The following is a 144179-nucleotide window of genomic DNA, read 5'->3' on the forward strand; positions in this document are numbered from 1 at the left end:
TCTTGTCCCAGCTTCTGCCAACCTAGCAGTTCGAAAGCATGTAAAAAATGCAAGTCGAAAAATAGGAGCCACCTTTGATGGGAAGGCAACAGCGTTCTGTGCGTCTTTGACGCTGGCCACATGACTATGGAGACATCTTCGGACAGCACTGGCTCTTCGGCTTTGAAACGGAGATGAGCACCGCCCCCTAGAGTCGGGAACAACTAGGACATATGTGCAAGGGGAACCTTTTACTGTTACCTTTACCTTAAAGAATGGGTGAGTTAGAAGGACATGATCTGATATTTGGCTGTGTGGGTATCTATGGTATTACAAAACTGAGGTTAATGTAGATTTCAAAAATCATTATGTTAGCCACCCATTCTTATGAAAATGGAATAAATAAAAGTCGAGCCTGTGCTGAAAAACACATTTGTAGCTTTCAGCACAAAAAAACATTTTATATATGAGAAATGGTAAGTAAACATAAATGGTGAACGTTGTTATATATTAGAATTTTCTCAAGAGGATTATAAAATAAAATCGAGAGGATTTGACAATGAAACTATTTTTTTTTAATGTACGATCGCCACAAAGGTTTAAAGTGGGTAAAAGCTTCTATGGTCCTGAACAATGCGAGACTTGATTTGAAACAGTATAAATACAAATGATGAACATGTTATTGCTAAGATGTCTAAACTCTCGTTGAAATACAAGTTAGCAGCAGCAGCAGAAGAAAAAAAATGAAAGAATGTGTGATAAAATGGGCTAAGCATTTTGCCTACGATATACAAATAGATCACTGGGAAAATAAAATTTATTATTGAAGAGGCTGAAAGAGAAAATTTTATAAAATGATAGATCGTTGCTTTTTGTCATCAGATAAATTGTCTAGAGTGTGTAAATGTTCTTTGAATCTTTGCTGGAAACCCGAACAATACAAAGAGGCATTTGATCATGTATGGTGTGTGTGTAAAAATACATTTTTGATAAAAATACACTAATTCAGAAGATTTTAAAGACCACTGTATGTACAAGCCAGAAACTTTTCCTTTGGGATTTATTGGCAGATAGAAAAAAGCCGTGTGTGTGTGTGTGTGTGTGTACATATACACACACATATGATAACTGCAGTAAGATTCCTCTATGCTCAAAAGTGGAAAAGTACAAGGAATGGTTGGTGAAGATGATGGAATTTACGGAGATAGCTAAATTGACTTTCTTGGTTAGAGAAAAGACAGTAATTACATTTATGGCTGACTGGAAACTCCTTATAAACTTTTTACATCACACACACACACACACACACACACACACACACACACACACACACACACACACACGGTTTTGATAGTTGAAAAGCCATTAGCTAATAGAAAACAAGCCAGATTTTTAAACCATAGAGTAAGAGATAACTTTGTAATCATATTTATATTTGCTCTAAAGAAAATAGGTAGATTTCTCTCTCTCGGTTTTTCTCTTTTCTTTCTGCATCTTTTATTCCTTTTTTTAAAAAATTCTGCATTAGCTTGTTTTTAATGTAGATCCATGTCCATGTAGAAAGTGGGCAGATATATACAGAATGAATGAAAACAGAGATGGACATTCAGCTGAAATCTTCTTACCTTTTTAAACCATACCCCGCAGATTCCCCTGAAAACCCATAAGGTTAGCCAGTTTAACAGACTCACAGAGTTGGAAGGGACCTTGTAGGTCATCTAGTCCAACCCCTCACCCAAGAAGGGGACCCTTCACCATTTCTGACAGCCCAGTCTCTTCTTGAAAGCCTCCAGTGATGAAGCTCCCTCAACTTCCGAAGGGAACTTCTGTCCCATGGGTTGATTGTTGTCACTGTCAGAAAATTCCTCCTCATTTCCAGGTTGAATCTCTCCTTGTTCAGTTTCCATCCATTCTTCCTTGTCTGCAATAAAAGAGGCTGAAATATCCCAGAACGGTTATTTCCCTGAATCCTAAAACTTTATTTTTTATGCAGTTTTGGGATGCCTGGATTTGGCTCTCATGGCTTGAGAAGAAACGAAAAATTAGTTTCGAAGGATGTTTTGGCTTGCAGGCATTCAGCTGTCTTCAAGGTGGCCCCACAAGCCAGATCTAAGCACCCCGCGGGCCGGATCTGGCCCTCGGGCCTTGAGTTTGACACCCTTGGTCTATGCTACCTCCTCAGGGCTTCTGGTTGACCATCCCTCTTACTGGGTAAGTTTCTCAGGTAGCTGTGGCCTCCAAAAGCTAAGTCTCCTCACCTCACACCTGCATGCAAGTAGAATAGTATAACAGAGTTGGAAGGGACCCTGGAGGTCTTCTAGTCCAACCCCCCTGCCTAGACAGGAAACCCTACATACCATTTCAGACAAATGGTTATCCAACATCTTCATCTTCTATCCAAAACCTCCAGTGTTGGAGCATTTGCAACTTCTGGAGGCAAGTTGTTTCACTGATTAATTGTTCTGTCAGGATGTTTCTCCTTAGATCTAGGTTGCTTCTCTCCTTGATTAGTTTCCACCCATTGCTTCTTCTCCTACCCTCGGGTGCCTTGGAGAATAGTTTGACTCCCTCTTCTTTGTAGCAACCCCTGAGATATTGGAAGACTGCTATCATGTCTCCCCCAGTCCTTCTTTTCATTAAACTAGACATACCCAGTTCCTGCAACCGTTCCTCATATGTTTTAGTCTCAGTCCCCTAGACATCTTTGTTGCTCTTCTCTGCACTTTTTCTAAAGTCTTCATATCTTTTTTACATCATGGTGACCAAAACTGAATGTAGGATTCCAAGTGTGGCCTTACCAAGGCATATAAAGTAGTATTAAGTGGTATCACTTCGTGGCACGACAAAACCGCGCTACGCAAAATAGCGGAGATTAAATCGCGTCGCTAAAGCCGCGACGTCATCATCGCGCGTTATCACCGCCGCGACAACAGCACGATAAGGGAATCGCGGTTTTGTGGTGGAACCGTATCACTTCACGTAATCTTGATTCTCTTCCTCTGTTTATGCAGCCTAGAACTGTATTGGCTTTTTTGGCAGCTGCTGCACCCCACCCCCGCTTTGCATTTTTTTAAATTGTGCAAACTGATGCAAAGGAGAGTTCAAGCAGGCAAATTTGGCTGTCCATCACCTTCCAGGGGCTTGTTTTTAAAAAATAAAACCTTTTTTTTTTACTGCTGGCAGGAATGAATGGATTTATTTCCTGAACTGCTCCATTGGGATTGATCTAGTTTTGTCAATGAGATTCTCCCAACTGTTGCTCGACGCCGGACATAATGGTGTCACGTTCACACAACAGCTGCCCAGCCACCGTTCACAGAAGTCCGCCTGGCCAGTTGTGCGAATGGGGCAGTTGTGGGATTCGGCAGGGATTCCTCTGGTGGGGAAAACCCAATAACATTCCTGGTACTAAATGTCTATAGCAGTGTTTCCCAACCTTGGCAACTTGAAGATGTCCGGACTTCAACTCCCAGAATTCCCCAGCCAGCGAATGCTGGCTGGGGAATTCTGGGAGTTGAAGTCCGGACATCTTCAAGTTGCCAAGGTTGAGAAACACTGGTCTATAGAGATTCTCCATCATCCAGGCCATGGTTATCCCAAAGGTGCTTTTTTCTGGAGGCCACTGGACTTTCTGGTTTTTCTTTGAAGACTTTTTGCTTCTCATCCAAGAAGCTTCTTCAGCTCTGAGATGTTTTGTCTGAGATCTTTTAGGGTTTCCTGCTTAAGCAGGGGGTTGGACTAGAAGACCTCAAAAGTCCCTTCCAGCTCTATTATTCTATATTCTGTGCTCTATGAGAGGACCCTCCTAGGACCAAGGATGTCCCATGGGTGCTTTTTTTCCCCAAGAGGCAACTGGACTTTCTGGTTTTTTCTTTGAAGATGTTTCCCTTCTTCTTCTCTAAGAAGCTTCTTCAGCTCTTCCCCACCATCCAGTTCGGAGTTGAAGAAGCTTCTGGGATGAGAAGCGAAACGTCTTCAAAGAAAACCCAGAAACTAGTTGAGGAAAAAACACGTTTGGGATTCCCGGCGCCAAACGACTCAAAAGCACGTGTGAACGCCGCTCGGGAGACACGGGGCTCCCTTTCTCCCGAGCTGGGAACACCCCCCCCCCCAACCCCGGGTCCCCCAAGGCGAGTCAAGCGGTGCCACTCAGCCCGGCAGAGGGCAGCGCTGCCAGCCGCGCCCGCCTTGCCTGCATGGCGAGTCCGTAACGCCTGGATGGCGGAGGAGAACGGTGGCTTTGTTCTCTCCCCCTCCGGCCGCAGGAGGCGGGGGGGAGAGAGAGCGGCCGTCGGACTGGCCCGGCCCCGAGAAAGGTGGGTGGGTGGGATGCTCCAGAGCCCCCACCCCCACAAAAGCCGGGCTCCAGCGCCTGAAGTGGGGAGGGGGCTGCAGGGGAGGGTCCTCTCCAAATTGGGGGACCCCAGCGGGGTTTGCTCTGCTGGGGGAGTGGAGAGGGGAGTTGGACGGAGCGAGGCGCGTGCCCGCCCGGGCTCTGCTCCAGCCTCCCGCCCGGTCTTGACGTCAAGGAAGGAGGGGAAAGCAAAGGGGCGGCCGAGAGGAGGAGGAGGAGGAGGGAAAGCAGGGGAGGCGCTCGCCCAGCCAAGCGCAACGCAGCGGAGAGAGAGCAAGAAAGCGAGAGGCAACCAGGGGAAGAGCAGCAGAAGCCGCCGTCGCCGCCGGGCCAGCTCACTTGCCCCTTCGCCAACTTTGCCCGGTCCACGCCTCGGGAGTGGTCGCTCGCGCCAAGCCCCCCGGGAGCCCGGGATGTGATTGGGGGCTCGCTTACCCGTCCTGTCTTCCTCCTTTCCTCCTCCTTCCACACTCACTCCTTCCTTCCCTCCTTCCTTCTCCCTCCTATCCTCTTGGTTCCACGCTCCCTCTTTCCTTCTTTCTTTCCTTCCTTTCTTCCTCCTTTCCTCCTCCTTCCACGCTCCCTGCCTCCCTCCTTCCCCCTCCTTTCCTCCTCTTTCCACGCTCCTTCTTTCCTTCCTTCCTTCTCCCTCCTATTCTCCTTCTTCCACGCTCCCTGCCTCCTTCCTTCCTTCTCGGAGCCGAAGGAACCCAAACGCTGCCCGAAAGGTAAGCCGAGCGCCGGAGCCGCCAGGTGGGAAATGGGAAGCCAACGGGGGCTATTGTCTTGCTTTGTCCGGTGGCGGGGAGACTTTTCCGGGGAAGGCTGGGAATCCCAAGTGGAGGGGAGGTGGGAAGATAGGGAAGAAAAGCAGCCTTCTCCCTCCCCGGAAGAAAGAAAAGGGGGGATTTCCTTTGACCCCCCTCCCCATTCCGGCTTTTCCAACTCCGGGGGAGTTTCCTGGGGGAGGGACCCCTCCCCATCAGGTGGCAGCGCCCCCAGACCCCGCCTTGGCCTCGGCCACGCGTGGGATCGACACCCCCTCCTCCAATTGTTGGAGGGAGGGGCGTCTCTTGCCCCCCCATTCCGCTTTCCATGCAGCCCCCCCATTCTCCTTCCCTTCCTCCCCGGCGAAGCGGAGCTCTGATTGGAAATTAATTACCGGGCTGGGCTGGGGGTGGATGAGGGGGAAGAGAGCGAAGGAGCGAGCGAGAGACAGACAAAGGGAACCGAGCCCCATGTGGGGGGGGGGAGGCTGAGCCTAGTGGGTCCTCCTCCCATTCTCACCCCCTTTCCCTCCCCAAAGCCCCAGGGAGGTCCCTTCGCCCAGCCCTGCCTCTCGGGAGGGGGAGGACGGTGGGGGGTCTCCGCCTGGGGGAGGGAAAAGAAAGAGGCGCGGGGGGAGCCGTTTATGTGTGGGGGGGTCTTCTCCATCCGCCGCCTCTCCTTGCGGGAACTCCGGCCGCCAGCGCCGGAGCTTGGCCCGAAAGAAAGGCGAGCAGCAAGCGGGTCGCGAACGTGGCTCGGCAGCTCCGAAAAGGCTGGGGGTCACTTCTCCCTTTTGCAACGGGCGGGTGGCGCAACTCAGGCTCGGGTGGGTGAGAGTCCAACCCAGCGCCCTTTCCACGCACACACACCCCTTCTGGGCAATTTGTGTTGGCATTTGGAGGGTGGGGTGGTATTGCATGATTTTTTTCTCGTGTGTGCGTTATGTTGTGTGTGTTGGTCCTTTAAGAGCAGTGGTTCGCAACCTTTTGGGGGGCCATGCCCCACCTAAGCATCTCTACAATCGTGATGCCCCCCCCTTACATATAATTCTGATTTTACTCAAAAAGTGAACTCTACTCCTGTAGAGAGCGCCTAAAAGCCCACTAACTTGGTTTGAACAAGGTTGAAATCCCCCCCCCATTAAAAAACCAAATTGCCCCCACTTAGGAAACACCGTTTGAGAGGAAGTACCTTGCTAGAAAAACAGCTCTGCCCCCTCCCTCCCCTCTCCTTCCCTCCCTCCCTCCTTCCTTCTCTTTGCTTTCTCTTTTCTTCTTCCTGTGTTTGTGCTCTGCTCTGTTTTGCTCCGGATCAGATTTCACCTTCCAGCTGACTTTCTGCCCTGTTCTTTGCAAAGATTACACCCGCTTTTCTGTGTGTGTGTGTGTGTGTGTGTGTGTGTGTGTGTGTGAGAGAGAGAGAAGAACTTGGCAAAGGGCCTGTTTATTCCTGGAGCAAAAGAGGCGGGTTGGTTGGCAGTGCCTGGAGCCACACTCCAGGGTTGCAGCATTGGGACCCCCAGGCCTCGCCCCTCCACAGGTGTGGGTTTGAGTGGTGGAGGGGGAAGCCACTGCCAGATCTCTTCCTGGAGATCCCACCCCTCCACCATGGATGTGCCAAGAATGGTCTCCAAAGGATCTTCAACGGGTTTTTTTGAGCAAACATTTGTGGCTTTCAGGAACTCAAAGCTTTTGGGGAATCTGTTGTTTTGCTCCTGTTGTGCCCTGTTAAGAGAGGCCATGATTTATTTCTTCAGAGAAAACCCCCATCAGTTGGCTTCCCCTCTTTGCCCCCATGGGATTCTTATTTTAGATGAGGGGTTTTTTGTTTTTGCATTCGGCTCATTTTTCTCCAGAATTGGGCAGCTGGTGAGCCCAACGGTGTTTGTGTAAACCTTTGAAAAGGGAGCTCGGATGGAATGCTTTTCTGTTTGTGCACGCAGGCGGGGGGGGGGGTTACACACCCCCTCCATGTGGCTCCTTTTTCTCCCCATCCTCTCTGCTTCCTCCGCTTTTATGTCGAAGTTCCCTCTTTTGGCTCAGTAAGTAATTCCCAGACACACCGATTGATTCCCCAGAGTTTGTTTACATAAGTACAAAGGCAGGGAGACACCCAGTGTTCAGTGTAGTTTTTTTTTGCTGTTGCAAGGTGTTGCCAGAACATGCAGGCACACACGCGCACACACACACACGCATGCACGCACCTCCACCTGGCAGTCTTGTTCCTTTTGAGCCTTTGAGAAAAAGTTGCCAGCTGATCTGAAATGATCCAGCTGGATTTTGCTCTTGTGCCATGCACACATGCTAGATGGGAAGAACAGACAGGTGAAGGTTTTTTTGGGGGGGAGGGGGAAGTGAAGGCTCCTTGGTGCTCTCTGAACTTGGTGGTTTTCTTGCAGACATCTCATGATCAAACTAGGTCACATCATCAGGGCTCGAAGGGAGGAAGAGGGGGAGGCCTTTGGGGTCCTTGGTGCTGAGTTTGGCTATTTTCCTGCAGACCTTTCATGACCCAACTAGGGAACATCATCAGTGCTGTAGTTCAGGATGAGGTTACCTTGTTTGGCTGATGAAACATCTGCAAGAAAATAGCCAAACTCAGAGAGCACCAAGAACCCAACAGTCCTCCTCCTCCTCTCCACAAACCCTACTCCCATCTAGCACTGGTGATGTTCCCTCATTGAGTCATGAAATGTCAGCAAGAAAAGAAGGATTCCACATTTCTCCTCCTCCTCCCTCCTCCTCCCTCCTCCTCCTCCTCCTCCTTCCCTCCTCCTCCTCCTCCTCCTCTCTACAAACCCCAGTCCCTTCTAGCACTGATGTTCCCTAGTTGGGTCATGAAACATCTGCAAGAAAACAGCCAAGCTACAAATAATTCTCCTTTAGTGGGGGAAGGAAGGCCAGCACATGGATAGATGTGCCAGCAAAGCTCTTTGTAACTGATCCTCTACAAGGCAGCTGGCTAGTTTGTGGTTCAGTGAGCTGATGGTTTGGGGCAGAGGTCTTGAAACTTGGCAACTTTAAGACTGGTGGACTTCAACTCCCAGAATTCTCTAGCCAGATGCTGGCTAGAGAATTCTGGGACTTGAAGTCCACCAGTCTTAAAGTTTGAAGATCTCTGATCTAAGTGGAGAGATTGCAGAGAAAGGAATTACAAGAGAGTAAGTTATGCTGGCTGGAAAATTCTGGGAGTTGAAGTCCACAAGTCTACAAGTTTGGGGATCCCTGGTTTGGAGTGTTGTGCAGTGGAGGATTCATGATGGATGATTTATGATTTTTTCTTGAGCGTGATTCTAGCCTGCATGCTAGGAAGCAAATCTTTCCCATTAAACTTAGGCTTGTTGGAATCTCATTAGCTATGGCTCCAGAGTAGACAATGGGAGCTTTCAAAGCGGCAGGCAGCAGTTGATCTGCGTGAGCCAGTGACTAGTCATTTCCATTATTATTATTATTATTATTATACACTTGTATCACAGCGGCCAGTTGTTTCGCCGGATTTGGCATTGGTTACTAGTCGGGCCCCACCCAGGGGCCTAGGAGGTCGTAACGTATTTTCGTAATATGTGTGCAGATCCAAGCAGTGCGGTTTTTTGCATTTGACCGATGGTGATTTTGTCAATTTTTAACTATTTTAAATGTAATTCCAGTGCTTTTGGAATAGCACCCAGTGTGCCAATTACCACTGGAATTACCACTGCTGGTTTGTGCCATAGTCGTTGAATTTCGATTTTTAAGTCCTGGTATTTTGCAATTTTCTCTTGTTCCTTCTCGTCAATCCTGCTATCACCTGGTATTGCGATGTCTATGACTGTGACCTTATTTTTCTCAACCAGTGTGATGTCTGGTGTAGTATTATTATTATTATTATTATTAAACCAGATTGGAAGGAATGGCAGAGAGTTGTCCTTTGCTAATAGCAGAGAATGGAGCCTCCATGTCTAGAGGCAAGGTACCTTTGAGTATTCTGCTGGGTGCAGAGAAGAGATCCATGGCTCTCTTGGGCTCCACCAGGAAGTCTTTAGATGTGCAGGGCTGGGAAAATGAACTGCACCAACTCTGGAGTTCAGGGATTGCTCTGGATCCAGAACGAAAAAAAGCCCACATGCACAGGTACAGTATAGGCAGGGATGAAATCCAACAGCTTCTGACAGGTTCTGGGGAACCGGTAGCGGAAATTTTGAGTAGTTCAGAGAACCGGCAAATGCCACCTCTGGCTGGCGCCAGAGTGGGGTGAGAATGCGGATTTTGCAGTAACATTCCCCTGCCACACCCACCAAGCCACACCCACAGAACTGGTAGTTTAAAAAATTGAATTTCAGCACTGAGTATAGGTGGTACTTGGCTGAATAGTGGTAACCGTGAAAGGGATCTTGGAGTCCTAGTGGACAACCATTTAAATCTGAGTCAGCCGTGTGCAGCAGCTACCAAAAAAGCCAACACAGTTCTAGGCTGTACAAACAGGGATAGAATCAAGTTCACTTTATATGCCTTGGTAAGGCCACAGTAATGCGGCATTCAGTTTTGGTCGCCACGATGTAGAAAAGATGTGAAGATTCTAGAAAGAGTGCAGAGAAGAGCAACCAAGAAGATTAGGGGACTGGAGACTAAAACATAGGAAGAATGGTTGCAAGAACTGGGTATGTCTAGTTTAATGAAAAGAAGGACTAGGGGAGACATGATAGCAGTCTTCCAATATCTCAGGGGTTGCCACAAAGAAGAGGGAGCCGAACTATTCTCCAAGGCACCCAAGGGCAGGATAAGAAGCAATGGGTGGAAACTAATCAAGGAGAGAAGCAACTTAGAACGGGGGGAAAATTTCCTGGCAGGGAGAACAATTAATCAGTGGAACAAAAGTTGCCTCCAGAAGTTGTGAATGCCCCAACACTGGAAGTCTTTAAGAAGATGTTGGACAGCCATTTGTCTGAAATGATATATAGGGCTTCCTGCCTGAGCAGGAGGGTTGGACTAGAAGACCTCCAAGGTCCCTTCCAACTCTGTTATTCTACTCCCATCCTTGTTTCCTTCCAAATCAGGAAGAAGAGAGCTGAGCAGCCGCTGGGTGTGATGTTTGGGGGAGGAGGAGTGGGAGGAGAATGGATTTTCCCATCCTTTCCGTCCGTGTTCCTGGAGGTTTTCCAATCTGTCACTGACTCGGAGGAGCGGAGCCAAAGAGCGGTCATGCTTTCAAATTAATTAATACGGGCGTATCAGTGCTCAGTGTTGTGTTTATACAAGGCAGGATGGTGGAGAAGGGAAACTGTGTCACAGCCTGTTTCGTTCTGTGCTCTGGTGTTGCTTATCCCCTTCCTGATCTTCCTTTCTTCTTGGAATCTTCTTGGAAGTCAGAAGGAACTGGGATCCTGCTTTCTTGTGTGGATCTTCCCAGGCTCCCATGGAAGCGGGAGTGAGGAGGCCACATGGGGTGTGTGGGAGTGCGTGCAAAGCTTTTTTCATAGGGCATAAATAATTCAACTTTCACTCGTTTATTTATTTTCGTTTAAAAGAGTTACGCGGCTGCGTTTTCTGAAACAGAATTCTGGGCAGCTTATCGCCCTAACAAAAGGGCATTTATCTGTTTTTATTTCTTTATGAAACTTCTGGGCTGCCCATCGACTCCTGAAACCAAGAAAAATAAAAGCATAAATTGTAAAATGAAAACAACAAGCCAGTGTGGAGAGGCCCACTTGACAACTTCTTATTGATATATCTCCTCTCTAGCATTAAGCATACAGTGCAAACAACTTTCTGTTCATTCCTATACTAGAAATCATGTTGAATATTGAGAGATAGATAGATAGAATTGATGATAAAGAGATGATAAATGATGGATGGGTGGATAGATGATAGACACAGATAGAGTTGATAGAATTGATGATAGATGAGAGAGTGATAGAGAGAGATGATAGATGATGGATGGATGGATAGAGATAGATAGATAGATAGATAGATAGATAGATAGATAGATAGATAGATAGATAGATAGATAGATAGATATGTAAATACATAATGGATGGATGGATGGATAGATAGACAGATAGATAGAGAATTGATGTTAGATGATAGAAAGATGATAAATGATAGATGGATGGATAGGTGATAGACAGATAGAATTGATAGATGAGAGAGAGATGATAGATGATGAGTAGATGGGTGGATGGATAGATAGAGATAGATACGTACATACGTATGTACATACATATATTAGATAGATAGATAGATAGATAGATAGATAGATAGATAGACAGACAGACAGACAGACAGACAGACAGATACGTACATACGTATGTACGTACATACATACGTACGTATGTACGTACATACATACGTACATACATACAAAGATACAAAGATACATAGATAGAATTGATGATCGATGATAGAGAGAAAAAGATGATAAATGATAGATGGGTGGATAGGTGATAGATACAGAATTTATGATAGATGATAGAGAGATGATAGATGATCCATTCCTTTTTAGGGCTAAACAATATCGGTTGCCTCAATGTGCAAACATTGCTACAAACCGGGAAGCAGGCCCTTCTCACTAAAAGTAAAATCATATAATAGCGACTGGCTGCACCACCTGACAACCCTAGCCCAGGACCGAAAACAGTGGCGTCAAATTTCCATGGAAGTCGCCTATACCCACGATGGGTGAAGAGGCGTCAAGTACAAGTACAAGATGATGTGTGGATGGATGGATGGATGAATGGATAGAGATAGATAGATACGTACATAAATATATTATAGATAGATGATTGATTGATAGATAGAATTGATGATCAATGATAGAGAGAAAGATGATAAATGATAGATGGATAGATGATAGAAACAAATTGAATTGATGATAGATGTGTGTGTGTGTGAGAGAGAGATGATAGATGATGGATGGATAGTTACGTACATACATACATACATACATACTAGATAGATAGATAGATAGATAGATAGAATTGATGATAGATGATAGAAAAAGATGATAAATGATAGACAGACAGACAGACACAGGTAGAACTGATGACTGGTGTTTGTATGTGTGTGTGTGAGAGAGCGAGAGAGCTAGAGGATGGATGGATGGATAGATAGGAAAGTTTGAATTTGCCAGTTTCACACAGTTTCCAGCTTCTGCCAACAGGCAGCTCAGCCTTTGGGTTTTATTTCTCTTCCTCTGTGCGTTGTTTGTATTCTATAATAAGACAATTAATTTGGGGAAATAAAGAAGAATGCAGTTTGCAAAATATTGACAGCTGGAAACCTGAATGAAAACTTTAAAAAACGGTGGGCTCCCCCCTTCTTTAATCAACTTGTTCCATCTTGAAGAGTTATGTAAGGGCATGCGTTTGTCTCCATTGCCTATTTAAAGAACGCAGCTAGTCCTCAAGTTAGGACCCCAATCGAGCCATTGTTCAATGAGACCGTTGTTAAGTGAATTTTAGCAGGACTAGCTTCCCCTCCCCAACCCCTGGAGCAGAGGGAAGGGGCGGACAGCAGCCACGTTCCTTCAACTGGGAGCTCAGCATCCTGCCTGCCTCGGTCCCTTGATCCCCGGAGCTCTCGTTTGATCTCGGTTTTCCGCGGTTTTTCCCTTTGGGGCGGAGTGGCTGGGAGCCGACTGCTTTCATCCAGGGCTGTGGTTCTGCAACTTCAAAACACATATGCAGCCGAAGCCGTCTCTCTGACTCTTTCCAGGCCCCGGGCCCGTTTTCCGGCCAGGTTAGCAGGAAGAGAGCTGCGGTGTGGCGTTGGCTTTTTGACCTCGTTTTGGCGTGTGCCAGCATGGCAGCTGGGTCAGTGCCCTGGATTTTAGGCCTTTGGAGCTGGTGACTCAGACGCTGTTGGAGAACAAGGTCCAAAGTGGCCTTTGGGACTAGGAAGTATTCTATATCCGGGCTGAACTGAAAGAATAGAATAGAATAACAGAGTTGGAAGGGACCTTCTAGGTCATCTAGTCCAACCCCCTGCCCACGCAGAAGACCCTGCATCATTTTTGACAGATGGCAGCCCAGTCTCTTCTTGAAAGCTTCCAGCAGTGAAGCTCCCACAACTTCTGAATTCAGTTATTGGACTCACTTAACAACTGGTTGCTTAGCAACAAAAAACTCTGGTCCCAATTGTCTTTGTAAACTGAAACTACCTGTAATGCCAGCCGCGATATAAATTTGCATTGGCAGGAGGGCATAATGGAGGGGGAGGCCAAGCATGTTTTGCTTTAGGAAGGGCCTGCAGATGTGCTTCCCGCAGCAAAGAATGTGATAATTCAGCATTGATCCAAAGAGTTCCAGTTTTTTTTCATTTTTCGGGATCCCGGTTGAAAGCACACTCCGTTTGCCCTGTTTGGGGCAGAGCCCCCACATCTGTATGCATTCTGACCTAGGCTTCCCTAGGGCAGGAAGCAAACTCCTTGTCCCGACAAAAACCCCTTTTATCAATTGACTCTGAATTCTGCTCATTCACATCCAGCAAAGTCTTTCAAGGGAGGATTTACAGTCACAGACCTTATCTAGCTTGGAGAGCTCCCAGGCCGATCTCTGCACAACTTGACCAGGAGTCTCGGAGAGTCACGAACCAATGAAGCGAATTGTCTCCTGCAAACTCCACTCCCCTTTTGCTCCTCTATTATTTCCTCTGGGAGGGGCTATTCATCGTCCACCTGTAGCCTTACTCCCAAGTCACCCCCTGTTCTTTAGCTCTTCCCTTCGTCTGGCAGCTCTGCACATGTGCACACTGGGAACAGGCTCCAGCTGTTCCTCTGCCTCACTGATGTCTGACTCCAAAGGCAGCTGATAACTGTTAGACGGCTCTGGCCCTCTCTCTACCTCCGACACAGAGCCCTCATCAGAGCCATCCACAGACTCCAGGACTGGCCCAGGTTCCCTCCCCCCCCAACCTGTCTGAATCTGCTGCCAGTTCCACTGGCCACTGGCAGGCCACAACAGTATGCTCTGGTTTCTTGTCCTTTGGCTATTTGACATTCGATCGTGGCTTTCCCCCACATAAAGGATTTGGAGAGAGAGGGAGAGAGAGAAACCTCTTTCTTTGTTAGATTTCTTCTACCTCCAGATTTTACAATACTCTGGCTAAAGGTTTCTTCTCACAGTATTCCTTTCCTTCCTCTGCTTTCTCCTTTGTTCTGAGCCACAGGTAAACAAAAGAACCATCTCAATTTTGGGAAATTAGAGCCGAATCCACTGTGCCTTTTGTTAAAACGGTTTTAGCCCTTTTGAGCCGACAATATGCTTCTTCTAAACCAGGGGTGTCAAACTCGATTTCATTGAGAGCCGCATCAGGGTTGTGTTTGACCTGGGGGGGTGGGGTGGCAGGATATACCTGGCCGGCTTGACCTCACTCCTATTGGTGCCAGTGGTGGCCCGAGTGCTCTGCCAGAGCCAAAACAGGCTCCTGAGCTCAATTTTCTGCTACCACGGCCTCCTGCAACCCTCTGCCAGTGAAAACGGAACTCAGGAGAACCACATGCCCTCAAGGAATTCCGTGCCATCAAAGAATCTCTCCTTGATCCGTTTCCATCCATTGTTCCTTGTCTGGCCTTCGGGTGCTTTGAGAAATAGCTTGACCCCCCCCCCCTCCCCTCTCTGTGGCAGACCCTCAAATATTGGAAGACTGCTATCCTTTCTCCCCTGGTCCTTCTCTTCACTAAACTAGCCATGCCCAGTTCCTGCAACCGTTCATCGTATGTTTTAGTCTCCAGTCCCCTAATCCTCTTTGTTGCTCTTCTCTGCACTCTTTCTAGAGTCTCAACATCTTTTTATAGTGTGGTGACCAAACCTGGATGCAGTACTTTAGGAGTGGCCTTACTAAGGCTTTATAGAGTGGAATTAGTACCTCCCTTGATCTTAACTGAATCGTTCTTTTAATGCAATTTAGGATTGCATCGGCTTTTTTGACTGCCGCCGCAGACTGCTGGCTCATCTTTAACTAGTTGTCCACTAAGACTCCAAGATCCCTCTCACAGTTACTGCTATCAAGCCTGTTTTCCCCCAGTCTACGGGTGTACTTTTGGTTTCTTTTGCCTAAGTGTAAGGTTGTAAGTCAAGGACAACCACTACAGTAACTGGTTTAAGAGGGCCTTCTGGTTCTCTAATGTAGGAGGCCCTTTCTCCTGCAGGAGGTGCCTTGGCCACCCACGCTGCCTTGCTCTAAATGACAGTTCTCGTTCCCTTCAGGCATTTGCTCCACAATCGGCCTGGCACTTTCAAATGAATTCTAATTTAATTGTTTGCACTCCCTGCGTTCTATTGTTCGCAGGCAGATAATCTCCCATCTAATGCTGCTTGCCCAGATCCTCTTTTCTATCATCTGTAATCTAATGCGTCGGATATCAGCTTTTCTGATTGGGTTCCTGCCTGCTGTTGGTGTTGTGCCCTGCCAGCGGAACTGGAAGCAGACTCAAACGATACGGAGGTTGGGGAAGAACTTGGGCCAGTTCTAGAGACTGGGGAAGGCTCTGATGGAGGCTCTGAGTCGGACGCAGAGATAGAGCCAGGGCCGCCAAGCATTTTCCAGCCACTGGAGAAGCAGCTGCCTTTGGAGGCTGAGATGAGTGAGGAGGAAGAACAGCTGGGTCCTGTTCCAAATGCACGTATGTGCAGAGCAGTTAGGAGAGGTGAACAACGGAGAACGAGGAGTCAACTTGGGAAGCAAAACAAACGTGGCTGCTGAATGACCTCTCCCTGCCTGGGGAATAAATAGAAGGAAAGGGGAGTGGTGGTCGTAGGAGACAACAGTTCATATTTCTGAAGATTTTGCTCATTGTGTTTTGTGGCACAAAGACTGCTTTCCACAACTTAATTTGCAGCCTTTCTGCTGGGAGCTCATGGCCTGGAGTCTGTTTCTTGCTTCTGCTAAAGCTGGGTCCTAAAAGTTGGATGAAGGGGCAGGGAAGAAGAAGCGTTTGGGGGTTTGCAGGCAAAAAACGCTGGTGTTTGGTTCTCCCTGTTCTCATTCGATCCAAGGAACCCAAATTTACTTTTTTGAAATTCCGTCCAGCGACGGGAAATCAGGGTGAATTTGCTCAGAGTCTTTTGTGGCTACTCTGGAACATGGAGACCTCTGCAGCCTCCTTGGCTGATCTGCCTTCTGTCTCCCCCCCCACACCCCAGACCTCATTCCCTGGGGGTTTTCCAGTTTGTGAATGGATGAGCATCCAGGGAGGCTGTGGAGTGTGAGAAGAGCCAGTTTGGTCTAGTGTTGAAGGCTGGAAACCAGGAGATAGTGAGTTCTAGTTCCGTTTAGGCATGAAAACCAGACTGGATGATTTTGAGACAGTCCCTCTTTCTCGGCCTAAGTCAACTTGCAAAATAGTTGTTTTGGGGGAAAGAGGAAAGAGGAATATTGTGTGTATTCACCACCTTGAGTTATTTATGAAAATAATAAAAGTGAGAAATAAATTAGAACATGCCATAGCAGAGATTATCAAACCAGGGGTGAAATCCAGCACGTTCTGAGAGGTTCTGGAGAACCGGTAGCGAAATTTTTGAGTAGTTCAGAGAACCGGTAGCATGAATGTTGAGTAGTTCAGAGAACCGGTAGCAGAAATGTTGAGTAGTTCAGACAACTGGTAGCAGAAATTTTGAGTAGTTCAGAGAACCGGTAGCAGAAATTTTGATAGTTCAGAGAACCAGTAGCAGAAATTTTGAGTAATTCGGAGAACCAGCAACTGCCACCTCTGGCTGGTTCAAGAGTGGGGAGGGAATGGAGATTTTGCAGTGTCCTTCCCCTGCCCACGCCCTCCAAGCCACACCCACCAAGCCACATCATGCCCATCAAGCCACACCCACAGAACCGGTAGTAAAAAATTGAATTTCACGACTGCAACAAGCCCACTTGAAACCATCACTAAAACAATGGCAGGGGTCAGCAACTTTAAACACTCAAAGAGCCACAAAGGTCCTAACCAGAACCCCCTATTCAATTCTGGAGCCAACCGGAAGTCCGGTTCCCCCACCACAGAGTCTCCTCCTAGCGCGGCATCATTTTTCCTCTACCTGTCTTAACCAAAAGCCCTCTCAATTGTGGAGCCAACCAGCGACAGGGATCCGCAGCAGAGAGATGAAAGAGCCACATGCAGCTCCAGAACCATAGGTGGCTGACTCCTGGACTAGACCTCCAAGGTCCCTTCCAACTCTGTGAATTTGTAAGCATCTCATTCTGAATGAGCAGTGCAACAGGGAAGATCGGGCCACATTAAGTAGATTTTGGCCGGAAGGGCTTTGCATCTCTCACAGAATGCTGCAGCTGAGCTCTTTCTCCTTTCCGGAAATCCATTTCTATATATATATACTGTACCTCTTTGCCATGAACTGCCCCAGAGACCCTGGGAAAGTCTACATTTCCTGTTTCCCTTAATGGAAAACAATGGAAGCTGCAACTGACACCTTTGGTGAGACTTAGTGGTTCTTGAATGCTTTCAAACCAAATCCCTCCAGCCCAGCATCTGGAGCAGCATTTGTGACCCGCTTAGACATTGCAAAGACCACAGCTGGGATTAACACAGCTGGGTCCTTTTATTCAATAAAGCCAGATTAACACAGTTGGAAGGGACCTTGTAGGTCATCTAGTCCAAACCCCCGCTGAAGCAGGAGACTTACACCATTTCTGGCAGATGGCAGTCCAGTCTCTTCTTGAAAGCCTCCAGTGATGGAGCTCCCACAACTTCCGAGGGCAACTTGTGTTCCATTGGTTGATTGTTCTCACTGTTAGAAAATTCCTCCTTATTTGCAGGTTGAATCTCCCCTTGTTCGGTTTACATCCATTGTTCCTTGTCTGGCCTTCGGATGCTTTGGAAAATAGCTTGACCGCCTCCTCTCTGTGGCATCCCCTCAAATATTGGAAGACTGCTGTCATGTCTCCCCTGGTCCTTCTCTTCTCTAGACTAGCCATGCCCAGTTTCTGCAACCGTTCTCTATATGTTTTAGCCTCCAGTCCCTTCATCATCCTGGTTGCTCTTCTCTGCACTCTTTCTAGAGTCTCAACATCCCTTTTATAGTCTGTGTATTGTGCGGGGCACTGCTACCTATTTCTTATGTGTTCCTTGGCCTGCATGATCTGCTGTGTTAAAGCAGGCTGGGGGCTGTTGCATTCTTCCAGGAAACAAACAATGATTAAGCCCAGATTATCCCCCCTGCTGACAGGATGGTCTTTAGGCCATGGCTTTAATATCAAAGCAGATTTTTCCCCATAATGGGGTTTCAATGGATTATATCCAAAGTTATAATCCAATTTACTCATTTGAGTGACGGAGTGATTGACTGATACCTTTGCTTCAGGAGCACAACTGTTTTTTCCCAGTTTCACAAGCACCCTACAAGATGGCGGGAGAGAGAGAAGAAGGACCGGCTTGAAATCTCCCACGGAATTTCTGTGGGTGTGGGGGAACTGTAATCTGGGTATCCCCAAGTGCAGTCCTTGGGGCACGATGCTGCTCTCCTGGCTGTTTACTGTAAAATTACATAATTGGACATGTAATATGTAAAATTCTTGGGACACGGTGGCTGTCTGGGTAGGAAGGGATGCTCAGTGGCTAAGGCGCTGTGCTTGTCGATCAGAGGAGTTGGCAGTTCAGCGGTTCGAATCCCTAGTACCACGTAACGGAGTGAGCTCCTGTTACTTGTCCCAGCTTCTGCCAACCTAGCAGTTCAAAAGCAGGTAAAAAATGCAAGTAGAAAAATAGGAGCTATCTTTGGTGGGAACGTCACAGCGTTCTATGAGCCTTCGGTGTTTAGTCATGCCGGCCACAGAGACGTCTTCGGACAGCACTGGCTCTTCAGCTTTGAAAACGGAGATGAGCACTGTCCTCTAGAGTCGGGAACGACTAGTACATATGTGCGAGAGGAATATTTACCTTTACCTAATATGCAAAATACAATTGATGTGAATCAGGCACATAAGTAGTCCTTGATAGGTGTGGTATTCCCTTACCTTCCCTACTGGTTCTCAAATGTGAGCGCACAATGTCAGTACATGTGCTGAACCTTGCACGAATGCACTTTGACTAAAAAAAAGGCCCAAATGGGATCCCGTAGAGCCAGGCCGGGTGGGTGAACCGGTCCGTGTCATTAGAATACGACCTCCGGTCCTTGACTTATATGACCACAGTTGGGGTCAACATTTCCATTGCTAAGCAAGCAAGGAGGTTGTGAGTCATGCTCAACGTGATGGTCTTTTTAGCCACCGTTATTATGAATCACTGCAGTTTATTAAAATAAATTGTTAACAATTGCATGATATCATGCAATTGTTCAGTGCACCTGGCTTCCCCTGTAGACTTGGTTTTTCGGACGCCAGCTGGGAAGGTTGCAAATGACGATCAGATAGGTTGGTCCTTTTGTGAGCAGGTGGATAAATGGTCTTTTAGTCCTTTGATTTTCTTTAGAATATATGGGAAGCCATGGGCATCCCCAGAATGAAAACAGATGCTGGGTACCGGAACTTTGCTTATAACTCTGCCGGGCTTCTGCCTTTTTAAAATTAAAATAATATTATTTAATCGCACCATGTCAGATGGAAAAGGGAGCCAAACAGGTGCCAACTGGAGGCGTTTATGGCCATATTACCACTGCATGTACCATGTTAGAACTGTCGCCCCAGCTCAGCTCCACCGTGCATACATGTGCATCTCCTGCCGGCCAGCTGGCTTTCGGGTCTTTGCCGCACATGAGCCAGGGTGAGGCGCATGCAGGAGTTGCGTGCGCATGCCTGGGGTGGGGAGTGCATGGGAGTTCATCCACACATGCGTGGGGTTCACGTGTGCATGCGCAGGGGTGGTGGAGTGAATGTGGGGGTCGCATGCGCATGGAAAGAGGATGGGGGAGTGTAGAGGAGTTGCACATGCATGGACGGGATGGGGGAACGCAGGGGGTTGCACATCCATGCACGGGGATTCGGGGGAGTGCAGCGGGTTGCACACGCATGCATGGGGGTTCAGGGTGGGTCACGTGCGCATTGCATTATGGGTGCACATGTGCACACTTTCTGCATGCGATGACAAAAAGGTTAGCCATCACTACCTTAGAATGATACACCTGCATGAACATGTCCCTTAGAATGGAAAACCTAAAGCAGCTAAGCTCAAACTGTGCCCAGCAAACGCTTGCTGAGCGACTGAGCTCACTTTCAAACATAAAGCATGACATGCAGATTGAAGTAGCATCGCTCGGATTGGAGAACGGAGCTCTTTCTGTGCGGGTGTTAGCCACCACTCTGGGGTAGGGCTGCGTTTGGAAAGTGTGTTGTGGATTATTCTGATCCGTCTTATCCATCTGCGGCGTTAAGAAAGAGCAAAGCCAGGTGAGGGGTTTGGGGGGAAAAGGTGGCAGGGAGCGGGCATCGTGACTGAACAGTGCTAGCTGGGGATGGTGGGAATTGAAGCTTATGGGGACCACGAGATTGGAAGTATATGAAGATACCAGATTGAAGAAAGCGTCTTCAATGCAGTGGCTTCCTTGGATGGCTTGCAATTGCTGAGTTGTGCAAATGAGTGAGCGATGAATTGATAGTAAGGTGGTAGATCAAGGAGAGATTCAACCTAGAAATAAGGAGACATTTTCTAACAATGAGGACAATCAACCCATGGAACAGACGTTGCCTTCAGAAGTTGTGGGAGCTTCATCAATGGAGGCTTTCAAGAAGAGACTGGACTGCCATCTGTCAGAAACAGTGTAGGGCAGTGTTGGTGAACCTCTTTGCCACCGAGTGCCAAAATGGGAGCATGCACGCGCACATGTGTGCGTCTCTGTTGGAAACCGGAAGAGCAGCCACTCAGAGTGCATGTGCGCACTGGGAAGATGATCGTCCAGTTTCCGGCACATGCATGCATGCTGGCCACCTGGTTTTCTCGTTTCTGGCACTCACGCATGCATGAAGAGCAACTGGCTGGTATGCATGCACATGCCGAAAACCAGAAGATCATCTTCTCGGTGCATGCATGCGCTCCTGGCAGATGCTCTTCCGGTTTCCAGCAGATGCGCGCATGCTCCCGTTTCAGCACTCGGTGCCCAAAAGGTTCACCAACGCTGCCCTACACCATTTCAAACAAGTGGAAAGCCGGCTGGCCAGAATCTGGAAGGCTTGTGTGCCAGAGGTTCACCATCACAGGGGTTGGGCGGAGGTTGGACTAGATGACCTACAACCCTGATGGCAAACCTTTTCGGCACCGAGTGCCCAACTGGAACGTGCATTCATGCATGTGCGTGCGCTGGAATGCCACAACCTGAAGATCAGCTGTCCGGCATACGGATGCCTGTTTTCTGGCTGCATTTCTGGCTGTTTTCAGGCGATTTTTGGAGATGTTTTCTTGGCTATTTTCAGGTGCTTCGACGCACACAAAGACTAGTTAGCTGGTGCGTATGTGCATGCCAGAAACCAGAAGAGCAGCTGGCAACAGCACACGTGCCCACGGAGAAGGCTCTGCATGCCACCTCTGCCACGAGTGTCATAGGTTCGCCTTCCTGGACCTACAAGATCCCTTCCAACTCTCTGTTAAAAAGCTTTTCTTTTCAGATAAAGCCACTTACTGAAGCCTCTTTTGGCTACTGATTTTTTTTCATTCTTTCTGTTAATTGTGGAGCTCTGCAAATCCAGCTGCTCCACTCCAAGCTCGAAAGAAATCACGGAAACCTGCTTCTAAGACAGGAAGAGCCAGAACTGGGCAAACATGTAATTTATTCTCCCGACTTAAAGTCCTGATGTCGCCAGACGGAGGACCTGCGGTTGGGGTTTAGCTCGCTTTGGGTGCCATCCGCTGCCTGGAGGCTTAACAACACACCTTGTCGAGGGATTATTGTATCCCAGAAAGTAGCCCAAATCCATGTGGCTGGAAAATAGCAATGGGAAGGTTCATTCCAGCAAGGCCCTCCAGGGAGGTGGGCTGAGGGGCTGCAGCAGAGGGCTGAAGATTCACACGCAAATGGAAGGTTGCTTCCTCTTTCGCTTAACTCCTGGGTAGGTACAGGTACTCCTTGACATACGACCACCACCGAGCCCAAAACATGGGTTGCGTAAGCGAGACGTTTGTTCATTCAGTGAGTTTTGCCCCATTTTTATGCTGCGGTTCCTCGGCAAACCGCTGCAATTGTTAACTTGGCAACACAGTTGTTAAGCGAGTCACTGTGGTTGTTAACTGACATGGTTGTTAAGCGAATCTGGCTTCCCCCATCGATCAAATGACCCCGGGATGCTGTGCTTGTCGTAAATATGAACTGGTTGCCCGGCGTCCGAATTTTGATCCCGTCACCACAGGGATGATGCAACACTTGTAAGTGTGAAAAAATGGTGGTCCTAAGTTACTTTTTAAAGTTGTAACTTTGAATGGTCACTAAATGAACCGTTGTAAGTCGAGGGCGTCCTGTACAGAGTTTGGTTTCTTCTTTCGTAAGCCTGAATAACTTGCACCCAGGCTGCCTTTGCTCGAATATTTAGCCCTAATAATGCATAATACCCCGAATCCTACACTAACCAAATCAGCTGAGTTTACACAACAAGCTAAACCAGGGATGGTGAACCTTTTTGGCACTGAGTGCCAAAAAAAGGGAGCTTGCGCACACGCTTGTTGGGGTCGAAACCCGGGAGACTAGCTGGCCAGTCCGCATGTGCCGGCCAGAAAATGAACTTCCAGTTTCCGGCGTGTACATGCGCACTGCCCAGCTAGCCTTCTGGTTACTGGGATGCATGTGTGTGTGACAATCAGCTGGCCGGCGCCAGAAAATGGAAGACCAGCTCTTACAGTTTCCGGCACTGCCGCACACAGAAAGGCCAGCGGATCACTGTGCGCGGACGCATGCCGGAAAACTGGAAGAGGAATGGGCGACGCCACTCGTGCCAGGCAACATGGCTCTGGGTGACACTTTGGGTACACGTGCCCTCGGTCCGCCATTACGGAGCTAAACTATGATCCCTCCCCTCCCCTTTAAAAAATAACCCGGTTTATCAAGAGGGGCAAAGCTAGTTGAGTCGCTAGCTGACCTCTTGACGTGCAAAGAAATGCACTGGAAATGTGTCCCTCACCTCTCTGCCCTTCCCATTTCCTTTGTCCCCCGCCTCCCTTCCTGCCTGATTGTGGTGGATGTGGCATGGGGTGAGGGTGTGGGGATGAGGATTTGGCCTGGAAGGTCTGTAATTCCCTGTCTGGGGAGGACAGTCCGTTCCCAGGAGGTGGGAGTCAATGAGGATGCGGATCTAACTCAGTTATCAAAAAAAGGCCTCCTGTTTTGTGGGGGGTGGGAGGATTACAATTGCCTCCAGTTCCTTCCTGGCTTCCCTCCCTCGTCTTCCTCCCTGATCCTGCATGGAGCTGACTCAGCGCTGGGCTTGAGGCAAAGCAGGAAGCAGTTAAAAGTTCAGTGGTGGTGGGGACCACAAAAAAGAAGGCGAATTGAATGTCTTTTTGGGTGGGGAGGGGAGAGAGAGGCTTCCATCTTGGAGCACGGAGAGCAATTTGGTCAGCTGGCCGGTCCAAGAGATCTGGTTGTAATTTGTGGTGTGAACAGCTGTGGAAACTAGATTGTTCCTGGCTTTTCCAAAACCTCTTCTCTTTTGTGGAGAAAATGTTGGGGCCTCCCTCCCTCTCTCTTTTCCTCTCTCTTTTCATCTCTTTCCCCCCTCTCTCTTTTCCTCTCTCTCTCTCTCTCTTTTCCTCTCTTTTCCCCCTTTCTCTCTCTTCCCATAGAAAATACCAAGTGGGCCTTTCCCTGGGCACCCCATGTGTAGATTCTGTTCCTTGGGGCAGGGGACTTCCTCTGTTTACAACTAGTTGCAAAGGGTTTGGATGCTGCCAGCCAACAGAAAACAGGCCCAACCTGTCTGGCTCCTGCTTGCAGGCAGCTTGCCAAAATAGTAAAAGAAGAAAATGGTGTGTGTGTGGGGGGGGGTGTTTATTTGTACACCTGAGGTTGATAGACAAATTTCAGGCTGGCTCAGCCGATGAACTTGCTGAAAGATTCATGGTTCTTTTGAACTCTTGCCTTGTTCCCAAGACCTCTAGGGGCTCAGCAGGTGGACTCCATCCAGATTGAAGAAGCAGATTTTTTTTGCCAGTTTCAAGCCTTGGTGATTTCCTAAATTAGGCTGTTGGTTTGAGCTCCGAGCTTGGCAATTTGGTTGCAAAGGTTTCATTACCATTTGAGGAGACATTGTCAGTGTGTTTTGAGTTGTGCTCGTCTATCAGAACACAGGTTTTTAAACACCCTTTTATGAGATCTCATAAAAAGGTATATAAACACCTGTGTTCTGACAGATGAGCACAACTCAAAACGCACTGACGATGTCTCCTCGAATGGTGACAAAATGTTTGCAACCAAATTGTCAAGCTCAGGGCTCAGATCAACATCCTAACTATCAATCTGAGCTACTAATATTCAGAAACATTTCAGATTTCCTAAATACCCAACAATGCTTCAAAACCTCTTCCAAAAGGCGAGACGAGAGTCTGAAAGAAGGGTGAGATGAGGGAGAATCTTCTGAGCAAAGATCTGATCTTAGAGTTATGGCAAAGCCCCTTAAAAGAATACTGGCCAGTGGATAAGCTGGGCCAAAATGTATGGAGCAGTTCCATTTGTGTAGCGCTGATTGTTCATTGGGCTTGTAGGCTGCTTCAATTCAAACAAGCCAGTGAAATGAAATTAGAAAGAAGAACTTGCATTGTTAGCCTATAGGCCAGGTTATCCTGAACTGAACAATACAGGTAGTCCTCGACTTACGACCGCAATTGAACCCAAAATGCTTGTTGCTAAGCGAGACTGTTGCTAAGTGAGTTTTGCCCCCTTTTATGACCTTTCTTGCCATGGTTGTTAAGTGAATCCGGCTTCCCCATTGACTTTGCTTATCAAAAGGTTGCAAAAGGGAAATCCCATGACCCCGGGAAACTGCAACCGTTGTAAATACGAGTCAGTTGGCAATCGTCTGAATTTTGATCATGTGATCATGAGGATGCAGCAACGATCATAAGTGTGGGAAATGGTCACAAGTCCCTTTTTCTCAGTGCTGTTGTAACTGGAAGGGTCATTCAATGAACTGTTGTAAGTCGAGGACTACCTATAACAGCCAATCCGTCATCCAGAAGGATATGCTAACCTAACCCTAAACAAGAGGTCCCCAAACTTGGCAACTTTAAGGCTTGTGGACTTCAACTTCACAAGTTGAAACGGGAGAATTTTGGGAGTTGAAGTCCACAAGTCTTAAATTTGCCAGGCTTGGGAACCTCTGCCCTAAACCAATGCAATCCTAAATTGCATTTACAGAGGGATACAATCAAGATCAAGTTAGGTACTAATGCCACTGGAAATACCTCCTGGAAATAAGGAGGAATTTTCTGACGGAGAGAACAATCAACCCATGGAACAGAAGTTGCCTTCAGAACTTGTGGCACCTTCATCCCTGGAGGTTTCCAAGAAGAGACTTGACTGCCATCTGTCAGAAATGGTGTAGGGTCTCCTGCTTAGCTGGACTAGATGACCTACAAGGTCCCTTCCAACTCTGGTATTCTATACTCAATGGAACAGAAGTTGCCTTCGGAAGTTTGCAGGAGCTTCATCACTTGAGACTTTCAAGAAGAGACTGGACTGCCATCTGTCAGAAATGATGTAGGGTCTCCTGCTTGAGTGGGTGGTTCGACTAGATGACCTCCAAGGCCCCTTTCAACTCTGTTCAATGGAATGACTTGCCTTCAGAAGTTGTGGGAGCTTCATTACTGGAAGCTTTCAAGAAGAGACTGGACTGCCATCTGTCAGAAATGGTATAGGGTCTCCTGCTTGGGGGGTGGGTGGGTGGGCAGGTTGGACTAGATGACCTAACAAGGCCCTTTCCAACTCTGTTCATCTGTTATCTGCTATCTTGCCTCTTCATCCCACAGCCACACTTGGACGGCCATTAGTCCTACCTGCTCTTCAAAACCAGTTGCAATTCCCCCCCCCTTCTTTCCTCCACTTTGCAAGAGGCTTTTCAACAGGGCGACCAAAAAACCCCTCTCCAGAAAGCCTTCGCTCCGTAGCTAAATCTCCGCATCCAGATTTCAGCTTCATGAAAGTTAAAATTAAAAAGTTGGCTTTCTGCTCCACGTCTCCCCCTAATGCCTCATTTGCAGATCTTTGTGAAAAACCTTCTTTTGCATCGCTTGGCCAGGGGACTCCATGAACAGGAACCCATTCCCTGTGCTTAACGAGAAGAACGAGGGAAAAGTAAATCATCGTAATTACATCCACGGAGGTCCCGTTGTTTAGAGGAAAGTGGGAGGCCCTCCGGAGACCGTGTGGAATAGCCCGTGCAAGTTCGGTCACGCTGTTGTTTGGGGCGAGTAGGTGCACGTCAGGTTTGAAGAGCGAGTTGAGAGTACTTTAGTCCAATGGCCCTTGTGGAGAGAAGCTTTCTCTCTGTCTCTATATAGCTCTCTCTCGCTTTCTGTGTGTGTCTGCCTGTCTGTCTCTTTCTCTCTGTGTCTCTCTGTCTGTCTCTCTCTCTTTCTCTCTGTCTCTCTGTGTCTGTCTCTGTGTCTGTCTCTGTCTCTCTCTCTCTGTCTCTCTTTCTCTCTGTCTCTCTCTTTCTATCTGTCTCTCGGTCTCTCTCTGTGTCTCATTCTCTCTTTTTCTGTCCGTCTCTGCCCATCTGTGTGTGTGTGTCTCTCTCTCTGTCTCTGTCTCTGTGTGTGTGTGTGTCTATCTCTGTCTCTCTTTCTCTGTCTCTCTGTCTATCTGTGTCTTTCTCTCTGTCTGTCTGTCTTTCTCTGTCTGATTGTCTCTTTCTCTCTGTGTGTGTATCTCTCTGTCTCTCTTTCTCTCTGTCTCTCTGTGTCTGTCTCTGTGTCTGTCTCTCTCTCTCTCTCTCTGTCTCTCTTTCTCTGTCTCTCTGTCTCTCTCTGTGTCTCATTCTCTCTTTTTCTGTCCGTCTCTGCCCGTCTGTGTGTGTGTGTGTGTCTCTGTCTCTCTCTCTCTCTCTCTGTCTATCTATCTTTGTCTCTCTTTCTCTGTCTCTCTGTCTATCTGTGTCTTTCTGTCTGTCTGTCTTTCTCTGTCTGTTTGTCTCTTTCTCTCTCTGTCTCTCTGTGTGTCTCTCTCTGTCTCTCTTTCTCTGTGTGTGTGTGTCTCTCTCTCTGCCCCCCCCTTCCTATCTGTCTCTCTCTGCAGCCTCTTCTTTGGCTGTCTCCTTTCTTTAAGGTAGGTGGGGGGGGGAGAGACTTACAAACAGCTCTGGGCTGCACCCTCCCCCCCCTCCCTGTCCATTATTATTTTTTATTTTCTATGAGTGCCTCGCGGGCATCACATTCACTCCATTTAATTACATTTTTTGGAAATGGAAATAAGGTTTCAAAAAAGCAAGTCAAGTAGGGTAGGGAGAAAGGTAACCCCCAGGGAGATCAGAGATTCTCTCTCTCTCCCTCTCCCTCCCTGTGTGTGTGTGTGTGTGTGTGTGTGTGTGTACACACATGTGCATATTGACCCCTCCAGTTAGCCTGGTAGATGGCCTGATGGGAACCAAAGGCATCTGGTGGCTCCATCCAAGAACATTTGCAAAAGCCAAATTTGATTCTCCCAACAATTTGTGCAAAGCACTGCTTTACAAGACAACAGGCTTTTATTTTCAAAAATCTAGATTTCCTTTAGCTAGAAAGATGTCTTAAAAAAACAAAACCACACACATACAGACACCCTCCTTTGTCCTTTATTTTGGTCTTTAAACTTTTTACCATACAAACGGTACCACTTAATGCCTGGTTTTTTGAAAAAAAGATGGACATGGAATGGTCTTTTAAATGGTTGTGGGGTTGTGGGGAATGGTTGTAGGGTGCATGTGGGAGACATGTGTGAATGCGGGGGGGGGGCTTGGGTCACCCGCATTCGCAGGGGGTGCAGTACGGCCCCCCTTCGTGGCCAATTCTTCTTCCCAGGAGGCCGCAGGGAGGCCTACTAGGCCAAAACGGGAGTGTGGGGGGGGTGTCATGTGCGCATGTGCAGGGGGAGTGCAGGGGGTGTACTGGTGCCTGCTGGGAGCACCAGGTACCATTCTGGTATGATGCTACAGAGGGCCCGCCTGCCCTCCTTACCTGTATTTGACCCAACTGGGCCATTTGCGCATGCTGAAGCATCTCAGGGCAGTAGTGCGCATGCGTATGGGTTGCGACGGGATGGAGAACCCACAACTGGTATGCGCCCGTACTATCTCGTGCCTGCACCCATGCTAACTCGTGCCTGCGCCCCCGCTTTTGGCATGCAACAACAAAACGGTTAGCCATCACCGTCTTAGAAGGAAGCCAGCCAGGAAATAACTCCTATCATACGACAAAGGTGACAGGGTCAGTTGCTCATCTGTGTACGTGGGGAACCTTATGGGAGGAGCGGCACCCCAATCTATAAATCACGGGGCTGGGCCACTGATCTGTCTAGCCTCGTCCTTTGCTTCCTCTTGCAGGTGATTTTTCAAAAAACAGGATGTTTTTTTCGCTTCCTTGTTTCATTTGCACCTGATATAAAAGTTCCAACATTGAGCAAAGAGGTGCAGGAAAACAAATGTGCAAAAACTGCAGATAGTCCTTGATGGACAACCGCAATTATGCCCTTGATGTTTGTCGTTGAGTGAGACACTTGTTTGGTGGGTTCTGGCCCATGGTACCGCCTTTCGTGCCACCATTGTTAAGTGGAATCACGGCAGTTGATAAGCTAGTGACCAGGTGGTTAATTGAATCCGGCTTCCCCAATTTGTTGGAAGGTTGCGAAAGGAAATCACATGATTTTGGGACAACAGCAACAGTCATAAGAACATGTCACTTGCCAAAGGTCAGGATTTTGATCACGTAACTGTGAAAAATGGCAATGAGTCACTTTTATTAGTGTCGTCGTAACTTTGGTCACTAAATGAACTCTTGTGAAACAAGGATTACCCTCACTTCCTGGTTTCTACGAAAGCCAGTGCTTGGGTGTGAACCGTAAACACTCCACAAGTTTGGGGTTTGTTTTGTTTTTGATGGGGGAGGAGGAGGAGGAGGGAATCTGCTTGGCTTTACCATTGTTGCAAACAGAGTGTGCAGAAATGAACAGATTAACACTGGCAATCAAAGAGAAAGAACACACTGGTTATTATACTATATGGGAATCATTTTATCGATGGTTAGAGAATAAATATAAGAATGAGAAATAAAAGTAGATGAGTAAAATATAGAAAATGTATTAATAGAGTTAAATAAACCAAGAAGAGGATTGTTATAGTATTAGACACTTAAGGTATTGGTATTAAGCTAAGACTAGATTAAATAATGAATATGATTGCAAATTTTAATTGTTATTGCACAAAACATTTAGGCCCAGGCGACACACTGTTTAATGGAAGATGGATTGTTTGTATTAAGATAAAATAAAAAGCACCAATTGTTGCAAACCTTTCAAAACAAAGAACAATGCAACAAAACCCCACAAAAACAACACAAAAGACACAGATAATAATATCCTGGATGAGCAAATTATTTTGCAGATGACAGGGGATCCTATCAGCTGGATTGAGCTAAATTAAATTGGAAGCAGGCGTATCAGTTATATTAAGGAAGATGTGTGTTTTGCTGTTTGTGTTTTGGCCTCACCCAATGTGTTTGTCACGGACTCGCCCATTTTGGAGAGGAGGATGGCCTTTGGCCTGGAAATGTTCCTGCTATAAAGCTTTCAGGGGACAATAAATGTTCTGGAAAGTTTTCCCCACCACTCCTGAAACAAAAGTCCATCTCCAACTTGGAACCAAATGCACTTTTTCCAAGCCATGAAAAATCCCAGCCCTTTTGAGTTGGCAAGAGATTCCGAAGAGAGAAATTTGCTGGGGGAGTTTTCCCCCCAAAAAAGACTTTCCCAGATTTACAAAATCCTATTGTTGGAAGAAAAATGTCCTTCAGGGTTCAGTTTATTTTATTTATTTATTTTTATTTGTCATCAAGTACAAGGAAACAAGTATGAAAACACATGGAAAAAATGGCACAAATAAATGGACATAAATAAGCAAAACATAGCCATAAACACATAAAAAGAGTACATATAAATGGGGACAGTAGAACAGGGATGGTAGGCACGCTGGTGCGCTTATGCATGCCAGACAAGGAATAATAGATGGAAATTAACCAAGGAGAGATTCAACCTAGAAATAAGGAGAAAATTTCTGACAGTGAAAACAATCAACCCATGGAACAGAAGTTGCCCTCGGAAGTTGTGGGAGCTTCGTCCCTGGAGGCTTTCAAGAAGAGACTGGCCTCCTATTGGAGCAGAGGGTTGAGCAGGGGGTGGACTAGATGACCTATAAAGTCCCTTCCAACTCTGCTAATCTGTTAATCAGAAGTAAACACGAACATCGTTGGTTTATAGAGGAACTGGATTCGGTTTTGCCAATCTGTCCAAGCATTCCCGTCGTGTAAGTGGCGAGGAGGGAGCAAGGAGCAAAAACGAAGACTTTTGCATGGAGGAAATAAGAAGGGGGGAAACGGACTGGGAAGGGTTGACCAGTTGCTTTAGCTGCTCGAAATTTTTGTGCTTCCTTTGCAAAAATATTCCGAAGCTGAGACTGGGGAGGAAAGCTCTGCTCCTCCTTCTCCTCCATTTGCTGTTTTTGCACATTCCTTCCTGGGCCATTTGCCCTCCCATCAACGTCAGTGGCTGGGCTTCAAACAATCAGCTGGGTAAATAATATCGCATCTTGAAAAATGACACCAGGTCAATTCAACTGAAGTTTAGCCCATCTGCAGCTTCTGCTGCCTAGTGCCTGCCTGTAGGAAAACAAGTAACTTTCCTGCGTGTTGTGATGGAAGGCGATTCCGGGGGGTGGGGGGGAGAAAAAAACAACCCCAGGCTAGCTGGAGTAGGTATATCCTGTGCAAAAAATAAAATAAAATAATAATAATAATACTCTGCTTGCTTTTTCTGCCAGTTGGAGAGAGGCATTGCTAGCTGCTGCAGAATCCAACTGGCATCCAGTGGCCTTGAAAAAACCGAGTCGGGGCTGTGCAGTTAGTTGCCACGTCATAAAATTGAACTTTGAATATTTCAAAAAAGGGGCAGGTTCCAGAAACATTTCTGCCGGTCCAAGTATTTGAAAAGGACCAATCGAAGCCTTTGAAAGAGATGCTTGGATTAACTCGCCAGCTTTTGATGCAACTTATTTTTAAGTAAAAACTTAAAAAAAAAAAAAAAGATTGAAGCAGCCTTGTGAAAAACGCCTGGGAGAGATAGGAAAGTTGAGAAAGGTTAAAATATACACTCTGCACCCAGAAGTGGTTTTCGCAGGCACGGTGGAACAAGGGCTACAATGATTAAAGCTTTTAAAAATATTTAAAGTATTACATTAATAATTTCCCCCTTTTTCTAGCACCTGCATTTCTGACATGAGATGAGACCGGGGGAATTGTGAGGCTGTGCATGGAGTGAAACAGTACTGTTTTAACAGATTAACAGAGTTGGAAGAGACCTTGTAGGTCATCTAGTCCAACCCCCACCCCAAAACAGGAGACCTTACACTATTTCTGAGAGAATGGCAATCCAATCTCTTCTTGAAAGCTTCCAGGGATGAAGCTCCCATAAGTTCTGAAGGCAAATTCTGTTCCATCGGTTGATTATCCTCCTCACTGTCAGAATATTTCCTGTTACTTGTCCCAGTTTCTGCCAACCTAGCCGTTCGAAAGCACGTAAAAAATGCAAGTAGAAAAATAGGGGCCACCTTGGATTGGAAGGTAACAGCGTTCCGTGTGCTTTCACCGTTTAGTCATGCCGACCACATGACTACGGAGACGTCTTTGGACAGCGCTGGCTCTTCAGCTTTGAAATGGAGATGAGCACTACCCCCTAGAGTCGGGAACGACTAGCACATATGTGTGTGGGGGGGAACCTTTACCTTTACATTTTATCTGTGTTTGTGTTGAATTGGAACAGTTTGGCAGAGCCTCCAATACAAAAAAGGTTGTTTTGAGTCTGAAATAAACCATTTTCCCCCCCTGCTTCATGCACCCTCTTCCCCTAAGAAACAACCCCCCGCCCCCAGCCACTTGCTTATTCCTGAGCATCGTATGAGCCATATTTTAAAAGCAGTGCATGAATGCATCTCAATGACTCCATATCTAGCGGGCTTGATACTTATCCTGAATGACTAAAATCTGCTTAGGAGACTGTAGAACTAGCTTTTGCAATCCTGTGCAGATATCCACAGGCAGATAAATTTATTACACCCTTTCTGGTCGGGGTATCTTTTTATAAATCTTAACGATGCTCAAACCTCTTGCAAGAGAAATCTGAGAATCGTGAGCTTTGTATATCCAGGCAGTTTGGAGAATTATCGGTTTGGGGAAAACTGAGCTACTGATGTTGCGATGAGGCGGTTGGTCTCTACATTTTGGGTACTCATTCACAAATGATTTATTGGTAGAAGATGCTGTTTGTTGTCGTTGTTGCTTGACTTAGCAACTCTTTAGGAAAAGAGTTGCATGATAGTCCCTCTCTTGAAACAAGTTCAAAGAGTGTGTAAGAGTGTGGAGTTAAAAGAAAAAGAAGAATCGGATTATTATAAAATATGGAATAGAATGTATAAATTCATATAAATTCTAGAATTTATATGGCCAGAAAACAGAAGCCAAAACAGGAAATAGAGGTCTTTTTTTTCGCTTTTTCTAAACTAGTATTGAATAAAAATTAACCAAAGTTGCTAATTACTATCAAACTTAAAAGTATTGACCATAATGTAAATATAATGGTGATATGAACAAATTATTATTGTTACAACTGTGAATATAACTGTTATTACACTATTATAGATGTTAAAACCGATCGGAAGGCAATGTTGAATAGAGAGCTATAAAAGCTAAAAATGTAAGCTGATGCAGAAGGCTGTAAGACTATTTTATATTGTGTGTGTTGTTTTTTCTGTATTTGGTTTTTTCCCTGTTTTTAAAGGTTAAATGTTTAATAAAAACTATTTTTTCAAAAAAAAAACAAACCAAAGAGTTTGTAACAACTGTTGTGGGAACTGACACTGCTTTGGAGGGCTCAATTTTTGTGGGGGGAGGAACCAACATTTTGGGGGAAGAGAATGGCACAGTCTATCTCACCAATCTGCTTTTCCCCCTTTTATGCTGTCAGAATTGCCCACCATCAAAGTCCTCATTTCCAGTCTCATAAAAGCACAGGGGAGGAAATTCTCCCTGATGTAACTTGGAACGATGAGATTAGAAGCGCCATTTGTTTCTTTTGGTTTAATGTGCTGCTTACATTTCAGGGACACACTCTTCCATCCAGACCAGCTTTTCTGGGAAACTTAACAAGAAAGCCTTTCCCTTTCCCTTTCCCTTAAATAGAGATTATACAGGAAGCCAGATTGTGAAATCTGGGAAACTGGGAGCATGTGGGCTAGCAAGGAGTGGTGAGGCCGAGGAGGGTGGGGGCGGGGGAACAGGGATTCTCAAATTTCCACTTCCTGTTGCTCATTGGCTGAATCACCAGGGTCCTTGAGCCTCTGAGCAGAAGACTGGTATCCGAACGGAAACTCCCTTGGTGCTTCCTTTATTCCCATGCAACTTTACTTCCTTTTCACCTTCCTTCCTTCCCATTGAGACGCTGGGCATGTGGTTGATGCCACTGTAACAGCTTAACAGAGTTAGAAGGGACCTTATAGGTCATCTTGTCCAACCCCCCTTCCGCACAGGAGACCCTACACCATTTCTGACAGATCGCAGTCCCGTCTCTTCTTGAAAGCCTCCAGTGATGAAGTTCCCACAACTCCCGAAGGCAACTTCTGTTCCATAGGTTGGTTGTTCTCACGGTCAGAAAATCCCTCCTTATTTCTAGATTGAATCTCTCCTTGTTCAGTTTCCATCCATTGTGCCTTGTCTGGCCTTCAGGGGCTCTGGAAAACAGGTTGACCCCCTCCTCTCTGTGGCTTCCCCTCAAATATTGGAAGATTACTGGTCCTTCTCTTCACTAGCCTAGCCATGCCTTGGTGCTTTGGAAAACTGGTTGACTCCCTACCTTAGCCAACTAACCCCTTGCCTCTTCCCCCTTGCCAGGCCAACTCAACTGAGGAAGAAAGGAATCAGGATTCTAACACCAAGAGCAGCAGAAGCAGTTTGGCGTGGATGGTTTTTCTTGGACTACGGTGGGAATCTTCCTTCCCCAGCAGAATGGTTCCTCAAGTGGTCGTTAGCGTGTTTCTCTTAACATCGCTGGTACTCGGCACGGAGGCCTCTGCAGTCAGCAACTGGTGGAACTTGGTGCCCAGGAAAACGGTGCCCTACCACGGTGAGTTATTGTGTCTTCTCAGAGACTCAAAGTCTGTGGAGATTCTCAGTCATCCAGGTCATGGTTGTCCCAAAGGTGCTTTTTTCAAGAGGCAACTGGACTTTCTTGTTTTTTATTTCTTTTGAAGACCTTTCACTTCTCAACCAAGAAGCTTCTTCAGCTCTGACAGGATAGTGGGGAATGGAAGGATTTATATTCCTTGCAGGCAGCTGGTCATATGCATCCTTTTAGAGGGTCGTTGAGGCCACCTGGAGGTTTATCTGTGTCCTCAGGGTCACCTGAGTGGTGCTCCTGGTTCCTGTAGTCTGCAATATTTTTTTCTTTGGAAATCCCTTCCTACTGCCACACCATTCAAAGGGTCTTCATCCCAAACTGTAGAGCTAAAAGTTCCCAGAGATAGCATCGCTTTTCTCGATTGTGTACGGTATTGATAAAAAAAGAGACATGACAAGAAGATGTCTGCAGATGTACGTTTATTGTATGCTAACGTTCTCTGCAAGAATCCGAACTACTAACGGTCAAAGCGAATTGGCGGTAGATAAAAAGAGTCAACGGAATTCAAGGTGGGATGGACTGAGATCTCTTGTGGGTGTGAAGGAACTCTGGTGATGCATTTGACCGCTCCCTCGGACTGCAGCTTAGTCATCTCCTACATCTAATTTTATTTCGATAGTTCTCATTTTCATTCCCTTTGTCTCCCGTTCGGACCAAACATCTAAGTGAGCATCATCCTTACACAGGACTACGTGTTGTATTGAATGCATCATGCTGTTGGCAGAAACGCGAACGGGACACTTATTGAGCATTTTATTGAGCATTTTGTAGAATGGGGTGGGATTGAAAAATGTTAGCAACTGGTTCTCTGCCCAGTTGTTGAGTGGGCGTGGCCATGGTGGGCGTGGCCTACTCAACCTCCTGTACCATGGTGTGTGTGTGTGCGCGCGCACGTTTTTGCCTTTCCCAGCCTCTTGAGGGTTTTCTTGAGCATCTGGGTGGGTGAAAACAGCCTCCCCCGGGCTCCGGAAGCCCTCCGGAGGTCAGAAAGAGAACCATTTCTGGACTTCCAGAACTTCCGGGAGGCTCATTTCTCACCCTCCCCAGGCTCTAGAGCGTCCAGGAGGGCGAAAACGGCCTCACCTGGGGTTCGGAGGCCCATTTCCAGACTTCTGGTACTTGTGGGAGGCCCGTTTTTTTGCCCTCCCAGAGCCTCCGCGTGGGCCCTACACTTACCTGGCATGATGAACAGGCTGCGTGGAGACTCCTGGAAGGGGAGGAGCAGGGTGGGCGGGGCCAGCCCTTCCAACTACCGTTTCAACAGATCAGATGTAAAATTAGCTTCCAGTTTGCCCGAACCAGTCTGAACTGACTGAATCCCACCCCTGCTTGTAGAGGTTTCCATAAAAGCACTACAGTTCTGGTGACTTTAAGATGGATAATCCAGTTCCTAAGATTAATACTTATTCATCTGACGGAAACGATGTGAGATTTTATAGTGACTCTTTCGATTCCCTCGCTATTTCAAATTACATGTTGGCGTTTTGGAACAACTTCCGTTTTCACTCTCAAGAAATGAAGGCCCATCTTTAAAGTTATGGTGGGGATAACATTGAAGCTGTGCTAGGATAGAATTCTGCATTTCCCCCCCCCTTTCTTTAAAGGCACATGCCTAGGTTTTTTTACACGTTACATAAGCACGATATTCAAGCTCTTGAAGCATCCCATTCAAGCGTTTGAAGTTTGAATTAATCGGCGAGTTGGTAGGTAGCTCCACCCATCAATAGGAACAGCAAGGCAAGCAATTCTACTGCTTTGGGTTAACAGTTTAATTTTTCCCCTGTGGCTCCCTGACCTTAATTTCTCCTTCCTTCCTTCCTAGCTTGCATCAGTTTTCAGAGAAGACAGGAGTGGAATTGCTGGGTTGAGTGTCATATTATCAACCACAGTGCTGGTAGTGGTGCAGCATTGTTGTTGTTGTTGTTGTTGTTGTGATGATGATGATGATGATGATGATGATGATGATGATGATGATGATGTTGTTGTTGTTGTTGTTGTTGTTGTTAATCTTTGGTGAGATTCACAGCCTTTGGGGCTGGTTGGTAGCTGAACAGCTTGAGTCCTAACCAAGGACCTAGGAACTGTTAAGGTAACGTCGGAGGATATAAGCTGTTCCAAGTAGGATGGTTTTTTTGTAGAATCAGAATGTTCAAGTCTGATAAATTTAGAATTTCCAAATAGCGAGGTAGCCCTTTAGGTATTGCTCCAAGGGCTCCAATTACAATCAGGACAACACACGATTTCTTTTTCCACAGTCGCTCAACTTCAATTTGCAAGTCCCGGTACTTTGTGATTTTTTCTTGCTGTTTATCTTCAATTCGTGCATCTCCAGGTATTGCAATGTCAATGAACCAAACTTTTTTCTTTTCAACTATTGTTATGTCAGGTGTGTTGTGGGCGAAGTGCCTGTCATCATCATCATCATCATCATCATCATCACTACTACTACTACTACTACTACTACTACTACTACTACTACTACTACTATTATTGCCCTTGAATGCTCAGCATTTTTAAAGAGGAGCCCAAGGCATGAATGAGAGGCAAAATAGCACAAGAAGAAGAGAAGGAGAATTACCTCATGGGGAACCTATGGCATGCATGTCACAGGTGGCACACGGAGCCATATCTGAGGGTGCATGAGGTGTTGCCCTGTGTCAGCTCCAGCACGCATGCGCATGCTGGCCAGCTAATTTTTGGCCTTTTGGAGGGTGGGGGAGCCTGTTTTCACCCTGCCCAGTCTTCAGGAAATCCTCGGGCGAAAAACGGGCCCAGTGGGTCTACTGGAAGTTTGGAAACGAGCATGCAAATGTGCACCCTTTTGGCACCCGAGCAGAAAAATGTTCGCCATCACTGCCTCAGGACTTGGTAAAGGAAAGAGGAACATCAGGTAGCAAATTTGAGGGCTGCCATTGAATCCCTAGCAACCTCATCTCAGTTCACATGAACAGAATAGGGTAGGGTAGGATAACAGAGTTGGAAGGGACCTTGGAGGTCTTCTAGTCCAACCCCCTGCTTAGGCAGGAAACCCTATACCGTTTCAGACAAATGGTTATCCAATCTCTTCTTATAAACCTCCAGTGTTGCAGCATTCACAACTTCTGGAGGCAAGCTGTTCCACTGGCTAATTGTTCTCTCTGTCAGGAAATTTCTCCTTAGTTCTAAGTTGCTTCTCTCCTTGATTAGTTTCCAGCCATTGTTTCTTGTCCTCCCTTCAGGTCCTTTAGAGAATAATGTGACTCCATCTTCTTTGGGGCAGCCTCTGAGATATTGGAAGACTGCTATCATGTCTCCCCTAGTCCTTCTTTTCACTAGATGAGGCATAAGGGTACAATAGAATAGAATAGAATAGAATAAGGGATAGGATAGGATAGAATAGAATAAGGGATAGAATAGAATAAAATAGAATAGAATAGTTGGAAGGGACCTTGGAGGTCTTCTAGTCCAACCCCTTGCTTAGGCAGGAAACCCTACACCACTTCAGACAAATGGTTAACCAATCTCTTCTTTAAAACTTTCAGTGATGGAGCACCCACAACTTCTGGAGACAAGCTGTTCCACTGATTAATGGTTCTCGCTGTCAGGAAATTTCTCCTTGGTTCTAGGTTGCCTCTCTCCTTGATAGATTTCCATCCACTGGAGCGTTAATTGATCTGTTGGCCATAGTTTCCTTGGCCAGGAATCTCCTCTAATCTCTTCAGAGTTCAGCTGCCAAAAAAGCCAATGCAATCCTAGGTTGCATCCACAGAGGGAAAGCATTAAGATTGCTAGAAGTGATATGCTTTATATATGCCAATGCATATATAAATGTCTTCCAATACTTGAGGGACTGCTACAGTGAGGAGGGGGTGCAGCTATTTTCCAAAGCACCTGAAGGCCAGACAAGGAATAATGAACAAGGAGAGATTCAACCTGGAAATAAGGAGAAAATTTCTGAGATTGAGAACAATCAACCCATGGAAGAGAAGTTGCCTTCGGAAGTTGTGGGAGCTTCATCCCTGGAGGCTTTCAGGAAGAGACTGGACTGCCATCTATCAGAAATGGTGTAGGGTCTCCTGCTTGAGCTGGGGTTTAGACTAGAAGACTTTTAGTCCAAAGGAGATTGGAAACTAAAAGATATGAAGAACACTTGCAGGAACTGGGCCTGGCTAGTCTAGTGAAGAGAAGGACCAAAGGAGACATGATAGCAGTCTTCCAATATTTGAGGGGCTGCCATAGAGAGGAGCTATCAAGCTATTTCCAAAGCATCTGAAAGCCAGACAAGGAATAACGGATGGAAACTGATCCAGGAGAGATTCAACCTGGAAATAAGAAGAAAACTTCTGACAGTGAGAGCAATCAACCCGTGGAACAGAAGTTGCCTTCAGAAATTGTAGGAGCTTCATCACTGGGAGCTTGTACAGGTCCTAAATGGAAGGCAGGTTGGCAGTCATTGATTTTTGTTTGTGTGCTCTGGCTGGATGAGCATCGTTCTAACCAAACCCTTTTTCAACAGCTGAATCTCGTTGGTCTTCTTTTTAAATAATGCCTTCGTTTCAGACATGATCCAGAGGCATGCCTGGAAACCCAAGGTGATGATGATGCTTTGGGGTGGAATTAGCTTTGCAGAGGTGCCTGCAGCCTTGTGAATGCTTTTGAAGTAATGAAGTTTAAGAAATCAGTTTGGGGCATGGAGGTTGCCAGGTGCCAGGAGAGATTACATGGTAGCTCCAGATCATTGAGCCTCAAGTAGGAGCCTGTTGTGGCCTGCCAGCGGCCAGCGGAGCTGGCAGCAGATTTGGACAATGAGGAGGTTGGGGAGGAACATATGCCAGTCCTGGAGTTTGGGGAAGGCTCTGATGAGGGCTCTGTGTCGGAGACAGATAGGGGGCCAGGGCCATATGCCAGTTATCAGCTGCCTTCAGAGTCAGACATCAGTGAGGCAGAAGAACAGCTGAAGCCTGTTTCCAGTGTGTGCAAGCACAGAGTTGCCAGATGAAGGGAACAGCTAAAGAACAGGGGTCGACTTGGGAGGAAGGCCATAGGTGGACGATGAATGGCCCCTCCCAGAGGAAATAAAAGATGAGTGAAAGTGGAGTAGAGTTTGCAGGAGACTATTAGTTCACTTTATTGGTTGGTGACTCTCTGAGACTCTTTGCCAAGTTTTGCAGATATCGGCTTGGCAGCTCTCCAAGCCAGATAAGGTCTGTGACTGTAAATCCTCCCTTGAAATACTTCGTTGGATGTGAATGAGCAGAATTCACAGTCAATTAATTTTTTGGGGGGGACAAGGAGTTTGGTTCATGCTCTTGGGAAGCCTTGGTCAGAACAGAACTTCTTGGAGATGCTTATTTACTGAGAAGAAACAAAAGAACCATAAACAGAGAGGACGTTAGGTTCGGCTCACCGGATAGTTGGTGTTGGACCATTTTCCAGTCTCTTTGTAAGATGCATGATTCTGCTACTTTCTTGCCACGAGAGGGAGGAGGAGGAGGAGGAGGAAGAAGCGGAGGAGGAGGCGAAGAAGCTACGATGAGGACGTGCTTGGTGTTTCAACCCAGCCTGTGTACTGGTTCAACCAGAATGTTATCCTCCTGGCCAGTTGTCAACTTTTGAGAACAGAAAGCCAAAAACATACCCTGCCAAGCTCTTAATTTACATTAACAGGTGTGTTTCAGCACGATATGGGTGTAAGTCATTGCATTTGCTGCTTGTTTCCAACCTTTCATCAGAGAAATGCAGAATTTCTGATGCCCCTATACCCTCAACCAGGGTTGTTCAACCTGTAGCTAAAGAGTGGCCTGCAGCCTTTGACTTCCATTTCTGGAAGAAATCTATTCTGATTTCTGGTGACACCCAAGTTTCCATTCCTCTAATCTAGGGGTCTCCAACCTTGGCAACTTTAAGACTTGTAGACTTCAACTCCCAGAATTCCTCAGCCAGCAAAGGAACTCTGGGAGTTGAAGTCCACAAGTCTTAAAGTTGCCAAGGTTGGAGACCCCCGCTCTAGTCAACTACTATGTTGCCTTGGGGATTGGAGGGAAACAGGATTGGTATGATAAATAAAGAGGAGCAAAAGGGGAGGGGAGTTTGCAGGAGACAATTAGTTGAATTCATGAGGGCGAAGAGCTGTTCCTGACTTCTTGCCAAGAATTGTCTGCTACATTGTGCCGTTTGGAAGATATCGGCCTGGCAGCTCTCCAAGCCTGATAAAGGCCTGTAGTTGTAAAATCTCATGAAAGACTGTTGGCCAGGACTTTACTGGAGAGGAATTCCCTTTAACCTAAATAAAAGGGGTTTTGTCGGGACGAGGAGTCAGCTTCATGATCTTGGGAAGCCTAGGTCAGAACAAGGAGACCTTATTCCATCCCAATCAAATGGCAGTTCAGTCTACTTTTGAAAACTTCTGGACAGCGTGAAGAATTTTGAGCTCCAGCTACTTCTGGTTGTCCCATTCTCAGATCTGGGGAAGCGTCCCTCATTGGTGGGCAAGTCCAACCCAGCCACCGTAGCCTTCATTCTGGAATGGTTGGCTCTTGAGCGTCATCCGCAGTGGAGCCACAAGCACGACCCAGCTTCGGCCTCTGCGACATTAGCTTGACCTGCTTCCATTTCAGAGTCATCCCTGCTGGCAACGATTGACAAGGGAGGGGGGAGATAAATGGAGGACACCCCAGAGCTGTGCTCTGGTGGCACTTGAGATGCGGCCTTAGCTGGGGCTCCCTAGAAGCTGTTAATTAAATTGGGAGTCGCTGTTAATTACATGCAGAGAAGATAGACAGGGAGGGCGGAAGGAGGACAGCAACAGCTGGAAAAGGAAACACTAATTTTGAAAAGCCAGTGGCTTGGGGAAACCAATAATTCAGATTTTTAGTACTGTATTTGAGACTTGTTATTATTTTTGTCTCGCCGGTGACTCAGGGCTACCATTGATAGGGCAATGATAAAATGATTTTTTTAATTTTCATTTTCATACAAGTAACCAGAGGTATATCATTACATCTTAAGCAGCACTATTTTGTGTTATTCCATATTATATCAGTTCGTCTTACCGTCAACCTACAGTGACTATCATTTGCTCTTCTGCTTTCTTACACCATATTATACCCCTATCCACTGCCATCCTGCCTCTTCTCCCTCTCTCCTCCTCCCTACCTCCTTTCTTCCCTCTGCCATCCCTCTTTACTTCCCCTTCCTCTCTCCTTCTCCTCTTTCCACTACTTCTCTCTCTCCTACTCTTTTCCTCCCCTCTGCTCCCTCTCCTAACCCCTTTCTTCCTCCTCTCCTCTTCCTTTCTCTCGTCCACTCTCTCCACTTCACTTGCATGGTGTATTTCAGCGTCTGAGCAAACTCCATTTAATATTGATGGTATTAATAATTACATTTCAATAAACATCTTTCTTATTAATAATTTTAACATACATCCTCCTCTTAAAGGTACACATATATGGCAATTTCATTGTTATCCCCTCCACCCCCATAAAACACATTTTTTGGCCAAAGTGTGGGCCCGGTTCAGATTTCCAGCTATTCTCATGTTAATATTACATAGTTATATATCATTACACACACCAAATTTTTACATCTCTTCTTATAGTCTCAGTTATTTTCCCTCATTAAGAGTATATTTCAAGTTGCCCCTCCATTTTTTCCCCATATATTTTCTCATTTGATACTTATCCTTATCTATAACCAAACATTCATTTCTCATTCATCTATCAAGTAATATACTATCCCATTCAAATATGTTAGCTTTGTTAACACATTTCCAACTTTGTTAAACCCAAACCAAGGTTAGCTGGGGTTGAAATCTTTGTATAAGCTCCAAAGGGCGAAAACCTTCACAAAAACCATTTTCCAGGAAAAAATTTCCTGTTCACGTATTCCCTGGAGTAGGCAATTGACTGAGAAAGGTGGGATCAATTCATACAGTGGATTCGATTAGGCTAAAATAGATTTTGCTAGTTTGGGGTTGGGGATGGGACTCAACCATTGTCTGCATCTGTTATGCGAAAGAAGCCACCTAGTTAAGCCAAAACATGACTTATTTGTTTTAACCTGGTCACGTGTCTTCTCAACCTGGGCTAAAGGCAGTCGGGGCAGGGGAAAGAATTGATGGGGGCGGGGCCAGGGGTGAAATTCAGCAGGTAGCGGAAATTTTGAGTAGTTTGGAGAACCGGCAGATACCACCTCTGGCTGGCCCTGCCCCATCTAGTCTCTGCCTCCCGAGTCCCAGCTGATTGGAAGGGAATGAGGATTTTGCAGTATCTTTCCCCCAGGAGTGGGGAGGGAATGGGGATTTTGCAGTATCTTTCCCCCAGGAGTGGGGAGGGAATTTTGCAGTATCTGTTCCCTGCCGCGCTCACCAAGCCACACCCACAGAACCGGTAGTAAAAAAAATGTGAATTTCACCACTGGGCAGGACCAGTCAGAGGTGGTATTTACCAGTTTTCTGAACTACTCAAAATTTCTGCTACCGGTTTTCTAGAACATGTCAGAACCTGCTGAATACCACCTTTGGCTGAAGGTGAATATCTGGTGAGATGTTGTATGAATCTGGCCATAGAGTCAAGAGAAATCTGTGACCAGCCTTCAAAACCATAAAGGACTTGACCAAGCCTTAACCATTTTGCATGGGTACCAAGCCTCCAGAAAGTCTTGTGGACATCCAAAAGAGGCTCACCCAGTTTTCCCAAAGTGGAACGAAGCTTGTGCATAATTACACTTCTTCACTCTTCTCTTTTGTTCCCTTTTGATCTGTTGTCCTTTCCTCATTGCTCTCAATTTTAAGTTGTAAGCATCTTGTAGCAAGGAACTCTGTGGTTGACTTCAACCAGTGGTAGGATTCAAAAATTTACTACTCTGTGGGCGTAGTGTGCAAGGGTGGGTTCCTACTGCCCTTTGTACCAGTTCGTTTCATGCTCACACGGGCGGCAGACACTCATGCACAGTTAGCTGTAAATTGTTCTGCGTATGCGCGAAGACCATGAAAAGCTAATAAAAACCATGCCAGCAACAGCAGCAGACACCTGGGAATCAGTTTCGGGGGTGTGGCCAGCCAGGGTCACTGCTGGTTCTGCCATCCAGGTCAAATTATCACTACCGGTTTGCCCAAATCAGTGCAAAATAGTAGAAACTCACCTCTGGTGGTATTTTTGGTGGGCATGACTTGTGGGCATGGCAGGGGAAGATTACTGCAAAATCCCCATTTCCTCCCGATCAGTTGGGACTCCGGGAGGCAGAGAATAGATGTGGGCGGGGCCAGTCAGAGATGGTATTTACCGGTTCTCCGAACTACTCAAAATTTCTGCTATCGGTTCTCCAGAACTGGTCCAAACCTGATGAATATCACCTCTGGCTTGAACAAAATGTATGGAAAAGCCATTGATTTTGATAATAATGGCTCACAATCCCCCTCCTTTGAATAGCAAAACTCTGAAATTGGAAGGTTTTTTTTATACACAACAGTGTGAAATCACAACTGTGAGTTCTTTAGCTGACTTCCCCAGAACCTACAATGTGTTGTTGTGATATGATGTTGTAATGTGTTGGCGTAATCTGTGTGTGATCCAAGCAATGTGGCCTTTTATAGCCGACAGATGGAAACTTTTGTCAATGCACAGATTTTTCTAAGGTGCTGCCAGATTTTATCTTTATCCACTTTCCCTTCCATCTTTTGTAAAAATTGACCCTGCGATGCTTTTTCTTGCCAGCGTTCCATTTTCAACTTTTTATTACATTATTTTGATATTCATGTTTTGTTTCCTGTACATTCAGTCAGTTCCGGTTTTTAAAAGTTAAATGCTACGGTTCACCGCACAGTCAGCCAGATATTTAGACTGGATTTGGCATTTCCACCCACTTATTAAGTTCTGCTCAAGGACCCTGGGTGAGGGAGGGGATATTGTGTGATAGTGCTAAAAGTACCCTGGTAGGATGTAATTTGTTCCAAGCAAAGCTGCCTTTTGCAACAGATTGAGGGGGATTTTGTCAATGTCGAAGGTGTTTTGAGTGGTACTCCAGAGGTTTTTGGATTACTACGAATACTATATTTATTTTCCTTTGCCATAGTCCAGTGATGGCTAACCTTTTTGTCATTGTGTGCCAGAAGCCCGGGTCCACACATGCAACAGCGGAGGCATGTACCTGCACTCATAATGCAAGGCACGCATGACCCCCCCCCATGTGCACCCTGCCCCCCGCCCCAAATTTTGGGCCTAATAGGCCTCCCTGCAGTCTCCTGGGGGGAAAAACTGGGCCGCGAAGGGGGGCCACGCCTGCAAATGCGCGTGTGACCCTGCATGTGTTTCCCGCATGCACCCCACTACTCGCACATGCGCAGCAGATACCTGAAAATCAGTTGGCTGGTGGAGGCACATGCACATGCGCAGTGAAGCTGAGCTGAGCAACAGCCTGTGTGCCTGCAGAGAGGGCTCTGTGTGCCACCTGTAGCATGCATGCCATAGGTTCGCCATCCTGGCCATAGTCATTCTTACACCTGTTGGCAGGTTGTTATATTTTGTAATTTTCTCTAGTTCTTTCTCTTCTCTTCTGCTGTCTCTGTGTACTGCCATGTTCACTATCTAGAGCAGGGGTGTCAAACTCGATTTTATTGAGGGCCGCATCAGGGTTGTGTTCAACTTCAGGGGGTCAGGGTGGGCATGGCCAGCTCAATGTCAGTTCTGTCGGAGGGGCCTCTGGTGGCCTGAGCACTCTGCCAGCAAAAATAGGCTCCTGACAGTGGTGGGTTTCTACTGGTTTGGCCTGGTTCAGCCAAACCAGTAGTGGTATGGCGGCCTGGGTCGCTGGAACCGGCAGTGACCCAGGCCTGCCATGTCCCCGAACTGGTTCCCCAGTATCTGCCATCAACAGCATGTTTTTAGGCATGCGCAGAACAGTTTTCAGTCAACTGCACATGCGTAGCAACACACAGTGGGTGTCTGCATGAACGAAGAGAGGGCAAAATGCCCTCTCAGTGAACCGGAAGTAAAACTGTTAGGAACCCACCACTGGCTCCTGAACTTCATTTTCATCTGTGTTGGCCTCCTGCAACCCTCTACCTCCATTTTCACTGGCAGAAGCACCACAGACTGGTCCTTCGCTGTTTCCAGGGTGGCCCCATGGGCCAAATCTTAGCACCCTGTGGGCCGGATCAGATCCCTGGGCCTTGAGTTTGATACTCCTGCTCTAGACCCTCAACCAGCCTGAGCTCACTTTTCGGCTACGATGGCTTCCTGCAACCCTCTGCCAGCCAAAATGGAGCTTGAAAGAGTCTTCGCCAGCTCTGTTTTCAGCTGCAACAACCTCTTGCAACCCTCTTCCAGCGAAAATGAAGCTCCGTTTTTGCTGGCAGAGGCACCACAAACCAGTTCTTTGCTGTTTCCAGGACGGCCTCACAGGCCAGATCTAAGCACCCTGTAGGCCGGATCTGGCCCTCAGGCCTTGAGTTTGACACCCCTGGTCTAGGCTTTTTTTGTCTTTTTGTCTGGATAGTGGACAGGCCTGGAGAATAGAAAGAATTGCAAATAAAAATAGAATAACTAGAAAGCAAAAGGTGTACCAATAGTGACAGATGTCTTGCTTCCCAAAACATCTGGGCTACCCCTTGAACACCTTTAACATTGACAAAATCACCATCAGTCAACTGCAAAAGATACCTTTGCTTGGAACAGATGCCATCCCGGGACAATATCTTTAATATTGTTAAACAACAATGGTTGGCAATTGTTAAGTCTGGGTTGCTATGTGGCAGGAGCCTCTCTGCCCAAATTCGATATAAATTCTATAGAGTTCTATATAAATTCTAAAGCGCTTCCTTTATTCTCCATAGTGAGTGGAGGAGTATCTAGGATGGGTTGACCTTATCCTCTCGTTGATTGGACTGAGTCAGATAAGCTCTTGGTATACGCCCCTTGTCCATCAGGCACCACCCAGTTATCGACACAGTTCCTCAACGGGACGGTTTGCCATCCTGGATCTCCAATAATTTTGAGGAATTTTAAAGGAAGAAAAGGATATTCATCTCTCTAGAGCAGCAGCCGCAAGCGAGCTGGACGGCTCCCCGAGCGGAAGAAAGCTCTGCCAAAAGCCCCCTTGGGGGCAGCACGCTGCCCAGGCATCTGAGTGAGACAAATATCACTCAGAAAAGGAAATCTGCCGGGCAAGCAGGAAACAAAGGGCACAAGGCTTCCAAAGGCAAGCCCTGCCGCGGAGGCTACAGCAGCGCTGGAGCACTCCGCCGCTCCCCACAAGGTTGAGCGGCAAGCCATGGCTTCCTCAAGCACCTCAGGGCATGAATCGGGCCACCAGCAAGCAAGGGCGGTGCTGGATTCCCACCCAGAAGGTGAGCCTCATCGCAGGAACTCTGCCGGGCACTGGAGCGCTCCGCTGCTCCCCGTTGGGTTAAGCAGTAAACCGCGGCTTCCCAAACGCCGTGGAGCACCCACGCCAGTGTCCACGTGGCCCACCTCTAGCAGCGCCAGAAAGAGGCAGAAGAAAGAAAAACCTGCGGCAGAGGCGCGTGGCAGCTCTTTGGAGCACAAGCTGCCAGAACAGGAGATTTAAAAGAGGCACCCTTTGTTCTCCTAGCATGGGTGCCATCTTGAAGCTGGGAGGAGTCACGTACTCCAAGATGGCGGTGCCCAGCGGCAAGGAGGAGACCAGCAGGACTCAAGTACCTGCAGCAACAGCCAGAAGCCCCACCAGAGGGGCAGAGGATCAATCAAGGTTAGTGATCACCCCAGAGGCTGCCCAAAAGGAGGGGGGAGCAAAGGCTAGAGATAAGAAGAAGCACCTTTCCCCCAGGGCAGAGCTGGAGGCAGAGGGTGGTCACAAGCCTTCCAAACCCTCTAAGTATGAAAGGTGAAGGCACAAGAAGCTGGAGCAGCTCTACAAAAAGGCAAGTGGCCTTAAGTCCATCCCAAGCCTGGGACAGAAGGGGAAGGGCCCAGGAGTCCATGCAACAGGCAGGGCTAAAGGGGAGGCACTCACATTGCAAGCAAGGATCCCTGTTGATACATCAGGTCTTTGAGGTCTTCCGCAAGGGTGGCAATCCTCCCCACATATGGCTTCCCGAGGTTCAGCCCTGCACGCAGGACTGTCACCTCTGGGTATTCCCCCACACACAGGTGGGCATGGGTTCCAGCCAGCAACCCCCCACAGGGGTTCCCATTAGGTTTCAGGACCTAATGATGCGGGCCTTCCAGCAATGCATGACAGCGGCATTTCAGCAGCCACAAATGCAACCTCAGGTGGCATCCTCTCCTAGGTTACCAGAGGGGCTGGAAACCCAGGGGGAAGACAGCTCTAGTTCCTCAGCCTCATCACAAGAGGACAGCGACCTGGATTGCAAGGAGGGGGAAGTTAGGGAGATAAACTATCCGAAGACAAAGGCATGCCCCCTCCTAAGCTGGCCTTCACCGGGTTGTTCCATCCTTCATTGTATAAGTCACTCCTGTTCAAGGCCAAAGCAGCCGCAATGCTCGGAAACAGAGCAGCAGAAGCACCACCTCAGCACCAGGGGTTTTCTGCAGAAACCACCTTTGATGAGCAGGCCATTGAGACCAACAAGGTGCTCCCAAGGCCTTTCTTGAGTCGGTCAAGCACCAATGGGCTGCCCCCACATTGGGGCCCACGCCCATATCCACAGACAAGACCTTCTTCAGTGTGGACCAAGACATGCCGAGGTGCTATCTCAGCCCTCCATGTGCCTTCAGTATGTTACCCTCCCTAGGGACGTGTTAGCTTTGGTACATCCCATCCTGGATACTCCTCCCCTCACTATGGAGAAAGGGCATTGGTACTTACCTGATACGCCTCTTCTCATAGTGGGAGGAGGAGTATCCAGACCCTCCCTGTCATGTTAATGTAACATGCGTTATGATGGATGTTGCACTAATATGTTCAAGTTATAATTCAATAAAAAGTTTGAAACCATAACAAAGGTCTGGAGTGGATGGTACAATAGGTCGGATAGAGTTCTTTGCCGATAACTGGGCGGTGCCTAGTGGACGATAACCAAGAGCTTATCTGATTCAGTCCAATCAACGAGAGGATAAGGTCAACCCATCCTGGATACTCCTCCCCCACTATGAGAAGAGGCGTGTCAGGTAAGTACCACCGCCCTTTTTCTATTTCTCTGTTTTATGGTCCCACTCATTCTTCCTTGCAGCCAGCGGTATTTTTTTGCAGACATTTCAATGTACCCTTGTTGCCGCTTTGTCATGCCCCTGTTTGTAGTCAGTCGGGGCAATCTCCTTACAGCAGCTAAACAGGTGATCTACTGTTTCTTCGACTTTGCTGAGGCAGCATTTGCTGCCTGTTGCTGTCTAGTCAATTCTGCCTTTGTATGCGTTTGTTCTTAAGGCTTGGCCGTTTGTAGCCAGAAAGAATTATCCCATCTCTTTCTTCAATTTGCTACCTTTTAGTCATTGCCAAGTCTTGTTATCTGCTTTGCTTGCTTTTTTTGTTTTTTAAATGTATTGGCCATGTAATAATTTTGCCTTTCCATGTCTCTTTTCTATTCCTTATTTGGTCTTTTTTTGTAGGCCAGCTTGATCTCTCCAGTACTCAGTAAGTCCTCATGGAATACTAGCTTCAGTTGTTATTATTATGGGTTGGTCGCACAGTCAGCCAGATGTTTAGGCTGGAATTGGCATTTTTATCCACCTTGCCAAGTTCTTCCCAAAGATCTGGGATAGGCAGATGTTATTGTTTAACAATATTATAGATATTGTCCCGGGATGTCATCTGTTGCAAGCAAAGCTGCCTTTTGCAATTGAGTGATGGTAATTTTTATCAATGCTGTTTTGGGAACCAAGGCAACTATCACAATTGGTATTACTTTTTGCTTTCTACTTATTCTACTTTTCTTTGCAATTCTTTCTCTTCTATTCATTCACTAGCCAGCCTTTTTTGTTTGATTGTCTTTCTCATGGTTTATCTTACAGCCAGCCAGATAATCAGATTGGATTTGACATTTTTATCCACTTTTATCCAAGTGGCTCAGTGGCTAAGACGCTGAGCTGGTAGATCAGAAAGCTCGAATCCCTAGCGCCACGTAATGGAGGGAGCTCCCGTTACTTGTCCCAGCTTCTGCCAACCTAGCAGTTCGAAAGCAGGTAAAAAATGCAAGTAGAAAAATAGGAACTACCTTTGGTGGGAAGGTAACAGCGTTCTGTGCGCCATCGGCATTGAGTCATATCGGCCACATGACCATGGAGACGTCTTCGGACAGCGCTGACTCTTCGGCTTTGAAACAGAGATGAGCACCACCCCCTAGAGTCGGGACTGACTAGCACATATGTGCCAGGGGAACCTTTACCTTTTATCCACTCAGATCCCAAGAACCTGGGATAGGCAGGGGTTAATGTTTGATGTGTTAGAGGTATCATCGCAAGATGTAAGCTGTTCCGAGTAAAGCTGCCTTTTGCAATTGACCGATGTGTATTCCATCAATGCCGATGGTATTTATTATTATGAATAGCGGCAGCATTCATCCCTGAAGTTTCTGAGGAAACTTATCCAAGAAGCAAAGCTTTAAAACACAGTAGACGAACCTTAACTTAAAGGAAGTTGTGGCCCAAACTGTCCTGGATTTTGCATTTCAATTTTCACTTACGTAACCGTCTTGGCTGCTAGAAACAAAGCAGTCGGTGCAGTGCATTAAATTCACAGATGACACTGAGTTAAGAGGCAGTGGCACCGATGAGAAGTGGAAAATTACATGGTATGAAACAGAGTGACCTCATGCTCTGGGGAAAAAGAAAGCTAGATAGAAAATCCAAAAATTGGGTGTCTAAGGAAATTCACTGAAGGGTGAAAGCTGGTCATAACCAGGGATGGGCTTCAAAAATTTCAGCAACGGGTTTTCTGCCTGGTTGCTGGGTGGGTGTGGCCATGGCAGGCATGACCTAGTCGGCCTCCTGCACCATGGCGGGGGAGGGGCGTTTTTGCCTTCCCCAGGCTCTGGAGGCTTTCCTCAAACCTCTGGGAGGGAGAAAACTGCCTCCCCAGGCTCGCAGGCCGGAAATGGGTTTCTGGCCTTCCGGAGCCTCTGGGAGGCTTGTTTTATCCATCCCCGAGCCTCTGTGCAGGCCTTCACATCCAAAATGGGCCATGTGGAGACACCTGGGAGGGGCGGGGTGGGCGGGGCCAGCCAGGGGTGGGATTTGGAGGTTCTCCGAACCAGGCATTAGCAACAGGTTCTCCTGAACTTGGGCGAACCTGTAGCAGCCCACGCCTGGTCATAAGTTCTTGATTTGTTCTGATCTCACCAGCCTTTTCCCCAACCGGTCTCATCTCAACCAGCTGGACTCCCGAGTTGTGTAATACAGGACATTGCCTGAGGATGGAAGGGAAGCCTGAGAGGCTGACTAGGCTGAGGGAAAATCCTTTACATTATGAATGAAGGCCGTGAATACAATTCTAGGATGTTTAGCGAGGAAAGGACGGGAAGTCAGTAGTGGAAGCAAAGCTGAATCATCTGGCAGAGGATTCAATGGGGCGACAGCCTTATTCTTCCTCTCTAAGATCTGCAAAACCTTGTGCATCCATCAGCTTTTGTTTTCGGTCTTTGTGCGTTGCTGAGCAATAGACGCCGATTGGGCTTACGTGTTTGATTGTTGCTGCCCCTGTTTTGGGGTAAACTTTAAGAGTGGGGAGGCTCAGGGATGCTCCAGAAATCTCTGTGGATCTCCCTCCTCTATAGTGTAACCAAAGAAGCCCGAGTGGGGCACCTGCAACGGCAAAGTGCCTACCAGCGTGTCTTCCTTGGCCCTTGCAATAGCAACAAGCCTTAGAGTTATATACCACTTCACGGTGCTTTTACAGTCCTCTCTAAGTGGTTTATGGAGTCAGCCTTTTGCCCCCAACAATCTGGATCTTCATTTGACCAACCTCGGAAGGGTGGAAAGCTGAGTCAATCTTGAGTCTGGTGAGATTTGAACTGCCAAATTGTAGGCAGCTGGCAGGCAGCAGAAGTAGCCTGCAGTACTGCACTCTAACCACTGTGCCACCGAGGCCCAGTCCTAAATTTAATCTTTTTCCTTTTGCATTTACTGAAGTGAACATGAATTTGGAGCCAGCCTGAAGAGCTCTAGCTTCAAGCGTAATCTGTATTTGCAAAAAATGCCTTGAGACATCATTTATTTATTGTTTATCTGTTTATGCAGCCATTTATGTATCACTACGAGTCTTGGTGTTGGGGAGTACATAAATGGGAGTGTATAAATAAATACATAGGGGGGTTTTTTTGGGTGGGGGGGGAGTTCATCCATGGGTTTAGCAAAAGTCCATGCTTTTTCATGGCCTTTCGTTGTGTTGTCATTTTTGTCCTCATCAACGAGGGTTGAACATATTTGCTGTCTTCATGGAGGAGGATTGGAAGTACTTCTAGCAGGACTATCAGATTCTGTAACAGCTGTGCTCCCTACGCCATCCGCCTGGTAAACTCGCAAGATTGGTTTCTTTTGCCATGTACATATATTCATCCAAATTAGACTGTTTTGTTTCTCTATGTCAGTGTTTCTCAACCTTGACAACTTGAAGTCCTGTGGACTTCAAGTTGCCAAGGTTGAGAAACACTGCTCTATGTCATATAATATATGTGGGTATATGCATATTTATTTATTTATTTATTTATTTATTTATTTATTTATTTATTTATTTATATCTTGTCGTGTTTATGTTTATATTAGACGTGGAGACCCTTTGAGAGTTGTATGCAATGTAATTTCATTTTAATGTATGCAAATTAGTATACATTCAAAGTGACGAAACTCCTCTCCTCTCCTCTACCCTACCTTACCCTACTTTATTTTATTCTATTCTATTCTTTGTTCATAAAAATAATAAAAGGGATAAAGTAAGATAAACATTCCTTGTAGATTTTATTCTTCTAACGGTTGTCAACTATATGGGTACCTACTTACCTACTAGCCTTTGCATGCTTTCGAACTGCTAGGTGGGCAGGAGCTGGAGGGGAAGACGGGAGCTCACCCTGTCATGTGGACCTTGGGTCTCGAACCTGGGCTGCTGGCTTTCCACCCAACAAGTCCAGCGTCTTATCCACTGAGCCTTCCACACAGCCAATAAAGACAGGATACAAATAAATAAATTATTTGTGATGGCTTCTACAACATATTTGCAGAATTCCCAACATGCTCGCTGCCTCCAAAATGATGGGGTTCCATGGGGCTACCCCTTCTTTCTCAATTTAGAATAGGGTTACTCTGTCTGGGTAGGAAGGGACGCTCAGTGGCTAAGACGCTGAGCTTGTCGATCAGAAAGGTTGGCAGTTTGGTGGTTCAAATACCTAGTGCCGCATAATGGAGTGAGCTCCCGTTACTTGTCCCATTTTCTGCTAGCCTAGCAGTTGGAAAACATGTAAAAATGCAAGTAGAAAAATAGATGGGAAGGGAACAGTGTTCCGTGCATTTTCAGCATTTAGTCATGCAGGCCGCTTGACAGCGGAGACGTCTTCGGACAGCACTGGCTCTTCGGCTTTGAAACAGAGATGAGCACTGCCCCCTAGAGTTGGGAATGAGTAGCACCTATGTGCGAGGGAAACTTTTACCTTTAGCCTGTCTAGGCTGTAAAAATACAGATGAGCAAGACATGGCAACAATGAAATGTGTAAAATTGGGGTCAGATGGGGCCAGTATTAGTGAATATCATTTTTTTCAGGTGACAGTGTGGTTGTGCAAGCTGGCAAAATGCTTTGGAGCCCCTCCAAACCTCAAATCACAGTTGCCTGAGATTTTTGCAATCCTGAGATTTAGTCCTAGAATGCTCCCAAGTTTTGCATCTTCTTATAAAATTGCCCAAACGTCACAACACTGGAAGATTTCATGAAATTGCCAAATTCTCACACAAAGTTCTAACAATCTTTTGGCTCATTCCAACATTTATTTATTTATTTATTTGTGTAGGGACGCAGTGGCGCGGTGGGGTACCCTGTCTGGGTAGGAAGGGACATTCAGTGGCTAAGACGCTGAGTTTATTGATCAGAAAGGTCAGAAGTTCGATGGTTCGAATCCCTTGCACCACATAACAGAGCGAGCTCCCGTTACTTGTCCCAGCTTCTGCCAACCTAACAGTTCAAAAGCATGTAAAAATGCAAGTGGAAAAATAAGAACCACCTTTGGTGGGAAGGGAACAGCGTTCTGTGTGTGTTTGCCGTTGAGTCATGCTGGCCATATGACCATGGAGACATCTTCGGACAGCGCTGGCTCTTTGGCTTTGATACGGAGATGAGCAGAGCCCCCTAGAGTCAGGAACGACTAGCACAGATATGCGAGGAGAACCTTTAGCTTTTTTTAACATTTATTTTAAGCAATTAATTTAATTGAGGGGGGGGGTATCATTTTCATGACATCATTTTCAGTAATGTCGTTTCCAAGGAAGATGGAGTTCTGATGAAGTGCCTTTGTTGTTCTTCCTTTGTGTATATACCGTATTTTTTGGAGTGTGACACACCAAGAGGCAAATTAAAAAAAAGTTTTTGCACTCTGCAGACCTCCCAAAAATGGCCCATTTTTCACAAAAACGGGCCTGTTTCTTGCCCAAAAAAGGGCATGCATAGCCTTTAGGAGGCTTGTAGAGTGCTCCTGGGGTCTGGGGGAGCAAAAGCGAGCAAAAAACGGTCCATTTTTCACTCACTTTTGCCCTCCCCAGTCCCCAGGAGCACTCTGGAAGCCTCCTAAAGGCTATGCATGTCCATTTTTTTGCAAAGGGGGTGGGGTTTCAGGAGGCCAAAAATGCTGTATTCAATGTATAAGACACACCCAGATTTTCACCCTCTTTTTTGAGGGGAAAAAGGTGAGTCTCTTACTCTGAAAAATATGGTAAGCATGTGGGAAAAGACATACAATTGCTGCAGGTTTATTTATCCCACAAGGAGCCCAGTTGTATTGCAAGGCACTTTTATTGTATCGGAAAAAGAGTAGATAGGACAGAAAAGAGGAGATAGGACAGGGGTTTTTTTCCCCTCCTCAAAACAGTAAATTCATATTGGCGGTGTTGCCGCTGCTTTGCTCTCATTAAAATTTAATCTAAAATATGTCACTCGGTGGCAAGGATGCGTCTACGAGACAGTCCAAGAAGTTTCTCCAGCCATTGAAAGAGACGGATTGGATTAATAAGCTCTGGGATGGCTTGATAATGGAAAAGTTGATGCACAAATACGGGCTGAATTTGGAAAATTGGGGGGGGGGAGTCTTGGAGACAGCTTTATGAGGGATCGGTAGTGGTTGACTAAATATTTGGAAAAGGATCAGTGCTTATAAACTTAAATTTTATTGATGAAGACAGTGTATCTGTGTAGCAGCAGAACAGGGTAACTAGAATTCATGGAATTAATCTCTCCCTCTCTCCCTCTCCCTCTCCCTCCCTCCCTCTCTTTCTGTGTATGTGTGTGCATGTGTTTCAAATGTCCCTTTGCATCCCCAAAAAGATGAAGGGAAGCATCTGGGAGAAATGCCACATCTTTACTCTCGCTGATGAATTTGGCATTGCTGTTGTGCCCGCCAGTGGCCTGCAGAGCTGGCAGCAGAGTCGGACAATTGAGGAGGTTGGGGAGGAACATGGGCCAGTCCTGGGGGCTGAGGAAAGCTCAGACGAGGGCTCTGCGTCAGAGGCAGAGAGGGAGCCAGACAGCAGTGAAGCAGAGGAACAGCTAGAGCCTGTTCCCAGTGTGCACATTTCTACAGCTGCCAAAAGACAAGAACAACTAAGAAAGCAGGGTCGACTTAGGAGTAAAGCTACACCTTGGAGGTGATTGGCCCCTCCCAGAGGAAACAAAAGAGGAGCGAACGGGGAGGGGGCTTTTGCAGGAAACAATTTGTTTTTTTGGACGTTTCAAGTGTGGAAAGTTCTGTTTATGACTATGAGAGACTCTGTGCAAAGTTTTGCCTTGCTCTGCCTTTGGAAACTAGTTATCTGGCAGCTCTCCAAGCGAGATAAGGTTCGTGTTGATAAATATTCCTCTGGAACACTGTTTGCCAACAGTCTGAAGAAAGGAAGGAAGGAAGGAAGAGAAGGAGGGAGGAAGGAAAGGAAAAGAGAAAGATGAGTGGATGGACGGAAGAAAGAAAGAAAGAAAGAAAGAAAGAAAGAAAGAAAGAAAGAAAAAGTTGTGTAAGGAAGAAGAGAGGGAAGGAAAGGAAAGGTTGCTGAGCTGAGGTGTGATGGGAAGATTTGAACCTGGGCTTCAAAATCTCCTGTTTTCAGGGTTACATTTCATAAAAAATAAGGTAAATCCCTGAAGTTTCCTTCCCCAACCTCTGAACCCCTTCCAGATGTGTTGGACTTCAACTCCCATCCTCTTCCCTCACTACCGCCACCACCATCACTACCATAGTTGGAAATCCAGTCCTTCTAGAAGCCCAGTTGGACAACTGGAGCGTTTGCTTGGTCTCGGAGCATCTTCTGAGCAATCAGTGGGTTCTTATTGTCCCCTGCCTCCTTCCATGCTCGCCACAAGCTTCCTGTGTGTGTGTGTGTGTGTGGTCTCCCCTGAATTGTCCTGCTCTTCTCCCAAGGCGATTCCCAACGTTGTCATAAACACCCGAGCATGATCTCATGCTCTGCCTCCCCAGGGACGCCTCTCTTTTCCTTCGTGGTGATGCTAACTACCCTGATGGGTTGGCCGTAGGGAAGGAGTCAGCAATCATCTCTGGGCCTCTGTGGCCACCCAGACTAATTTTAGTTCCAGACATAACAGCCTGTAGGGTTCTGTGTGCACAGCCAAGGCTTCCATGGTGATGGCTCTTGGGGTAAGTGGCTCTTGTCTACTCACCTGTGTGTCACCTGTGCGTTGGGCAGAGAAGGCCAAAATGTTGGTAGGAAGTAGAAACTGGGAAAACAGCATGATGTATAATGTAATAGAATATATTATAATTAGAAGGTATACACAAATGCTAGAAGTTGAAAGATTATGTTTATGAATATCTAATTGTTATTATTATTATTATACAATTGTATCACAGCGGCCAGTTGTTTCGCCGGATTTGGCATTGGTTACTAGTCGCGCCCCACCCAGGGACCTAGGATGTCATAACGTATTTTCGTAATATGTGTGCAGATCCAAGCAGTGCGGCTTTTTGCATTTGACTGATGATGATTTTGTCAATTTTTAACTGTTTTAAATGTAATTCCAGTGCTTTTGGAATAGCACCCAGTGTGCCAATTACCACTGGAATTACCACTGCTGGTTTGTGCCATAGTCGTTGAATTTTGATTTTTAAGTCCTTGTATTTTGCGATTTTTTCATGTTCCTTCTCGGCGACCCTGCTATCACCTGGTATTGCGATGTCTATGATTGTGACCTTATTTTTCTCAACCAGTGTGATGTCTGGTGTATTATGCGCCAGTATTTTGTCCGATTATTATTATTATTATTATTATTATTATAATTATTATTATTATTTATACTTTATTCATTAAACATGAAACTCAGCCAACTGAACATTCAAAAATGCATCACAAATACCATTGGTGTTAATAGTTGATACGGGTTGCTGCCAGCATCTTCGGTATCAACCAAGTACCTTCTTAAAATGTAAGATGTTTCGAGTAGCGCAGTTTTTTGCAGTTCCGCTGGTGTTATTGCAGGAAGCTGCAATTTGTTGATGTATCTTATAAAATTCTTGGACATGGTGCCAAGTGTCCCGATGACAATGGGTATCACTGTTACATGCTTCATCCATAGCTGTGTAGTTTCGATGGCCAAGTCGTGATATTTCATGATTTTTTTCTAGTTCTTTTTCTTTGACTCTGGCATCTCCAGGAACAGCGATATCAATAAACTGTACACTTTGGCTCTCTACAACCGTGATATCTGGCGTGTTGTGCTCCAAATGACGATCCGTTTGTATTCGAAAGTCCCACAAGATCTTCACCTTCTCATTTTCGATAACTTTTTCCACTTTATGTTCCCCTGACTTTCTGGATACCGGTAAATCATATTTTTTACATAATGACCAGTGGATTAATTTAGCAACTCGGTCATGTCTAGCTTTGTAATCAGTTTATGCGATTTTGCTGCATTCACATATTAAACGTGAAACAGTTTTGACTTTGTCGTTGCAAAGTCAGCAGTTTGGGTTGTCGGTGGATTTTTGTATCTTTGCTTTCTTGGCATTAGTTTGTAGTGCTTGTTCTTGAGCAGCCAGTATTAAACCTTCTGTTTCTTTCTTGATTATTATTGAATATTGAATATTATTCAATAATTGAATATGAATATTATTGTTGTTGTTATTATTATTATGTGGTTAATATTTGGTGAGATTCACAGCCTTTGGGGCTGATTGGTAGCTCAACAGCTCAAGTCCTAACCAAGGACCTAGGAGCCGAGGTGGTGCAGTGGTTAGGGTGCAGTACTGCAGGCCACTTCAGCTGAATGTTATCTGCAGTTCAGCGGTTCTAATCTCACCGGCTCAAGGTTGACTCAGCCTTCCATCCTTCTGAGGTGGGTGAAATGAGGACCCAGACTGTAGGGGCGATATGCTGACTCTGTAAACCGCTTAGAGAGGGCTGAAAGCCCTATGAAGCGGTATATAAGTCTAACTGCTATTGCTATTGCTAACTGTTAAGGTAACGTCGGAGGATATAAGCTGTTCCAATTAGGGTGTTTTTTTGTAGAATCAGAATGTTCAAGTCTGATAAATTTAAAATTTCCAAATAGCAAGGTAACCCTTTAGTTATTGCTCCAAGGGCTCCAATTACAATTGGGACAACACACAATTTCTTTTTCCATAGTCGCTCAACTTCAATTTGCAGGTCCCTGTATTTTGTGATTTTTTCTTACTGTTTATCTTCAATTCATACATCTCCAGGTATTGCAATGTCAATGAACCATACTTTTTTTTCTTTTCAACTATTGTTATGTCAGGTGTGTTGTGGGCCAAGTGCCTGTCAGTCTGAATTCTGAAGTCCCACAAGATCTTGATTTTCTCATTCTCTAAAACCTTCTGAACCTGATGGTCCCAGTGGTTTTTGCTGTACTCAGATCCAAACTTTTGGCACAATTTCCAGTGAATGATCTTAGCAACGCAGTCATGACGTTGTAGGTAGTCAGTTTGTGAAATTTTGCTGCACCCAGTGATCAAGTGGTCGACTGTCTCGTCTTTCTCATTACAGAGGCAACATTTGCTGTTGGTGGTAACATGTTGAATTTTTGCCTTCATGCAGTTTGTGGCTAAGGCTTGTTCTTGAGCTGCCAAAATAAAGTCTTCTGTTTCTTTTTTCAATGTTGTTGTTGTTGTTGTTGTTGTTCTTGTTGTTGTTGTTGTTATTATTATTATTGTACAATTGTATCACAGCGGCCAGTTGTTTCGCCGGATTTGGCATTGGTTACTAGTCGGGCCCCACCCAGGGGCCTAGGACGTCGTAACGTATTTTCGTAATATGCGTGCAGATCCAAGCAGTGCGGCTTTTTGCATTTGACTGATGGTGATTTTGTCAATTTTTAACTGTTTTAAATGTAATTCCAGTGCTTTTGGAATAGCACCCAGTGTGCCAATTACCACTGGAATTACCACTGCTGGTTTGTGCCATAGTCGTTGAATTTCGATTTTTAAGTCCTGGTATCTTGCGATTTTTTCATGTTCCTTCTCGGCGACCCTGCTATCACCTGGTATTGCGATGTCTATGATTGTGACCTTATTTTTCTCAACCAGTGTGATGTCTGGTGTATTATGCGCCAGTATTTTGTTGGTTTGTATACGGAAATCCCACAAGATCTTGACCATCTGATTTTCTGTGACTTTTTCAGGCTGATATTCCCACCAGTTTGTTGCTGTTTTAATATTATAATTTTTGCACAAATTCCAATGGATCATTTGTGCTACTGAATTGTGCCGCAATTTATAATCAGTCTGCGCGATTTTTTTACAGCAGCTGAGTATGTGATCAACAGTTTCGTCAGCTTCTTTGCAAAGTCTGCATTTGGCATCATCAGAGGATTTTTCGATTTTGGCCTTAATGGCATTTGTGCGGATAGCTTGTTCTTGCGCAGCCAGGATTAGTGACTCTGTTTCTTTCTTTAATGTACCTGTTTTTAACCATAACCAAGTTTGTTCCCTGTCCACTTTATCTTTTATTTTTTCCAGAAATTGACCATGCAGTGCTTTGTTCTGCCAACTCTCCATTCTTGATTTTATCACATCTTTTCTGTATTCTTGTTTTGTCTGTTGGGCCTTCAGTAGATTTTTGTTCTTTACTTCGATTAATAGATGTTCTTGACTTTCTTTTAAATAATCAGCCAGTGCATGTTTTTCTTCTTCAACTGTTTGCTTCACTTGTAATAATCCTCTGCCACCTGATTTTCGGGGCAGATACAGTCTATCAGTATCACCACTTGGATGTAAACTGTAGTGCATTGTCATTAGTTTTCTGGTTTTTCGGTCCAAAAGGTCCAAATCAGTTTGTGTCCAGTTAACTATGCCAGCTGTGTATCTTATAACTGGTATTGCCCAGGTATTTATGGCCTTGATTGTATTTCCACCATTCAATTTAGATTTCAAAATTTTCCTAACTCTGTTGGTGTACTCTCGCCTGACAATAGTTTTTACTTCTCCATGCTTGATGTTATCCAACTGCAGAATGCCTAAGTATTTGTAGGCTTCATTTTCTTTGCATTTAATTAGTTGGCCATTGGGCATTTCAATTCCCTCAGATGCAGTGATTTTGCCCCTTTTTATGGATACAGTGGCACATTTTTCCATGCCAAACTGCATAATTTCCATTATTATTATTATTATTATTATTATTATTATTATTATTATTATTAGTAGTAGTAGTAGTAGTAGTAGTAGTAGTAGTGTGTATAAAGTCACGACCAGACAATACACTGTTCACTAAGCACTTATGGATGTTAAAGAAAAAATATAAATAAAATTTTTATTTTTTAAAAAAGACAAAAATGTTCCAGTGTGAGAAGACAAACACATTCTAGAGCAGTGTTTCTCAACCTTGGCAACTTGAAGGAGTTGAAGTCCGGACATCTTCAAGTTGCCAAGGTTGAGAAACGCTGTTCTAGAGTGACAAGATAACACTATGGCTAGTCCATAGTGGGCCCAGAATTTCCATTGCTAAGCAAGACAGTTGCTAAATGAGCTTTGCCCCATTTTATGACCTTCCTTGCCACAGTTGTTAAGCAGAAGCAGTCTGCAGTACCACACGCTAACCACTGCGCCACCGTGGCTCATACCAAATACCAAACTTTGGCCTCTTTGGAAGATGCCTGATTTTTTAAAAAGAATTTTTTGGACTTTTTTATTTTACTTCTTTGGAATTAGGGTGAGGTTGCCAGCTGAACGGGAGTGAAGAACGTATAAAGATTTGGTTATGGTTCATTGCCAATCAAAAATTCAACAGCATCTGCAGAATTTGACTTTTCTACGCAGAATTTTCACTGTAAGTTTTTTTGCAGTCTGTGCCCTCCTCCGGCTGGGCATACATCGCAGCTGGGTTCGCTCAGCTATCTGAGATATATGCTCAACTATCTGAGATAGCAAAATGCCACTACTTGTGTTCCGATAAGACCACGATCATCGTAGAACATTGGAAGGTACCCCAAAGATCATCTATTCCAGCCAGGTGCAGGACTTTGACAATTGAGCCAAATTGCTTAATTGTTGGGGTTGGTTCACTTAGCTTGCTAAAAAATAAAAACCAACAACCTCAAGTTGTGTGCTGTGCGATCTAAAAACATGTGACCATGCAATGCAAGATGGAAAATGCTGTCGGCATAGATCACATTAGCCCCATCATTTGGAACTGGAGTCCAGTTTTTAGCTGAATTTGCTTTCTTGCACAGTCTTCTGTCTCTAGCGAGAGCGTTGCACACCTAGGTGTTTTGGGGCACTTTTCTGCTTTTGGGTCCCACCCATGGAGTCCTTCGCTGAGTCACCAGCATTGGCAGAGTTGCAGAGCGGTTTTGGGGCACGGGCAGGGCAGGCGTGGCACTCCCGATTCCCTCCGCCCCTCCCTCTTTTCCTTTGAGGGCAAGGGCCCCAAACGTGTAGGGAGAGGTTGCGGCGAGAGGGGTGGGGTGAGCGCGTTGCAGAATCCGTGCCATGTGCAACTTGGCTGGCCTTGCCCGCTTGTCTCTCCCTCCTTTCCTATCAACTCTGGGCATTGGCAAAATAGAGCCTGGGACCCCTATAGCTTCCTTTTTCTCCGCATGTTTTGCAAAACTTGGATTTGAAGACTGCTCTGGAAGTTCCTGGTCGGGACATTTGATTGACTTTGCTGGTGCCGCCCTTGGGGGGTTCATGTTGGCAGAAAGGCTGGTGGGGCGTATGACAGGAGCAAATCTGGGTGAAGAGAGGCTACCTTGGGCTTGTTTGGAGAGCCCGGAGGCAGCGGCGCAGAGTGGGTGGGGCTGTTTTTCCTCCTCAGGATGTTGCTTTGTTCTTTCAGCTTTCTCAAGTCCATACTAGCCCTCTCTGGAAGCTGTGAGAAACGAGGCTGATGGTTTGTTAGTGCTTGGAGCAGACCCCAAGTACTCCTCAAAAGTATCTTGGGAATCCCAGCCCTGCAGTACTGGTGGTCCCCAAATTACAACTGAGCATTTAGTGACTGTTCAACATTACATTGGCACTAGAACAGTGTTTCTCAACCTTGGTGACTTTAAGTCCTGTGGACTTCAACTCCCAGAATCCCCCAGCCGGCGCAGCTGGCTGGGGGATTCTGGGAGTTGAAGTCCACAGGACTTAAAGTCGCCAAGGTTGAGAAACACTGCACTAGAAAAAGTGACATGGCCATTTTTGACCAGTGGTGAAATTCAATTTTTTTTACTACGGTTCTGTGGCCATGGCTTGGTGGGCATGGTGTGGCTTGGTGGGTGTGGCAGGGGAAGGATACTGCAAAATCTCCATTCCCACCCCACTCTGGGGCCAGCCAGAGGTGGCATTTGCCGGTCCTCCGAACTACTCAAAATTTACACTAACGGTTCTCCGGAACCTGCTGGATTTCACCTCTGCTTATGATCGTTGCAGCATCCCCATAGTCATATGATCAAAATGACCCTCTTATCAAGTCCTTTCCAGTTAGAGTTCAGGAAAATGGATATAAAGTGATATGGAGGTGGTACCCTAACCCTAACACCACGTCAATTAAATCAAATAGATGATAAATATACAAATATTGGTTGGGGGTGCAAGAAAGAGGTTGGAACATATAAACATATGTGGTGGGAAAGTCCTTTCCAAGACTCTGGAATAGGCAAATGTTATTGTTTTGAGGGTGTTAGAGGTATCGTCCCGGGATGTAAGCTGTTCCATGTAAAGCTGTCTTTTGCAATTGACAGTTGGGGATTTTTTTCAATGTTCAAGCATCAGCTCAAGAACAACATATTCTCTCTCCCTCTTTTTCTGCCTGTATTCTCATGCTAGATGTTTGCCATCGAGTTTTGCATAGTGGTTACCTCTTCGGCGTGGAAAAATTATTTTCCCTCCTTGCATGATTCCCCAATCTCTGAGTTTTGTTGTTGTCTGCCTGGCGTTCTCTCCCCCAAGTGGTAGGAAGGGCAGTTGAGCATATAGTAGGCATGCAGAAGGATCATCACACATCACCCCGTTTGCTCTGCGCCGTCTGGGATGGCGTCTAGCAGAAATTCATCCTCTCTGCAGCTTGCAGGTTGGGAAAAGCCTGACACAGCAGATGGAGGTTTCTCGGAGACCCAGCATGTGGCTGTGGTTTTTTCTCCCTCCCGATGTGTCATTCCCCACGAGGACGGATGAAAAGCCAGATACCGTCCCGCTCCGAGCCCTTGCGGGAAGACAGTGGACCTGATAGGGTGGCCCAGTTCCAGCGCTTCTCCAGCTCCAGATCTGCCTGTGGCATTTTCATTATGAGATGCTGCTTTTAAGGAACAAGCAGAAAAAGCCAGCAGGAGTCTGAGCATCAGCAGTAGCTTGAGATAATTCACAGAGTTGGAAGGAACCTTGAAGATCATCTAGTCCAATCCCCCACCCACCCAAGCAGGAGACTCTACAGCAGTGATGGTGAACCTTTTTGGCACTGAGTGCCCAAATCGGAACGTGCGTGGATGTGCACGTGCCCGAGAACCAGAAACACGAAGAGCAGCTGGCCTGTGCACATGCGCACGTCGGCCAGTTAGACTTCGGGTATCCGGCACGCACATGTGTGCCAGCCCGTTGGTCTTTGCACATGGTGGAGCACTGGAAACCCGAAAACCAGCTGGCCAGCGCACACGTGCCTGTTTTTGGAGCCGTTCTGGGGGTTGTTTTCAGACCATTTTTTGCTTGAAAAACGGCCGAAAAACAACCTGTTTTTTTGACATTTTTGGCCATTTTCAGGCTGTTTTCCGGTGCTCTGACGCCCACGAAAACCAGAAGAGCAGCTGGCAACGGCGTGCATGCCTACACAGAGGGCTCTGCGTGCCACCTGTGGGATGAAGCTCCCACAACTTCCGAAGGCAACTTCTGTTCCATTGATTGATTATTCTCACTGTCAGGAAATATCTCCTTAGTTCTAGGTTGAATCTCTCCTTGATCAGTTTCCATCCATTGTTCCTTGTCTGGCCTTTGGTGCTTTGGGAAATAGCTTGACCCCCTCCCCTCTATGGTAGCCCCTCAAATATTGGAAAATTGTATCCTGTCTCCCGTGGTCCTTCTCTTCACTAGACCAGCCTGCAACTCTTCTTCATATGTTTTAGCCTCCAGTCCCCTCATCATCTTGGTTGCTCTTCTCTTCGTTGCCCCAGTCTGGGATGTTTGGAAGGAAGGATGGGAGGGAGAAAACAAGAGGTTCTTCTCACAAGATGGATGAGGTTCCTCCTATCTTACCAGACAATCTTCAGAGAGCAAAGCCAGGAAACTCTTTAGCGTCCCTGTGGCCAGGATCAAAGATCGAGTGCTATGGACAATGTAGAGAGGTTAGACCAGGGGTGAAATTCAACAGGTTCTGACAGATTCTGGAGAACCAATAGCAGACATTTTGAGTAGTTTGGAGAACCGGCAAATGCCACCTCTGGCTGGCCCCAGAGTGGGGTGGGAATGGAGATTTTGCAGTATCCTTCCCCTGCCACGCCCACCAAGCCACGCCCACAGAACCGGTAGTAAAAAAAATTTGAATTTCACCACTGGGTTAGACTCCAAACCAGCCCCTCCTGTCTTCCTAAGCAAGCCATATTTCTTGCTAGGAGCAGCATTTGCTAGAATGTTTTCTTGACTCCTTGTATGTGTATGTGGTGGCCTGGTGTGACCCTTCAGAGATCCAGAAATGGGAGAAGGCTTTCGACTAAGTTGGCTCCTTGTGCCAAAACACCCCATGGCGACCGGCTATTAGTCTGAATGGACGACGTCCTCTTAAATTCCTTAAATGGTGCCTTGGCTCTCTTGGGTTCCATTCTGTTTTGCCCAGAAAAAATGCTGGTCTCGCCCCTTCCCGTTTTCCCTGCTTCTGTAGCTTCTGGTAGCATACAGAGAGACTTAATTTGTTAATCAATGAGCTAGGAACACAAAGCAGGTTGGAGGTTAATCTCCCCTGGGTTGATGAGGCTTCCCTGGGAGACGGATCAAGTGAGGAAAGCTGGCTTGCTGGGTAAACTCTCTCCTGGAACACCGCGGCCGTCATAAACACAAGTCAGTTGACAAACGGCTCTGATTTGATCACGTGACCCTGGGGAGGCTGCAACGGTTGTGTGAAAAAATGGTCATGTCGTTGCCATGGTAACTTTGAATGGTCAGTAAATGAATGGTTGTAACTCAAGGACTACCTGTACTTGGTTGCACTCGCTTCCACTGCATCTCCCTACAGTTAGATTCAAATCTGGTCTGTGCTGAATTTGGGGAAAGAATACGCCCAAGATCTCACCTCCCTCCTTCCCATGCAACGGACTTTCTCCTCTAGATGGCTTTGGACTTTTCTGCTCCTTGGGTGTGTACCGTATTTTTCAGAGTATAAGACACATCTTTTCCCCCCCCAAAAAAGAGGGTGAAAATCTGGGTGAATCTTATACACTGAATACAGCATTTTTGGCCTCTCAAAACCCTACCCCCTTCAAAAAAATGGACGTACATAGCCTTTAGGAGGCTTGTAGAGTGCTCCTGGGGGCTGAGGGGGGGGGGCAAACACAAGCAAAAAAGGGGCCATTTTTTGCTCTTTTTTGCCCCCCCCCCAACCCCAGGAGCACCCTACAAGCCTCCTAAAGGCTATGCATGCCCTTTTTTTGGCAAAAAAAAGACCATTTTTGCTCATCCCCCCCCCCCCAGCCCCCAGAAGTACTTTGCAGGCCTCTCAAACTCTCTGCATGCCCCATTTTTCACAAAAAAACCCCAAAGCGTGCAGAGGGTTTGGGAGCCCTGCAGAGTGCAAAAACTTTTTTAAAAAAAATATACCTCTTCAAAATCTTGCTGTACCTTATACTTTGAAAAATACGGTGTATTCCATGTTAACAATTGCACACTGGAAGGGCAGGAAGGCTTTCCCACTTTTCTAGAGATTCACTCACATCAGGCAGAACCTTGAAAACGAATGTTGATGTTGCACTGTTGCATGTTTATTTTTTCCTTCTTCTGTTCCTTCATGAACTTGAAACATCATTCTATAGCAGGGGTGTCAAACTCAAGGCCCGGGGGGCTTACATCTGGCCCGCAGGCCACCCTAGAAATAGTGAAGGGCCGGCTGTCGGTACCGTCCCGAGCTCCATTTTTGCTAGAAAAGGGTTGCAGGAGGTCATTGTTGCCGGAAATGGACCTCCGGAGCCCATTTTCACTGGCAGATCGCTCGGGCTGCCATCACGTCCTTTCTTGACCCTCTGCGCATGGGCGGAAGGTGCTGTGTATGCACACGCTCACATTGCTACCAAATTGGTAGCAAAGGTAAGTTGATTTCACCCCTGTGTCCATCCAAAGGACAGGTCAGGCCTGATTTCCTGCACAGGCTAACACCGCCGCTTTGCAAAAATGGTGCTTGCAGACAGTTGTGGTTAAGAACTAGAAAGGGGGCAAGGAAAAGAGCAATCTTAGGAGATTTTTTTCCCCCTCCTAAGATTGGTTTCCCCTCCCCGGAGCTGGTTTGGCAGCCCCGTCTTTGCCCTGGGCCTCTGTTGCATAAGCAGACTTTGTTATCCTTTTCTTTTGATTCAAAAAGGAAAACGTCGCGAATCCTTATCTGAAGAGGTCATGAGGACCTGCACAAATGCAAAGCAAAAACCCCTTGGAACTGAAATGAACTCCATGGCGGCTCCATGGCGGCTCTGTGCACAATATTTAGACAGTTTCTGATAATGAAGAGCTCCAGAGAGGCACATTGCACAGGGAATATCCATTATAGGGTGGTGGATATATTTGGATTTGGGTGAGAGTGCATTGGGCACCCTCACAAAAGGAAGATGTGTGCGAAAAGACTAATATTTCTAACACCATTTGCTAGAGCACAAGGGTCTCCTCAGGGCTGCGTCCTAAGTCCACTCTGGTTCACCCTGTTGAACCCAGGACTGTTGTGCAAGGTTTGTCGCCAACATTATTGTGAAGTATGCGGACGATACAACAGTGTAAAGGTAAAGGTTCCCTTTGCAAATATGTGCTCGTCATTCCCGACTCTAGGGGGCTGTGCTCATCTCCATTATAAAGCTGAAGACGTCTTCGTGGTCATGTGGCCAGCATGACTAAACACTGAAGGCGCATGGAACGCTGTTACCTTCCCACCAAAGGTGCTCCCTATTTTTCTACTTTGCATTTTTTAACGTGCTTTCAAACTGCTAGGTTGGCAGAAGCTGGGACAAGTAACTGGAGCTCACCCCATTAGGCGGCGCTAGGGATTCGAACCGCCGACCTGCCGACCATTCGGATCAACAAGCTAAGTTTCGCTTCTCATCCAAGAAGCTTCTTCAGCTCCGATTGGATGGTGGGGAATGGAAGGATTTATCTTCCTTGCAGAAAGCGGGTCATTTGCAACCTTTTAGAGGATTGTTGACCGGTTGTCTGCAAGGACTATAAATCCTTCCATTTCCCCACCCTCCTGTCAGAGCTGAAGAAGCTTCTTGGATGAGAAGCAAAATGTCTTCAAAGAAAAAACAAGAAAGTCCAGTTGCCTCCTGAAAAAGTACCTTTGGGACAACTGTGATGTGGATGACTGAGAATCTCTACAGTCATTTGGTGAATTGGTGTAATAAAAATAACCACGTTTTAAATGTAGGAAAAACTAAAGAGATCTTTGTCGCTTTCACAAAAGGCAGGCACAGTCACACACCTCTGTGAATTAATGATTCACCTGTGGAGGTGGCTAGCAGCATCAAAGTTTCTGGGTGTGCAACTAATGGCTAGGTTGGCTTAGTCGCTCAACAGCAAGACACTTAGTGAAGTGGGCACAACAGCGGTTGCATTTTCTGCGTCACGTGACAAAAGTACATCTTCCTCCCTCTGTCCTTACCACTTTCTATACAGGGGATCCTGTCATATAGCACTACTGTCTGGTTTAGAAGCATTTCTGCTTCAAACTGAAAGGCGATGCAGAGAGTGGTGAGGACGGCAAAAAAGATTATTGCCAGTTCACTTCCTTCTATCCAGGATATGGCATATAAGCGATGTTTGACCAGGGTCTGCACAATTGTCTGGGATGCTACACATCCTCTTCCCTTGTCATCTTCTGGGAGGGGACTTTGTGGTACTTGGAACATCCAGATTTGGTCACACTTGTGTTCCATACAGTATCAACCTTGTGAACTCTCAAACTTCTTTCTGCTATGTATTCAAGATGGACAGTGATGGAAGGATGGATGGATGGATGGATGGATGGATATAGATAGATGGATGGATGGATGGATGGATGGATGGATGATAGGTAGGTAGGTAGGTAGATATAGATGATTGATAGATGAAAGAGAGAGGGGAGGTAGGTATATAGGTAGATGATAAATGATGGATGGATGGATGGATGGATGATAGATAGATGGATGTATATAGCACATATGTATCTGTGTTATGTACGTGTATGGGTAGATATATACTTTCTCTTGAGAGCAGGCAACAATTTCATTTTTAATGTGTGCCAGTGTGCTCACAGTAAAAAAATTACAATAAACATTATCTTGTCTTAAAATGTCCATCACCAGAGGTTTGCCAATTCATAGACAGAATATCACGATGGGCCCAGCTAAACATTCCCTACTCACTTACCCTAAGGAAAACTAGAATGGCTGTCCTTGCCACTTTTCCTTTGTTCCATGCAGGAAGAACCTAATTTCACATGTAAGTGAGGTAAAGGTAAAGGAGTCCTTGTGGATTTTACTTCACTAGTCATTGCATACAATAGGGAACAGCACTGTCCGAAGACATTTCTGTGGTCATGTGGCCAGCATGACATCACGGAGGTCTATTACCTTCTCACCAAAGTGGTACCTATTTATCTACTTGCATTTGCATTCTTTCAAACAGCTAAGTTGGCAAGAGCTGGAGCAGGGTGTCAAATTCAAGGCCCTGGGCCGGATCTGGCCTGCAGGGTGCTTAGATCTGGTCCACGGGGCCGCCCTGGATAAAGCGAAGGACTGGCCTGGGGTGCCTCTGCCAGTCCTCCCAGGCTCCATTTTCACAGGCAGAGGGCTGCAGGACATTGAGCTCCCCACGCCTACCCTGCCCACACCCACCTCGGGCCCCCAAGGGCAAACACAACCCTGATGTGACCCTCAATGAAATTGAGTTTGACACCCCTGAGCTGGAGGGGAGGACGGGAGCTCACCCCATCACATGGCATTTGGGTCTCGAATTAGGGCAGCTTGCTTTACAGCCAACAAGCCCACCACCCTACCCACTGAGCCACCACGCCGCCTAACTTCACAGGTGGGAATCATGAAAACCAATCGATCGCCCCAGCTGCTGCCTTTCAGGCTCCACGCCAGCCCCAGCGGTAAATCTTAACTCTCCAGACAGTAATAAGCCCATATCCATTCCAGGATCTTCCTTTCCGTACTGCATGGTTAGATGAATCTCTTCCTGGCAAGCTAGAACAAAGCCAGATCACCAGAGAGCCACCTGCCTGCTGCATTGCAGAGGGATCAGGCAGGGAGATCCCAACTCCTGGTGTTGGCAACCCCTCTCAATCTGACTTAAGGATGGAATGGGTGCAAAAAGGCAGCACGATTTGACATACAGGTGATCCACCACTTACAAAAGTTCATTGAGCAATCGCTTTTAGAACAACTTTATTGTCACTTTGAAGGTACGCTACCCGGCCTAGATTAAAATCGGTGGTGGGATTAAAATCAATTAACAACCGGTTCTCTGCCCTAATAACTGGTTGGGTAGGCATGTCCATGGTAGGAATGGCCAGGGGTGTGACAGGGAGCAAAAACGGGCTATGGGGTGTGTGTGCACACACATCCATGCCCCATTTTTGGCCTAGTAGCAACAGCAATAGCAGTTAGACTTATATACTGCTTCATAGGGCTTTCAGCCCTCTCTAAGCGGTTTACAGAGTCAGCATATTGCCCCCAACAACAATCTGGGTCCTCATTTTACCCACCTCGGAAGGATGGAAGGCTGAGTCAACCCTGAGCCGGTGAGATTTGAACCGCCGAACTGCCGAACTAGCAGTCAACTAAAGTAGCCTGCAGTACTGCACTCTAACCACTGCGCCACCTCGGCTCCTGTAGGCCTCCTGGTCAGCCGATCGTCACCGAACCGGATGCAAACTTAACATATGATTCACCCGAACCGGCTGAATCCCACCCCTGATTAAAATGAAATATATACATTGCATATAGCTCTCCCAGGGCCTCCACCTCTGATATAAACACAAACATAAACAGGACAAGATAAATAAATACAAAATTATGCATTGGAAAAGGGGACTTATCACCGTTTTTCACACTTACGCCGGTGGTAGCAATGCCTTGGTCACATGATAAAAATTCAAAACACCTGGAAACTGATTTCTATTTATGACGGCGGCAGTGTCCTGAAGGGGGTGTGTGTCCTATGATCCCCTTTTGCGACCTTCTAACAAGCAAAGTCAATAGGGAAGCCAGATTCACTTAACAACTGCCAGAGGTGGGTTGCTGCCAGTTTGGCCCTGATCAGGCGAACCGGTAGTAGCGGCGGTAGGAGGCTTCGCCCACCTGCCCAGATGCTTCTGTGCATGCACAGAATTGCTGTGCAGTAGCAACCTACCTCTGACAAGCACGTTATTCACTTAACCCAGTGTTTCTCAACCTTGTCAACTTGAAGATGTCTGGACTTCAAGTCCCAGAATTCCCCAGCCAGCGAATGCGAATGCTGGCTTGGGAATTCTGGGACTTGAAGTCCAGACATTTTCAAGTTGACAAGGTTGAGAAACACTGACTTAACCACTACAGTAGTTCGCTTAACAATTGTGGCAAGGAAGGTCGTAAAATAGGAGAAAATGCACCACCAATGTCTCGCATAGCAACAGAAATTCTGTGGTCATAAATTGAGGTCTAACTGTATTTAAAATGACTTATTCAAGGGTTACTGGGGCAATTCAATCATATTATTTTTTCCCCCCATTTCTCAATTCAATGGATGTTTAGCTCTCCTTTTGTTGGCCTTTGGCAGAGCACTCATCTGTGTCGACAACAAGTTGAGAGTTCCCGGTTCCTCCTCCATGGCACTGCAAGTAGTCCTCGACGTATGACCACAGTGGAGCCCAAACGTTAAGTGAGACAGCCGTTAAGTGAGCTTGGCCTCATTTTGCAATCTTTCCTATCAACAGCTATTAGGCGACTCGCTGCAGTTAAGTCAGCAGCAGTTGCTACGTGAGTTTTGCCCCATTTTTACGAGCTTTCTTGCCACCGTTGTTAAGTGAATCACTGCCGTTGATAATTTAACAACCTGGTTGTTAAGCGAATCTGGTTTTCCCTTCAACTTTGGTCGCAAAAGGGGGTCATGTGACCATGGAACACCGCAACTGTCTTAAATATGAGCTAGTTGCCAACTGTCTGAATTATGCCCATGGGTTGCAGCAACTGTCATAAGTATGGAAACAGTCGTAAGTCCCTTTTGTTCAGTGCCGTCGGAACCTTGAATGGTCACTAAACAAATTATTGCAAGTCAAATCACCCATATTATCTCATCCCACCTTTTCTTCCTCCTGCTGCTTTCTTCTTCTTAGCGATTTTATTTTATTTCCATGTTTTCAGTTTTTTTAAGCTGCATTTCCTTTAAAAAGAACTAAATTCACAGCTGTGTGTTCCAACATCGGTTGATCTCTGCCCAATTTTAAGTCCCTGGCGACATTTAAAATAATGGAGAAGAGATTGTTCCTACAGCATTGTCTTCTTCTGCCCCCGTTTTATATTCCTCGACACAAATGCCGTTGTTTATATTCTCCGAAGCTTGCAAAGTTACCGTTTTTAAAGTTTCCTATTTCAAGCACGTCATTGTATGAAAGGTTGCCATCCCTTGAGTTGAAAGCTCTAGGCTGTTGGAATAAAAAAGCAATTCACTCCCACTGAAATCGGAGACATTTAAGGAGATTTTTGTAAGCCAAGGTTGTTGTTTTTTAAAGTATTGTATTATTTTTGAAGACGCAAATGGGAGAGCCCTCTTGAGAAAGGGAATAAAATGCTTTGTCTCGGCATCCCCTTCAGATGAAAATAAATAAATAAATAAATTCACAGCACCCTAACTGCAGAAAGTACTTTGCTGTTTTCTGCAGGAACATCTACCGTGTGTCCCCGAAAATAAGACAGGGTCCTATTTTCTTTTGACACCCCTTCCCCGAAATAAGCACTTGGCCTTATTTTTGGGGAGGTCTTATTATTTTTGAGGTGCAGGAGGCAGCGAGCATGGTCAGCTCATGGCTCCTGGTGTGTTGCAATATTTGGGGGGAGATCTTATTTTTGGGGTAGGACTTATTTTAGTGCATGCACTCAAAAGCCCGATTGGGCTTTTTATCCGGGGAAGTCTTATTTTCAGGGAAGCAGGGTAGAATCCAGCACAGTGGTTTTCTAGAGGGGCATTATCTTTGCTGCTGCAAAATATGACTCTTTGCAGATAGCCTTGTCTATTCCATTAATTTGGTTTCTCCTGCTGGAGAAGAAGCATGCTGGAGGACTGGAACACAGAGCCAAGAATCTTTGGCGGGGCGAATTAAAAACAACAAAAACAAGATTCATGTAGAAGCCTGTCTTGTTTAGAAAGGCCACAAGACAAGGGTGTGGAGAGGCTTGTCCTGGAAAACATGTCCTTCACCTCCACCCTCCATGTCATCCAGAAAAGTCACAGGAAAACTAAGAAGGAATAGTTGCATGTGCTAGTTTCAATATCAAAACCAGAATTGCTATTTAAAATGCGAATCTCCACTTCTAAACTCATACATTCATCTTAAATGTTAAGGTAAAGGTTCCTATTGCACATATGTGCTAGTCGGTATGTACTGACTCTAGGGGGCGGTGCTCATCTCTAATACCACTCTATAAAGCCTTAGTAAGACCACACCTAGAATACTGCATCCAGTTTTGGTCACAGGTTGCTGTAACTGGGCATGGCTATTCTAGTGAAGAGAAGTACCAAGGCAGACATGATATTTGAGGGGCTGTCACAGAGAGGTGGAAGGGGGTCAAGCTATTTTCCAAAGTCTTAAAGCCTTAGTAAGACCACACCTAGAATACTACATCCAGTTTTGGTCACCACACTCTAAAAAAGATGTTGAGACTCTAGAAAAAGTGCAGAGGAGAGCAACCAGGATGATTAGGGGACTGGAGGCTAAAACGTACGATGAACAGTTGCAGGAACTGGGCATGGCTGGTCTAGTGAAGAGAAGGACTAGGGGAGATATGATAGCAGCCTTCCAATATTTGAGGGGTTGCCACAGAGAGGAGGAGGTCAAGCTATTTTCCAACGCACCTGAAAGCCAGACAAGGAATAATGGATGGAAACTGAACAAGGAGAGATTCAACCTAAAAATAAGGAGAAACTTTCTGACAGTGAGAATAATCAACCCATGGAATAGAAGTTGCCTTCAGATGTTGTGGGAGCTTCATCACTGGAGGCTTTCAAGAGATTGGACTGCCATCTGTCAGAAATGGTGTAGAGTCTCCTGCTCAGGCGGGGGTGGGTGGGTTGGACTAGATGACCTTCCAACAATGTTAATCTGTTTACAAAAGACCACTTTCTCAAGGTTGTCCACCTTTCCTTTGCAGAACTGAAAGAAGGGACCAAATGTTTCTCCATGGCAGGTGTGTCCAACTATACAACGCTGACCTTGGCTGACCGCAAAGGGCTACTCTACGTTGGAGCCCGTGAAGCCATCTTTGCTTTAAGCATCAGCTCCATGGAGATGGAGGAAGCGGTAAGTAGAAGAATGAATGGGTTTGGACTCTGGACCTCCTACTTTCCAGTCTGGGGCTTCTGTTTCAGGCAGTGGGTCGTCTAAGGCAGCGATCACCAACCGGTGGCCCGTGAGAAAATTTTGGTGGTCCACAGAAAAATTATTTGCCTTTTTTAGATTGCACTAAATCAGGGGTCCTCAAACTGCGGCCCCTGGGACAAATACATGCAATGAATGCTTGTGAGTCTCCCCCTTTGGGGTCTTTTTATGTGGGTTAGAGGGGGGCAGAAATTCCAACTCAGGGTCTGCTTTGGCCTCCTGGTGGGGGGCTTTGGGCAAAAGCTGGAGGGAAGTGCTGCTAGTGGCAGAGGGCCTCATTCCAGTGGGACTGCATCATGGCCTGGAACTGGCTGACCATCTCAGCCTGCTGAGCCTCCAGGCACCGGCACCTGGCCTTGCACTCCCACAGGTCTTCCCTCTGCTTGGAAAGCCTATGCTCCTAGTCCTCAGTGAGATGTTTCTGCTGAGCCTCCTTCTCGGTCAGATCCAATTTGAACTGAGCTCTTTTGCCAACTCTTTCTCATGATGGCTACTTAGCTGCAACAACTGCTTCCAGAGTCGTTCCAGACTCTAGGGGGCGGTGTTCATCTCCATTTCAAAGCCAAAGAGCCAGCGCTATCCAAAGACATCTCATGATCATGTAGGCCGGCATGAATAAATGCCAAAGGCGCACAGAACGCTCTTACCTTCCCACCAAAGGTGGTTCTTATTTTTCTACTTGCATTTTGATGTGCTTTCGAACTGCTAAGTTGGCAGAAGCTGGGACAAGTAATGGGAGCTCCCTCTGTTACGCGGCGCTAGGGATTCGAACCGCCAAAGTGCTGACTTTTCTGATTGACAAGCTCTGCGTCTGAGCCACTGCGTCCCATTTTTCCAGTAGAATGCCCAATAAAAAATATCTCTGGTTTCAAGTTTATGTGCAGCTTTGAAATTCCGTTTAGTTCTGACTATTGTAGCATTCCAAACATTGGAACTGGGTCCCTTAAAGAATAAGCATCCGCATTTAATCCCATGTGCTGGTTTTTGCCTATTTTAATTTTTTTTTGGGGGGGGGGAAGGCCTGATGTGTTTCAAACCTACCAATTTCCTTGGTTTATGGGTTCGGTGCCTTTGTACGCCGCCTACCAAATGCTTCCCTCTACAAGCCAAGGTAAAGATATACGAGAGACAGGTGGATTTAGACTTGTGAGGGATGATCCTGCATCCCTGCTCACTGTTTTTAATTCCTGGTTAAATAAATAGGATCTGCCTGTCGCTGTGGTCCTTAATGGAAGGGCAGTTCCCCTTTGGGGTTTATGGGCACTAAATCAGCCTTCCTTCCCATCAACGCTGGCAGCACGGCCCAAGGTTGGTGAGACAGGTTGGGGTGTAGCTTTCAAATGCTGTTGCTCAGAGGGTAATTAAAGAGGAATAATTGTTCTTTTCAGATACTTTGGGAGGCTCCGGCAGAGAGGAAGGCAGAATGCATCCAAAAAGGCAGAAGTAATCAGGTAAGCACTTTCTGAAAATTCCACATTCTGTCTTTTCCTTCTGTAGAATTCCCTTAACAATAGAAGATTGAAAAACGGAGTTGGAAGGGACCTTGGGGGTCACCAACTGGTGGTCCGCAGAAAACTTATTTGCCTTTTTTATATTGCACTAAATCAGGGCTCCTCAAACTACGGCCCCTGGGACAGGTACGTGCAGTGAACGCTTGTGGTGCTGCAGAGAGTCTGCACACCTAGCACTGATGAGGTTACCTAGTTGGGTAATGAAACATCTGCAAGAAAACAATCAAACCCAGAGAACACCAAACACCATTCAACTCTCAGCTACAAATATTCTCTTCTATTAGGGCAGTGTTTCTCAACCTTGGCTACTTGAAGATGTCTGGACTTCAACTCCCAGAATTCCCCAGCCAGCGAATGCTGGCTGGGGAATTCTGGGAGTTGAAGTCCAGACATCTTCAAGTGGCCAAGGTTGAGAAACACTGTATTAGGGTCTGTTCAAAGCCATGCATGCTGCATATTTAAAAAACTACAAAGCAAGTCTTCTCTAAGCGGTTTATAGAGTCAGCATAATTGCCCCCAACAATCTGGGTCCTCATTTGACCCACCTCGGAAGGCTGGAAGGCTGAGTCAACTTTGAGCCTGGGGAAATTCGAACTGCCAAATTGCAGGCAGCCGGCAGGCAGCAGAAGCAGCCAGCAGTACCGCACTCTCACCACTGCGCCACCGCGGCTCAGACTATGAGGCTGGTTCTCCACTCTCCAAGTTGATAGGAGCTTCATCAACGCCAGCATTGCACATTTGATAGCTCCCTTTCCACCCAAGGTTGCAGTTTGCAGCACTTAAAAAGGCCCTTATTAGGTTGTTCGGTACTACACATAGTGGCTGGGGAACCTTTCCGTGGCAGTGTAGCTTCCCTGTAGTTGGCCAACAAGGCTCTGAGATGGCCTAGATGATTAAAGACTTCAAATATTTGGATGGCGAGCTTTCTAGTCAATTCAGCTACATCCATGGTCTCACAGGGAAATCATGTTCCAGATCTGTTTATAATTATATGTGTTAACCCCTTTCGGTGATGTATTCATTCTGTGGATAATTCTTTTCACCCTGAGAGTACCTTTTGAGAAGCAGAACGATGCTGGCTGCTGCTAAAGGACAGGAAAAATGCAGGTAGTCCTTAACTTACAACAGTTCATTTAGTGACCGACTTTACGATGGCACTGAAAATAGTGACTTTTGACCATTTTTCACACTTGGGACCGTTGCAACTTCCTTGCGCTCATCATCTTCTTTTAATGACCCCATAATGCCTTGTGGGTTGGAGTCTGGGCAACTAAATGGAGCTGAGTGTTTTACTGGCCGGATGCCCTTCCCTGTTGCCAATGTGGAGTTTTATTCAGCAGATATAATCTCATTGTGCCCAGAGAGAGAAATATCTGCCTCTACCTAGGATAAAACTCCTGATTGTGAGGTGAGAGCTCCACCCTTAAGCCACCGCACCACTCATGCAACATCCCCACGGTCACGTGATCAAAATTGGGATGCTTGGCAGCTGGCTCATATTTACGACGGTTGCAGTGTCCCAGGGAGTTTCGTGATCCCCTTTTGTGACTCCCTGGCTGACAAAGTCAGTGGGGAAGCCAGATTCGCTTAGCAACCACGTTACTAACTTAACCACTGCAGTGATTCACTTAACAACTAGTGGCAAGAAAGGTTGTAAAATGGGACAAAATTAGGGACAACGTTTGTCTCGCTTAGCAACAAAAAATGTGGAACCCATCGTGGTCGTACGTAGCTACCCCTGACCTAAGGGCGACAAAGACACCCCCAAAATTACGCCTCTGGACACCGTCAGTGTCGCATTCTTTTGTTTTTCATCTTTTTCGCTTCTCATTTAATATTATTCTGGAAAGTCTTGGAGTTGGGAGCACTTACTTTCATCAAATCATGTATATTTAATATCAATTTAAATAGCCCAGAGTAATTTCTTCATTAATCAGAAGTAACTTTCATTAAAAATAGATGGGAAGATCCCAAGTGGATTCATCCTTCCCCATTAGATACAGTGAATTATGCTAGGTAGGCTGTAGGGTGCCAGATGGAGAAAGCTCGTTCCCAATGGTCCTTGACTTACGACCAGGGGTGGGATTGAAAAAAAAAAGCAATTCCTGGTTCCTGGGTGGGCATGGCCTTGTCAACTTCCTGCACCACAGTGGTGCAGGAAGTGCAGAGGCTCTGGGAGGGCGAAAACGGCCTCCCCCCAGCTCCGGAGGCTGGAAACAGACCCGTTTCCGGACTTCCGGTACTTCCGGTAGGCCAATTTTTCGGGGGGGGCCCCCGAGCCTCCACACGGGCCCTGCACTCACGTTGAATGATGAATGGGCCACATAGAGACTCCTGGGAGGGGAAGAGCAGGGTGGACAAGGCCAGCCGTTCCTTGTAACTACCGGTTCGGCAAACCAGATTAAAATTAACATCCAGTTCTCCCGAACCGGTGCAAAATGGGTGAATCCCACTGCTGCTTACGACCACAATTGGATCCCGAATTTCTGTAAATAACCAAGGGGGTTGTTAACTGAGTTGTGCCCCATTTTGTGATTTTCTCTCTCTTCTTTTTTTGCCCCAGCTGCTAAGTAAATCCCTGCAGTTGTTAAGTAAATCATGCGGTCGTTAAGCAAATCCTATTTCCCCCGCTCGCTTTGTTTCTCAGAAGCCAGCATTCACAGGACTCTGGTAAATGCCAAGCTCCAAATTTTGATCACATGACCAAGGCGTGCCCTGCTGGTTATAAGGGCAAGGATGAGTTGAAAGTTGTAACTTCAAATAGTCAATAAAACGAATTGGTGTTAAGTCAAGGCTAGCTGTATATGCCATTTGAATGGGAGTTCAGAATTCTGATTTAGATTTGTTCGTCCAAAATAAGGTAGGGTTTTGAGCCAAGGAAACCCTGAATTTGAGGGAGCTCCTACAAAGATGAGGGGGGTCAAACCATTTTCCAAAGCACCAAAAGGCAAGACGAGAAACAATGGATGGAAACTGACCAAGGAGAAAGAAGCAACCTAAAGCTTAAAGTATAGGTTAGAACAGAATAACAGAGTTGGAAGGGACCTTGGAGGTCTTCTAGTCCAACCCCCTGCCTAGGCAGGAAACCCTACACCACTTCAGACAAATGGTTATCCAACATCTTCTTAAAAGCCTCCAGTGTTGCAGCATTCACAACTTCTGGAGGCAAGCTGTTCCACTGATTAATTGTTCTAACAGTCAAGAAGTTTTTCCTTAGATCTAGGTTGCTTCTCTCCTTGATTAGTTTCCATCCATTGCTTATTGTTCTACCCTCAGGTGCCTTGGAGAATAGGTTGATCCCCTCTTCTTTGGGGCAGCCACTGAGATATTGTAACACTGCTATCATGTCTCCCCTAGTTCTTCTTTTCATTAAACTAGACATACCCAGTTCCTGCAACTGTTCTTCATATGTTTTAGCCTCCAGTCCCCTAATCCTCTTTGTTGCTCTTCTCTGCGCTCTTTCTAGAGTCTCAGCATCTTGTTTAGGTGTTGGTTCTCCTGCTTGAGCAGGGGGCTGGACTAGAAGACCTCCAAGGTCCCTTCCAGCTCATTCATTCTATTCTAAGGAGAAGTTTCTTAACAGTGAGAGCAATGAACCGATGGGACATCTTGCCTTCAGAAGATGTGGGCGCTCCATCACTGGAGGCTTTTAAGAAGAGACTGGACAGTCACTTGTGTGGAATGGTGTAGGGTCCCCTGCTCAAGCAGTGGGGTTGGACTAGAAGACCTCCAAGGTCCCTTCCAATTCTATTCTATGTTCTACGTTGAAAAGAGCCACAAGCTAAAATCCTGCTTTGCTTAACGATTGCCCTGGAGACTGGAAGAAAACTGTCTTGTGATACCCTGCCGCTCAGATACAATAAGCCAACTGTATCTTCGTAATATGGGATTTGTTTTATTAATGGTTAGAAAATAGAAGCGGAAAATAGAAATTGGGGAAATACTACTATGTATACTGTCACATAATACAAAACATTCTTTTTACTATGCATAGAAAAATATCAGAAGTCGAAAGATTATCACTATGCATGCAAATTACTATGTATGCGTAAGGGACGCAGTGGCTCAGTGGCTAAGACTCTGAGCTTCTCAATCAGAAAGGTCGGCAGTTCGGTGGTTCGAATCCCTAGCACCCTGTAACAGAGTGAGCTCCCGTTACTTGTCCCAGCTTCTGCCAATCTAGCAGTTCGAAAGCATGTAAAAAATGCAAGTAGAAAAACAGGAACCACATTTGGTGGGAAGGTAACAATGTTTCGTGCGCCTTTGGCGTTGAGTCCTGCGGCCACATGACCACGGAGACGTCTTCGGACAGTGCTGGCTCTTCGGCTTTGATACAGAGATGAGCACTGCTGTCCCTTAGAGTCAGGAAGGACTAGCACATATGTGCGAGGGGAACCTTTGCCTTTACCTTATGTGTAAATAATATTATTAGTATTATCCTTATGCATAAAGTAAATTGATCCAGACAAGGCACTGTTCACCAAGCACCTATGGATACAAAATAAATAATAATACTTTTTTAAAAGGTACAATCAGCCACATTTGACTTAAATGCCGGCTTCTTTTTCTCTGCTAACGCAGCCGTTGTGGTTGCACATTTTGCCCTGGAAAAGGTGCGCTCTGCAGTTTTCCATTAAAGATGCTCTTTAAAATTAAGGATCGGAGGAGGGGCCATGCTGCAGGCTGCCCAGATTTCCCTCTGATGTCTAAATTCCTTTCCCCACTCAGCTTTCTCTGATCTTTTTTTTTTTTTTACTTCAAGCCAATCTCAGCCGCCTGGAGAATTAGCTACCTGCTGCTAAAGACGGCTGCAATTTTAGAATGTTGAGTCTTCTGCAAAGGCAATGCTCAGCGCAGGCTCTCTTGGGCGCATAGGTGGGTTGTGGGGAAGTTTGTTAACAAACCTCTCCTTTCCCTTCCTCCCAGACTGAATGTTTCAACTACATCCGCTTCCTCCAGATCTACAACAGCTCTCACATGTACACCTGTGGCACGTATGCCTTCCAGCCCAAATGCGGCTACATTGTGAGTAGAGCAGAACACATTCCCCCCCCCCCCGCCCCACGTACGTGATACAGTTTTTGAGCACGCCCGGCTTGTCATGGGGGTTTATAAACATGTTTTTTTTCCCCCTCATGCCTTTTTCAGGACTTGGCCACCTTCTCCTTGGATAGGTTCTCCTTCGAGGAAGGCAAGGGCAAATGTCCATACGACCCTGCCAAGGGCTACACGAGCCTCATTGTGGGTAAGTGACCATCTGTGTGTGTGTGTGTGTGTGTGTGTGTGTGTGTGTGTGTGTGTGTGTGTGTGTGCTTGGTTTAGTGCTGAAGGAGAGGAGATGATGATAAAGATGGGACTAAGCCAGTGGTTCCCAAACTTGGCAACTTTAAGACTTGTGGATTTCAACTTCCAGAATTCTCCAGCCAGCTCTGCTGGCTGGAGAATTCTGGGAGTTGAAGTCCACAAGTCTTAAAGTTGCCAAGTTTGGGAACCACTGGACTAAGCTACCGAGGAGAATTTCTCCAAAGGGCAAAAGGGGAGAGCCAACTTCTGCAGACCTTCTCCTGCCCAGTGGATGTACTCATGCTAAACCAGCATTTCTCAACTTCGTCAATTTTAATTTTAACTGGTGTGGACTTCAACGTCTAGAATTTCCCAGCCAAGTTTCCAGAACTTGGATAAGATAAAAGGCTGGGATGAGATGGAGAGAATGGAACAGCAATAGCACTTAGACTTATATACCGCTTCACAGTGCTCTAAGCAGTTTACACAGTCAGACTTTTACCCCCAACAATCTGGGTCCTCATTTGACCCACCTCAGAAGGATGGAAGGCTGAGTCGACCTTGAGCCTGGTGAGATTGAACTGCCAAATTGCAGTCAGCTGGCAGTCAGCAGAAGTAGCTTGCAGGACTGCATTTCAACTACTGTACCACCGCAGCTCATAGAATGGGATAGGATAGGATAGAATAGAATGGAATATTGGAATGAATGGAATGGAATAGAATAGAATAAATATGGAATAGAATAGAATAAATATGGAATAGAATAGAATAAATATGGAATGGAATAAAATAAGAATGGAATGGAATATTGGAATGAATAGAATAAAATAGAATAGAATAAATATGGAAGAGAATAGAATAAATATGGAAGAGAATAGAATAAATATGGAATGGAAGAATGGAATGAATAGAATAGAATAAGGGGAGAGGAGAGGAGAGGAGATAACCTCTATTGTCACTTTTTTTTCTGTGAATACAATAGCATATGTTGAAAACGCTTAATAGTTAGCAAGGTTGACACTCTATGCTACAAAGCTATTACAGAACCTAGCTGTTCTGCTTCGGATACCAAAAAGCCCCCTCCCAGAAGGTAACAAAGAAAACTGGTCCTGGAGAGGACCCGTAGCATCCCTGACAAAACAGCAGACCTTGGTCGAGTATCGCACATGCTGTGTCCTGAATGTGGGTGTTGAAGTCCATACTTCTTCAAAGCTGCCAAGATTGTGCACCACGACCCTTGACAGTCAAGCGTCTCTACTTTTCGGAATCCGATAGGGAACTCCGGGTTTACTGGGCTCACTCCTTTTCCTTGTCTCTTTCAGAGGAAGGGTTGTACTCCGCAACACACAACAACTTCCTGGGTACCGATCCTGTGATCCTGCGCAACCTGGGGCCCCAGTATCCCGTCAAGACTGAGCACCTGCCTACATGGCTTAATGGTGAGATGCTACAAGGGGATGTTTCTTCTGTGGATCTTCTCAGCATAGTTACATAGACTTCTGTGCTGGGAAGTGGGAGGATTCATATGCATGCGCTGCATATTGAATGTACATGCTGCTTATCATTGGTGGGATTAAAATGATTTTACTACCAGTTCTGTGGGCAGGGAGAAGGATACTGCAAGATCTCCATTCCCTCCCCACTCCAGGGGAAGGACACTGCAAAATCCCCATTCCCTCCCCACTCCAGGGGAAGGATACTGCAAAATCTCCATTCCCTCCCCACTCCAGAGAAATGATACTGCAAAATCCCCATTTCCTCCCCACTCCTGGGAAGGACACTGCAAAATCTCCATCCCCTCCCCACTCCAGGGGAAGGATACTGCAAAATCCCCATTCCCTTCCCACTCCAGGGAAATGATACTGCAAAATCCACATTTCCTCCCCACTCCTGGGGAAGAACACTGCAAAATCTCCATCCCCTCCCCACTCCAGGGGAAGGATACTGCAAAATCCTCATTTCCTCCCCACTCCTGGGGAAGGACACTGCAAACGCTCCATTCTCTCCCCACTACAGGGATAGGATATTGCAGAATCCCCATTCCCTCCCCACTCCATGGATCATCGGATCCCACTCAGGGAGATGTAGCCCTCCAAGGTGTTGGGCAGAGGCCTTGCAGCAAATCTATCATGTCATCTCTTTAATCCGGACAGGGGCGTAGGCCGTCTTTTGCGATAAATTACTTTAATTTTGTTTTAATTAACAGAAAATAAATCGGCGGAAAGCTGACATTTTTATTATACGTTCAATTTTTTGATGCCGCCCAAGTCTGACATTTTGTAAAGCGACATGCCAGGCCCTGGCACCATCTAATTCCTGCCTTTTGTTCCGTGCAATCCTCGCTGGCATTTTTTAGAAAATGAAAATATTGGGAGGAGTGTGTATGCGTGCGTATGTGTGTTTTTTTGTGTGGCTTCAATCTAGGATTTGCTTTGGAAGTGTGCCCACCGCAGGGAAAGTGGGCTGGTAGAGCACATTCTGGGGCAGTGATGGCTAACCTTTTTGTCATCACGTGCCGAAAGCACCCACACCCATAATGCAATGTGCGTGCGACACACACTCCCGTGCCCCACCCCCCTGTGTATGCACGTGTGACCCCCCCCTTGCCCCATTTTGGGCCTAGTAGGCTTCCTGGCAGCCTCCTGGGACCAAAAATAGACCTCTGTGTGGGGAACGCTTCCCTGCATCCTCCTGAGACCAAAGATGGGCTGTGTAGGTATATGCCGCATCCCCTGTGCTCCCCCGTGCATGTTCATGTGACCCCCCCATGTGTGAGGGGGCATCTCTCACATGCACCCTGTGCATGCGCGGCAGAGACCCAAAAATCAGCCAGCTGGCAGGAGGTACGTGCACATGTGTGGCGAAGCTGATCTGGGACAATGGCTCACATGGTCCCAGAGAGGGCTCTAGGTGCCACCTATGGCACGCATGCCATAGGTTAACCATGACAGTTCTAGCATGTGTGTGAATGCCTTTCGATGAGGGAATAAATGGGGAACTCATCATATTTGCAGATGACACCAAGCTGGCAGGAATAGCCAACACTCCAGAAGACAGGCTTAAGATACAGAAGGATTTTGACAAACTTGAATATTGAGCACTATCTAATAAAATGAAATTCAATGGTGAAAAGAGTAAGGTTCTACATTTAGGCAAGAAAAACGAAATGCACAGGTATAGTATAGGTGGTACCTTGCTCAATAGTAGTAACTGTGAGAGGGATCTTGGAGTCCTAGTGGACAACCATTTAAATATGAACCAGCAGTGTGCAGCAGCTGCCAAAAAAGCCAGCACAGTTCTAGGCTGCATCAACAGAGGAATAGAATCAAGATCACGTGAAGTGTTAATACCACTTTATAATGCCTTGGTAAGGCCACACTTGGAATCCTGCATTCAGTTTTGGTCGCCACGATGTAAAAAAGATGTGGAGACTCTGGAAAGAGTGCAGAGAAGAGCAACCAAGATGATTAGGGGACTGGAGGCTAAAACATATGAAGAATGGTTGCAGGAACTGGGGATGTCTAGTTTAATGAAAAGAAGGACTAGGTGTGACATGATAGCAGTGCTTCGATATCTCAGGTTCTGTCCCAAAGAAGAGGGACTCAACTTCTCCAAAGCACATGAGGATAGAACAAGAAGCAATGGGTGGAAACTAATCAAGGAGAGAAGCAACTTAGAACTAAGGAGAAATTTCCTGACACTTAGAACAATTAATCAGTAGAACGATTTGCTTCCAGAAGTTGTGAATGCCCCAACACTGGAAGTCTTTAAGAAAAGATTGGATAACCATTTGTCTGAAACGGTATAGGGTTTCCTGCCTAGGCAGGGGGTTGGACTAGAAGACCTCCAGAGTCCCTTCCAACTCTGCTATTGTATTGTATTAACACGGTATCTTCACGTAGGCGAGAGCTTTGTAACTGATTGGGTTTACTGAAACAAAATGAGCATTAAACAGCCCCTCCCAGGAGTGTCATGTACAAGTGAGCTTCCCGACATGATGTTAAGATGATTTAGGTGCCCCATCTGACAAAGGAGATTTCATACTCCTTTAACTCAAGAAGGCAGAGATCTTACACAGGCCGGGAAGATTTTTACACTGGATTATACTGTAGACATGGATCAGAGGATATTTGAGTCTTCTTACGGCCAGATTAGTCCTTCGACATTTGGAAGATGAATTTATAGTCCCCAAATACTCAGGGGATGGAAGACCTGCTGTTACTCACAGCTCATGAGTGAGTGGCTTCTACATGCTGAATTATCTCTGGATGCTTACAATGAAATACAGTTGTATTTCTGTAAATATGGTTCTGAAAAAGTTCACATTCAGGTAGTCTATGGCTTAAACAGTTCATTTAATGACGGCTTAAAGTTAGGTAAAGGTAAAGGTTCCCCTCGCATATATGTGCTAGTCGTTCCCAACTCTAGGGGGCAGTGCTCATCTCTGTTTCAAAGCCAAAGTGCCAGCGCTGTCCGAAGACGTTCTCCGTGGTCATGTGGCCGACAAGATTAGACGCCAAAGACGCACGGAACGCTGTTATCTTCTGTTATCCAGCAAAGGTGGTTCCTATTTTTCTACTTGCATTTTTCGAACTGCTAGGTTGGCAGAAGCTGGGACAAGTAACTGGAAAAATCATGCTAGGGTTTATTTTATGGTTGGGTCTTGTTTTGGGGGGAAATACGGTATTTATCTCAACCCTCTTTCCCTCTGCAGAACCCCACTTTGTGGGCTCAGCATTTGTCCAGGAGAGCAAAGGCAGCGATATCGGAGATGACGACAAAGTCTACTTCTTCTTTAGTGAACGAGCAGTGGAATATGATTGCGACATTGACCAAGTGGTAGCCCGTGTGGCTCGGATCTGCAAGGTAGGCCTTGGTCCTTCTCTTTCTGGGGTGTCTCAGGGCTGGAAGGACTTCTGAACAAATCTTGGGGAGTGAGCTTGTCAGAGTTTGTTGCAGAAAAATCAGATCCAGAGAACACACACATATAACTCATTCAGTTGGATTCATTAACTTCTTCATATGCAAAATAACAGGTGAATAAATGTACAGTACCAATAGTAGAGTTTTTCAACGTGGTAGAAGTTACAAGCAGAACACAAGCAGGAGAGAACAGTTTCATTTCAGAGTTCAGAGCAGACAAGTTTAGACTAGTTTACTTCTCAGAGCAGCAGACTCAGAGCTTACAAACTAGTTCCAGTTTCAGTTCTCAGCTAAGACACACCCCTACTCCAAGCTTAAATTTCTGTTTCCAAAACAGCCCTCATTAGCTGACCCAGTTGCTATGCCTATTCATTAGCTGATCTATTCCAGTCTATGAATATTCATACTCTGACAGAGCTTTTCTAGGACAATCTTAGGGGAGATGGGAATGGCCTGTGCTATGAACTGAAAGCTGTGTCCAAAATTCGGACCTTTGGCCACTGGTTCAGATTTATGACGGTTGCAGTGTCCTAGGGTCATGGCAACCAGCATGTATTTATGGCCATTGTTGTGTCCTGGGGTCATGAAATCACTTTTTGTAGTCGTCTGATAAGCAAATTCAATGGAGAAGCCGGTTTCACTTAACAATCATGTTAACAACTTAACAACTGCAGTAATTCACTTAACACCTGCGGCAAGGAACGTCATAAAACGGGCCAAAACTCACTGAACAACGGTCTCACTTAACAATAGAAATGTTGGGCTGAATTGTGGTTGTAAGTCGAGGACTTCCTGTAACATACGGTGATTGGCACCCTACAGTCTTTCCTCATGTCTTTTCACATTCGCTAGCTGGGGAATTCTGGGAGTTGAAGTCCAGACATCTTCAAGTTGCCAAGGTTGAGAAACACTGTCCTAGAGGTTGGCATGGGAATTGCAGTTAGGTGCAGTTGGTAACTCAAGGGCGAGAAAATAGCATCTCAACGCCACTTGGGTACAGAGGGGAGATTAAAGGCTGTTATTTTTTGTTTGGTGCAGGGCGATGTCGGTGGTGCCCGTACTTTGCAGAAAAGGTGGACGACGTTTCTGAAGGCCCGGCTGCTGTGCTCGATTCCAGAGCAGCAGCTGCATTTTAACCGGATCCAGGGGACCTACACGCTGAACGGCGATCACTGGCGTGAGACCAGCTTTTTTGGGGTCTTCCAAGCACGCTGGTAAGTGTTCCGACCTAGAGCCTGAAGCAGACTCCTTGTTCCAACGAAAAAGCCCTTTATTAATTTACTGTGAATTCTGCTCATTCACACCCAGCAAAGTCTTTCAAGGGAGGATTTACAGTCATAGACCTTATCTGTCTTGGAGAGCTGCCAGGCTGATATCTGCAAAACTTGGCCAGGAGTCTCAGAGAGTCATGAACCAATTAAGCGAACTAATTCTCCTGCAAACTCCACTCCCCTTTCACTCCTCTTTTATTTTCTCTGGGCGGGGCCATTCATCGTTCACCTGTGGCCTTACTCCCAAGTCGACCCCAGTTCTTTAGTTGTCTCCAACACTGGACGTTTTTAAGAAGAAACTCTAACAGGAATAAACCTTCTCAAATTTGAACCCTCAACCGCCTGGTTTTCTTTTCATTTCCTGCAGGGGAGACGTTGATGTTTCTGCGGTTTGCCAATACCAGATCTTGGATGTGCAGAAAGTCTTCGAAGGCCCCTACAAGGAATACAGTGAAATTGCTCAGAAGTGGATTCGTTACTCCGACCAGGAACCCGTTCCCCGTCCAGGCGCTGTAAGTCCCATGTCCTCACCCGGGCAGGAACACCACACACACACCCCCCAAAAATTGCTGGCTGGGGAATTCTGGAAGTTGAAGTCCATCTTAAAGTGGCCAAAGTTGAAAAACACCTTTGTTGTAAGGAAAGTTTTGGTTCGAGAGATGGGAAAAATAAAACAAAAAGGGGGAAGGGGGACAAAGAAGAGAAATGCAATGCATATAAAAATATAGAGAGGAGAAATAAGATTTCAAGAGAGCAGGATAAAAGGCAGATAAGAAATCACTAAAAATGGGGTCTTTTTAAAAAGTAAGAGATGATGGATAAGAAGGAAAATGTTAGTAGAAGAGAGGTATAATTTATAGGGTAAATACTAGTATAGATATATAAAGAGTTAGATAGGTAGATGGGAATGTGGAGGTAAATAATTTAATAATATTACTAATTTTGAATGTAATTTGAACAATGTTGGGAGTTAAAAATATTACCGATGGGGGAAAGGGGAATTCATGAGATATTTTTCTGAAAAGAAGAAATAAGGTAAACACATGGAAAATTTGGTTTTTTTTTTAAAGATATAAAATATAGGACATATAGTGATGTTAACTATGTATAAAAATTAAATGAGAAAAGATAAAGAAATATGTAAAGAGAATAATGTGATTGAAGTTGGCATAATAAAACTAGGGTTAAAATGATTAATTTGTTAAGATTAGGGGTTTAGCAATGATATGTAAGCTTAAATGAATTATGGGGGGGAGAAAAGTTTATCTAAGAGAGATGAATATTGATAGAAGTTGGGAAATCAGAATATATTGAAATTATAATTATAAATGAGATGTATAAAATGTGACCCCGTCAAAACACTGTCTATAAAGCATGTATGATGGGGAAAAGGAAAATTGCAATAAAACTTAATTAAAAAGAAAAAGAGAAACTCCTTTGTTGTGACCTGTCAGCTTCCTGCCCCTCCAGTAGCCAAATCAAAGGAGGAGGAGGAGGCGTGAGAATGAAGGTCAGCATCAAGATAACTTGAGAGCTCTGAGGGGGAAGAGGGAATGGAGCTGTCAGAGAAAGAGAGAGAGATGTGGAACCTGGGCTGTCCATCAGCCGTCAGATGGAGAGTCAACAGCCCCCAGGTCTGGAGGTGGCTAATAAGGAAGAGGAGAGGGTCCAGTGCCTGACGCATAGATGCACTGAGGGCAGAGGAGAGGAGAGCAGTGGAAATCTATGGGCCGGTCCTTGGGACAGAAGTGCCACCACTACTAGTGAAGCTCCACCCTAGTTCTGGGGATAAAAGGCAAGGGGCGGAGATGAATAGATGGGGCAGACAACTATTGATCTTCCAGCCAAACAGACTTGTTACCCTGCGGTGAGAGAGAAACTTTTTATAAAGTTAACAGATAAAGGAATCTTTGTGTTAACTTCAGAGGGTTTGACATGTTTGGGAAGCTAGGTCAGAACACACTTCTGCCCCATCCATATCAGGGAGAGCCCCTCCTCTTGAATTGACCGGTTTTTGCTAATTCTCTGTACGTGAAGCTCTAACCTAAACCCTGCTTCCGTCGTCTTTTTTTTGTTCCAGTGTATCACGGATTGGCACCGGTACAACAGTTTCTCCACTTCCCTGGAGCTTCCAGACAACACCCTGAATTTTGCAAAGAAGCACCCCCTGATGGATAAGGCTGTGCCCCCATTGGGCAACCAGCCTTTGCTGGTCAAGAAGGATGCCAACTTCACCCAGCTGGTGGTGGAAAGAGTCCACGGTTTGGATGGCAAACCATACGAAGTGCTGTACATCGGGACAGGTACGGGTTTGAGGGAAGCAAGAAAGAGTCCAAAATTGCAGCTGTGTCCACCTACTTTGACTTTGACCTAACGCGTTTCACTGGGTCAAAGTTTTGGCAGCTACATTTTTGCTGCGTGGTCGTTTCTAACCATAGTTGTTTTATCGAGAGCCAGTTTGGCACAGTGGTTAAAGGCAGCGGGATAGAAACCAGAAGACCAAGAGTGCAGAGAAGAGCAGCCGAGATGATTAGGGGATTTGAGACTAAAACATATAAAGAGCAGTTACAGGAGTCTGAATACTATGAAATTTGGGATAATTGATATAAATGGTTGCATAACAGGAATAAAGTTAATTCAGCCGAGAAACAATAGAGAAATGTATAGAACTGTAGATGAATGTATATAAATATAGAAGCGATATAAGATTGATATGTACAGGTATGATAACAACGTCAATGTGATGATTGTAAAATGTTATGGAGGGAGAAAACAATTACAAATCTGCTTTTTAAAAAAGCACAAAAAAAGGAAGTCATTTTGTGCTTTAGCACATTGGTCTCACATGAGCCTTTTTATGTTGGCATTTAAGTGATATTTTCCCCATATCTTCTACTGACTCTATCATAAAAGTTAATCGGAGAAAATAGTTTGCATTATCTTGCCAGGCTTCAGTTCTGCTAGTTAAAAATTGATCAGAGGCTGGAGACAAATTTTCAGGAGGATTGGATTGGATTGGATTGGATTGATTACATTTATATGCCACCCTTTTCCCCGAAGGGGACTCAGGGCAGCTGACAATTCAGTCAGGGAAGGGGGTACAGACAGGGGATAAAAAGACGAACATAACAATACACAATTTAAAACACACAACAACCATACCATTCGAGGAGGGGAGCAAAAGCTCTTTAGCCCCAGGCCTGTCGGAACAGCGACACGGAGGGTCCGTGAGACGAGAATTTTTTTTCTCCTGTTTGTCAACCAAGTACAAAATGCCCCTTTGGAGACAGAGCTCTTCTCATCTGCGGTTTTTATTATTAGTCATTTCAAAGTGAGTAAATCACAACTCTCTTCATCAAGGAGTTATTTTCAGTCGGGGGAGTGCTGCTTTTAATTGCTTCTTCTAACCACTTAGCTGGTTGGTTTTTTCTTTTTTTTAATAAGCAAATCCTTCTTTTGATGTATTCAGCAGAAAATGATTAAAGCAACAGCAACAACAAAAAGGAACAGCAAAGCAAAGAAGTAAAATAAAATTGCAATAACCCCAACAGCCCATTTTGAAACTGCGTTTCATCTAGCTGGACTGCAAAAAAAACGCCATCTCTTTAAGAGAAGCCATCGTAGATTAGGTCTGGCGGGCAATGCAATAATTATGATGGAGGTCCGGATGCAGAGAAGCTGAACTCGTTTGGGGGGATGTGGGGGCACCCTAGGTGCCATTTACGAGGTTGGTTTGGGGATTGAACTGGTAGGGATGATTTTCACTGCAAACTGGTAGTTAAAAAAAAGCTTCTGAAGATTGCGCAGCTCAGTTTAGACTTTTCAAAGCATTTTTTTCCTGCCTATTCGCCCGAACCAGCAGGAAAAAAATGTTTTAAAAAGAGAGAAAAAAGGTTCCATGACAATCACCTGTGCCCTGCGATCGTGGGAACCTTTTTTTTCACTTTTTAAATATATTTTTTTAATAGCTCAGCATGTGGCCAACATTTTTTAAATTTTTAAAGCATTTTTACTACCTCTTCGCCCGAACCGGTAGTTTAAAAAAAATGCTTTAAAAAGTGGGGGGGAAAGATTCCCACGATTGCACAGCATAGCTGAACTTTTTTTCCTCCGACTTCTTAAAGCATTTTTACTACTGGTTCGGGCAAATAGGTAGTAAAAAAGGCTTTAAAAATTTTAAAAAGTTGGCCACAGCCACCCAGTCATATGACATCCTCCCCCCAAGCCATGCCCAGAGAACCGGTGGCAAAAAAAATTACATTTCACCAATGGATTGGAGCCATCTGGCAAGAGAGGAGATAAAGAGTATGTTGGCATTTAAATGATCATCGGATTCAAACTCTGCAATTTTAAAATTGTCTTGTGTTCTGTGTTCAAAACCCATGCCTCTGTTAGCTGGTCAACCCAAAAAGGTTGCATGTGGTTGGGTCCAAGTGGTAGCTAATGCCTTAATTTGGGGGGAGGGGAGATACCACCTGCCCTGAAGAAAGTTGGTGTGGTGCCCCTTTTATAGAGGCCATCCTTGGACTCTCAACAAAGTTGCATAACTTTGGCCCACCTTTAAACGTTTCCTTTTTAATAGCAATAGCACTTGAACTTATATCTGCTTTATAGTGTTTTTACATCCCTCTGTAAGGAGTTTACAGAATCAGCCTCTTGCCCGCAACAATCTGGGTCCTCTTTTGACCCACCTCGGAAAGATGGAAGGATGAGTCACCCTTGAGCCTGGTGAGATTCAAACTGCCAAATTGCAGTCAGTCAGCAGAAGTAGCCTGCAGTACTGCAATCTAACAACTGTGCCACCTTGGCCCATAAGGGAGGTTTTTAACAGATTAGCAGAGTTGGAAGGGACCTTGCAGGTCATCTAGTCCAAACCGCCACCCAAGCAGGAGACCCTACACCAATTCTGACAAATGGCAGTCCAGTCTCTTCTTGGAAACCTCCAGGGATGAAGGTGCCACAAGTTTTGAAGGCAACTCCTGTTCCATGAGTTCATTGATCTCACTGTCAGAAAATTCCTCCTTATTTCCAGGTGAATCTCTCCTTGATCGGTTTCCATCCATTATTCCTTTTTCTGGCCTTCAGGTGCTTTAGAAAATAGCTTGACCGCCTCCTCTCTGTGGCAGCCCCTCAAATGTTGGAAGACTGCTCTCATGTCTCCCCTGGTCCTTCTCTTCACTAGACTAGCCATGCCCAGTTCCTGCAACCATTCTTTGTATGTTTTAGTCTCCAGTCCCCTCATCATCCTGGTTGCTCTTCTCTGCACTCTTTCTAGAGTCTCCGCATCTTTTTTTTATAGTGTGGTGACCAAAACTGGATGCAGAATTCTAGATGTGGTCTTACTCAGGCTTTATTATAGAGTGGTATCAGTACGTCCCTTGGTCTTGGTTGATTCCTCTGTTAATTCAGTCACTGAATTGTCTCCTGGTCTTTTTGTGTGTGCAGAGAACGGTTGGCTGCACAAAGCGGTGGCCTTGCCTTCAGGTGTCCATCTCATAGAAGAACTGCAAGTGTTTGAGGAAGCCCAACCCATCAAGAGCCTGGTCCTATCAGTACCAAAGGTAAGGAGGTGCAGAGACATTGAATTCTAGAGCTTCCAGAATTCTTAGTCTTTGGCCACCCTGTTTGCAAAGAATTGGCAATCCTAGTGCAGTGATGGCTAACCTATGGCATGCATGCCAGAGGTGGCACAGAGAGCACTCTCTGCTGGCACATGCGCCCCAGGCCAGATCTCCGTGGTTTTTCTTTCATGAGTTTCTGTTTCCCTGCAAACGAGGAAACAGAAGCTCACAAAAGAAAAAGATCTTACCTCTTGCTGCCCTGCCAGCTGGTCTTCGGGTTTCTGCTCCGCATGTATGCATACCCGTGCATGCACATGTCCATGCATGCACAGGTGCACATTTGCACGTGTGCATTTTTCAGTTTGGGCATGCACACGCGTGGGTTTGGGCACTCAGTGTCTAAAAGGTTCGCCATCACTCTCCTAGTGCCATGGGGGAAAACAGGAGGATCTGCAGTGGGGCTCAGATGGTGGGCTGACCTGTGCATGGCGCATATTATACCCTGAGTTTTGTTGCATCAGGCTTCGGGAAGTAGAAATACAGTGGTGTCAGGCATGCCTCCCTCAGTAACCAAGAAAGAAAACTCCTAATTCCATTGTTGGTTGAATTAAAATACTTTTGCTGATTATGAAAAGATAGCAGCAAAAGTAAAGCAAGATTTGAGCCAGAAAGGCGTGAACAAGTACATATCAAATGATAACCTAGCCCCATCCCTCCAATGCCTCCACCCCAGTGTCCAATCTGCAACTCTCTTAGGTGTCATGTGGGGTGCATCTCCAAAAGGCACCATCATGTTGGTATGCAGGACTGTTGGCCTAGACCAGGACCAAACACCCGGAAGAAAACTCCCTTTTCCATATCACCTCCTGTACCATTTATTCCCATCCCAAATACCATGCCCCCACCCTCCCCGGTTTCTATGGCAGCCGATAGCAAGTAAGCGAAGCAGAGGCTGACAAGTGGCTGCGTTTGTGTGACGGTGCCTTCAGACACATCCCTGAGGTGTTATGGTGGGTCTCTGCAGACACTCCTAGGGGAAATTGATACCTAGGATCAAGTTGAAATTTCAGATAGTGCTGATGCTTCCTCTCCAGGGCTGTCCTGCTAAACCTCACCAACCCAACCCACAATAAACGCGGCAGCTTAAAACCACTATCTTATATCGGATAATTGCTTTGCAAAGGCGCCTGCCAGTGATAAGGATCTGTCGGAACTAAAGCCACTGAGGAAGAGGTGAAAGTTACTTGTCAGGAACTGCAAAGGCGGGGCATAGCAGAGAACCCAAATTCGCGGAATATGCTGCGCCCGAGGCAAAGGTGGCTTAGCAGAATGGCTGGGTCCCCCTCATGTGGCTGCACCCAAGTGAATCAACTGGTTTAATGTGATGCTTTGGGTCACCCAACAGGCTAAGGCACTCTCTGGGTGTCAGCGTTCCAAGTAAGGCGCCCATTGAAAGGAGAACGGTAGATTCCTCAAAGAACAATTTTACTGGATGCACCATATTGGCACAAGTGGTGTGAAAACTGACTCTGAAAGTTCCTCTGGGTTTCACCTAATTAAAAAGTAAATGTTCCCCCTTCCCGTCATCGGTCATATTGTCCAATAGCAGTGTTAGCAGGTTGCCTGTTTACTCCTCCTCTTCTCGTCCACTTGTTGGAATGACCTTGGTTCCTACAAGAAAACTAATGACATTGAACCCCACACCGCCTAGCCAGGCTTAGCTCTGATCCAGCATAATGTGTGTCTGTGAGTTATTATTATAGAAGCCACCGACCCTTTCTGATGTGAGAGATTTCCTCAGAAGTTACCTGCCTCCTGTAATCATCAGGGCTAGAAACTTAGTTGTATGGACAAACAGAAACAGGGTGCTGTGTTTGGCTGAAGGCATTTGTCATAGTCTGTCTTGCTCATAGGACTCCCACCCAGCTTTCAGAAAGTAGAGGGTGATTTTCTTTCAGGCCTCCTAAGTATTAGAAGGGACGCGGTGGCTCAGTGGCTAAGATGCTGAGCTTGTTGATCAGAAAGGTCAGCAATTCAGCGGTTCGAATCCCTAGCGCCGCGTAACGGAGTGAGCTCCCGTTACTTGTCCCAGCTTCTGCTCAACCTAGCAGTTCGAAAGCACCTAAAAATGCAAGTAGAAAAATAGGAACCACCTTTGGTGGGAAGGTAACAGCGTTCCGTGCGCCTTCGGTGTTTAGTCATGCCAGCCACATGACCATGGAGATGTCTTCAGACAGCACTGGCTCTTCGGCTTTGAAACGGAGATGAGCACCACCCCCTAGAGCCAGAAAACAACTAGCACATATGTGCGAGGGGAACCTTTACCTTAAGTATTAGAATGGATCTAGATGGGAAGAGTCTAACTCTGCTATAGGTAGTCCTTGACTTAACAACCACAATTGAGCCTAGAATTACTTTCACAAATCATGCTGGAGGTATAGCAGGTCATCATATGACTGACCTAGTTTTATGACATCTTTTTGTGCCAGTTGTCAAGCAAATGTTATAGCGGTTACGTGACCCTATTTCCCGCAATGGCTGTTTTTCCCCCCAGAAACCAGATGTAAATGTCTCTTTTTTGGGGGGGGGGAGCTGTCATAAATCATGGTCATATGACTGCGGGATGTTGAGCCAGCTGCTGAGTGCATTGACAGATAACCGGTTTGCCAGGAGTAAGGGAAAGTTAAGCGTACCTTTTGCACATGAAAATCTCAGATCCGGCTTTGCCTCTTCTGCAACCACTTTGGCTTTAGTAAAATATATGGCACTTTTGGCTAATTATGGCCCAGGAGTCTTTCTTTCCGTATTGACAAAGTTGGAACAGGTGATTGCGATGATGGAGGCAGCTATCAGATTGTTGACTCCAGTTCCAAGTATCTTTTAAGGGATCCATCATAACTTTGAGCAGTCATTAAGTGATTGGTCGTTAAGCAAGAACAACCTGTAACTCTTATTTTTCATTCTCAGAGAGTCCTCTTTATTGGCTCCGACACAAAAGTCATCCAAGTCCCCGTGGCCAATTGCAGCAAGTACAGGACCTGTTCTGACTGTATTCTCGCCAAGGATCCTTACTGTGCTTGGACTTGGAATGGAAGTCGCTGCGTCCGGATTGATGCATATGATGGGTAAGATGTGAAGGGGCAGCTGGGGCAATTTACACAGCCTTTTTGCTCTCTGTAACCATAACGTCCCGAAATCTGATCTTTCTACATAAGGCTGTAACCTTTGAATGCAAAATGGTACATTCGAACAGGGAACTTGTACCTGTGAGTTTCAGCTGCCACCTTACTCTTGCTTGTACTCCCGCTACTACGGGGTGACAGACTGCCATGAACTGTGGGGAGGGGGATGTTTGGATGGATGACATCCATGAACTGTGAAGAGGGGGGGAATGCTTGGGTGGGTGACAGACTCCCATGAACTGTGGGAAGTGGGGAATGCTTGGGGAAATGAATCTAAGTGCTGTATCTCCTTGAGAAGCTGCCTCAAGGTCACAGCTGGGAAAAGGAAGGGGCCATATACCAAACTACTCTTGGAGGTTACGAAAACAGTAATAATTGCAGTAATGCAATATATTTGATCTCTAATCAACTATAACTTTCTCAACAAATGGAGCCAAGGATCATTTTTATTCAGAATTGTGGCAGATCTGACAGTGGGTCTGGATTTGGTCCTTTTCTTTCTAAATTCGTAGATCAGTGTTTCTCAACCTTGGGCACTTGCCGATGCTTGGACTTCAACTCCCAGAATTCCCCAGCCACCTGGCTGAGGAATTCTGGGAGTTGAAGTCCAAGCATCGGCAAGTGCCCAAGGTTGAGAAACATTGCCTTAAATCAGGAAGCAGCAACCCGTGGCTCTGGAGCCGCATGTGGCTCTTTCACCCCTCTGCTGCAGCTCCTTGTCGCCGGTTGGCTCCACAACAGATAGGGCTTTCGGTTAGGACAGGTAGAGGAAAAAGAATGTCGCACTAGGAGGAGACTCTATGGTGGGGGGAACCAGACTTCCGGTCGGATCCAGAATTGAACGGGGGGCTTTCGGTTAGAACCTTTGCAGCTCTTTGAGTATGTCTTACATTATTCCGCAGGGCTTATTGCCTAGCCTTGTTCTGTTTCCCATACACCCCAAATGATACGACAGATTTGTTTTCGGCTTTTACAGGACCTCTATATTGTTCCAAGATTTGGGCACGGAGCCCATGATGTGTAACCCCTTGCGTTCTTCAAGACCAGGTCAGTCCTCCACAGTAACAAATGTCCACCCCTTGGGTGATTTTCACTGCTCCCTCCTCTTTGATTACGTGTGTGGCAGGGGTGGCATTCACGTACCTTCCTTACCAGTTCATAAATGTGAGTCCACACATCTACTCGGGTGCTTTGGCTTGAAAATGTGCTTAAATGGGACAGCATTGAGCCAGGGCGGGTGGGCTGGGCTATCCGTGATTTCCACTACCGGTTCGGGCAAATCGATCTAAACCGGCTGAATAACTCCTCTGGTGTGCAGCGTGCGAGAGTTTTATACCTATTGACTTGAGTGTCTTGAAGATAAATCCTGAAGCAGCTCTTATTAACACAATGGCGGCCTTTTGAAAAGCTAGCTCAAGGACTGCGATGTAGATTAGCTTTTCAGCTGGAACACTATATATTTACATATACATATACATATACATATACATATACATATACATATACATATACATATACATATACATATACATATACATATACATATACATATACATATACATATACATATACATATACATATACATATAGATAGATAGATAATAGATAGATAGATAGATAGATAGATAGATAGATAGATAGATAGATAGATAGATAGATAGATAGATAGATAGATAGATTCGTAGATTTTCATGGGTACAGGTATGCAGGTCTTGGCGTATTCGGGTCTTTTCCCGTTAAGATTGAGAGTATCTTGACAACATTTTGACGAGGTCCCACTCGCCATCTTCAGGCTGGTGCCTTCAGCTTCATGCTTGTGCCAAGATACTCTAAATCTTACATGGGAAAAGTCCCAAATACGCCAAGACCTGCATGCGCATATACATATACATATACATACACACACACACACACACACATATATACACACATATACATACACACACACACATACATGCATACATACATACATACATACATACATACGTACGTAAATAGATAGGGAGGGAGGGAGAGAGAGAGAGAGAGAAACCCCAGTCATTTATACCTAGAAGTCTAGGATCAGCCGCACGAACACAGTGGTGCCTTTTGTTGTCTGAACAGTTTGGTGTGGTGGGTTAGGAGGATGTGTGGTTAGGGGGTCCTTTGGCTTTGACTGGCAGAGTGAGTCAGAATGAACTTTCAGCAGGATCAAAAGTGTAGCCTCTCATGCAAGCAGCCCTGTGATTGCAACCGTTTTCTCACAGCGGCTGGGGTGCTCATGGCAGACAATACCGCATAGCATTACCTGCGCATCAAACGCAGGCTGCAGGCTCATAGCTCATAAACTAGAGAACAGGGACGTGCGCCACATTCTTAGCAACTGGCAACCCTGCAGCGCAGGCTTTGTTGGCTGCTTTGAGTTTTGATCGTTCTCTCTCTCACTCTTTCTCTCCCTCCCTCCCTGTCTCTCTCTCTCTCAATCTCTTTCTCTCTCTCCCTGTTTCCTCTCAATCTCTTTCTCTCTCTCCCCTCTCTCAATCTCTCTCTTTCTCGCTCTCTCAATCTCTTTCTTTGTCTCTTTCAATCTTTCTCTCTCGCCCCCCTCTCTCAATCTCTCTCTTTCTCAATCTGTTTCTCTCTCTCTGTGTCTCTCAATCTCTTTTCCTCTCTCTTTCTCTCCCTCCCTCCCTCAATCTCTCTTTCTGAATCTCTTTTCCTCTCAATCTCTCTTCCTCTTCACTCTTTCTATCTCTTTCTTTCAATCACTTTCTCTCAATCTCTCTCAATTCCTCTCTCTCAATCTCTTTTTTCCTCTCTCCCTCAATCTCTCTCTCTCAATCTCTTTTCCTCTTCTCTCTTTCTATCTTTCTCCCAATTCTTTCTCTCCTCCTCTCTCAATCTCTCTTTCTCAATCTCTCTTTCTCAATCTCTTTTCTCTCTCAATTTCTTTTCCTCCCTCTCTTTCTCTCTCAATCTCTTTCTCCCACTCTCTCTTAATCTCTTTTTCTCGCTTTCTTTCTCTCCCTCCATCAATATCTCTCTCCCTCCCATTCTTTCTCTGTCTCCCTCTCTCCATTTTCCATTTGCAGATCTGCTTTAAATCTTTATCCTTGCTCCTTTGAAATAGTGTTGCTTTTTTCTTTAAAAAGGAAGGCAACTGTTTTGTCTGCCAGCTCCTTGGGGAAAAAACAATTCCTTCCATCATTCTGTATTCTTGTTGTCTGCCTGTCTTCCTCTTAAATGCATTGTTTTGTTTATTGCAAGTGGTTTTAGGACCCTTCAATCATCTGACTTTTAAATGGGGGCCGACAAAACATACTGTCTTTAGCAGTGTAGTAAATCAAAGTTACTATGCCCAAAATATGAAATAATAATAATACAACTCAATAGCTAGATAAAATGCCAAATCCAGTCTGAACATCTGGCCGAGTGTGCAAGGAATAATAATAATTACAATTGTGGAAAAAGAAAGCCAAGTTGACACCAACCAAGATGACACCTTGGAAACAATCCCAAAACGGCTGAAGCACCACTTTGAGCAAAATCGGCATTGACAAAAATCACCATCAGTCAATTCCAAAGGGCAGCTTTACTTAGCTTACATCCTATGATGAGATCTTTAACACCATCACACATCCACATCCACAGGCTCGATATGTGAATAAAAATACCAAATACAGTCTAAAGCTCTGTGTGACTGTTCAATGAACCATAATAACAAATCCAACACAGAATCAAGAGAGGCCAGGTTCATCCCCATTGCAGGGACACAATCCATTCTAGCCTCCGTCACCAAATGCAAGTTTCAAACGCCATGATTTTAAAAACTCCCAGAATTTTAGAAATATGGTTGCTATGCTTGGTAGGATACTCTGGATCAGAGTTTCTCAACTTGGCAAATTTAAGATATGTGGACTTCAACTTCCAGAATTCTCCTGCTAGCATGAAGCCAGCTGAAGTCCACACGCATCTTAAAAGTTGTCAAGATGCAGAAATATGGTTCTGAATGGCTTGTCAACTTCAAAAAACAATCAGTTCCCAGAGAAGCCAGTCTAATCAATTTCCGAATCCCTTCAGTACGGGTAGACCGCGACTTACAAACGACAATTGCTAAATGAGACATTCGTTAAGTGAGTTTTGCCCCTCTTACGACCTTTCTTATCTCTATATCTTTATATCTATATATCTATATCTCTCTATCCATATGTCTATATCTATATATCTATATCTATCTATATCTCTCTATCTACCTACCTAGCTACCTACCTACCTACATACATACATACATACATACGTGTGTGTGTGTTTTCTATATATATGGCAAATATCACTCACTCATCATGAAATCTCTAGAAATCTTGGCTTCTAGGTACTCACTAAGAAAGGCTTTTTCTAAATGACCATCAGATCATTAGTATTTCTTATACAGTAATTAACAAACTCTGATTCTAAGGAATTCTATTCCCCCTCCCCACCTGACAAGAATTCTGTTCCAACTGCCAGTTGCCTCACATTCCGTTACTTCAGTTCAAACTGGCAGAGTTCCACTCCTTCTCTCAGGAGCGGCCGGGGGCTCCTTACAGTACTAAACATTGGTACCTCACCAAAATGTCTATGCCTTCCACCTATGGAACTGCTTCGGAACTCAAGGCGGTGGGAGCAATATTCCCTTACGTGTTTCAATCACTGACCATCACCGAGCCAACAGATTGTGAACTGGATTTCTCCTGCATAGCCCGATCACATAGTTTCGTCGCAAAGCACGGGCATCCAGCTAGTATGTTATATTCAACAGAGCATGGAAACAATAATTGTTCCGAAGCGCTATCAGTCAGAGAAATGAACAGATGCTGGAGGGAAACAAGCATCACAAGGGGGGGGGGGGGACAATTGTTGTATGTTCCGTGAGTGTAGCAGTTGTTGCGTTGTCGGTGCAGATGCAGCCCAGCCTCCTCCCTTTAGCGTTCATACGCTATTGCCTCCTTCGTCCGTGGGAGCCGGGTGGGAGGTGTGCTGGAGGGGATCGCGGCTGCCCCCCCCCTCCCGTGTGATTGAAGGCCTTGTCTGAATGGAGCCCTGGTGCTTATGGGAACAGAGAGCAGCTGTTGCCTTTTTTTCCTGTTCCTGGGACAGGAGGGGTTATGGCCTCCGTTCTCAGATTGCAAAGCCCAAGTGTTAAATCCTTGTAGACAAGCAACATGGCACTATAGTTGGAAAGCTGCTGGCGCATACTTTGAAGCGGTTCCCAGGGAGGGAGCCGTGTTCGCTTGTGGTAGGGAAGAGCAGCGGAATCATAAAAATAATTAAAACCGACAGAGACGTGCAGAGCAAATGGGATCCTTCTCCAACGGGGAGGATGCTCGGAACAGGAGGTCTATTTCATTTGCATTCCCTCTGGCTGGGCTAAAGGACATCGGGGCTGGATTGAACGAAAAAGGGAAGGGAAGGGAGAGGAAGGAAAGGAAAGGAGATGGAAGGGAAGGGAAGGAAGATTGTGGGAAAGGGAAAGGAAAGAAAGGAAGGAAAGGAAAGAAAGATTGTGGGGAAGGGAAGGGAAGAAGGAAAGGAGAGGAAGATTGTGGGGAAGAGAAGGGAAAAGAAAGAAGGAAAGGAAAGGAAGATTGTGGGGAAGGGAAGGAGAGGAAGAAAGGAAAGGAAGATTGTAGGGAAGGAAGGGAAGGAAAGGAAAAGAAAATTAGGAGCGACATGATAGTAGTATTCCAGTATTTGAGAGGCTGCCAGTGGAACAGCTTGCCACCAGACATTGTGGGTGCTCCATCACTGGAGGTTTTTAAGAAGTGACTGGAGAGTTACTTGTCTGAGATGGTATAGGTTCTCTCCTGCTTGAACAGGGGGCTGGATTAGAAGACCTCCATGGTCCCTTCCAGCTCTATCCTATTCTAAAATTCTATTCATACAACATGCTTACAAATACATACAAACCAGGTTTTCGAATGCAAGGATGAAACCACCATAGCCTTAAGTTGCACAGCATGATTTAAAAAGGGGGATGCGTTTCCCCCACAATGCAGACCCCGGCAACTGCCAAGGGTCATTTTGCGAGAGAGAGAGAGAGATTTTAACTGATCCTAGCTTGATGCCAACCTAGGCCATAAGAATAATCTCCTTTTTGTTGTCACAACAACCCATTAAAATGATGTAATGGGATCCGACATGGAAGAATAATTGATTACGGTTGGGCAATGTAATTGTGCAAGTTTCCAGCCCTCTAAAAGGCATTTAAGTGTACAATGGTTCAGTGGTACAAATCATTCTCCATAACAACAAATACCCCTGCTTATTTAAATCTACACTACACAGACATCATAATTCACAGGGAAAGTATTTTCATGTTTATGGCTCTGCACAGCAGCACTGCACCCACTCAAGGAAGCCAATGAAGCCCTGGAGACAAAGAATTGTTACTAAGATCAGGGTTCGTATTCATTTTTCGGAGTATACGACACACCTTTTCCCCCCCAAAAAGAGGGTGAAAATCTGGGTGCATCTTATACACTGAACATAGCATTTTTGCCCTCCTGAAACCCAACCCTCTTCGCAAAAATGGACGTGCAGAGGGTTTGGGAGACTTGTAGAGTGCTCCTGGGGGCTGGGGAGGGAAAAAATGAATGAAAAACAGGTGATTTTTTTGCTCATTTTTGCCCTTCCAGCTCCCAGGAGCATTCTACAAGCCTCCTAAAGGCTATGAGTGCCCTTTTTTTTTGGCAAAACACAGGCCCATTTTTGTGAAAAACAGGCCATTTTTGCTCATTTTTGCCTCCCCAGCCCCCAGGAGCACATTGCAGGCCTCTCAAACTCTTTGTATGCCCAATTTTTCACAAAAATGAGGTGTGCAGAGGGTTTGGGTAGTTTGCAGAATGCAAAAACTTTTTTTTAAAAAAATTACCTCTTTAAAATCTTGGTGCGTCTTATACTCCGGTGTGTCTTATACTCTGAAAACTATGGTACTTTCCCTACCAGTTCGCAAAGGTGAGCACGCCCGCACCTTGCATGCACACGGCTTGAAAATGTGCCCAAATAGGATAGCCTAGAGCAGATGTGCATGGACGGATCCACCCACGATTTCCACTACCGGTTTGGGCGAACCGATCCAAACCGGTTGATTACCACCTCTGCCTAAAATCAAACTCCGTTGCCCCTTGCCCAACAGATCAAAGCACATGCCTCAGGATTGTTCACAAATGCCATCTAACTCGGTGGCATCTCCACAGCCTCTTTTGGACCTGATTCTGTAATTTTTAACATGACCCCCAAAAGAGAAATGATCTGGAGATGTGATGATCAGAAGGAATAACTTGGAGGAACAGGAAGAAGAGTTGCAACTAAAACAACCATCAGATAAAAGAAATATGAGGCTAGGGCAGAAATGTAATTTGAGAAAGCAGAGAAAACCTTCCCTAATTCCCATGAAGATAAGGAGTGGTGGCGGTGAAGCTCATGCAGACTTGCAAAATTCAGGGGTGTCAAACTGGATTTCTTCAAGGGCTGGGTCAGCATTCGGCTGGCGGGGGAGCAGGGGGGAAGATGGGATGGATGCCTCCTATAGCACCCTCCTGAGGCCTCTGCATGGCCATAAGATATTTTGGAGCCTGTCAGGCTGAAAACCACAATACTGGTGCTCTTAAATAATTCACGTCTCTTTTTGTAAGTTCTTTGCAAAGTTTCGAATCCTGGGTACAATGAAGCCTGTTTCATTCCAGCTCAGAGGATTAAAAAAAGGACAGGGAAGTCTTTTTAAAAAAAACAAAACCAAAGTTTTTTTAAAAAAATTGTTATACATTTTAACTTCTTTTATAAACAAAGTGTTGCTTGGGGTTTCCCCCTTTACATCTTCTCTTGTGCATAGTTCATTTTACATCATATTTCCATTTCCAATTTCAGCCACCTTATTTTCTTTCCCTATTTTCCAAATTAGCTTTGATTTCTTCTTAATATATAAGCAATATCCTTATTTGCCCCTCCAAGTTCATCAAATTTAACATTTCATTTCCATCTATTATTCTGTTTTACTATCAGTAACATATATCCTCAAATTAAATTTTGTATAGTAAACATTTCACTTAGTTGATTATCCACAATTAACAGTATTAATCTGTTTCCCTCACATCATATTAATTGTATACCATTGGTAATATTACCGTATTTCGTTCTATTCTAAGGGGAAATCCTTTTTCTTCTTTCCTCCTTTCAACATTTTCTCTTAGTCTCTCAGGAATTCCACTTCTCTTATATTGGGAAATCTGAATGAGTATGCCTGCTGTCACATGTCCGTCACAAGCAGAGCTACCATATTTTTCAGAGTATAAGATGCACCTTTTTCCCTCAAAAAAGAGGCTGAAAATCTGGGTGTCTTATACACTGAATACAGTACTTTGTGCCTCCCGAAACACCACTCCCTTTACTAAAATGGCCATGCAGAACCTTTAGGAGGCTTTCAGAGTGCTCCTGGGGACTGGGGAGGGCAGAAATGAGCAAACAACAGGTCATTTTTTGCTCAATTTTGCCGCCCCAGCCTCCAGGAGCACTCCATAAGTCTCCTAAAGGCTATGCATGCCCTTTTTTGCCTCTTCAAAACCTTGGTGCGTCTTATACTCCGAAAAATACGATGGGTGCTACTAGATCAATAAGTAGGCTGATCTAAAGACTTCCTTGGTTTGGCTTCAGTTTTTTCAATCTTATTTTCAGGACTTCTCATGCATGTTGAACCTTTTAAATAAAAAACAGAATTTGTGAATAGTTAGGAATCCCCCTCAATGCAGATAGCATTAACCCCCATTCTTTCACTTGACTCCTCCACAGGGACCAAGATCGTTTCCAAGAACATCACTGCGATGGTTGGAATGGACCTGGTGCTACCTTGCCAACTCACCTCCAACCTTGCTAAGGCCCTTTGGACCTTCAATGGGCAGGACCTGGTGGAGAGCCAAGCTTCGGTTGTCTATGATGCTCACCTTCAGGCACTGATTGTCTTGGATATCCGCTTGAAGCATTCTGGATTGTACAAGTGCATCCAGCTAGAGGAGATGAATGAATTAATGACGGAGAGTTATCAGGTCACTGTGTTGGCTGATCCAGCCATGTCGCTGGAGACCCGGGCTCCCTTGGACAACTTGGGCCTGGTTTGGGTGGTGGTGATTGCTCTCTCAGCCATCTGTGTGGTCCTCCTGCTCGTGGTCTTCTCCCTGAGGCGCAGGCTGAAAGAAGAACGTGAAAAAGGCTCCAAGGCCATTGAAAGCACCCTTGTCTACCCCATTGAGATGCCCAAAGAGCCTAAGAGCCCTACTTTTATTCCCAGCACTACTTCAGACTCGGATGAGAAGCTCTGGGACCCTGCCAGCTACTACTACTCGGATGGCTCCCTCAAGATTGTCCCGGGTCACGCGGTGTGCCAGAATGGGGGCACCACTCCCTCGCCCACCACAAACGGCATTCCTGGCCAACCCTTGCAGTCTCCCCACCTCCACTCGCCAAACCGCATCAACCTGAGCAACATCCGTGGCTCGTCTTCCAATGGCTATATCCGCCTCAATTTGGGCACTGAGGAGCGGCCGGACTACAGTGACTTGGCCGAGGAGCTGCGTCGGAAGTTGAAGCAGAGGCAAGCTCTGCCTGACTCGAATCCCGAGGAGTCTTCAGTATGAGCTGCCCTGTGGACTTGGACCAATTACTCAACTACCTCATCTCCTAGGCCAGGGTCGCGACCCGCCTCAAAACGACTCTCTCTTTTTAAGACAAGACTCTGGACACTTTTGTAACAGGCTTTCCTCACATCCCCCTATTTTGATACACACTGCCGAGAAGACCCCTTTCCCTCACAGCTCCCGCCTTGTTCAGTGTTCTCCACTGTGCTTCCTTTTTGGGACTGTTCTGGGACTATTGTTGAGCGGTGGTCTTCATTCCTTCATCTTTGGATGTTGAGTCCGAGCCTTTTAGAGACTTGCCATGGGCATGGAGACCCCTGAGCCGAACCCACTGTCCTGTTTCAGATCTGCATGGGGGATGGGGTTGACATGGTCGTGCGAAAAGCAAGCTTGAGTTTTGTTCCCCACGGCATGGTAGCAGTTGGCTTCCTAGCGGTTGTTGCCATGTTTTCTCTCTTCTTCCTGCCTTGACTGCAAGAGTTGGACTCTGGTAGTGATTCTCCCCAAAAGGGTAGGGATCAGGATGGGGGAAAACCAGCCCCTGCCCCAAAATAGGACCCCTTTGGGGAAAAGGGGACCTCAGAAAGACAGGTGTCCTCAGGGACAAGGTGTGTGTTGGGAAGCTCAACCAAAGACAAAGGCGTATGTTGGGGGCTGGGGAACACTCTTAGCCATAGCTTGGCCTCCTTTCTTACAGCTACATGTAAAGTGAGGCACACTCAACCCACCCAAGAGCTTTCCTTTCCCAGCAGTGGATGGGGCACCTTTGGGAGTGTGTGTGATAAACACTTGGTCCTGATGTCTTTCTGGGGGAGCTACAGGAGGTCTGAGGTCGCTGGAGTAGTGGAGAGGTAAAACTTTCCAATCAATTGTTCAGGGGTTTTACAGAGATGTTTTTGCGGCTCCCTTATAGTCTCCTTGCATCTTCACCGAAAGATAAAGGCATCCCAATGTTTCCATCCCATCCATTTTGGGGACCTCTTTGGATCACATGCAAAGGAAGGGATTGACCTTCCAAGAGAGTGGAGGAAGGCAAGCATTGGGGGGGGGGGTCAGTCCCACATGGCACACTCTCTGCTAATGCCTTGCACATTCCCTTGGCAGGAGGGTTGCCCCGCCTCTTCCACCAACACCCTCCCTCCAAAAACGTGCCACCGGATACTTTGTATCCTCTGCCCTGTCTCCTTCATTGTGCCCCAGGCTTCCTTTCCTGAAGGATACACGCAACTACAGGAAGTTTAAGTGTGCTGTTGCACGCTCACTCGTGGCCATGAATGCAATGGTCATCATCGGGTCGGGTTAAGGGAAACAAGTGCCATCACATGTTCCATCCCACAAATTACATTCTTGGCATCCTTCAGTGTCATAATACATGTGACATTCTGTTCCTACCAGTCAATCGGCGTTTGTGTGTGTGTGTGCTTGTGTATGAGTGTGTTTGTGAGAGAGAGAGATCGAGAAGGGCTTTCTCCACCCAAGGCGCTTCCCTGGGTCAAGCGAAGACTTTTGCAGATGGCAATCACCCAACTTGTGAATCAGTTGGTGGGCCATCTTGGTTCATTTAAGGTAATGGCCAAACCCAGCCACCTATACAGTGAATTTAGGGGTTCCCTATATTGGGCGAATCCAGAATGTCGTTGAAATCGTCCACGAGGTTAAAGGCAGTGGTGTACGATGCTGCCGGTTAAACAACCGGTTCGGTGAGCGTGTGCTTAAAGCCCTTGTGCACAGCGCTGAAAATGGAGCATTTAGAAGCTCAGCTGCTTACCTTCCAACAGTAAATAAAACAGTGAAGTTGGAGGAAATCAGCGGTGCTCCGTGATTGAGTTGAGCTTGAAAGCTGGAAATAAAGGACAGAATAGGGCACAGGCGGGTGGGTGGGGCCAACTGATCATTGGCGCTATCGGTTTGCCTAAACTGGTCCGAACCGGCTGAATGCCATCTCTGGCTAAAGGTATTGTGGCATTGTGTGCATACAATCAGAGAGCGAGAAAGAGAATTGTGCTTTCGAAAGAAAGGAACGGAGCCGGATTCCTCCACCCACCCACCCCCTTTTCCATGGGGAGCATGCAATTCCCTACTACATTCATTTCAACCCCTGCGTTGAAATCATCTGTGTTGACCCCTCACCCCCTCTTGTATCCCGCATGCTTTTCATGCCACCGTCACCGGATGTTCGTTTCTCCTTCTTCCTGAAAACACTACTTATGTACATAAAGGAACACGCTCTCTTGTTTCCCCAGCTGCCCTGAAATGTAATTTATTTGTTATTAAAATGTATTTATTTGACAGAAATGTACAAATATTTTTATACTAATAATAAAATGACAAAAGAAGAAAGGGGGGGAAAAACCAGGTTTGTTGTGCTGTGTGCCTAGTGGTTAATCTCCCTCCCAGTCACCCATAAGAGAGCATTTAACATTTATCTACCACTTCACAATGCTTTACAGTCCTATCTAAGCAGTTTACAGAGTCAGCCGGTTGCCCCCAACAATCTGGGTCCTCATTTTACTCACCTTGGAAGGATGGAAGGCTGAGTCAACCTTGAGCCAGTCAGGATCGAACTTCCTGGCTGTGAGCAGAGTTAGCCTGCAATACAGCATTCTAACCACTGCACCACAGTCCATCCTTCCATACGTATGTCCCAACCAAAAACACTTAGACTTATATACCGCTTCACAGCGCTTTACAGCCCTTCTCTTAAGTGGTTTACAGAGTCAGCCTGTTGCCTCCAACAAACTGGGTCCTCGTTTTAATGACCTCATGAAGATGTCAGGTTGAATCAACTTTGAACCTGTGAGAATCAAACTGCTGACGGTCGGCAGAATTATCCTGCAATACTGCATTTTAACCAGTTGTGCCACCACAGTTCTTCGATGCTGAATATTTATGCTGCTTTGGGGGTTATCTATGCTCCACAGCTCTACCGGGGCTGAATTGGACCAGAAAGAGTAACTAGATGACCTCCGAAGTCCCTTCCAACTCTATTCTATTCTATGTTCTAATTGGGAGGGATGTGGTGGCTCAGTGGCTAAGCCGCTGAGCTCACTGATCAGAAAGGTCGGCAGTTCGGTGGTTCAAATCCCTAGCGCCACATAAGTGAGTGAGCTCCCATTACTTGTCCCAGCTTCTGCCAACCTAGCAGTTCAAAAGCACGTAAAAATGCAAGTAGAAAAATAGGAACCACCTTTGGTGAGAAGGTAACAGCGTTCTGTGCACCTTTGGTGTTGAGTCATGCCGGTCACATGACCACGGAGACGTCTTCGGACAGTGCTGGCTCTTCGGCTTCGATACGGAGATGAACACCGCCCTCTAGAGCCGGGAATGACTAGCACATACGTGCAAAGGGAACCTTTACCTTTATATTCTAATTCTGGAAATCATTGTTGGCATATTAGCGTTCATAAGAGCCGCTTTCCACTGATCCTGGGTGAGCGACATCGTAGCTTCGACCTCTTTATTCCCCCCCCTCCCCCCGGTATCATTTTGTGAGCTCATGGAAACTGAGCTGCAGGCCTATAAAAGGACATTTCTGTCTTCAGAACTCCAAAGGGCAAAGGAGGGACACAGTTCCCAGCCTTTCTGTTGGAACCAGGGGTGAGGAGGAGGGGAAGCAGAAACCCTTCAAAGCAGCTGGTAGATTAATTGGCTCTGCTTTCCCTTCTTGTAATGGGCTCCCTTCCCTGCTGATTTATACCTGCACGCATATTAAGAACAAAGGAACAAACAGTAGAAGGTTTCAGGAAATGGGGGTTCCCCCCAGCCTTTTGTCTTTTTTTAACTTGTGACTTTCAGCCAAGAAAAATCCACAGGATGGATGATTCAGTCCCCGTCCCCCCTTCAGCCCACCCCATCTGAGCTGTAGCAAGAGAATGAAATGTATTGGAGGTGGCACCTGGCTCAATTAACCAGTGAAAGAAGTGCAGGTGTCCTATAGTGGATGAACTACTTAGTAGGAGCCACCAATACGTCTGTAGAGATTCTCCGTTGTCCAGGCCCTGGTTGTCCCAAAGGTGCCTTTTTCAGGAGGCAACTAAACTTTCTTCTTTTTTTTCCTTTTGAAGACGTTTCGCTTCTCATCCAAGAAGCTTCTTCAGCTCTTGACAGGATGGTGGGGAATGGAAGGATTTATACTCCTTGCAGACAGCTGGTCATTTGCATCCTTTTAGAGGGTCCTTGAAGCACTTGGAGGTTTATCTGTGTCCTCAGGGTCACCTGAGTGGTGCAAACAGTTCCTGTAGTCTGCAGTTTTCCCCCCTCTGGAAATCCATTCCTATTCTCACACCATTCCAAGGGTCTTCATCCCAAATTGTATGGCTAAAAGTTTGTAGAGATTCTCAGTTATCCAGGTCATGGTTGTCCCAAAGCTGCTTTTTCGGGAGGCAACTGGACTTTCTGATTTTTTTCTTTTGAAGGCATTTCACTTCTCATCCAAGAAACTTCTTCCCAACTTCTTCAAGGTCTATGGAGATTTTCAGCCTTCCAGGTCATGGTGTTCCCAAAGGTGTTTAGGTGATCCTGAGGACACAGATAAACCTCCAAGTGCTTCAATGACTCTCTTAAAGGATGCAAATGATCAACTCTCTGCAGGGAATATAAATCCTTTCATTCCCCACAGTCCTGTCAGAGCTGAGGAAACTTCTTGGATGAGAAGCAAAATGTCTTCAAAGAAAAAACAAAGTCCAGTTGCCTCTTGAAAAAGCACCTTTGGGACAACCATGACCTGGATGACGGAGAATTTCTACAGACTTTTAGCTATACAAATTGGGATGAACACCCTTTGAATGGGTGGGACTAGGAATGGATTTCCAGAGGGGAAAAATTGCAGACTACAGGAACCATTTGCACCACTCGGGTGGCCCTGAGGACACAGATAAACCTCCAAGTGCTTCAACAGCCATCTAAAAGGGGCCAATTTTTCGCCCTCCCCGAGCCTCCGCATGGGCCCTGCACTTTCCTGGCATCCAAAATGGGAAGGGGCGGGGCCAGCCAGTCCTTGCAACTACCAGTTCGGTGAACCAGATGTAAAATTAGCAACCGGTTCGCCCAAACCAGTCCAAACTGGCTGGATCCCACCGCTGGCTAGTAGTCTGAGCCTCTGGAATATTACAGGAATCAACATTTAGCACCCTCTGCAGTATTATTGTGATTTGGTGAGAGGAAAACCTCATTTGAGGTAGACTTTGGGTTGCTGGAGATGGATTATCCCCAGACAGATCTACTTCAAAAGTCCTAGGAGAAAATTGATTCGACCCATCTTCATGGGAGGTGTTGGATGCTTTCTACCAGGAGGTCTCTGGCGATGACAAGTGAAAGATAAGAGTCCCGCTTAGATTGTAATAGATTTTCTGTGGTAAAATGGGAAAGGCAGCAGAAGGGAATATCGACTTTAGAAGGAATAGGAAACAGCATGGATGTTTGGAAAGTGGAAAATCCTACCATCCAGTTACATACATACATACATACATACATACATACATACATACACACACACACACACACACACACACACACACACACACACACATTAATAAATAAATGATTAGAGGACTGAAGGCTAAAACATTATGCATTATGGATGTGGGCACACATACGTGCAATTTCGGCAGTGAGGAGAAAAAGGTTCGCCATCACTGGTTGAGGGTCTCCTACTTGAGCAGAGGGTTGGACTAGAAGACCTCCAAGGGACCTTCCAACTCTGTTATTCTTTTATAAGTCATCTAGGGGCCAGGCCGAAGATGTAACCTGATGCTCGGAGCTGGGGATGTCTGTGTCCCGTAAGCAGATATAAACTTGCCTGGTTTTCCCACCCCAGCTGCTTCACCCCAGTCTTGGGAAAAGTTTAATTTGGCCAGGCTCCAGGCACGTCATCCGAACAGAGGCAGGATGGGTGAAATTGCAAAATGGGGAGAGAGGGATGGGAGGGGCCGTTCCTGGACTGGAGGCCAGCGGGATGAATGGGTGCCCAAAAGATGCAGTGGTTACAGGAAACTGACGGTAGTGTGTGTGTGTGTGTGTGTGTGTGCGCGTATGTGAGTGTAACTTTGGAACTGGAACTTTGCTGGAACTTTGTGTGCTAAACTGATGTCCACGCTTATCAGTTATCCGTTTCACATAGGGGACTTTGAATTTTGCAGCTGTGGCCAGCTGGGATTTTTTGGGCAGGAAATAGGATGCAGTGGCTAAGACGCTGAGCTTGTCGATCAGAAAGGTCGGCAGTTCAGCAGTTTGAATCCCTAGCACAGAGGTGCCATTCGGCAGGATCTGACCAGTTCTGGAGAACTGGTAGCGGAAATTTTGAGTAGTTCGGAGAACCAGTAAATACCACCTCTGGCTGGCCCCGCCCCCATCTATTCTCTGCCTCCTGAGTCCCAGCTGATCAGGAGGGAATGGGGATTTTGCAGTAACCTTCCCCTGCTTTATCCACCAAGCCACACAGACAGAACAGGTAGTAAAAAAAATTGAATCCCACCACTGCACATAACGGAGTGAGCTCCCATTCCTTGTCCCAGCTTTTGCCTACCTAGCAGTTCAAAAGCATGTAAAAAATGCAAGTAGAAAATAGGGACCACCTTTGGTGGGAAGGTAACAGCGTTCCGTGCACCTTCAGTGTTTAGTCATGCTGGCCACATGACCATGGAGACATCTTTGGACAGCGCTGGCTCTTTGGCTTAGAAATGGAGATGAGCACTGCCCCCTAGAGTCGAGAACGACTAGCACATATGTGTGAGGGAAACCTTTACCTCTACCTTTTCTTTTTCTTTCTCCTCCTTTCTTCTTCTTCCTTTTTCTTCTTCTTTTTCTTCTCCTCCTTTATCTTCCTCTTCTTCCTCTTCCTCCTTCTTCTTCCTCCTCCTCTTCTTTTTTTCTTCTCCTTCTTTCTCCTCCTCTTCTCTTCTTCCTCTTCCTCCTCCTCCCCTCCTCTTCTTCCTTCTCCTCTTTTTTTTCTTCTTCTTCTTCTTCTTCTTCTTCTTCTTCTTCTTCTTCTTCTTCTTCTTCCTCCTCCTCCTCCTCCTCCTCCTCCTCCTCCTCCTCCTCCTCCTCCTCCTCCTCCTCCTCCTGTCTGGATAAAATTCCCAGAACAAAGCCATCTTCTTGGCTTTGTCATCAGCCAAAAATAAACCATTATCAGTACATGTATCTGGTAGTAGCCAATATACCAGCAGATGGGCCGGGTCCTGCGCCTCTCCCCATTTACACAGGGTGTTGTTATTTGCTAATAGCTTCACTTAAGTATATTGGTCTTACACGTAAGCCTGCCAACTCTCAACCTATTCAGAGTCCACAAAGTAGTATAAAAGGGAGGTCAGACCCTTCAGCCACATCCTCCATTAATGCTATTCTTTGCTCGATGGTCTTCTCCTTCCTGCGTCTTTTAATTCGATTTTGTTCTTGGGTACCCTTGAGAAGGTTTGCTCTTGCCAAAATAGCTGCTCTTAGCTGTATCTAAAGTCAGGGTAAGGGTCTTTCCACCACGATCTATGGAAATGAATGGGGATGGAGAGGTTCAGTGCTGGAAAATTACGGAGTCTAAGAACTCCCGTGGATTGCCAGAAGAGCCAATCAATCAATTTGAGGCTAAATAAAAGCTGATTGCTCCTCAGAGCAATGATTAGTCAACTGGATCTAACATACTTGGGCATGTGAGTTGAGTGGATGAGGAACGACCGAAGAAAATTGATTGCATTTGGCAAGAAGAAGCAGGAGAATGGGAAGACAACATCTACTGTCAGACAAGAATCTGAGAGAGATTATGGAAATGTCCTTGGAAGAGCTACAAGTTATTAAACCCAGGCCAGAAGGATGAGCATGTCTTGTTTTTATATTTTACTATCTGATAACCCAGTGTTGCCTGGGTATTTATTTATCCTAATCCTGTATTAGACAGGAAAAAATCCTGATTTTGTTGCAAATGTCCACAATTTCTAATGTTAGGTTTTCCCCCTTACCAGACCCCCCCCCCGCCCCGGGGAGTACTGCGAAGCCATTACCATGGCAACTCCACTGTGCTCTACAGTAGAAGCCATTATAAGGCACAACAGGCTGTATCTTAACAGAACACACCACCCTGAGGGGTGTTAGGGGTGTCTTACCCCCACAGTATTTGTTTCCAGAGAGTAAGTCATCTGTGTACAAAGTTTGCGCGAGATGATCCAGAGTTATGCTGGAACACACACACACACACACACACACACACACACAGATAGATAATCTAGATGATAGATGATAGACAGATAGATAGATGGTAAGTAGGTAGGCAGGCAGGCAGACAGACAGACAGATTGATTGATTATCTAGGTAGGTAGGTAGGTGGGTGGGTGGGTGGATGGATGGATGGGTAGGCAGATTGGTTGATTGGTTGATTGGTTGATTGATTATCTAGGTAGGTAGGTAGGTAGGTAGGTAGGTAGGTAGGTAGGTAGGTAGGTAGGTAGGTAGGTAGGTAGGTAGGTACATAGATGATAGATAGATAGATAGAAATAGATAGATAGATAGATAGATAGATAGATAGATAGATAGATAGATAGATAGATAGATAGATAGATAGATAGATAGATTATCTATATAGACAGACAGACAGAAAGAAAGACAGACAGACAGACAGAAATAGCTCCGTGCAAGTCCTAGGAATTGAAGATAACTTGATGATATTTGTATGCCATCCTGAGAAATGGCTCTTTTGTGGAATTTGGCTCAACCAAGTCAACTAGCATTGGGGGTAATCGGCAATAAATGGTCTCTCCCCAAGGCAGGAGCTCCTTTTGTTCATCCTTTCCTGCTTCCCAGCTACAGGAGGATGATTTTAAAGGGTTGGAGCAGAACTGTAAAGGGATTACCAAATAATGTGTGCCCACTTCAGCAGAGGCCTGAAGTGTTATTCTTAGCAGTAAGTGCACATTTGCACCGACAAGGGTTGCGAGGGAAAGCGCCAAGGTTAGAGAGAAACAAAACACAGAAAGTGCACGAGCTGACAGTGCAATTAGAGCTTGCATGCATAATGAATTAAGCCCACTGACCCTTCAGGAGAGCAATGATGGATGGCAACGCAGCCCAGTCGGTGATACTGAGTTCATTAACCTAAGTAATGGGACGGGCGCCCTTGTCTCTGTGCATACGCTCTGATTCTAATTGAATTGTCTCAGCCATGGGGTACTCCCTCTGATCACACACACATCCCAACCCCCCAAGAGTAGGATATTTGAAACGGAGAGAAAGTAGGCATCAGATCAAGTGAGTGCAGAAAAGCCCAGTGGGTGTTGGGCCAGACATATTTTTCCAGAGGAAGGGAAGGAAGGAAGGAAGGAAGGGAAAGAGATGGAGGAAGGAAAGAGGGAGGGAAGGAAGGAAGGAGAAAGAGATGGGAGAAGGAAGGAAGGAGCGAAGGAAGGAAGGAAGGTGAAAGAGATGGAGGAAGGAAGGAGGGAGGGAAGGAGAAAGAGATGGGAGAAAGAAGGAAGGGGGGAGGGAAGGAAGGTGGGAAGGAGAAAGAGATGGGAGAAGGAGGGAAAGAAAGCGAAAGAGATGGAGGAAGGAAGGAGGGAGGGAAGGAAGGAAGGAAGGAAGAAAGGAGAAAGAGATGGGAGGAGGAAGGAAGGAGGGAAGGAAGGAAGGAGAAAGAGGTGGGAGAAGGAGGGAAGGAAGGCAAAAGAGATGGGAGAAGGAAGGAAGGAGGGAAGGAAGGAAGGTGAAAGAGATGGAGGAAGGAAGGAGGGAGGGAGGGAAGGAAGGAGAAAGAGATGGGAGAAAGAAGGAGGGAGGGAAGGAAAGAAAGAAGAAAGGGAGGAGAAAGAGATGGGAGAAGGAGGGAAGGAAGGCGAAAGTGATGGAGGAAGGAAGGAGGGAGGGAAGGAAGGAGAAAGAAATGGGAGAAAGAAGGAAGGAAGGTGAAAGAGATGGAGGAAGGAAGGAGGGAGGGAAGGAAGGAGAAAGAGATGGGAGAAGGAAGGAAGGAAGGAAGGAGAAAGAGATGGGAGAAGGAGAGAAGGAAAGCGAAAGAGATGGAGGAAGGAAGGAGGGAGGGAAGGAAAGAAGGAGAAAGAGATGGGAGAAAGAAGGAAGGAAGGTGAAAGAGATGGAGGAAGGAAGGAGGGATGGAAGGAAAGAGAAAGAGATTGGAGAAGAAAGGAGGGAAGGAAGGAAGGAGAAAGAGATGGGAGAAGGAGGGAAGGAAAGCGAAAGAGATGGAGAAAGGAAGGAAGGAGGGAAGGAAGGAAGGAGAAAGATGGGAGAAAGAAGTAGGGAAGGAAGGAAGGTGAAAGAGATGAAGGAAGGAGGGAAGGAAGGAAGGAGAAAGAGATGGGAGAAGGAAGAAAGGAAGGAGAAAGATGGGAGAAGGAAGGAGAAAGAGATGGAGGAAGGAAGGAAGGAGGGAAGGAAGGACAAAGATGGGAGAAGGAAGGAGGGAAGGAAGGAAGGTGAAAGAGATGAAGGAAGGAGGGAGGGAAGGAAGGAGAAAGAGATGGGAGAAGGAAGGAAGGAGAAAGAGATGGAGGAAGGAAGGAGGGAGGGAAGGAAGGCGAAAGAGATGGGAGAAGGAAGGAAGGAGGGAGGGAAGGAAGGAAGGTAGGAAGGAGAAAGAGATGGGAGAAGGAAGGAAGGAAGGAAGGTGAAAGAGATGGAGGAAGGAGGGAGGGAGGGAAGGAAGGAGAAAGAGATGGGAGAAGGAAGGAAGGTGAAAGAGATGGAGGAAGGAAGGAGGGAGGGAGGGAAGGAAGGAGAAAGATGGGAGAAGGAAGGAGGGAAGGAAAGGAGATGCATCATCATCAGACAAGGTGCTATCAAAAGCAAAGAATCAGTAATTAAAACCAATTCTAATGTGACTTAATTTTTTTAAAAATTCTTCTGCTTCCCTCCTTTTCATGTCATTTCATCTGCTCAAGAATTGTAGGGCAATTCTGGAAATTTTACAGTGTTTTTCGATCTTTTGGGATGGTTGTAATGAAATGGAGTTGGTCATACAGGTTGCATTAAGCCCCCAGGCTTATTTTGGTAACTCTGGGAAACCTTGGATTTGTGCTGCTGGAATTTAGTGGCATACTGGCAGTTTTCAATAGCTTTTTTCCCTCTTTTCCCTTGTTTTGGAAGGAGGGGAGAGAGAGAGAGGGAGGGGAAGAAAGAGGGAGGGAGATAAAGAAAGAGAGATAGATAGGGAGGGAGGGTGTGAGAGAGCAAAAGAGAGGGGGAGGGTGAGAGGAGAGAAAGAAAGAAAGAAAGAAAGAAAGAAAGAAAGAGGGGGGAGATAGGGGAGGGAGGAGGAGAGAGAAAGAGGGGGAGAGAGAAAGAGGGAGGGAGGAAGAAGGAGGGGGAGAGAGGGGAGAGAAAGAGGGGGAGAGAGAAAGAGAAAGAAAGAGAGGGGGAAGAGAGGGAGAGAGCGATGGGGATAGGGAGAAAGAAACGGGGGAGAAAGAGGGAGGGAGAGAGAAGAAGAGGGGGGAGAAGGGAGAGAAAGAGAGAAAGAGAGAGTGGGAGAGAGAAAGCGAAAAAAAGAGAGGGGGAAGAGAGGGAGAGGGAGATAGAGGGAAGGGGAGAGGGAGAAAGACGGGGAGAGAAAGAGAGGGGGAGAGAGAGAAAGAGGGAGGGAGAGAGAAGGGGAGGGGGAAAGGGAGAGAAAGAAAGATGGAGAAAGAGAGGGGGAGAGAGAAAGAAAAAGAGAGGGGGAAGAGAGGGAGAGGGAGAGAGAGAGGGAAGGAGGGTAAGAGAGAGAAAGAGCGAGGGATGGAGAAAGAGAGGGGGAGAGAGTGAAGGAGAGGCAAAAAGGGAGAGAAAAAGAGAAAGAGAAAGAGGGGGAGAAAGAAAGAGAGAGGGGGAGAGAGAGGGAAGGAGGGTAAGAGAGAGAAAGAACGAGGGATGGAGAAAGAGAAAGAAAGAGGGAGGGGGAAGGGACGGTGAGAGAGAAAGAGAGAGAATAAAAGTTGAAGTTGTTGCATTCTCCTTAGCAGAGCGATATTTCACTTAAACCCCCATCCCCAGAAACCACAAGGAGTGGGGGGGGGGGTTTAAACATCTAAGCTCTGCTCTGACCCATTTCTGCTCTTTAGAGCTAGCAAATAAATATATTCATGGCTTCCCATTCCAGCTGGAGGAGGAAAAAACCCTCTCTTATAATAATCATCATCATCAAGATATTGCCCAACATTTCTTCTTCTTTCTCTTGAATCAACTCAGGTATTTGGAGGGTTTATATTCCTAAATAAGCTGATTTGTCCATCAAGCATCAGCATTTCATGTGAGGCTTAACCAAATCTGGGGGAAACGTTCTGTGTCTCCTATCTTTGCTCGGTGCATCATGTTTCGATGGAGAAGAAGAAAGAGCTGCAACAAGAGATCTCCAGAGATCTTCCCCCAGAAAGCACCAGAAGCAGTGATGGGTTGCAGGCGGTATGCCCCGGTACGGACGTACCACTGCCTGGCCGGAGCACCAGGTACCGTTCCGGTACGGTGCTCTGAAGGGCTCACCTGCCCTCCTGGGCTCCTTACCTGTATTTGAACTCTTCTGCGCATGCGTACAGAGTACACAGCCCCTGCGCAAACAGCTGGAGCATCATAGAGGCATCGCAAAAGGTAAGGACGCATGGGTGCGCTGTGCACATTCATGTGGTGAACGCCGGTCCCTATTGCAACCGGTCCAGAACCCAACACTGGCTAGAAGGCAGGAACGAGAAGCAGTGGGTGGAAAGGATCCAAGAGGAAAATCAACCTTGAATGGAGGAGACATTTCCTGACAGTGAGAACAGTCAACCTGGGTTGACTTCAGAAGTCATGGGCGCTCCATCGCTGGAGGTTTTAAAGGAGAGATTGGAGAACCATTTGTCCAGAAGGATGTAGGGCGTCAAACTCAATTTCATTGAGGCAGGGCAGGGGTGGGCTGCTGCCGGCATTACAGCCGGTTCAACGAGCCAAAAATTAGCACCCAAAACAGTCTGTGCATGGACACAACGTTAGAAAAGGGGGGGGGATTACATTTTTGCAATGAAGATCGTTCTGCACATGCGCAGAATAAAAAAGATGACACTACTGCCGATAGAACCAGTTCAGGGGTGTGGCAGGCTGAGTGACTACCTACTCGGCTGAACCGGGCCCAACTGGTTGGAACCCACCTCTGAGGCAGGGGTGAAATGTTCTGAAGTCTGCTATCACTTCGTGCGCACAAGGATTTCTTTTTTTTTTAAGGGCATAAATAGCCCTTAGGAAGCTTGTAGAGTGTTTCCGGGGGGGGGGATGAGCAAAAAGGGGCATAAGGAAACTTATAGTGTGCTCCTGGGGGGTGGGGGGGCAAAATTGAGCAGAAAACGGCCTATTTTTTGCTCATTTCTGCCCTCCCCAGCCCCCAGGAGCACTCTATAAGCTTCCTAAAGGCTATGCACAGCCATTTTGGTGAAGGGGGTGGGGTTTCAGGAGGCAAAAACATGCTGTATTCAGTGTATAAGACACACCCAGATTTTCAGCCTCTTTTTGGGGGAAAAAGGTGCGTCTTATACTTCAAAAAATACAGTAAATTGCACGCCACGGCTGATTGTTGCACAGCTGATCATCGGAACTACCGGTTTGCCTGAACTGGCCCAAACTGGTAGCATTTCAGCCATGCATTGAAGGCATACATCAGAGTTGTGTTTGACCTCAGAGGGGGCAGGGTGTGTGTGGCCAGGGTGTGTGTGGCCAGGGTGACATCACTCGTGTTGGGGGTGCCTGTGATGGCCAAGTGCTAAGGCAGGAATTCCCTCAGACCCTCCCTCTCATTATAATCTTCCTTCCTTCCCTCCCTCCCTTCCTTTTCTTCTTTTTCCTCTCCTCTTCATTCTCCTTTCTTCTTCCTTCCCCTTCCTTCTTTTTCCTTCCTTGCTCTCTCCCCATCTTCCCTTCTTTTTCTTTGTCCTCTTTCTCCTTTCCTGTCCCTTCTTTTATGCTCAAAGGCAAAAGGGGAAACATTTCCCCTTTTGTTTTTAGTTCCTTTTGATTGCCCTCTGCCAGCAAAAACAGAGCTTGAGAGGGCCATGTGCAGCCTTCTTGGACTCTGTTTTTTGCTGCAATAACCTCTTGCAGCCCTCTGCCAGCAAAAACAGGCTCCATTTTTGCTAGTAGAGAGCTGCAGGAAACTGTCATGGCTGAAAATGGGGCTCAGCCGTCCCGAACTCCATTTTTGCTGGCAGAGAGTTGCAGGAGGCCATCATGGCCAAAAATGGGGCTTAGCCCTCCTGAGCTCCGTTTTTGCTGGCAGAGGCACCGGGGGATGATTCTTTGCTGTTTCCAGAGCGGCCCTGCAGACCATATCTAAGCAAGCACCCCATGGGTTGAATCCTGCCCATGGGCCTTGAGTTTGACACCCCTGATGTAAAGTCTCCTGTGCGAGCAGTGGGCTGGACTAGAAGACCTCCAAGATCCCTTCCAACTCTGTTATTCTACTAAACCCCTGGTGTAGAAGCATTTCGCCACTTCCTGACCAGAAGCGTCTCATGTCGGGGAAGGATTCAGCGTCCCAACCACCAAAGCCGTTTCCCACCAGCTTGACGTGAGTTCCCTCCGTGAGAAAAAGCTGGCTGGCGACATCGGGCAGACGAGTTCATTCTGGATTAAGCAATGTCAGGATTGCTTAAAAAGCAGCAAAAGATCAGCCCCAGGGACAGGGAGGTCGAGGGAACTGTGCGCAAACAAGTGTCTGGAAGTTGTTATGAATGTATTTTTCGGGTGAAGTGTTTTGTGTCAGAGATAAAGGTTGGTCACATTCTGAAGGGAAGGGAAAGGGAAAGGTGGGAGGAGGAGGAGGAGGAGGAGGAGGAGGAGGAGGAGGAGGAGGAGGAGGAAAGAAGAAAGAGGAGGAGGCGAAGGAGAGGAGAAGAAGAAGGAGGAAGAGAAGAGGAGGAGGAGGGGAAGGGGTAAGAGGAGGAGGCGAAGGAGAGGAGGAGGAGGAGGAGGAGGAGGAGGAGGAGGAGGAGAAGAAGAAGAAGAAGAAGAAGAAGAAGAAGAAGAAGAAGAAGAAGAAGAAGAAGAAGAAGAAGAAGAAGAAGAAGAAGAAGAAGAAGAAGAAGAGTTTCTGGCATGGGGAGGAGGAGGAGGAGGAGACTATGGGATTGTTGGGGCTCTCTGAATTTGGTGGTTTTGTGGTAGACATTTCATTATCCAAACTGAGTAACATCATCAGTAGTAGGGAGTGAGGTTTAAGGAGGAGGAGGAGGAGGGAGGAGATGATGACAACTGTGGGATCCTTGGTGCTCTCTGAGTTTGGTTGTTTTCTGGCAGATATTTCATTACCCAAATAGGTAACACCATCAGTATTACAGGGAGTGGGGTTTGAGGAGGAAGAGATAAGGAGGTGGTGGAGGAGGAGGTGGTAGAGGAGGAGATTAAAACAACTGTGGGATCTTTGCTATTCTCTGGTTGTTTTCCTACAGACGTCTCATTACCCAAAGTAGGCCACCTCAGCTGATCATCATTAGCAATTTGGGTAATGAAACGTCTGCAAGAAAACAACCAAGCTCAGTGGGAGGCCTCCGAGTGGAGTTCGGTCCTGCTGAGGCCTGATCATCCCCTCCTGTTTCTGCTTTCGGAGGCCTCTAACTTCCCGATGGGAAGCAAGCTCTGGAAGTCTGCAAAGTCAGCCTAAAGCCGGACCCTGGAATTCATTCTCATGAGCAAATGCTGGTTTCCCCTTCTGGAAAGGCTTATCTCCTGCCTGTTCTCTCCATGGTGCATCACTAGCAATTTCCAAGAATTAATTTGGAGAGAGGGCTGGGGGAAGAGATGCTGATAGTGCCTGGGTTTAATGGATACTGCAAAGAGGCCAAAGATACAAGCAGACATCCCACCTTAGAATAAAATAGGAGCTGGAAGGGACCTTGGAGGTCTTCTAGTCCAGCCCCCTGCTCAAGCAGGAGACCCTATATCATTTCAGATAAATATTTGTTCAATCTCTTCTTAAAAACCTCCAGTGATGAAGCACCCATGATTTCTGGAGGCAAGCTGTTCCATTGGTTAATTGTTCTCACTTTTAGGAAGTTTTTTCTTAATTCCAGTTGCTTCTCTCCTTGGTTAGTTTTCATCCACTGTTTCTTGTCTTGCCTTCAGATGCTTTGGAGAATAAATTGACCCCCTTCTTTGTGGTAGCTCCTTAAATACTGGAATATGATGGATAGATTTTCTCTGTGTTGATCAGGTCCTTCACTTCTTCCAATGGTGCCCCATTGTGACTGAGTCTATGCCCTTTACTACTACTACTATTCTTCTTCTTCTTCTTCTTCTTCTTCTTCTTCTTCTTCTTCTTCTTCTTCTTCTTCTTCTTCTTCTTCTCCTACTCCTACTTCTACTTCTCCTCCTCCCCCTCCTCCTTTTCCCCCTCCTCCCCCTCTTCTTCCTTTCTTCCTCCTCCTTCTTCCTCTTCTTTTCTTCTCCTCCCCCTCCCCCTCTCCATCTCTTTCTCCTGCTTCTTCTGCTTCTCCTCCTCCTCTCTTCTTCCTTCTCTTCCTTCTTCCTTCACCTCCTCCTCCTCTTTCTTCCTCCTCCTCCTCCTCCCTTCTACATTTCCCAGCATTAGAACCTCCCCTAGAGAACTGGGTCTTTCTACAAAGGTGTCCAAATGTAGGATAATTTAAGCCCGGTCATTGGTACCTGGAGAGAAAACTCTGGGTTGATGTGTTCAATGATCCATTGGTTTGTTTTCATAGCTGTCCACCATAATCTCTGGAGTCTTCTCTACCACCAAGGTTCAAAAGCATCAATATTCTTCCTCTCCTGCTTTTTCAAACTGGTTTCAACTTAATCCTTAGAAAACCGTGATCTTTTACATGCACGTCATTCATTTCTGAAATGAACTTTCAGAAGATGGAGCAATGCTTTTACATATGCTTGAAGTTTAATGAGAAGCTTAAGGATTAAGTAAATCTTATATTGACATTATATAGATTATTTTTTCTCTCTCTTTTTCCAGGGATCTTTTTTTCTGCCTTTATGCTCTGTTTACTTTAATCAGCACAAGTGATGCCATTTTTGTACCGTACAATCACTTCCTTTGTTTATTTGTTATACTTCTACCAACACAACACTTCTAAACAAAACCGAGCCAATTTAATGAGACTTCCACACAGTCGTCTTTGTGAGAATTCAGAAAGTGACACTAAGTTGAAGCCATTCCTGTGGTGGAGCTAGGAGCCCAATGATTCATCTAGAGAGTGGGTGACAATCACATTCAAAGGTCAAGGAAGACTTACCAGGTTCATTGAGGGACCAAGAATTAAGGAGAAACTTCTTAACAGGGAGGACAATTAACCAGTGGAACAGCACGCCTCCAGAAGTTGTGGGTGCTTCATCATTGGAGGTTTTTAAGAAAAGTCTGGACAGTCACTTGTCTGAAATGATATAGGTTCTCCTGTTTGAGGAGGGAACTGGACTAGAAGACCTCCAAGGTCCCTTCCAGCTCTATTCTATTCTATTCTATTCTATTCTATTCTATTCTCTATCCTATCCTGCCCTGTCCTATTCTATTCTCTATCCTATTCTGTATTATAATTATAATTCTATTCTAGTCTCTATTTTGTAGTCTATGCTGTATTGTAATTCTATATTCTATTCTATTCTGTTCTGTTCTGTTCTGTTCTATTCTATTCTATTTTCTATCCTATCCTGCCCTGTCCTGTCCTATTCTATTCTATATTGTATTCCTTATTGTATTCTAATTCTATTCTCTTTTTTATAGTGTTTTCTCTATTGTAATTCTATTCTATTCTATTCCTTATTCTATTCTATTCTATTCTATTAATTTTCTTATATTCTATTCTATTCTGTTCTGTTCTGTTCTGTTCTATTCCCATTCTATTCTATTCTATTCTATTCTATTCTATTCTATTCTCTCTTCTATTTTCTATCCTATCCTGCCCTGCCCTGTCCTATTCTATTCTGTATCCTATTCCTTATTGTATTCTAATTCTAATTCTATTCTATATTTTGTAGTCTATACTGTATTGTAATTCTATATTCTATTCTGTTCTGTTCTGTTCTATTCTATTTTCTATCCTATCCTGTCCTGTCCTTTCCTATTCTATTCTATATTGTATTCCTTATTGTATTCGAATTCTATTCTCTATTTTGTAGTCTTTTCTCTATTGTAATTCTATTCTATTCTATTCCTTACTCTATTCTATTAATTTTCTTATATTCTATTCTATTCTATGCTGTTCTGTTCTGTTCTACTCTACTCTATCCCTATTCTATTCAATTCCCTCTTCTATTTTCTATCCTATCCTGCCCTGCCCTGTCCTGTCTATTCTATTCTGTATCCTATTCCTTATTGTATTCTAATTCTAATTCTATTCTCTCTATTTTGTAGTCTATGTTGTATTGTAATTCTATATTCTATTCTATTCTATTCTATTCTGTTCTGTTCTGTTCTGTTCTGTTCTATTTTCTATCCTATCCTGTCCTGTCCTGTCCTGTTCTATTCTATATTGTATTCTTTATTGTATTCTAATTCTAATTCTATTCTATCTGTATTTTGTAGTCTATGCTGTATTATAATTCTATATTCTATTCTATTCTATTCTATTCTGTTCTGTTCTATTCTATTTTCTATCCTATCCTGTCCTGTCCTATTCTATTCTATATTGTATTCTTTATTGTATTCTAATTCTATTCTCTATTTTGTAGTCTTTTCTCTATTGTAATTCTATTCTATTCATTTTCTTATATTCTAGTCTGTTTCATAGTCTATTCTAATTCTAATTCTATTCTGTTCTGTTCAGTTCTACTTTACTCTATTCCCTATTCTATTCTATTCTATTCTACCTATTCCTATTCCACTCCACTCCACTCCACTCCACTCTACTCTACTCTACTTTACTCTACTCTACTTTACTCTACTCTACTCTACTGTTGTTAGACAGTTGTAAATGTCCCAGTTGAAGAAAATTGCAATTAACATGATCCAGTTCTGCATTCTAACCACTGCACCATCACAGCTGTCATCATGCCAAAGACTAACAGCCAAAATATACTATATCTATCTGCTAGTTACGGCTAAAGCAAGTTTTAAAACCTCTAGTTGCCAAGAAGTAAATCTGTTTGTTCAGTGGTGGGCGCATTGTCATAGCGATGACCTCAAATGTAATGAGTATTTCACAAATAGCAGCATCTCCAGCTATATACAATTTTCCTGACTTCCAGGGGTTTTTGATACAAACGTTGATAAAATTGGCATGATATACACCCCCATAAAGTCACAGTGGAGAAGTTCGTATCCCCAACTTCCATGCGGCCAAAAACATCCACAGAGGTGGACAAAATTCTAAAATAAGAAAAAGCATTAAGCTTATCTTGTTGTTTGGTGTCAAGACAATATATATTTGAGGATCAGCTCAATATCAGAGACCCTGGAGATATTAGGAAGTGGATGAAGATGTTGTGGCCCACCAGAGGCCAGCAGAGCTAGCAGCAGATTCAGACAGTGAAGAGGTTGGGGAGGCACATGGGCCGGTCCTGGAGTCTGGAGAAGGCTCTGATGAGGGCTCTGTATCGGAGGCAGAGAGGGATCCAGAACCATATGTCAGTTATCAGCTGCCTTCAGAGTCAGACATCAGTGGGGCAGATGAACAGCTGAAGCCTGTTCCCAGTGTGCGCATATGCAGAGTTGCCAGATGAAGGGAACAACTAAGGAACAAGGGTCAACTTGGGAGTAAGGCCATAGGTGGATGATGAAGGGCCCCTCCCAGAGGAAATAAAAGAGGAACGAAAGGGGAGAGGAGTTTGCAGGAGTCCATTAGTTCACTTCATTGGTTGGTGACTCTCCGAAACTCCTTCCCAGGTTTTACAGATGTCAGCCTGGCAGCTCTTCAAGCCAGAGAAGGTCTGTGACCGTAAATCCTCCCTTGAAAGACTTTGCTGGATGTGAATGAGCAGAATTCACAGTCAGTTGATAAAAGGGTTTTTTTGTTGTTGAGACCAGGAGTTTGCTACATGCTCTTGGGAAGCCTCGGTCAAAACAGGAGAATCCATAAGGATGCAGTTTATAGCATCCAACGTTTCTTCCAGGCAGAAAGAATGGGGGGCAAATCTATCCTTTACAGTTAAAAATAGCAAGCCACCCAGAGCCAATGCATTTAGCCAGCAATTAATTACTTGAATCCATTCCCTTTCATTGACTGTTGCTCTCCTAATCCCTAAACATAATACCATTCTTGATAACTAAGAAGGAGACCCTCGAGAAGGCTGGCTGTGCTACTTCCTCCGGTTCATAATCTTTAGAGCGCTGACTTGAGCCAAGTATATTATTTGAGTCACTAGTCTGCCATCAAATATCTTAGTGACACATGATTATGCAATCAATGTGTTGGAATGCCCAGCTTCGAGGAATTCCTTAGCATTTACTAAAGGTAAAAGTTCTCCTCGCAGATATGTGCTAGTCGTTCCTGACTCTAGAGGGCAGTGCTCATCTCTGTTTCAAAGCTGAAGAGCCAGCGCTGTCTGAAGACATCTCCATGGTCATGTGACCGGCATGACTAAATGCCGAAGGCACACGGAACGCTGTTCTATTTTTTATCCTATCCTATCCTGTCCTATACTATTCTGTATTCCTTATTGTATTCTAATTCTAATTGTATCTTATTCTCTATTTTGTAGTCTTTTCTCTATTGTAATTCTATTCATTTTCTTATATTATATTCTAGTCTGTTTCATAGTCTATTCTAATTCTAATTCTATTCTATACTCTACTTTACTCTACTCTACACTACTGTAAATGTCCCAGGTGAAGAAGTCCTCCTTTTCTCTAGACACCAAAGATGGTTCCTATTTTTTCTACTTGCATTTTTTACGTACTTTTGAACTGCTGGGTTGGCAGAAGCTGGGACAAGTAACGGGAGCTCAATCTGTTACGTGGCGCCAGGGATTCGAACCACCAAACTGCCAACCTTTCTGATCGACAAGCTCAGCGTCTTAGCCACTGAGCCACTCTAGTAGTATTTAGTAGTATTTAATAGTAGCATTTACTACTTCTGTTCTATTTGTGTCTTTTAAAAAATTCACTTGCACAGAAAACTACCGCCAGGTACTTCAGAGGCATAAGTTGTTCAGCCTTATCTCTTTATTCGCCTGCTGTGTTTAACTGGATTTCATTGCAATCAAATCAATCTTTATCACAATCACAGCCCAACACAAACCCTTAAATTTAGTCTTCTGGTAATTGACGCTCAGGCATCGCTGGGCACCAAAGATGACAAGAGACCCTTGGTATCTCTTCAGTCCAATTAAACTGCTTGAAAGGGTCACGGTGTCATCTGCGTAGGAAGTACACGGCGATGGCCGGGCACTGAGGTGGTTGAAAGGCCCCCTCGGCGAAGCTGTGCATCACACGGAGAACATTGAAATGAAGTAGAAGAGGCACCGATTCACATTCGTCCTGAGCAGCCATAGGATTGGCTGGTTGGACATAATGGTTGCATTTCACTTGCACAAAGGGAAGAAAATCAAAGAGCTTACTGACATAGGATAGGATAGACATTGGAATGAAGAATAGAATAGAATAATGAATAGAATAATGAATAGAATAGAATAGACATTGGAATGAAGAATAGAATAGAATAATGAATAGAATAATGAATAGAATGGAATAGAATAGACATTGGAATGAAGAATAGAATAATGAATAGAATAGAATAATGAGTAGAATAGAATAATGAATAGAATAGAACAGAATAGAATTAGAATACAGTAAGGAATAGGATACAGAATAGAATAGACTATGAAACAGACTAGAATATAATATAAGAAAATGAATAGAATAGAATTACAATACAGAAAAGACTACAAAATAGAGAATAGAATAGAATTAGAATTAGAATACAATAAGGAATAGGTACAGAATAGAATAGGACAGGTCAGGACAGGACAGAACAAGACAGGACAGGACAGGATAGGATAGTATAGAAAATAGAACAGAGCAGAGAATAGAATAGAAGCTAGATGGGACCTTGGAGGTCTTCTAGACTAGCCCCCTGCTCAGGCAGGAGGCCCTCTACCATTCCAGACAAATGGCTGTCCATTCTCTTCTTCAAAACCTCCAGTGATGAAGGACCCAAGATTTCTGGCAAGCTGGTTAATTGTCCTCACTGTTGGGAAGTTTCTCTTTAATTCAAGTTTGCTTCTCTCCTTGATGAGTTTCCACCCATTGCTTCTTATCCTGCCCTCAGGTGTTTTGGAGAATAAGTGGACCTTCTTTGGGGCAGCCCCTCAAATACTGGGAAATTGTTATCATGTCACCCCTAGTCCTTCTTTTCTCTAGACTGGCCGTACCCAAATCCTGCAACCATTCTTCATGTGGTTTAGTCTCCAGGCCTTTGATAGTCTTAGTTGCTCCTCTCTGAAATTATCTTTTAAACTGCCTTTAATACCAGCCACAAAAATAATCACAGGGGAATGGAGCTGAGGAACATCTACTTTGCACTAAAAAAATCCAGCAGGTCCAGTGGTGAAATCTAAATTTTTAACTACCGGTTCTGTGGCCGTGGCTTGGTGGGCATGGCTTGATGTGGGGGTCATGTGACTGGGTAGGCATGGCTATGTAGTCATGTAACTGGGGGATTGAAAGACAGAAACTCACTTTAACAATGTCCTGCTGGAGCAGGGTTGGACTAGATGACCTCCAGGTGCCTTCCAGCCCTGGATTATCCTCTGAAGCTTCATCTAGTGCCAGGTTTGTAGTCCTTCCATCCTCTCCTTTCCCCCCTCTCTTTCTTTTCATCTTCTTTGCTTTCTTTCTTCTTTCTTTCTTTCTTTCTTTCTTTCTTTTCTTTCTTTCCCCACCCCCGCATTTCTGGAGAACCTGTAGTAAAAAAAAATACTTCAAAAGTTTTTTTTTTTTAAGTTCCAAAGATGAGCTGTGCGATGTGCGATCGTCGGAACTTTACCCCTCCCGCTCTTTTTTAAAAAAATTTTTTACTACCAGTTCTGCAAACCAGTAGCATTTTTTACTAGAGGCTCAGGCGAACTGGCCCAAACAAGTAGCATTTCACCCCTGGGCAGATCTATCTGTCTAAGAGCATTTTGAGAGACACTGTTTAATGCCAGGAATAGAAGAAGGGCCCCTGTGGGTTTGTTTGGAAAATTTGTTTTGACTGGCATCCTTTTTTTCTGCTGGGACCAGCTATAAATCCCCAGCATCCCATAAACAGGACACACAATCAATACTTTATTCCCAGTGACTGCTTAATTCAGAGGCACATTATAGATCCTGGGAGTGCCATAAAAAAGGCATTCAGGGTTTGAGTCGATGGATTAAGTCATCAATAGAGATCTATCACTATGCTCTATAATTATATTTTAACGACTACATTTTACCTTTAATGATGGGTGGGTACCCACTGTCCACTGTGGAAGTGTCTCTCCATTCTTCCTTTTTCATTTCTATCTTTTTCTCTTTCTCCATTTTCCCCCTCTCTATTTCTTCATATCTTCCTTCTTCTTTTCCATTCTTCCTTTTTCATTCCTATCTTTTCCCCCTCCTCCATTTTCCCTCTTTATGTCTTCATATCTTCCTTCTCCATTCTTCCTTTTTCATTTTTACCTTCTCCATTTTCCCTTCACCATTTCTTCATGGCTTCATTCTCCTTCTCCTTTCTCATTTCTATCTTTTTCTCCTTCTCCATTCTCCCTCTTCATGTCTTCATATCTTCCTTTTTCATTTCTACCTTCTCCATTTTCCCCTCACCATTTCTTTATATCTTCCTTCTCTGTTTCTTCCTTCTCTTCCTTCTTCGCCTTCTCTGTTCTTCCTTTTTTCCCTCTGCGCCTCCTCCATTTCCCTCCCCATTTCTTCATGTCTTCCTTCTCTTTCTCCATTCTTTGTTTTTCATTTCTTCCTCCTTATTCTCCATTCTTACTTCTTCATTTCTACCTTCTCCTCCTTCTCCACTTTCCCGTTTCCATTTCTCCTCCTTCTCTTCTCCATTCTCCTTCATACCTTCCTTGTCCTCCTGCTCCCTCTCTGTTTCCTCCCTCTCCATTTCTTCCTTCTCCTTCCTCTTCTTCTCCATTCTTCCTTCTTTGTTTCTACTTTCTCTTCCTTCTCCACTTTCCCTCTCAATTTCTCAATCTCTTCCTTCTCCTTTTCCCCTCTCTGTTTCTTCATGTCTTCCTTCTCCATTTCTTCCCTCTCCATTTCTTCCTTCTCCTCCTTCTCCATTCTTCCTTTTTAGTTTCTATCTTCTATTTTCTGCTCTGTTTTTCCATGTCTTCCTTCTGCTTCTCCATTTCTTCCCTCTCCTTCTTCATTCTTCGTTTTTCATTTCTACCTTCTCCTTTTCCCCTCTCCATTTTTCCTTTTTCCTCCTTCTCCTTTTCTCCTCCATTCTTCTTCATTTCTACCTTCTCCCTCTCCGTTTCTTCCTTCTCCTTCTTCTTCTTTTCTGTTCTTCCTTCTTTGTGTCTCCTTTGTCCTCCTTCTCCATTTTTCCCTCTCCATTTCTCCTTTTTCCTACTTCTCCTTTTCTCTTCCATTCTTCTTCATTTCTACCTTCTCCTTCTCCATTTCTTCTCTTTCTCCCACTTTATTTTTTCCAGCCTGCGAAAGATTGTCTGAACTGGCCAAATATACACGGAACCAAGATAGGAATCTGTCTGCCTCTTCGATGTTTGCTTGTTTGTTGTGCATGAGAATTAGATCTTCATCACACAATCCTCCAGTGTATACTTCAATGCCTGTCAATATTTACCCCGTTGGGATAAAAATTGATTTGAAGGAGAGAGTGGGATGTTTTAAAAGAAATTTATCAAGGCTATAATTGCAATCAGAAACCTGTTGTGAGTTTGCTCTGCCTGGTTCACTGAGGAAGGTGTTAGATTAGTAGGGGGGCTGTTTTCTGCAGCCCCTTTAACCACAAAAGGGTCCCTGGGATATTTGGGGGAAATTCCTCTCTTTTTGCTCAACCTTCTCAGGGCTGCAACTTTTTCTTTCTAACTGGAAGGTGGGATAAAAACTATAATATAATAACATTATATTTTTATATAAAAATTGACTTGAAACTCAATGTTAAGAAAATAAATATCATGGCATCCGGTCCTCTCAATTCCTGGCCAATAGATGTGGAAGAAATAGAGGTAGTGACGGATTTTACTTTCCTGGGCTCCAAGATCACCGCAGATGGGGACTGCAGCCAAGAAATTAAAAGAGGCTTGATCCTGGGGAGGAAAGCAATGGCAAATCTAGGCAGCAGACTGAAAAGCAGAGACATCACCCTGCCAACAAAAGTGGGTATAGTCAAGGCTATGGTTTTCCCAGTTGCAATGGATGGCTGTGATGGTTGGACCCTAAGGAAGGCTGAGCGCCAAAGAATGGAGGCCTTTGAACTACAGTGCTGGAGAAGACTCCTGCGAGTCCCTTGGACTGCAAGGAGATCGAACCGGTCAGTCCTAGAGGACATCAACCCTGACTGCTCTTTAGAAGGCCAGATCCTGAAGAGGAAACTCAAATACTTTGGCCACCTAATGAGAAGGACTCCCTGAAGAAGAGCCTCATGCTGGGAACGATTGAGGGCAAATAGGCTAAAAAACAGCTTCTATCTCAGAGCAGTAACTATACTGAATTCTACGGTTTAGTGCAATATTAATGCAATCTCAGGTTTTCAATTTCAATTATATAGCATGTGAAGGATGTGTGTTTGTGTTTTTAATTCTATGGTTATAATGTACACTGAAGATGGCATTTAACTTCCTTGTATGATGTATAATGGCAATAAACTAAACTAAACAACATCTTAAAGCCCGCTGGTTGGAACATTCTGGGAGTGGATGTCTACCCATTTTAAAGTTGTTGAGCTTGGAAACACTGGTTTGAATCAACCCCATGTGTCTGACTATGAAGCAGCTTTTATGTCAGCATTCCAAATATCATGCAGAATTAAATCAGAATCCAGTTATCAGTTATCCTTAAAGTTCCAATTTAATAAGACAGACATGTTGGCACAAACTGTGGAATCCCAAATCTAAAAGCTTCCTGGGATTTCACCCAGTTGAAAGTTCATGATCTTATCCCCACACCCATAAATCCATCACATGGTCCAATCTTATTTTGCCATGGTGGCATTTCCATCCATCTAGTTCCGGTCAGATGCAGAGGTGCAGAGACAAAGAATGACCTTGATTTCTAGAAAGGAATGACAACACATTCCACAATTCTACTTCTTACTATTCCCCCTCCCAATTACTACACTAATGAAACAGCATAGTAAAATAATAGAGTGTGTGGCAGACCAAAGATCTGAAAAGGAATATGACTGCAGGCCTGACACTTTACAGAGAAAGGGAAGTGACAAACTGGAAAAGCTCTTTTCTTATTTCCAAGTGTGCCTGCACAGAAAGGGCATTAAAAGCCTGCAATTATCCACACTTAACCAGAGAGTAGGTAGCTGAATGGAGGTGACATTTTATAGTAGATGTAGAGCAGAGAATGCCAACGTGCAGCTGGTATTTAAACTGAGCGGGAGACAGTGCTGCATAAAATCCCAAAAGAGTGTTGTTGGCGTTCGAAAAGACAGCCAGAAAATGTGGTTTGCAAACCTTGTAATCTTCGCTTGGTTCACACATTCACAGCATGCGCAAAGTTGAAATGGATATTGCAGGCTAGCAAGCTGAATGAACCACAAGGTCCGGTCAGTTTCCTACGTTGCTTTTAGTCCAACTTTGGATCAACATTGGTTCAAACAAGCCCTAATTGGCTGGGGTCACAAAACACACTAATCCAAAACCAAAGACAACCCAATGTTGTGGACGGAGGATGGAGGTTTTAGATGCTGGTTTGAGCTCGGCTGGGCATGGTGGGCTTTAGTCTTGGGCTTGGCTGGGGATGATGGGCTGGTTCCTTGAGCTTGGCAGTTTTAAAAGTGTATTAAGTTAGGTAGGTAGGTAGGTAGGTAGGTAGGTAGGTAGGTAGGTGGGTGAGAGAGAGAGATGGGTGTGTGGGTGGATGGATGGATAGATGAAAGATAGATAGAAGAGAGAGAGAGAGATGAGTGTGTGTGTGGATGGATGGATAGATGATAGATAGATAGAAGAGAGAGAGAGAGATGGGTGTGTGGGTGGATAGATGGATAGATAGGAGAGAGAGAGAGATGGGTGGGTGGATGGATAGATAGATGATAGATAGATAGATGATAGATAGATAGATAGATAGATAGAGATAGATAGATAGATAGATAGATGATAGATAGATAGATAGATGATAGATAGATGATAGATAGATAGATAGATAGATAGATAGATAGATAGATAGATAGATAGAGATAGATAGATAGATAGATAGATAGATAGATAGATAGATAGATAGATAGATAGATAGATGATATGAGAGAGCAAGATGGGTGAGTCGGTGGGTGGATAAACCACATTTGCACACTCCACGTTCTGTGCTGGAACAACCTTTCCCAAATGCAGCCACTTACTTCCTGGTTTGATGTGTTTCATGGTCCTAAAACCTGTGAAGTTACCCTTCTGGCAGCAACAACATACACCCTCCAAAACTTCCTGGCTGGGAATTTTTTTTACACTTTCAAATCGTGGGTTGAAGCTGGAAACGGCAGGGCTCCTGATCAACTCTGCGGATGGCTCCAAGCCAGGAAACTCTTGGAGAGAAATCAGATAGAATTTAAAAAGAAAGCTGTGTAATTAGGGCTGACAGGCTCTGTCAATTTATCAGGATGATGGATTGATTAATGCACTAAATTGTGGCTTTGAAGGGAGAACCTGAAGAGAAGTTGAAGAATAGGAGAACAATCGGACTCAGTAGCAAAGAATGCCTTGCACCGTGTTCTGTATCAGTGACTAGCTGGATGCCCGTTGTTTGCGACAAAACTATGTGATTGGGAAATGCAGGACAAATCCAGTTCCCTCGGGTTCAATCCGTTGGTTCAGTGGTGGTCGGTGACTGAAACACATAAGGGAATATCGTTCCCGCCGCCTTGAGTCAGGGAGCAGTTCCATAGGTGAAAGGCATAGACATTTTGATGAGGTACTGACATTTAGTACTGTAAGGAGCCCCAGGCCTCTCCTGAGTGAAGAAGTGGAATGTCCGTCAGTTTGAATTGAGGTAACGGAATGTGAGGCAACTGGTAGTTGGAACAGAGTTCTTTTCAGGTGGGGAGGGGGAGTAGAACTCCTTAGCACCAGAACATGTTAATTACTGTATAAGAAATACTGATGATCTGATGGTCATTTTGAAAAATCCTTTCTTAGCGAGCACCTAGAAGTCAAGAGGAACATATGTGCCAAATTCCAAGTTTGTAGGCTTTACGGTTCTGGAGATTTCGTGATGATTGCATAATGTGTTTCAGTCAGAGGGGTGGTTGTAGATTTCTCAGGACCCACAGAAACATGGGTTCAAGGCAGTGCAGACATTTGGGTGCTTGAGACCAAGAGCCTTGGTCCCTTTCAATATCTAAAGTACTGCCACCAAGAAGAGAGAATTAACCCATTCTCCAAAGCACCTGAAGGCAGGAGAAGCAGCAATGGATGGAAACTAATCAAAGAGAGAAATAACCTAGAATGAAGAAGAAATAGAATAGAATTCTTTATTGGCCAAGTGTGATTGGACACGCAAAGAGTTTGTCTTTGGTGCATCAGCTCTCAGTGTAGATAAAAGCTATACGTGATCAATCATTATCATAGTCATCAAAATACATTCATCATCAATCATAAAATACAACACTTAGTGGTAGTCATAGGATACTAAATAAGCAATCAACATAAATCATGCTAGGAAACTAAATAAAACAATACAAATTGTAAAGATACAAGCAACAAAGTTATAGTCATAAGTAGAGAAGGAGATAGGTAATAGGAAAGATGAGAAGAACAATAGCAAACCAGCCTTACTCAATAATGTTGTGGGAATTAGTTGTTTAGCAGAGTGATGGTGGGTGGTGGGGTCTGTCTTTGTGTTTTGTTGTTCTGGTGTGCAATGCCCACCAGACAATTTCCTGATAGTGACAACAATTAATCAGTGGAATGACTTGCCTCCAGAAGTTGTGGGTGCTCCAACACCGGAGGTTTTTAAAAATAGATTGGACAACCATTTCTCTGAAATGTATAGGATTTCTTGCTTGAGTGTGGGGAGTTGGATAGAAGACCTCCAAGGTTATTCTGTTTTCTGTAGTTTGATATTCTGGAATTCTGATATGTAATGGAACCAAAATTGCCTTTGGAAGTTGTGAGACTTCATCACTGCTTTCAAGAAGAGACTGGACTGCCATCTGTCAGAAATGGTGTAGGGTCTCCTGCCTAAGCAGTGGGTTTGACTAGATGACTTCCAAGGTGCCTTCCAACTCTGTTAATCTGTTAAATCTGTTATTTGATATTCTGGAATTCTGATATGTAATGGAACAGGTGTTGCCTTCAGAAGTTGTGGGAGCTTCATCACTTGAGACTTTCAAGAAGAGCCTGGATTGCCATCTGTCAAAAATGGTGTAGAGTCGCCTGCCTGGGCAGGGGTTGGACTAGATGACCTACAAGATCCCTTCCAACTCTGTCAATCTGTTAAACGTGTTAATAACCAACTGGATTGGTGACTTAAAGCAAGAGTGTCCAACCTTGGATACTTGGAGAGCTGTGGACATCAACATCCAGAATTCCCCAGCCAGTGGGCCAACTAAAATGGCTGGCTGGGAAATTCTGGATGTTGACGTCCACCGCTCTTCAAGTGGTCAAGGTTGGACTTAGAAGAAAAAGGCACAAAAATGCTTTTTCAGCCATTCCTTAATGCTGCTTGTTAATTCCTGGTTACTTGAGATGGCTGCCTTGCTCTTCCCCTCATGTAAATGTTGCCAGTGGTAGCTTACTTCTACATCACCATCAAACATTAATCAAAACATTTGACTTTTTTTCCCCACCTGCAGAAGAAGAAAAATAATAACTTCATTGTTACTATTTAGACTAATGTTAGACTAAATTAAAATAGGACTGGATGTGTTGAAGGAACCCTCCCTGTTTCTTAACATATATAAATCATATATGAACCACCACAAACCAAAGGGACGTATATTTGTTCGCTTCATGTTAGGTGACCAGAGCAATGGGAGTTTTCCTAACCTGGCTTTAGGGTGTTGTGTGAATTCAGCCTCCGCCTAAGATGTGATCTCTTGATTCAGCCTTCAGAGAATGCCTTAAGGCTGCATTTTCATATCTTGTTTAATTGTTTAGGCGGGAGAAGCAATTAACTTTGTTAAATGTCTTCATATATTCATTGTGTGCTGAGTGGCTGCAAAGCTATTTTAATCAGCTGCCGTCTCTTTGAATAGCAAGAAATACAGACAGTTTGTCAAGCTGGCAGGAGGGAAATAACTCTTGGTGGGCTTACTGCTTTTTCAGGAGCATCAAAGAAGGGGGCACCCCAGGGGTGAAATGCTACGGTTTGGGCCAGTTCCCCTGAACAGGTAATAAAAAATGCTTAACAAAGTAAAAAAAAAGTTCCGTCGATCAGCTGTGCTGCTCAATGGTAGGAACTTTTTAAAAACTTGTTTTAAGCATTTGGGGTCAGGTTTTGCTCCCAGGAGGCTTCCCTGAGGCCTGCTAGGCCAAAAATGAGGGTGGGGGGGCTGTAAAAGAGAGGGGGGAGGGAGGGAGGGATGGGAGGAAAAAGGGGGGGAAGGGAGAAAGAAAGGGAAAGAAAGGAAGGAAGGAAGGAAGGAAGGAGGGAGGGAGGGAGGGAGGGAGGGAGGGGAGAAAAAAGGGAGAGAATGGAGAAAGAAAGAAAAAAGAAAGAAATAGAAAAGAAAGGGAGGGAGGGATGGGAGAAAAAAGGGAGGGAAGGGAGAAAGAAAAAAGAAAGAAAGATAGAGGGAGGGAGGGAGGGAGGGAGGGAAAAAGGAGAGGGAAGAAGGACCACAAACCTGGCACTAGATGCAACTTCAAAGGATACCTTGAAAGAGCACAGCAATCCAGGGCTGGAAGGGACCTAGAGGTCATCTAGTCAAACCTCCTGCTCCAGCATTGTTAAAGTGAGTTTCTGTCTTTTGACCCCTCCAGTCACATGACTACACAGCCATGCCCACCCAGTCACATGACCCCACAACCACCAAGCCACGCCCACAGAACCTGTAGGAAAAATATTTTAGATTTCACCACTGTGGCTCCCACCAGGGCATGATTGAGGCTGCTGATCCTCCAGCCTGCCCCTCATCCCTGCTAAAACTTGGGGATGACTGGAAAAACCAAAAAGAAGGAATTGAAAAGTAGACTCAGCAAAAAGACGTCTCCCCCACAATCCCAAATGAGTCTTGTGATGCCTTCATATTTCCAGATTTAATTTACATAGGAAAAAAAATGCTTTATAAGCATGAGTGCGTGAAGGAAAGTGACTGATATGCAAGGAGGGCAGATTTTACGGCAAAAGGAGGCAATTGAGCATCCAAAGCCTGTTATCAGCCTATTAGTTCCTCCCTCTCTAATTATCTGCTCCAATGTCTTTCTCGGCTCCTCTTTTAACCTTTTCCTAACCAGGGTGGGAAGAAGGAGGAGGGGGAGGGGGAGGAGAAGAATACAGAGGAGGAGAATGGGGAAGAGGAGAAGGAGAAGGACAAGAAGGAGGAGGAGGAGGTAGAGAAGAAGACAGAGGAGGAGAATGGGGAGGAGGAAGAGGTGAAGGAGAAAGACAAGGAGGAGGAGAAGAAGAAGACAGAGGAGGAGAAGAAGATGGAGGAGGAGACGGAGGAGGAGGAGGAAGAGGAGGAGAAGAAGAAAAGAAGATAATAATAATAATAATACATATACAATAATAATTATTGTATAATACATACAATATACAAATATACAATATACAATAAACAAAAAATAATAATACATCAACAAATTGCAGCTTCCTGCAATAACACCAGCGGAACTGCCAAAAACTGTGCTACTCGGAACATCTTATATTTTAAGAAGGTACTTGGTTGATACCTAGGACGCTGGCAGCAACTCTTATCAAGCATTAACACCAGTCAATGGTATTTGTGATGCCTTTTTGAATGTTCAGTTGTTTGAGTTTCATGTTTAATGAATAAAGTATATTATTGTTGTTGTTGTTGTTGTTGTTGTTGTTATATGTGGTTAATCTTTGGTGAGATTCACAGCCTTTGGGGCTGGTTGGTAGTTGAACAGCTTGAGTCCTAACCAAGGACCTAGGAACTGTTAAGGTAACGTCGGAGGATATAAGCTGTTCCAAGTAGGGTGGTTTTTTTGTAGAATCAGAATGTTCAAGTCTGATAAATTTAGAATTTCCAAATAGCGAGGTAGCCCTTTAGGTATTGCTCCAAGGGCTCCAATTACAATCAGGACAACACATGATTTCTTTTTCCACAGTCGCTCAACTTCAATTTGCAAGTCCCAGTACTTTGTGATTTTTTTCTTGCTGTTTATCTTCAATTCTTTTATTCTTTTATATTATTATACAATTGTATCACAGCGGCCAGTTGTTTCGTCGGATTTGGCATTGGTTACTAGTCGGGCCCCACCCAGGGGCCTAGGATGTCATAATGTATTTTCGTAATATGCGTGCAGATCCAAGCAGTGCGGCTTTTTGCATTTGACTGATGGTGATTTTGTCAATTTTTAACTGTTTTAAATGTAATTCCAGTGCTTTTGGAATAGCACCCAGTGTGCCAAGTACCACTGGAATTATCACTGCTGGTTTGTGCCATAGTCGTTGAATTTCAATTTTTAAGTCCTGGTATCTTGCGATTTTTTCATGTTCTTTCTCGGCGACCCTGCTATCCCCTGGTATTGCGATGTCTATGATTGTGATGTCTGGTGTAATATGCGCTAGTATTTTGTCCGTTTGCATACGGAAATCCCACAAGATCTTGACCATCTGATTTTCAGTGACTTTTATTATTATTATATTATTATTATTGTTGTTGTTGTTGTACAATTGTATCACAGCGGCCAGTTGTTTCGCCGGATTTGGCATTGGTTACTAGTCGGGCCCCACCCAGGGGCCTAGGACGTCGTAACGTATTTTCGTAATATGCGTGCAGATCCAAGCAGTGCGGCTTTTTGCATTTGACTGATGGTGATTTTGTCAATTTTTAACTGTTTTAAATGTAATTCCAGTGCTTTTGGAATAGCACCCAGTGTGCCAATTACCACTGGAATTACCACTGCTGGTTTGTGCCATAGTCGTTGAATTTCGATTTTTAAGTCCTGGTATCTTGCGATTTTTTCATGTTCCTTCTCGGCGACCCTGCTATCACCTGGTATTGCGATGTCTATGATTGTGACCTTATTTTTCTCAACCAGTGTGATGTCTGGTGTATTATGCGCCAGTATTTTGTCAGTTTGTATACGGAAATCCCACAAGATCTTGACCATCTGATTTTCGGTGACTTTTTCAGGCTGATGTTCCCACCAGTTTGTTGCTGTTTTAATATTATAATTTTTGCACAAATTCCAATGGATCATTTGTGCTACTGAATTGTGCCGCAATTTATAATCAGTCTGCACGATTTTTTTACAGCAGCTGAGTATGTGATCAACAGTTTCATCAGCTTCTTTGCAAAGTCTGCATTTGGCATCATCAGAGGATTTTTCGATTTTGGCCTTAATGGCATTTGTGCGGATAGCTTGTTCTTGCGCAGCCAGGATTAGTGACTCTGTTTCTTTCTTTAATGTACCTGTTTTTAACCATAACCAAGTTTGTTCACTGTCCACTTTATCTTTTATTTTTTCCAGAAATTGACCATGCAGTGCTTTGTTCTGCCAACTCTCCATTCTTGATTTTATCACATCTTTTCTGTATTCTTGTTTTGTCTGTTGGGCCTTCAGTAGATTTTTGTTCTTTACTTCGATTAATAGATGTTCTTGAGTGTCTTTTAAATAATCAGCCAGTGCATGTTTTTCTTCTTCAACTGTTTGCTTCACTTGTAATAATCCTCTGCCACCTGATTTTCGGGGCAGATACAGTCTATCAGTATCACCACGTGGATGTAAACTGTAGTGCATTGTCATTAGTTTCCTGGTTTTTCGCTCCAAAAGGTCCAAATCAGCTTGTGTCCAGTTAACTATGCCAGCTGTGTATCTTATAACTGGTATTGCCCAGGTATTCATGGCCTTGATTGTATTTCCACCATTCAATTTAGATTTCAAAATTTTCCTAACTCTGTTGGTGTACTCTCGCCTGACAATAGTTTTTACTTCTCCATGCTTGATGTTATCCAACTGCAGAATGCCTAAGTATTTGTAGGCTTCATTTTCTTTGCATTTAATTAGTTGGCCATTGGGCATTTCAATTCCCTCAGATGCAGTGATTTTGCCCCTTTTTATGGATACAGTGGCGCATTTTTCCATGCCAAACTGCATTGAAATATCGGTGCTGAATACTCGGACTGTATTTGTCAATGATTGGATTTCTATTTCTGACTTTCCATAGAGTTTCAAATCATCCATATATAGTAAATGCGAAATTTTTTCAGCTTTTTTGGCTGTTTGGTAGCCTAATTTCATTTTTTTTAAGATTACTGATAGTGGGATCATTGCGATGATGAAGAGAAGAGGTGAAAGTGAATCACCCTGGAAAATTCCTCGCTTGATATTAACCATTCCGTAGCTCTCATTCCCTACTGCCAACTCAGTTCTCCATTGTTTCATTGCCTTTTCAGTAAAGGATGTAATATTTTTGCTAATGCCAGTTGTTTCTAAGCATTTTATGATCCAACTATGTGGCAGTGAGTCAAATGCCTTTTTGTAATCAATCCAGACCATATTCAAGTTCGTTTTTCTGTTCTTACAATTTTCTAATATCATTTTATCAATTAGAAGCTGATCTTTTGTGCCCCTGCTCCTTCTTTTGTTGCCTTTTTGCTCTACTGGCAAGATGTTGTTTGTTTCCAAATAATCCATCATGTTATCTGCAATAATGCCTGTGAGTAATTTGAAGGTTGTTGGTAAGCATGTTATTGGTCTATAGTTTTCAGGTGTTGTTCCTTTAGTTGGATCTTTCTGAATCAAGTATGTTTTTCCAGTTGTTAACCATTCATCAATTTGGCCCTTTTGTAAAATTTCATTCAGTTGCCTGGCCAATATTGCATGTAAACTGGTCAGATATTTGAGCCAGAAACCATGTAATTGGTCTTTTCCAGGTGATGTCCAATTCTTTACCTTTTTAACTCGATTTTTGATCATCTCAGTTGTTATTTCTAATACTTGCATTTGTTTGTTGCCAATGCTTTTCTCAAAGTCATGTATCCACTTTGCTTCCTTGTTGTAGTCCTTTGCATTTTCCCACAATTCTCTCCAGAATTCAACTGTGGGCTGCTTTTCTGGTTTTTCACTTTTGGTGTCACCATTCACATTAAGACTTTGATAAAAACGCCGTTGGTCTGATCGAAATTGCTGATTTTGTTTATATTGGATGATTCGTGCCTCATATCTTTCAATTTTTCTAGCTGTTGCTGTTATCTGCTGTTTTACAATCTCTACAGCTTCATTGATGTTTCTTGTATCCAATCTATATCTTCTGATTAGCCGATCTATGATTTTGTTGTTTTTAAGCCGTTGCTCATGCATGTTCTTTAAGTTACTAGCATCTGCCCTTAATTTTTTGATTTTTTGTTCTAGACGGATTTTCCACTTTGGCTTTGATGCTTTTTCTGTTGTGTGACTAGGTACTTTAATTTTAATGCCTAGTTCATTAGTGACTATTACAGCTGCGCTGTACATTAACTGGTTTGTTTCCAAGATGGATTCCGGTTCAATTGTTGAAAACACTGCATTAACCATTTTCATGATAGGGGCCAAAATTTTCTTAGGCACAGTTTTTAGTGATGGTAAACGTTGCCTTTCCTCATTAAGCAGAAAATGCTCCATGATCTTATCCTTCAATTCTTTTTGTTTTTGAGTTAGTTCATCAGTTGGTTCAGTGATAACTGGTTCTAGTGGTGGTGATGTTATTTCCTCCCTGAGAGCTTCTTCTGGGAGTTCTACTATTATTATTATTATTATTATTATTATTATTATTATTATTATTGTTATTATCATCATCATCATCATCATCATCATCATCATTATTATCATTATTATTATTTCAGGAACTTCCAAAATACCATTATGCCATTTGATGAGGAACAATAGAGCAGGGATGACTTATGCCTATTTTCTTGGATTTGTTATTTGAACTTCCCAGCCAACCCAACAATCCGTGGATCACCTGGTGGGCTCCTAACCAAGCCCCACCAAATTTTTGGGGATGTCTAGCTTCCTCTGCCTCATACGTATTCTCCAGGATGCGTCCACAGGGTGTGGTCAAAAAAGTCAAGGTATTAGCCCCCACCCCCACCCAGCAGTGGGGTTGAAGAGAAATTCCCCTTGTTCCGTGCATCACATCACACCATGGAGGCTGCTTGCCTGTTTTTTTTTGTTTTTTTTAACTGTATCCTGTGGACATACTCGAACAGAAGGACTTTAACGCAGCATCTCTGTGAAAATATAAATGTTTGCAGGGTGGAGAGCCATACTTGGAACAGGGCTCATTTGGCACACGGCAGAATGCTTTGGCAGAGATACTGCTATGTTGCGTGTGTGAAATGTGGCATGCACCTCACAGCTGGAGAGAAGCAGGAGGTGTTAGAAAAACCACATGTTTCTGGCAACCAGTAGCCAATTACAAGCTTCAATTGCTACTGTGCCTGATTTTTTGGGATCCCATTTTTTATCGGTGGATGTGTAAAGATTCAAATAATTGTTCTTTCAGTGTTATGAATCCCACAAGGTTCTTTTTTAAAAAACAACAATAACAATCTTTTGCTAAAGATAAAGGTTCCCCTCGCACATATGTGCTAGTTGTTCCCAACTTTACAGGGCGGTGCTCATCTCTGTTTCAAAGCCGAAGAGCCAGTGCTGTCTGAAGACGTCTCCGTGGTCATGTGGCCGGCATGACTCAATGCCGAAGGCGCATGGAAGGCTGTTACCGTCCCACCAGAGGTGGTCCCTATTTTTGTACTTGCGTTTTTTACCTGCTTTCAAACTGCTAGGTTGGCAGAAGCTGGGACAAGGAACGGGAGCTCACTCTGTTACATGGCACTAGGGATTCGAACCTTTATGATCAACAAGCTCAGCATCTTAGCTACTGAGCCACCGTGTCCCTCGTCAATAAGTATCTTTTGCTACCCACATGCTAATTCCTTAGGAACATCAGGATTTTATCTTGGGGATAAAGTTCTTTCTCTCTTTCTCTCTCCACTCACTTTCTGCATTTGAGCAGGCATGATGGCCTAGTCAGTTTCACAGTCTACTCCTAAACATTCTTCTGTAGAGATCCTTTGGATCCTTCAGCTTTTGCTATGGGACACTGAGTTTTTTGTCAGACTCATGGATTCTCCTGTTTGTTTGCTTTTCCCTTGTGGGTGTTCCTTGTACAGTTGACAGATAATTGAACAAATTAAAGGTGGAGAAAGAAATTGATTGTCAGTTGCCAAGAATCAAGACCAAGTTTCAATCTAGCTAATTTAATTGCTCATACCTACACAATAAGCATCTTGTCCATGAGCGATCAGGTCTAAATTGGCCCTAGATAAGAATTACCGTAACTGGATTCAAGAAAGGCAGTACTCTTAGCCTGTTTATGGCGACCACGTAAGGAGCACACGCTATTTCCTCTCTTGACCCCTCTGCCAGGCTCTCCTTCCTCTCTTCTTATACTGATTCAATTCAGCCTGTGAGATGTAACACCCAAATGGTTTAATCCTCACAATACAGAAACAAGTCTGGTTCAAAATTCAGAGGTTTATTGAGGAGAAATGAAATAGCAATTGCAAGAGCGGCCTCCAAGGCTCTTCCCAAATGGATAGCTTACAAGGGAAACAAAAAGCAAGCTATACTTTTTATAGGCCTTAAGCCCGTGATGGCGAATCTAATGCACACGTGCCAGAGATGGCACGCAGAGCCCTCTCTGTGGGCTGTTGCCAGCTGCTCTTCTGGTTTCCAGCCAGCCGGTCTTCGTGGGTGCTGGAGTAACTGAAAACAGCCAGAAAACAGCCAAAAAAATGGTCAAAAAACAGACCCTTTTCCAGGCCATTTTGGGGGCTAAAATGGCTTGAAAAATGGCCTGGAAAATGGCCTGAAAACTGCCCCCCGAAACAGCCAAAAACAGATATGCATGCACCGGCCAGCTAGTCTTTGCATTTCCAGTGCTCCAGCGCATGCACACATGCGCGCATGCATGCACGTTCCGGTGTGGACACTTGGTGGTTCGCCGTTACTGCCCTAAGCATGCCTAAGAAGAAGCCCTCCTCTTCTCCGAAGTCATTCTTTAAGTCATTTTACACTACAAAGGGTCAGCATGACCCTTACTGCAGAATCCCAGTTATCTTTGTTTCCTTGTGGCTTCACCCTAGGCCCCTATCACATGTTCCTATCTCATGTTCCTATCTCACCAAATGGTGGCCTTGCCTTGGGCTTATGTTTCTATTTTCAAAGGAAGTTAGTTTTTAGCAAGTTTTACTGAGCACCTTTGGTGGTTAATTTGCAACAAGAAGAACTCTATAGCTTATTGATACCTTTTAAACACTTTTATAAAAGAGCAACTTATTATTTATTTCCTTCAAGCCCCATTAGTAAACTTCCTTCAGGAGATCAAGGCTTCCAGTGGGGTAAATTTGTACAATAAGCGATGAATAAAAAAGCACTGGGATTCAAAGCGAAGCAATCAAAAGCTCTTTCCTATTAGCCCCGTATAATGGCTGCTCTTTCCTTAGAAACAAAATTGTCTTTTCAGGAAAGTGTTTCACCCTTTTTACCACCCCAAAGGGTTGTAGAACTCCATCCCCAAATCATCCTGATCCAAAGGGACTATGGGTGGCTTCCTGGGGGCTGAAATCCAAAGTATTTCCTTCATACAAAGAACAGTTGCCGGAACTGGGTATGTCTAATTTGATGTGTAAGAAGTTAGCATCCAGTCCTCTACTAGAAAAATGAAATATTTTAGGAAATATTAAAAGGGCAGAATATTTCCTCTAAAAAGGGAGCCACCTTTAGTTTGTTAGCCGCCCTGAGTCCCCCTGGGAATAGGGCGGCATACAAGTCTAATAAACTAACTAAACTAACTAACTAACCTTTGTCAACGGGCCATTAAG

At 45.2% G+C, this 144179-nt stretch overlaps 1 protein-coding gene across 1 annotated transcript; it reads left to right on the forward strand.

The window, feature by feature from the left end:
• The first annotated feature begins 4555 nt into the window (after positions 1 to 4555).
• Positions 4556 to 107471, forward strand: SEMA4C (semaphorin 4C). The gene is made up of 15 exons (XM_087706109.1): positions 4556 to 5061; positions 34118 to 34349; positions 73513 to 73661; positions 75128 to 75190; positions 80177 to 80275; positions 80399 to 80495; positions 81856 to 81972; positions 85248 to 85399; positions 86495 to 86670; positions 87095 to 87239; positions 88808 to 89030; positions 92173 to 92288; positions 95256 to 95413; positions 96447 to 96517; positions 104273 to 107471. The coding sequence occupies exons 2-15, from the start codon at positions 34187 to 34189 to the stop codon at positions 105112 to 105114; spliced, it is 2571 nt and encodes an 856-aa protein (XP_087562235.1). The 5' UTR covers positions 4556 to 5061; positions 34118 to 34186; the 3' UTR covers positions 105115 to 107471.
• The last annotated feature ends 36708 nt before the right edge of the window (positions 107472 to 144179 follow it).

Source organism: Thamnophis sirtalis, unplaced genomic scaffold (genome assembly GCF_051295495.1).
Source record: "Thamnophis sirtalis isolate CommonGarterSnake01/CBP01778 unplaced genomic scaffold, rThaSir2_p1.2 scaffold_2, whole genome shotgun sequence".
NCBI lineage: Eukaryota > Metazoa > Chordata > Lepidosauria > Squamata > Natricidae > Thamnophis > Thamnophis sirtalis.

Coding starts and splice junctions, on each gene's coding strand:
- SEMA4C (XM_087706109.1), top strand. CDS start 34,187: ATGGTTTTTCTTGGACTACGGTGGGAATCTTCCTTCCCCAGCAGAATG. Junction 73,662..75,127: donor CCATGGAGATGGAGGAAGCG/GTAAGTAGAAGA, acceptor TGTTCTTTTCAG/ATACTTTGGGAGGCTCCGGC. Junction 81,973..85,247: donor CCTGCCTACATGGCTTAATG/GTGAGATGCTAC, acceptor TTCCCTCTGCAG/AACCCCACTTTGTGGGCTCA.